We start from the raw sequence: 144,179 nt of genomic DNA on the forward strand, positions 1-144,179 counted from the left end.
CCACCTGCATCGAAGGTTCAGCGGCCAAAACGCGACTTCCTCCGAGAGCATCGGGAATACTTGCGCAATATTCAAAATCAAAAAGCTGCTAAATCGAAAGATACGAAAAATTCTTTTGTAGGGAGGATAAGTAAAGAAGTAAATGGCAATATGTTGCTGGGAAATAAGCAAACGGCAGGAAATCTTAATATCACCTTGAAATCCAAAGATCTAATGCATTTGGCAAGGAAAGCGGATCGAACTTCAACGAGGCAACCAATCGAAAAACAGCCAGGGACATTCATATCGAAGGGCGTTGAACAGAGAAAGAGAGCTGGCGTTATCCATAGCAATTCGCTCACGTCTGATCAATTTGCGCAAACTTGCGACATTGAAGGAGAAACGTTTTTAGAAGGAGCGAGACTGCTGTCCCCTTCGGAATTTGTTCTGGAAGCTATTCGAATAAAGTCGCAACCTCCTCCAGAACCTAAGCCAAAGCCAATAAAGCGCAAGATTGACAGGCACACATGCGTTCTCAATGCCCATTTATCCAATTTGAAGGAGTTTTTGGAGAAGGGATCAGTTTCACGAAGGAAAAAAAGTGAAATTCAGAGAAATTCTAATATTCAGAAGTTTCTTGTTCGTGGTCGTATGAATGTTCGTGGTGGAACGACTCGTCCGAATTTCTTCGAAGCTGAAACGTCTTCTGAAGGATGTAAGCTAGCGACGATTCCCAAAAGAGAGTCAATAGGTGATGGCCCTAAACATTCTGAAGATCGTAAACTCATAGTAGTATATCAAAAAGATTGAACAATTTCATGTTGACCTTTTTATTTCAGTAAAAATTCGCACTAAATGACAAATAAAGGTCGCTGCATCACAAATCAAAATTAGAGTTTTATTTACAATAACGTACAATTTACAGCTGACCCGGCGAGCTTCGTACCGGTACAGAATCAATGAATGTACTGTTAATTTATTTGCCAAGTAAATTCAGTTTTTAAGAAGACTTTTCATAGCATTTCCTTGGGATCCATTCCTCAGAATTTCAAGTAAGACAGGAATTCCAAGTAACTACTAACAAGAAGGCACTAACGTGCACATTTTTCATATGAATTGTATTTGTGGCACTACGTTATTCCGGATAGTTTGTGAGATTGCATCTATTTCAAAACTTCTCATATTTCCCAGGAACTACAGGATGAACTCACTCATTACAGCCCGAACTGGAATCTCCTAGATTTGTTAATACTAAGTTCCCTTTTAAAGTCTTGTGTGAAACAAAACCTTATTATCATAAAATCAATTCAATGTGCGTGTGTTTTACTGTCACACCCGATTTACTCGAAAACGACTGAAATTATTATTATCAAATTTGGTGAAAAAGGGTGGCCTGAGAATCCCTTAACATATAGCACACATAGCATAGCAGGCGTCATTTTATAATGAGTTTAAGCGAGCTTCAAATACATGCGAAGAGGGGGTGCAAAATTTTCTGTTTAGTTATAAGGTACTGGGCACAGCTCACAGAGGACACATTTATTTGTGCGCATCTCAGTTCGTAATTTCGGCTTATAACAGATACGCTTTGTTTGCAAATTACAAACAATCGACTAAATATTCCATCTGAAATAATAAAAAACTTGTTGTTTCTTTTTCGTTGGTGTAGATATTTATTCTTGCAAATACCGATATTTCAGGAACCACTTGTTCCCTTCATCAGTGCTAACAAGTCTCAGTGCCACAAGACTAGACCAACGAAAAAGAAACAACAAATTTTTTATTATTTAAGATAATTAATCGTTGGAACACTTCTTATCATCTATGTGCGTGCCGTGAGGGAATCGTACACATATAGACATAGTATACAAAATTCGTACGTACACCTAAACTTTAAATATTTAGGCACCTACAATATTTCTTAAATTGCTTCAAATTTCAGAAACAATAGATACCAACTATTTTCGAAAAAGGAATGTTTATTCAATAATGATAAAAACATTACAATGTAATGTGTAACAAGTTTCATGTTTTAATCAAAACAAAATTCGTATTCGTGCACTACCCTATATAGAAAGCCTCACAGCGCTATGGTATTCTAAAATACTCTAAACTACTCTAAATACGATTCGACATCGATTTCATCAACTTCCTTGCCAATTCGCTTGGGATTTTCTTCCATTGCTTCTGTAAAGCATTCCTGAAGTTTTCAATGAGGTTAATACGAGTAGCCGGGCTCTCTGGAAGTGTTTGCAAAAATTTTCGGCAATTATATAATAACCACAAGCGTATATTTAAGACAGCCTGTTTGGGTCATTGTCTTGTAGCGATCTTCAATGCTCAGCTTTTATGCACTTCCATGCCAATTTTTCTTCAAAATAATAATATATTCCTTGGTATCCATATTTCTTCCACGCCTGAAGCGGCGAAAAAACTCCAAACCATCAGTGAACGGTAACCATACTTAAATGTGGGTATTCGATTTTTCACATGGAAGCATTTATTCAGTTCCCACAAAATCCTTACCCGCCCATCTGAAGTTTCAACGTTAAGGGGGTCATCCAGTGTGAAGGCCGTTTTTTTTGGCTTTTTTGTGAAGAATTGGATAAAGATACAAACACGAATTTTTCACCATAGATTTATTAATATCTTCAGCGTACATGGTAATTTTTTCACCCCAATTGCTTAGTTCGTTATTGAAATACAAAGCAATTTATAGACCCATCTCCAAAAAAAGGTGTTTTTCTGCTACCACGCTAGATGGCGCTGCGATCATCTTAAAGAAAAAAAAAAGAAAGAAAATGGCATTTTAACGTGCAGACTTAACTACATCCGCAAACTAGAATTATTAAAAAAAATTAAAAACCAAATTTTTGGTACCGTGTTAAACTTTTTTTTTGAATTTTGGTGTTTTTTCATGGTTTCTTCAATGAATAAAAAAAAACTACGTGGAAATATGTTCTGAATAAGTCGTGAAAATTTCAAAGAATTTCGTTGGATAGATTTTGGACTATGGTGGCAGCCGATTTTCAACATACAGTTTCGAGAAAAACTCATTTAAAAAATAGAATGCAATTTTTAACTATAAAATCTTAACTGAACATTAATCTGCTATATCTAGTCCATAAACCATGGCTTCAATTCTTGTCCTTTTAGCGAAGTCATTCGGACCGATAAATACGAGCTTTATTAAGGCGATCGACATAAATCTGGCATGTGACTTATCACGTGTTTAACACTATAATTTCCGAACGACTCTGAATATCAGAAAATCACTTTGCCCATATATGTTATTCTACACTATATCTAGTTGCAACTGATGCCAAAAAAAGTCGATTTCGCGGATCCGACACACGGGATGACCTCCTTAAACTAAGACTCGTCAGAGAAAATGACATTTCGCCAGAACAGAAACCTTATTTAACCATTTTATGCGAAGAAGAATCACATCCTTCGATTAACACAGCTTACGGAACGTTTGTTTGTTGTTATTCTGCTTCGAAGTTTAAAACGACGAATATAATTACGAACCATTTGAGGTATAAGTTCTACCCTATTACATTCCTCTAGAAGAGCAACAAGAAAGAAACAATCTTTTTGGATCTAAAATTTACCGCAATGTCGTCCGTCCAGTCGCTCTCTATGGTTCTGAGTGTTGGCCGACTATAAAAGACAATGAACGGCGTCTTGTAGTAATGGAGACGAAGATGCTACGTTGGACTAGTGGTTTTAAACGTGTGACACCACATCACATCCGAAATGAAGGTATCCGCGATCGTTATGGGGTTGCACCGATCGTGGAAAAGTTGCGAAAGAGGCGTCTTCGATGGTATGGTCACTCCAGTTCGTGCAAAAGAGAATTCATTTTCCAAGATTGGCCTGAACATCGAAGTCGATGGTAAACGACCAAAAGGCAGACCAAAACAACGGTGGCTTGATACGCTAGATGGGGATTTGAAAGCCTCGAGATTGCACCCAGAACAGGCATTCGATAGACCCATATGGCGAAGCCGATCACGACGAGCCGACCCCGCTTATGAACGGGACAAAGGCTGAAGAAAAAGAAGAAAGTCGAAGACCATTTCTAAATCTAAATCGCCTCCAAAAATTTACCCAAGTTTGATTGAAGGGAAACAGGTCTAAAGTCTTCTCGTTCATGAGGACTTTTTCTTAATGGTAATTATTTTGTCTGCTTTCAAAATGAAGCTATTGTTTATGCAGTTATTAAAAACTGCAACTGAAAACCTGCTTGAAGCTTCAAGAAGGTTTCTGATAGCAAAATTAGGAGTTTCGACAGGACCTGCTGACTTCTTACTCTTTAGATTTTTGCATTGGTGACCAAAACAACAGCTTTATTAATTTTTTGATCCGATAATTTATGGTAACGATTTTTTAAGGTTTTGTGTAAACTGTACTGTCTGTCTGTTTGTCCGTCACACGCATTTTTCTCGGAGAAGGTTATAGCGATTGACACCAAATTTTTGGAAAAGTGGGAACTGTGAGCTACATCCTTCTACGTCCAATTTAATGTGTAAATGTTTTTTTCACCGAATATTGTCCTGTGGGGTATCAAATGAAAGGTCTTAGTTTTGACATTTGTTTGAAAGGTGGGGAGTGCGGGGGTTCGGAAGTGATGATTTATTTAACGGGCCCATTCGCAGAAAGTAACTAACCGAAAAATCTGAAAAGTATCAAGAGGCTGCCACTATATGGTGCCTAGGCTCCGAAATACCTTCCACACCGATATCATCATCATCATCAACGGCGCAACAACCGGTATCCGTTCTAGACCTGCCTTAATAAGGAACTCCAGACATCCCAGTTTTGCGCCGAGGTCCACCAATTCGATATTCCTAAAAGCTGTCTGGCGTCTTGACCATCGCTCCATCTTAGGCAGGGTCTGCCTCGTCTTCTTTTTCTACCATAGATATTGCCCTTATAGACTTTCCGGGTGGGATCATCCTCATCCATACGGATTAAGTGACCCGCCTACCGTAACCTATTGAGCCGGATTTTATCCACAACCGAACGGTCATGGTATCGCTTATAGATTTCGTCATTGTGTAGGCTACGGAATCGTCCATCCTCATGTAGGGGGCCAAAAATTCTTCGGAGGATTCTTCTCTCGAACGTGGCCAAGAGTTCGCAATTTTTCTTGCTAAGAACCTAAGTTTCCGAGGAATACATGAGGACTGGCAAGATCATAGTCTTGTACAGTAAGAGCTTTGACCCTATGGTGAGAAGTTTCGAGCGGAACAGTTTTTGTAAGCTGAAATAGGCTCTGTTGGCTGACAACAACCGTGCGCGGATTTCATCATCGTAGCTGTTATCGGTTGTGATTTTCGACCCTAGATAGGAGAAATTGTCAACGGTCTCAAAATTGTATTCTCCTATCCTTATTCTTCTTCGTGTTTGACCAGTGCGGTTTGATGTTGTTGGTTGATTCGTCTTCGGTGCTGACGTTGCCACCATATATTTTGTCTTGCCTTCATTGATGTGCAGCCCAAGATCTCGCCTCAATGGCCGCCTGCTCGATCTGGATGAAGACAGTTTGTACGTCTCGGGTGGTCCTTCCGATACCGATATCCCTTCAAATAAAATTAATAATAGTATATTACTATTATTTTCAGCAATTGGCTGAAAAACCCCCCTTAAATTCATCCTAGTACCACGAAATGTTGCAGCAATGTATGATGAGAAAGAGCATGATCCTACCAAGTTTGGTGGAAATCTCACTATTACTAACAAAGCTATAATATGTCAAATTTGCCGTTTCTTTACAAATTCAAGACTATGAATGTCAATATCACCCGAAAGTAAGAGCTCTGACATAATATATGCATATATTACGTGCTACGTACTAATAGGGCAAATGCACACTCAAATGTTTTTATATAAAAATTACACAAAACCTTTTATACCTGAAGCGTCAAGCTTCCGATTCCCCGACTTGTTTCAAATTTATCTTTGATGCTTATTCTGATATAAATTTGTGTTGATTAGTGTCGGCGAATGATCTTATTAAAGTCATTGGCTTTCGCAACTGCAAGATTAAGACAGTTTAAGTTCAAATGTGGAAAGGTCGGGCATACCTGTCAGCGTCTTGCGTGATTTCGGCTAAAATTTTTGCTTGGTTTCATTAGACCGGGGGAAGTTGTCAATGATGGATTAATTTGCGAGTCTTATTGGTGAATCCTGCAAAAACATCGTAAAACAGGTTGGCGTATAATGGTCGTGGATCCATTTAAGGTGGGTTTCCCCATTTTGACCAACCGCCGCGTTGCCCCAGAAAATATAACTGGAGTTGAAGTTGCCAACGAAGATTTTCAAGTTATGACCTAGTTACTCTACATTTAATATAGACGGGAACTATTAAAATCCGTTTATCAATACCGATTTTAACTTTTGAGCAGTTTCTCAATTAGAACTTCCTCAAAATCATAGTTTTTCTCGACTAAAAAGCCAGCGTTTGTGTTAGAGTAATTCCGCAGAGTGCTGTATCTGGTAAAGTTGACATAATTTCTGCTCTTTAAATGAGTCTCGGGAATGCAGTAGAAGTCTGCTTTCAGAGAATCAACCAACACTTGGGCAATGGCATTCTAGGCGTGTGAAATCAGAGACGCAGTTTTGAATGTAATGACATTTAACTCCATAAATTCATGGTGAGTTTGATGGAAGCGGATTGTCGCTGTTTATTAATTTAGGCTGAAGCGAGACCTTCACCCAAATTTTAAAAGTCGTTGAAAGGAAGGCTAGAAACGGGTTGGGCTTCAATTTCAGGAAGAGATTTTCTAGCCGTTTGCACATTAGAAACATCTGGTTTGGCCAATTTTTGTGATTATGTGTCATTGTTTGCCTTGCTCGTGCGAAGTGTATTTTTGCTATTTAGCCATCTTCTCTTCTATGTTCTCTCGTATGTCGAACCTTCGCTGACCGATCTGATCAGCCCCGTTATTTGCTCCCGTTGGCCTTTATCCTCTGAATGAGGCCCCTTAATTTCCCACAGGAGACCAGTGTCCTCATAATTACCCATCGTGAATGGCATGGTCAACTCCTCTGCCGCAACATTCCCTGGCGCAGCCTGCTTGGCTGACTGCTGGGAACAGCTACGCTCGCAGTCACACGACACCAATATTTGAAAACGAAGATGCACAGAAACGCATCGCACGTAGGTCATTGGGTCAGAACGGCGCACTGCTGCATTGATTTCCTTCCTCCGTAGAAATTCAAGCATCATACCTCTTGCATTTACCTCAGCATCACGGATCACTTTCTCGAGGGCCAGGTTAAAGAGGACGCATGATAGGACATCCCTTTGTCGTAGCCCGTTGTTGATGTCGAATGGTCTTGAGAGTGATCCTGCTGCTTTTATCTGGCCTCGCACATTGGCCAGGGTCAGCCTAGTCAGTCCTACTAATTTCGACGGGATACCGAATTCTCTCATGGCCGTGTACAGTTTTACCCTGGCTATGCTATCATAGGCGGCTTTAAAGTCGATGAACAGATGGTGCAACTGTTATCCATATTCCAACATTTTTTCCATCGCTTGCCGCAGAGAGAAAATCTGATCTGTTGCTGATTTGCCTGGAGTGAAGCCTCTTGGGTATGGGCCAATGATGTTCTGGGCGTATGGGGCTATCCGGCCTAGCAAGATAGCGGAGAATATCTTATAGATGGTATTCAGCAACGTGATACCTCTATAATTACTATTCTGCGTGATATCCCCCCCCCCCCCCGTGTACACTTTTACCCTGACTATGCTTGCTATCATAGGCGACCTTAAAGTCTTTCATAGGCTCGATTCGATGGTGCAACTGATGTCCATATTACAACAGTTTTTCCATCGCTTGCCGCACAGAGAAAATCTGATCTGTTTCTGATTTGCCTGAAGTGAAGCTCCTTGCTATGGGCCAATGAAGCGGAGAATATCTTATAGATGGTACTCAGCAACGTGATACCTCTATAATTGCTGCACTGTGTGATATTTCCCTTTTTATGTATGAGACAGATAATGCCTCGTTGTCAATCGTCAGGCATTGATTCTCTGCCCCATACCTTCAGCACAAGTTGATGAACCACTTGGTGTAACTGGTTGCCTCTATATTTAACCAATTCGGCTGTAATTCCATCAGCTCCTGGCGACTTATGATTTTTTAGCAGATGAATTGCACGGACTGTTTCTCCTAAACTTGGTGGTGGCAGTATTTGTCCGTCGTCTTCAGTTGGCGGGACCTCCAACTCGCCGATGTTCTGGTTGTTCAGTAGTTCATCAAAGTACTCAACCGATTGCTCCAATATGCCCATTCTGTCGGAAATCAGATTTCCCTCTTTGTCTCGGCAGGATGAGCATCGAGGTGTATAAGGCTTCATCCTGCTGACTTGTTGGTAAAACTTCCGCGTCTGGTGCGGTTGCTCCCTGTACTTTTCTAGTTCACAGATTTTTTGGTTCTTCCAGGCTTCCTTTTTCCGTCTGTGAAGTCGCTTCTTCGCTCGAGGGAGTTCGTGATAAGTCTCTGCGCGTACCCGCGTTCTTTGAGAATGCAACATTACTCGGTATGCGGCATTCTTCCGTTCCGTTGCTAGCTTACATTCATCGTCAAACCAGCCGTTCCGACTTCTTTTGCGGCTGGGGCCAAGTATGTTTGTGGCCGTATTCATGATAACGTTCTTCAGGTGGTTGTGAAGATCATTTGTTGATGCTTCATCTCCAGGTCCTCTGTTGACTGCAGTTATTGCGGCATCCATTTCCCTCTTATAGGTGTCGCGGAGGGCTGTGTTGTGGATGGCCTCAGTGTTAACTCTCACCTGATTTACAGAGGGGATTCTGGGTGGTGTTGTTATTCGAGCTCAGAGCACCATGCCAACGAGATAGTGATTCGAGTCTATATTGGCCCCCCTATATATTCTGACATTCATCAAGGCTGAGAGGTGGCGGCGTTTGATCAACACGTGGTAAATTTCGTTGAAAGTGGTCCCATTTGGAGAAGCCCACGTATGTTTGTGGACCGCCTTCCGCGCAAACCAGGTACTTCCAACAACCATTTCGTGTGACCCTGCTAATTGAATAATCCGCAGTCCGTTATCATTTGTTTTTTCGTGTAAGCTATGGGAGCCAACGTATCGCCTGAATACGGGCTCCTTCCCTACTTGGCTATTAAGATCCCCAAATATGATTTTGATATCATATCTGGGTAGGGTTCGAGGGTTCGTTCTACTGCCTCGTAGAAGGTATCCGACTCTGCAGTCTCCTCTGTAGGAGCGTGAAAGTTAATGAGGCTTATATTTCTAAACTTGCCTCACAACCGCAGAGTGCATAGCCGTTCGCTTATGTTTTCAAAGCCGATTACAGCAGGTTTCATTTTTTGGCTGACTAAGAAACCTACTCCGAGCACTTGGTTTACTGGATGACCGCTATAATATGTGGTGTAGCGGCTCTTCTCCAGGAAACCGGTCCATCGTATCTCTTGTAACGCTGTTATATCAGTCCTATATTGGGATAGGGTATCGGCTAGCTGCTCATCAGCTTTATCTCTGAACAGGGAGCGAACGTTCCATGAGGAAATGCGCAAATCGTTAATCCGTTGTCGTTGCCGGGTCCGTCGTTGTAAGATCCATCCTGTCCGAGGCTCCTTTCGTGGCTTCGTAACATCGGTTTTCCGTTGGTTGTCAGCCCTACCCAATCCCCAACCTGGAGGACCAGTTGGTACAATTTGTCCCGTTTTTAGGCGCGGGAGACTCGCCTTCATCCTTCTCCATCTGCAGCTTTTCGTTATGGAAGAGTTCCCAGCGGTCACCGCGTGGAGGTGGAGATAGGGTTTGGTAGTAGAGTTGTTGGTGTTGGTTCAGCAGGCATTTCCCAGGTTTTATGCTCCATCGTGCGTACCAACCCACGTTTCGCCCTGGGACCTATACTACCCTTTGACCACCACAAGTCTAGAAAATAGAAGAAGAAAAAAGAACTAAGCAAATCGACTGATAAATCGCCGAGCAATCTCGCAAAGTATCCGGAAAAACGTGGTGTCACAAATGCAATTTATATGAAAAATGTGCTATTTTGTGTCTTCTTGTTAGTGACTTATATGAAATTTCCTGACTCGCTTTCACGAAAAAAGTTAAAAAAAAAAAATTGCAAGTTTTGATTTAAAACATTTAGGGATAATTCTTGAGACAATATTCTATCAAATTAGTAAATAAAAAAAAATGTTTAAAAATGCTGCCTGTGAAAAGTCACCTTAAGTCAGTAAGTATTTCTACTTAATTTTTCAGTCTCCTCGTCATACTCGTGAAATTTGCAATTATTGGACTTCGTTATCCTCATGTGAACGTAATCGTTGACTATGCTTGATTTCTTGCTCCTTGATGACTTCACTAACCATCTTCATTCGCGGGGCTGTATGCAAATCCTCATTTCGGATATACCAATTTCTTGCCTGGGCATTGACTTCTTTTGTTACTCTATTATCTTATTGATATGTTATTCAACTTGATAATACTCGAGATTAGTCAGATTATATGTTGAAGCAGCAGTGTTTGCCCATAACGCCGCATAACTTACTGCGATGTCCCGATACCTCAGATTCCCTATTGTCGCCAACCCAGCGAAAAATTTAGTACGCAGCTGCCTTTGCACCTCTTGGATCTGAAACCACCTCTTGGTTGCAGGCAGAATGTCGTCCAGAGGAGAGGAAGGGAGCAGTAAACTCCACAGTCAACATGTGTAAGTCATGACCGGACTCCACTAAAAGATGCAATGACCTGTTGTTCTGTATTGCCCCTCAAGCACGAGTACTAGTGCGTGTTCAAATCGAGTTCCACGTGAAGAAGCCCCGTTTCCTCTTCCACACTCATCATAGCTACTTTCCAAAGAATTTGATTTGTTGACCAATCCTGAACTGTATAGGGCCCCGCTTCGCAATTCATCCAACGAAGGGATCTTGCGACAGCGTTTGAAAGGCGCGAGAAGCTCGAAAATCTTTCTCAGCCAAATATGTCACTGATTCCATTTCCATATATCCGTAGATGACCTACAATATAATAGATTATTTATGTAAAAAAGTTAACGTAGAGTTCGAATGGCCTGCCATGGAACGCAATTAATCCCAATTTAATACGGTGTGCCAAACAATTATTCGTCTGCTTACCTTTTCCGTGATTAACTTAGGATTTTCATAACTAAATAAAAAGGACCGTGTTCAGTTCATGTCCTCAATTTTTCTCTATGATCTGTTCTTTAGAAATAAAATGAAAAATAAGCACTTCACTCCATTATTATAGAAAAAAAACAAAATCAAAAAATTAACGCCAGTATCGCCCACCAAAAAAGTATTCGTCTCTATACATTTTCTCTTGAAATATTACCAGATAACGGCAGTGTCGGCAGTGCGTTGTAGTCTGTTTGGTGTTACATCTTAAATTTTGATTTTTGGTACACTATATTTGTCAGCCGGCTCATTGGGATCATCACCATCAAATAGGAGAAAACATGGTATAGATGCATATATAGCATTTCCAGCTCTAGTTAATGACATTCTAGATGAAATTAACAATTTTCAAAATCAAATTCGGGATTTCCCAAGTGAAATTAACTTTTTTCTAAATCAAATTAACGATTTTCCAAAGAAAAATAACATAATTTCAAATTAAATTCACAGGATTGAATTATTATTATATAATAATAATAATAATAATCGTTGGCAACAATCCATATTGGATCAGGGCCTTGAAGTGTGTTAGAGCACTTCATTCAAGACCGTAACGGTACACTAGGAGGCAATGTGGTCAGCATTGCGCTCGCCCGAGATTATTACCCTGATTTGACTCAGGTACTCATTCACAGCTGAGTCGACTGGTACCCGACACCAAATCACGATATAAATCACACTATCACCAGTGAGATTTGAACCGCGGCCTTCTGTACGACGGCCTTGTGCTCTAACCACTCAGCTATCACCCTTTCACAGATGCTATAGTTTTTTTTAGATTATGAGATAATTTTACAAAATCCTATAACTTTAGTTTGGAAAAATGTTAATTTTAATTGGAAATTCGATGAATTGATTTGGAAAAAAGTTATTTTCGTTTCGAAAATTGTGAAATTGATTTAGAAAGAATCCAATGTGTAAAGCCGTTAATTTAATTTGGAAATTGTTAATTTCATATGAAATGTCAGTAACTAGAGGCGGAAATGCTATATATGTATCCGAATTGGATGCTACCTACTAAAGAACGAGAAACTGAGACTGATATGGAAATAATTAAAACAAGCTAAAACAAGTCGGGAAACCGGAAGCTGGACGCTTCAGGTACGAAAGGTTTTGTGTATTTCTTAGTACGTAGCACGTAATATATGCATATGTTCACTTTCGGGTGAAATTGACATTGATAGTCTTCAATTTTCAAAGAAGCAACAATTTCGACGTATTATAAATTTGTTAGTAATAGTGCGATTTCCATCAAACTTGGTATGATTATGCTCTACATTATAGCCTACATTACTGCAGAATTTCGTGCCGCTAGGATGAATATAAGGGGGGTTTCCAGCCAATTACAAAAAATTATAGGAATATACTATTATTAACTTTCTTTGAACAGATATCGGTATGAAAGGTATTTCGGAACCAAGGCACCATATAGTGGCAGCCTTCTGATTTTTTTCAGATTTTTCGGTTTGGTAGTTTCTGAGAATGGCCCCCTTAAAGGAATGATCACTTTCAACCCCCCGCGCTCCCCACGTTTCCAAGAAATGTCAAAACTAAGATCGGCTTCGAAAAGTACTAATCAAGACCTTTAATTTGATACCCCACATGACTATATTTGATGAAAAAAAATTTTACACCCCCCTTTTGCATGTATGGGGACCCCCCCTTAAATTCAACGTAAAAGGATGTAACTCACTGTATGTGTGATCGTTCACAGTTCCCACCTTTCTACCAAATTTGGTGTCAATCGCTATAACCGTCTCCGAGAAAAATGCGTGTGACGGACAGACAGACAGACAGACAGACAGACAGACAGACAGACAGACGGACAGACAGACAGACAGACAGACGGTAAACCGATTTTAATAAGGTTTTGTGTTTACACAAAACCTTAAAAAGCTGGTCCGACTATGCTTGAGGTTAAAGTTGTACAAATAGGCTAGTATTCACATGACGGGCGTTGGAAATTGTCTTCGAGCAGGCCGCGAGTGAACAGGGCGGGGGCTGGGATTAGGTTCATCGAACAGAAGAGGATCTGTACCCCTGTTGATCATGTTTGAGGAACAAGTGGATCTGGCGGGGGATAAACTCAAACAGTAGTCCGGGGACCGTCTTCCCTGAGCTGCAAAAAGGTGAACGCCAAGGTGAAACAAGATACGCTGGGGAAAACGTGGCTGACTTCGGCCTCAACATCCAGATATTGCAGCATGAGAATGCAAAGAGAGCGAACCGCGGCAAATATGTACGAATCAAATGCAACTTTCTAATAAGTCGGAATACCGGAAGCTCGCGCTTCGGGTATAATGGTTTTGTGTTCATCATTTTTCTAGCCGTATATACCTACAAATCCAACATTTTCCTTCATGTTTTTCCAAACTACAAGACATACGTACATATTACAGCCATAGATATTATTCTCACCGTAAACAAACAAACTGCCTATTTCCGAATACTGTACATTTATATGCACGTATATAAATTGAGATACCCATATTTCCGATCTCCTTCCGGCAGAAAAGCATACATATGTACATATATAGTGCGCATATTAAATACGACTAGTGTAATGTACTAATTTATCTACCTGGGTTAGACACTATCCGCAAACTTCGTTAGCACGCATATACTATATACCTACATACACACATGTCTGTATGGAGTAATTGATATTCATATACAAATGACTAAAAAACTAAAACAAAATAATTCTTTGCGACCCCATTCATATAAACTCATTTTGTTATGGTATTGATGAATTGATATGTGATGATGACGTCATACAGATTGTAGAATGCACGAAATTCACAAAAAATGGCAAAATTTCACCTCCTATATGTACATATGTATGCTTTTCTGCCCGAAGGAGATCGGAAATATGGGTATATCAATTTATATACGTGCATATAAATGTACAGTATTCGGAAATAGGCAGTTTGTTTGTTTACGGTGAGAATAATATCTATGGCTGTAATATGTACGTATGTCTTGTAGTTTGGAAAAATATGAAGGAAAATGTTGGATTTGTAGCTATATACAGATAGAACAAGTCGGGAAACCGGAAGCTGGACGCTTCAGGTACGAAAGGTTTTGTGTATTTCTTAATACGTAGCACGTAATATATCCATATATTATGTGAGAGTATCCACTTTCGGATGATATTCACATTCATAGTCTTCAATTTTCAAAGAAGCAACAAATTTGAGGTATTATAACTTTGTTAGTAATAGTGCGATTTCCACCAAACTTGGTAAGATCATGCTCTATATTATAGCCTATATGACTGCATTTCATGGTACTAGGATGAACTTAAGGGGGGTTTCTAACCAATTACAAAAAATTGTAGTAATATACTATTATTAACTTTATTTAAACAGATGTCGGCATGGAAGGTATATCGGAGCCCAGACACCATATAGTGGCAGCCTCCTGATTTTTTTCAGATTTTTAGGTTTGGTAGTTTCTGAGAATGGCCCCCTTAAAGAAGTGATCACTTTCAACCCCCCGCGCTCCCCACCCTTCGTTGAAAAGTACTAATCGAGACCTTTAATTTGATACCCCACATGACTATATTTGATGAAAAAAAATTTTACACCCCCCTTTTGCATGTATGGGGACCCCCCCTTAAATTCAACGTAAAAGGATGTAATTCACTGTATGCGTGAGCGTTCACAGTTCCCAGCTTTCCACCAAATTTGGTGTCAATCGCTATAACCATCTCCGAGAAAAATGCGTGTGACGGACAGACAGACAGACAGACAGACAGACAGACGGACAGACAGACAGACAGTAAACCGATTTTAATAAGGTTTTGTGTTTACACAAAACCTTAAAAATGTGCGTTGAAATTTCTTACATAAGATGAACCTTTGTACCCGAAGCGCGAGCGTCCGGTATTTCGACTTGTTTTATTCCTCTCATTCGGCTCCGTACATCTTTGGCGCAGTCGGTTTACACTTAAATGTTTTTTTTTTCGATTAATGAAAAAGTGTAAAGTCAGGAATACAATTAGTTTATCAAATTATAATCCAAGAAGCATTAAAAATATAATAACTTGCTAAGCGCGATGGAAAGCAAGTTAAATTAATGTAGGGAAAGTAATCAAGCTTAAAAACGCTTTTCAAACCACTGGGTGGGGCAGAAACTCATAAAAATAACTTTAGAAGAAATAATGGAAATCATTTCGAAATTACAAATAAAAACTCTAAAGATGATAGTCATAAACAGTGGCGTTGGACATATTTGTATTCACAAATACGAATATGAATAAATTAGATGATCTGAAAAAGTGAATATCTTGTTATTTACATAAGTGAATACGAATACGGCCGTATCCTAGCGTCCGAAAGTAAATACAAACATATTCGTATTTACGACTAGGAATTTAGTAATATATTTTATTTTACCACTTGTATTTACAATTACTTTAATTAAAACATTTTATTTTACAATTTGTATTCAAAATTAATATTTTAGATAAAATAGGAAATTAAAACAACCTGCCCGGTCGGTGGTTCGCAACTTAAATCTTCAATTATTTCGTTTTCATGTTCAGTTATTTTATTTACAATTCAAAATTAGCAAGGCCTACTACGCCACGGAGAACGCCCCCCAGAAGAAAACTAGGGGTTTCAGCGACTGAAGTCGGAACTGCGTTCCCCATCATTCGGTGAAGCGAACGCGACGTTGATTTGGGGCGCAAACGAGCTCCAGCCTGGATAAGGGGACAGCCTTTTTATGTCCTCCGATCTCGAGCTGGAAGAAATGCTCTCCCCGCTCGAGAACACCGTACGGCCCTTCGTATGGAGGCTGCAGTGGCTTCCGGACAGCATCCGTCCTGACCAGAAAGTGCGTGCATGTGTCCAGCTCCTTGGCTGCGCAGGCAGGTGCGGACGAGTGTCGGGTGGGAGGTGTGGCTTCAATGTGCCGGAGATTGTCTTTCAGTAGGCGCAGCAATCCCGAGTCTGTGAGACCCGATCTCTTGTCAAAGACCGGATCACTTGAGAGCCTTGGGTTCTCCCCGTATACCAGCTCCGCGGGACTGGCAGCAAATTCCTCTCGACGGGTTGTTGAGAGGCAAGTAGGAGACAAGCAAGACCTGCGTCGCGAGCCGTAATGGCGGCTTCCAACGTACGGTGCCAACGTTCTAGCATCCCATTGGATTGCGGGTGGTATGCCGTAGTTCGCTGGTATTTAAATTCCAGGAGTTTGCTTAAATCCGAGAAAAGGGTGGATTCAAATTGCATTCCCTGGTCAGTGATGACCACTTCAAGGACGCCAAAGCGAGGTATCCACTCTCGACAGAGAGCTTCAGCACAAGATTGCGCCGTAATTGCCTTCATAGGTATTGCTGCAGGCCACCGCGTAAACCTGTCGATGATTGTAAGGCAATACTTGTAATCGTACGAGTCTCGCAAAGGTCCTACCATGTCGAGGTGAATGGTGTGCTTGGTAGTGCGGGGAGAGAGCCCACTTCTTTTCTTACATGCCTTCTGCCATGCGATGCACTCTCTGGCCCAGGAGTTTACGTCCTTGTTCATGGAGGGCCAGAAGTGTTTCTCAGTGACGAGCCGATTTGTCGTCGTGATGCTTGGATGCGCTAAGTCGTAAACCTTGCAAAAGGTGGCCGGGGTCCCTTTTCCGAGTATTCGCAGCAGAGAGAGAAGTTCGAACCGAAGATGGACGTATTTGGGGTTGCATTTGAGGCTCTGAAGTACTGCGTCATCCTCCTGCGCCTTGGCAATAGCCGAGAAGTTGAATGAGGCGGGGATGTTAACCTCGAAGACACGAGACAAAGCGTCAGCAACTATGTTGTCCTTGCCGGACACGTGCTGTATGTCGGACGTCAATTGGCTTATAAAGCTCATGTGTCGAAGCTGACGAGGGGATGCTTTGTCGGGCTTCTGTTTCAAAGCATACGTTAGGGGCTTATGGTCCGTGAATACTGTGAACGGGCTGTCTTCTAGGGAGAAGCGGAAGTACTTAATTCTCAAGTACGCGGCGAGCAGTTCCCGATCGTGGGTATTGTAGTTCCGTTGAGTGGGGTTTAACTGTCTGGAGAAGAAGCTCAACGGCTATCAGACTGGATTCACCTTTTGGCGAAGAACAGCACCTACTGCGATATCAGAGGCATCAACAAAAACGGCTAGGGGTGGATCTTGTCGAGGAAATGCCAAGAGTGTAGCATCAGTCAGTTGTTGACGAGATTTATCAAACACGCGGACAGCCTCTTCAGACCACACAATCTCCCGTGTGTCCTTAGTTTTGGGGCCAGACAAGTACGCGTTCAAAACGGACTGATGTTGGGCGGCCTTGGGCAGGAAACGGCGGTAGAAGTTTAACATGCCCAAGAACCTTTGCAAATCCTTCACAGTTTTCGGACGCGGGAAGCTTGTGATTGCTTGCACCTTGTCTGGGTCGGGCTACATTCCTTCAGGGCAAATGAAGTAACCGAGGAATCTCACCTGTGTTTGGAGAAACTTGCATTTATAAACGTTCAGGACTTATCCGGCCTGAATGAGCCGTTAAAAAATGCACTCGAGATGGGCTAAGTGCCCAGACTCTGAAGAAGAGCGACCAAAACATCATCCAAATATACGAAATAGAAGTCGAGGTTTCGCAGGACCGAGTGAAAGGTTTGCGCTGTATTGCACAACCCGAAAGTCCCGTGTGAAATCGAAAAGTCGAAGTCCTCCAAAAGTACAGAAAGATTGTTGTTGGGAAGAAATGAGATTCTGCCTGACGAATTAAGGTTGATTGTGGAGTCTATAAGGGGCCTGTTCTGAAAGTCCACCAGCAACAGGTCAAAGGCAGTGGCGTCCTTCGAATCCTAACGTATCTTTCTACTTCCCGGGTGGCACAGGACATCGCCACATCCCCAACCTCTCTGAATTTGGGGTGATTCAGTCAATAAGTATAACAGCAAAGGTCTCTTCGATTAGTTCTAGTCAGGCCCATTCCTTAGCGCCTACATCATTAATGCGGAAGTTCCAACTTTTCCACGTGGGTCACATTTCCTAGGCGGCTTTATAATCTCTCAGTGACAGCTAACTCTGATCATCTTGCCCTCTGCCTCTCAATAGATTTACAGTAAATTGTCCTCTCCCTTTCCCATTTCAATTTGCAACTTTTTCTTCGATATCACAATAGACGAAAAGGCACCTGCAAATGTGGGTGCCTTTCCCCCTTAACCCTCCTCTTAGACCGCAGACAGAAATAAACTCCTGCAGCGAAGGAAACCATAACTCCACCCACAACGCAACAGATGTAACGATGGCTACCATCAGATCATTCAAAACCTGTCAAAAAAAACTAATGGAGCTATTAAAGCTGGCCCTCAAGTTTTCTCAATAATTAATCCACTGCCTGGAAGGCAAAAATCCACTCTGAACATCAATTACTTCCAGATAAAAATAGGAGACCTCCAGTTCCACTACCCTGAGGAAAAAATGTCCGCTGTGTAAACCGTTTCAAACTTATTCAGAGCCAGGTCACCCGCGGACACCGCCTGAAAGACGGAAGTCGCCATTGCTGCCAACGGTAAATAGTGTCGCTTTTCCCCCCAGCCGCCTGAACTACATTGCCAGAATCGGCCCATTCCCTTCCATCGTTACCTCCCAAAAACAAATTGAACTTCCAATCATCCGATCTAACAAAAAACAAGTCGGGAAACCGCAAGCTTGACGCTTCAGATATAAAAGGTTTTGTGTTTCCCTATGTGAGGAGCATAACGTAATTCTCCATTGGCTTATAGCATTAACCCAAGATATTGAAATCACTCAGTTAGTGAGCAGGTTACTGCCATTGCCAGAACTGAGCGATTTAAATATCTCGAAGGGCAGGTTACTGCCATTGCCAGAACTCAGCGATCTAAATATCTCGAGTCAATGCTATATGCCAATGGAGAACTGCGTAATGAAATTATTTCTGAGTGTTGGCCGACTATAAAGGACAATGAACGGCGTCTTGCGATAATGGGGACGAAGATGTTGCATTGCACTGGTGGCGTGACACGTTTTGATTATGTCTGAAATGAGAATATCCGCGATCGATATGGGTTTACATCGATCGTGGAAAAACTGCAAGAGAGGCGTTTTCGATGGTGTGGTCACGTAATTCACGCTAACGAGAATTCAATAACCAGTATTGGTCAGAACATCGAAAGCAATGGTAAGCAACCAAAAAGCCGGTCAAAACAATGGTGGCTTGATGCGCTGGATAGGGATTTAAAGGTCTCGAGATTACATCCTGATTAGGCATTTGATAAAATAAAATGACGAAACCGATCACCACGTGCCGACCCCGCTTGTGAACTGAAGGCTGAAGAAAAAGATGTGAGGAGCGACGAGTGCACGACAGCTCCGTGTAACATATATTCCATTGCCCTCTATTTTCTAGAAAGCGATTTAAATAAATCATTTGATGGAAAGCCCTGTGTTGATAATGGTCAACCTCATACGCTTCACACTCTGAGTTTAATATTATTAGCAAATGCCAACAATTTAACCAACATCAAATATAAACAAGTCGGGAAACCGGAAGCTAGACGCTTCAGGTATGAAAGGTTTTGTGTATTTCTTTTGTAAAAAGATTTGAGTGTTCATTTGTCCCATTAGCACGTAGCACGTAAAATATGCATATATTATGTGAAAATTTCCACTTTGATTGATTGTGATATTGATATTCATAATCATGAATTTACAGAGAAGCGACAGTTTTGACCTTTGAACTTGTAACTTTGTTAGTAATAGTGCGATTTTCACTAAATTTGGCATGATCATGCTCTATACTATAGGCTACGTTGCTGCAATTTTGTGATTCTAGCGTGAACTTGAAGGGGGTTCTCCTATCAATTTCTAAAAATTATAGTAATATACAATTATTAACTTTATTTGAACAGGTTTCGATGTAAAGGGTATTTCGGAGCCTTAAAAAGGGCAGCAGATAAATAGATTCATAAATGCGACTTTAATATTTCAGGCGAATGTCAATTATGCCGGGTAATTATGACGTCAGCATGTGATTTGCATGGCTTTGGAAGCGGTAAATTCGCGCGAAATTGCTAAGTTTGAACTGCTATAACTTTGGCGTTAATTGCCAGATTTCCACGTATATGCGAAATATTGTCCTCTATGCTGGTACAAAATTCGGAAGTCCTAGGATGAATTTAAGGGGGTTTTTCAGTAAATTTCTAAAAAGTAGTAATATACTATTAGTAAGTTTATTTGACCAGATATCGGAATAGGACATATTTTGAGGCCTAGATTTCATCCAGGCGGACCACCCTGATTTTTCTCGGATTTTTAGGTTGGGTAGTTTCCGAAAATGAGTCCTGTCTCACTTCAAGTGCGTACATTTTGACTCCTTACTCACGCACTTTGCAATTTATGCCAAAACTAATGTCAGTTTCGGAAAGTGATCGAGATGATACCCTACACAACAAATGATACCCTACACAACTATATCCGGTGAAAAAAATATTTGAATCTCCCCTTTGAATGTATGGGGTGCCCCCCTTTAAACTCCACCTAAATTTACGCCATTCACTGTAAGCGTGGGATTTCATAGTTCCCATCTGTCCACCAAATTTCGTTCGGATCGGTTTAGCCGTTTTGGAGAAAAATGCGTGTGATAGACAGACAGACAGACATTGAATCGATTTTAATAAGGTTTTGTTTTACACAAAACCTTAAAAATCATCGGGTGTTGACGACATCTCCAACTTTATCCTACAGAAGTGCGCGCCCACTATCAGTGAATATCTCGCCATTCTCTTCAATAACTACCTGATAACCGGCACTTCCCTGTAGCCTCAAAATCAGCTCTGCTTATACCTATTCCTAAGAAAGGTTGTTCTTGCGATATCAAAAACATGACGCTCATCTCTCTTCTATCCAATATTGGAAAAAATTTTGAGCGCATCTGACTAATCCACCGCAAAAGACAGTAGTGCCTCTGTCGTTCCACTGAATAGGCAATCCTTTATCTGCAAAACCACATCCTTAACTATCTGGAGAACAGATGAACAGATGTAGCCTGCGTACCAGACCTTGAAAAGGCATTCGATTCAGTCTGGGAAGAGGGCCTGCTGTTCAAGCCAATCCAGATTAATTGCGCCCTCCCCCCCGCTTATTTAGAATACTTATAGATTTCCTCTCCAATAGAACTTGTCACGTGCGCTTTGACGGACTTTGCTCCATCGACTTCCCTGTATACTCAGCAGTCCGACAAAAATTCATCCTAGGCCACAGACTTTTTAACATCCTCCTCCACGATGGACCCCTAGCTCCCGTATATTTCTTCCCAACGTCAACGGTAGCACAGGCTACATTACGACGGACCTCTCGCCCGGAGGACAATAGCCTTCGCACGCCGGGAGCGGGGAGCCAGAAAATAAACACCTACAATTATGCATTTCCAATGATACTCTCACACCAAAATCAAACATTAAATACCTGGGAATCTCTCAGAACAACAAACTTAAATGCAACCCCCATGTCAAATCGTTCATAACCAAAGCTTCTAAGGCCTCAGCAGCCTTAAAATGTCTCCTTTCCTCTCGGGCCCTGTTTCCTACCACTAAAATCATCTTATAAACCAATTCTGACATGACTTCCCAGCATGGGCTACCATATTCCCCAACGTTGGTGATGCCCTTCAATGCTTCAAAAGGACCATCCCCAGGAAGTGCACGACCAAATACATAAGGTCGAATCTAAAATTCCAGAAAAAAATGGCTGTGGCTGTCCTACCTTAAGCGGTCATCCCGTGTGAAGGCCGTTTTTTTGCTTTGTTTTGAAAAATTATTTTGGAGGACTGGATAAAGATAGATTTTGATAGTGATTTTTTCACCATATATTTACTGATATCTCTAGTATTTGCGATAAATTCAGCTTGATATCGTAGCTAGTTTTCGGAATACGTGTCAATTTATGCACCCATCTTCAAAAAAGGTGTTTTTCTGCTGCCACGCTGGAGGGCGCTGTGTTCATCTGACGAAAAAAACTAAACGGCATTTTAATGTGGACATTATTCCATGGTCCGCAAACTAGGATAATTAGAAAATATTTTTGGTGGGCTTTTAAACTTAATTTTTTGGATTTTGGTGTTTTTTTACGGCTTTTTTTATGAATAAAAAAAAACGAGCCGTCCGATTCCAATTATCCTAGTTTGCGGACCGTAGAAATATGTATTAAAGAAGTCGTGAAAATTTCAAAGAATTTGGTTTAATAGATTTTGAGCTATGGTGGCAGCCGATTTTCAAGATGCAGTTTCGAGAAAAACGCATTTGAAAATTTAAATGTGATTATCAACAGTAAAATTTTAACTCACCATTAATCTGCTATACCTAGTCCATAGAGAGCACCCTCCGTTGAGTCAAAAAAGTCTTGTAAGGCCGATTGTTGCTCTCTGGTTTCAATTCTGGCTCTTTTAGCGAGGTCAGTCGATCGTCGTTCGGACCGCCAAATTCGCGGTTCATTACGGCGGTCGGCATAAACCCGACATATGTGACCAACTTGACATTCCATTGTCACTAGGATTTTGAGAATGCCATTGAATCTTTCATTGAAAATAATTACAGCCAGAAAAGTGGCTATTTCTACGACCTTGGCCCCAGAATGAAGGTGTTTAGGAGCGAAAGTCCAGATCAATGCATTTAACGACTCATTGTTATTCCGGGTCTCTGCTCCTAAACATCTGTTCACGAGATCATCTCGTGACAAATCTTCGTAGATTGGTTTGATGACTGTTTGTACTTCCTCAGTCAAAGGTGCCTTCTCGTGGTGGAAGCTATCTAGTTTTCCTTTAGCTCCCGCTTTGCGCTATTTGCACCAACTGTCCTCGCCTACTGGACAATTTTGATGCTGAGGATTTTCGTCTGTGGAACATTTATGGAAGAAAGTTTCCCAAATTTCTTGCTTCATTCCTGCTATCGAATTTGCGTGTCGACGAATAGCCAGCCCAAAAAATGTAGTGAGGTCGTTAATAACCTTATCAGTAAGTTTTCCAGCCCCTTTTCCACCAATGCCTTTGTGATTCTTCTTTGCATTTCTAAGCTGCGTTCCCATTCTTTTCTCGACATGTCCTACGCATTCCTTTTTTACTACTAAGTATATTTTATTATTTGCAGAAATTTGCAGAAATACCGGAGAAAACTCCAGCAAAATTCAATATACAATATACAAAACTTGTCGCAATTGGAACATCCATGTTCATGCTTGCTAAAAGTTTCTTTGCTGATGTTGATACGAAGTCCTTTTTCTTCTCTCATAAGTATCGATTCCCATTAAATACTCGTTTTTTAGTACGAGCATGACGTTGAAGGTTAAAGCGATCTCCCTTCGTACGGTCCATTTAAACAAATCACTGAACACACAAACAGCACAATACTTACAACAAAATATAACTGAGTATAGCTTGAAAGCCTTTCAGTGCTCACTCTTGACTGGATTATCCTTTTTATGTCAAACAGCAAATAAGACAATAGACAATAGACAATTGATTGATTTTCCATCTTTATATATTTATACCTGTGTTCGATTTTATAAGGCTCAGGTCAAAAACTAACAGGTAAAAAAAGATTCGATGCTCTTTCTCATCGAGTACTCTAGCCGCGGCTGCAGACTCCTTACCTGTTTAACACTGTAATTTCTGAACGACTTGGAATATCGGAAAATCCCTTTGTCCACATATTCTCCACTACATATGGATATAATATAAAAAAAAATCGACTTCTCCAACCCGACACACGGGATGACCCCCTTAATCCACTGATAAAAAATCTTGTTACACGTAACGTCTCGTTGGGTGAGCGGAGGTACTATGTGTCACGGCTGGCCCTTCTTTCGGACAGTAAAGCCTCTCTTAATCATCGCGGTTTTATCTTTTCCTTTTATCAAAGGTCTTCCCCAAAGTTTCAAAGGGATCAACCGCGTTGATCACCTAGTTGATTTTGTATTGCTTGGTCTAGATTAACGTAGGCTTAGTGGCAAGTCTGTCGAAATCTCTTAGCTAGTATAGTATGAGATCCCTTTTGTTTACCTCCTCCCTGAATTAAGGTCATTCCTTCCACCAAATAGGCTCTCCAATCCCTTGTCCTTGCATACACCCAAATCGAGTAAAAATTAGCTCTTTTTCGGGATGCTAGTGCCAACGAGAAAGGACTGCGCTTCACTCTAATCTCCTCGCCCAATTCCGGCCATCGGTACCTTTTAGAGAATCTTTTTGTTTACCAGTACGGAGTGTTGTTTTGCTTTGTGTTATCTGATTATTTAGTTGTTTCGTTGTAAGTTCTAAATTATTCCCATGTTTAAGATAAGTAATGACATTCAGCACATTTCTACTATATGTATGTCATGTGACTGGCTATGCTGAATGTTTCTGTAGGGTTGCGTTATATACTTTTTAGTCACGCTTGCGCTGTCAAGTGTATTCTGTACATACTTTGTATCGCACATGTATTTCTTTCTCTTTGCTCAATAAGTAAATATGGAATCTTAGGACAATGGACAAAACGGTCAACTAACAAAATAAAATTATAAGGAAAGACAAACAATATTGATTCGGGAAAGTTTAGTAATTCAAAGCTTCCCTCCAATAATCGAAAGTACTATCACAATAATCTAGATCTAATAAATCTAGACGAAATTCACATTCTCGTAGGCATCAACAGAAAATGTCACTGATGAAAGTAGATAACGTTCAAGATAATAATAGGAACACTAACCACACCGGTCACGCTGCTCCCAGGGCAGAGGTGAGGCAGCATCTGACGATTTGCCTCTACCCTGGTAAGAAACCGTGGACCAAAAAAACGGAGTAAGTTGCTCCCCATTTGGTCCGATCCGACATCAAGCGGATGCGGACTTAGGACTCTGCAATTTTTAAAAAAATAAATATGTTCAGCTCTGACCAAGCTTTGGTCCAAATTATGAACGGATTTACGCTCAGTATAATTCGTAGTCATGTTATGTTCTGCGAATTATATAAAGGAGCACTTAACATCTGCAAGCCGCTTCGGTCCCGCTGCTCCCAGAGCAAAGAAGAGGCAGCGTCTGACGATGTGCGTCTGCCCTGGTAAGAAACCGTAAAGCCGTCACCACATAACACTAACCCACCAACAAATGAAAATTCGATTGAAATTTAATATATAAGATCAGAGGAGATTGAAAAATCAAACTAGGTTAATACTTTGCTGGAAGACGAAGTTTCTTTTATAAATTAGCCTCGGATGATTTACCCTTATTCCCGATCGCTGTTAACAATACTAACCCCGCCTTTAGTATTATTAAAGAAAAGGTAGGAAATTTCTCAAAAGTTGAAATCACGCCATTACCCTTTTCAATCATAAGAGGAATAGATTTTGTGAAACGTCAAGTTCACACACTAGCAGCGGTGGAATTTAAACTGCCAACAGGAGCGATCATTCGGTGGAAAGCCAGACATTTTGAAAATAACAGTTGGGCTGAAAAGTTCGTAGGCTAACACACAGATGGTGGTACCAGTATCCATATCATTTTTAGTTAACCCAACCCTTTAAAAAGACACGTACTGTCGGACTATTATAATAATTTGTGGGATAGAACAGTTTGAAGAAAATGGATGAAAAATACTAATAAAGCTTGGCTTGATAAAGATTATTTGGACTTTGCACCAGCAAAACCAACAGTTAAGAAGTTATTTGCTAAGTTTAAATAACGCGAAATGAATACCGAGGGCGATGCATGCAATGGACGTCCCAAAGAGGCTGTTACTGATGAAAACATAAAAAAAAGTTCACAAACAAATTTTGAGTAACCGCAAAGTGAAGTTGATTGAGATAGCTGAGGCTCTAAAGATATCAAAGGAACGTGTTGGACATATCGTGTATGAATGTTTGGGTATGCGAAAGCTTTGTTCAAAGTAGCTGCCGCCCGAGCTCACAATTGGCTAAAAACAACGAGTTGACCATTCTGAGCAGTATTTGAAGCTCTCCCCCATAAAAAAACCGAATTTATGCGTTAATATGTGTCAACGGACGAAACATGACTCCATTATATCACACCAGAATCAATCATCTGATTGGTGAACCAACTGCAAAGCATGCACTACAGTCAGCTAGCAAAGCTATGGCATTATTATATATTATACATCTTGTGATGAAATTGAGGCCTATTTTGAGGCTAAAGAAAAATCGTACTATAAAAATGATATCGAAAATTGTATGACCGCTATAATCAGTGTATCGAAGGGATGTATGAACCAGTGCAGCCCTTCCATTGTAATGCAGAAAAAAAGTGATAATTGGGGTGAAAAAAAGTTCTGAATTGTGATCGGTTACTGCAAATTTAATGAGGCGACAATCGATGACAAATTCCATTTACCGAATTATCGAATCTATACTCGATAAACTTGGTTGTGGTCAGTGTTTTTCCACCTTCTAATCGAATTTCCTATCAATAAGAGTAATCGTTTCCGAGAAAATGGGCGTGACAGATAGATAGTAAACCGATTTTAATAAAAGGAATCACTCCACTTCCACTATAGGGTACCAAAAGTTACACGACATCTACGAATACGCTGGCTACATTGAGGTCAACTTATACGTAATGAGCAACGCAGACATAATACTACAAATAATTAACACCGAAGCCATTCTGAATATCATCAATCAGTTCTCAACCAACGTAGTCTATTTCGACGATTCTTATAAAAATTGACTATTGATAGAACTTAGACATTCGTCATACAAAGTTAAAGCAATCATGTCCAAACAGAACATTTTCCCAAGTCGACAAATTTGAGGACTCATAAACATGATTGGAATAGCATAAAAAAGGATGTTTAGTTCTATGGACGACAATGACCGGCAAAATATCGAGGACTATTTGAAAACCTTGAAAAAGAATAACCATAATGTTACCAAAAATATTAACCAACAAATTATCATTAACCAACATCAATACAACCATCAAACACCTGGAAAACATCATTGGAAACTATCATCTGTCCAATGATATGCCAATCGGAGAAATCCTCGAGGTGCTGAAGCAGAAAGTTGCGGTATGCTCCAATCGCAAGTGCAGGTATCAAAAGAGCTTTCAACGGAGGACATACAACACCTTGTTCTTTTAAAACCAACGAGGATTCTATAAAAATCTCACTAACTCAGGTCGCGAAAATAACCTCAATCTGTATCAGGCAAAAGACTTCTGAAGAACTGTTTGGAGCGAACTCAGCCGTTGCAATTTAGAAGCAGCGTGGCTCCCACACCTTATGCGTTCATGAGAGGCCCTCCCCGAAATGACCATGCCTGACGTAACTGAAGTTGACGTAGAAACAGCCCTTGAAAAGGCAGGCAATTGGAAGGCGCCAGGAGGTGACAAGATTCAAAACTTCTGGCTGAAGCGGTTCAAGAACACTCATAGGGTATTGGCAGAGGATTCCGGATCCTTAATACGCTCCAGAATTTTTCACCAACTTTCTTCATCTTCATCTTGTAAGCAGCCTGTGCACCAAAAACGAGATATTTCGACAGCCTACATCGATTATAAATCAGCCTTTGACTCCATATCGCATTCGTTGTTACTACAAGTTTTACGCTTGTACAAAATGAACCCACATATCGTTTTTCTCCAGGGAACAGCAATCAAGAATTGGAGCACGAAGCTATCTTCTCACAAACATCAGGAGGGATACCAATCGGCGACTCACTAAGTCTACTGTGGTTTTGTTTGGCTTTGAATCCACTATCCCATCTTCTGCATGAAAGCAAATATGGGTTCCAAGTCAAACATGGCATATTGTCGAAATGTACATTAACTCAATATACATTGACGACATCAAATTGTATGCCAAAGACGAAAACCAAATTCGTTCCTTGCTAGATATCGCCATCCGGTTCAGCGGGGATATCGGCATGCAGCTGGGTTTTGAGAAATGTCGCATAAAAACAATTGTTCGGGAAAAAACACACCAACAAAGAAGGATGCAGCCATAATAACATCCGAATTGAGGGTATGGACTGCGTCTGGATCTTGTCCTTAAAATTGAGCTGTTCGGGAAAAATAAAATCATGGCAATCAACACCTTCGCCATTCCCGTCCTTCTATACACTTTCGGTGTGATACAGTGGAGTAATATTGATTTAGAATCTGTCAATAGACGGGTAAGGGTAGTTCTTGTAAACAACAACACGCACAATAGAGCTGCCGAAAAATTGAGGATCACTATCCCACGTCATCAGGGAGGAAGGGGGGTACTTGATTTAAAAACATTGCACTATAACAAGTGTATTCCCTTCATGAGTTTTTCTTCGAGAAACAATCCTCTAGCCAAATACATCAGGCTACCGTCATGGCAGATAATAAATTATCTCCTTTGAACTTGAAAAGCAGAGAATGGGAATGTTACTTCAGTCCAACAGAAGATCGACATGTGGAAAGAGAAACCCATTCATGGAGGTCATATAAAAAATTTTCGTTGCTAGGCACTTATGTATAATACATCGAAGCCTCCAACAAGTGGTTGAGAAATGGTGTACTTTTAAAGAGACCGAAGCATTCCTAACTTCAATTCAGGATGCTTCGCTCCCAACAAAAAATTATAAACGGTTCTTCACGACTTCTCAATCACCAACTCCGGTTGTAGGTTATGCAACTGTGAAGAGGAGACCACCCAGCAAATAATGTCTGCGTGCGGAATGTTGAGCGAGTACACCAATCGTCATAATTCCGTCTGTAAGCATCTCCATCAAAACCATCAAAACTAACTAGCTTAGTGGCAACCTACCATCCTTACTACAAGTATACTCCGCAGAGAATCTTGGAAAATGATCGGTAAAACTACTGGATCATACTATTGCCACCGACCACAGTGTTAATCACAACAGATCCGATCTAGTTCTGCTTCTCAAGGAAGAACGAGCGTGCTTCATAATCGATGTAGCCGTACCGTTGACCGGAATATTGTTGAAAAACATCATCATCATCATCATCAACGGCGCAACAAACGGTATCCGGTCTAGGCCTGCCTTAATAAGGAACTCCAGACATCCCGGTTGTGCGCCGAGGTCCACCAATTCGATATCCCTAAAAGCTGTCTGGCGTCCTGGCCCACGCCATCGTTCCATCTTAGGCAGGGTCTGCCTCGTCTTCTTTTCCTACCATAGATATTGCCCTTATAGACTTTCCGGGTGGGGTCATCTTCATCCATACGGATTAAGTAACCCGCCCACCGTAACCTATTGAGCCGGATTTTATCCACAACCGGACGGTCATGGTATCGCTCATAGATTTCGTCATTGTGTAGGCTACGGAATCGTCCATCCTCATGTAGGGGGCCAAAAATTCTTCGGAGGATTCTTCTCTCGAACGCGGCCAAGAGTTCGCAATTTTTCTTGCTAAGAACCCAAGTTTCCGAGGAATACATGAGGACTGGCAAGATCATAGTCTTGTACAGTAAGAGCTTTAACCCTATGGTGAGACGTTTCGAGCGGAACAGTCTTTGTAAGCTGAAGTAGGCTCTGTTGGCTGACAACAACCGTGCGCGGATTTCATCATCGTAGTTGTTATCGGTTGTGATTTTCGACCCTAGATAGGAGAAATTATCAACGGTCTCAAAGTTGTATTCCCCTATCCTTATTCTTGTTCGTGCTTGTGTTTGACCAGTGCGGTTTGATGTTGTTGGTTGATTCGTCTTCGGTGCTGACGTTGCCACCATGTATTTTGTCTTGCCTTCGTTGATGTGCAGCCCAAGATCTCGCCTCAATGGCCGCCTGCTCGATCTGGATGAAGGCAGTTTGAACGTCTCGGGTGGTTCTTCCCATGATGTCGATATCGTCAGCATAGGCCAGTAGTTGGGTGGACTTGAAGAGGATCGTACCTCTTGCATTCACCTCGGCATCACGGATCACTTTCTCGAGGGCCAGGTTAAAGAGGACGCATGATAGCACATCCCCTTGTCGTAGACCGTTGTTGATGTCGAATGGTCTTGAGAGTGATCCTGCTGCTTTTATCTGGCCTCGCACACTGGTCAGGGTCAGCCTAGTCAGTCTTATTAAATTCGGCGGGATACCGAATTCTCTCATGGCCGTGTACAGTTTTACCCTGGCTATGCTATCATAGGCGGCTTTAAAGTCGATGAACAGATGGTGCAACTGTTGTCCATATTCCAACAGTTTTTCCATCGCCTGCCGCAGAGAGAAAATCTGATCTGTCGCTGATTTGCCTGGAGTGAAGCCTCTTTGGTATGGGCCAATGATGTTCTGGGCGTATGGGGCTATCCGGCCTAGCAAGATAGTGGAGAATATCTTATAGATGGTACTCAGCAACGTGATACCTCTATAATTGCTGCGCTGTGTGATATCTCCCTTTTTATGTATGAGACAGATTATGCCTCGCTGCCAATCGTCAGGCATTGATTCGCTGTCCCATACCTTGAGCACAAGTTGATGAACCACTTGGTGTAACTGGTCGCCTCCATATTTAACCAATTCGGCTGTAATTCCATCGGCTCCTGGCGACTTATGATTTTTTAGCCGATGAATTGCACGGACTGTTTCTCCTAAACTTGGTGGTGGCAGTATTTGTCCGTCGTCTTCAGTTGGCGGGACCTCCAACTCGCCGATGTTCTGGTTGTTCAGTAGCTCATCACAGTACTCAACCCATTGCTCCAATATGCCCATTCTGTCGGAAATCAGATTTCCCTCTTTGTCTCGGCAGGATGAGCATCGAGGTGTATAAGGCTTCATCCTGCTGACTTGTTGGTAAAACTTCCGCCCCTGGTGCGGTTGCTCTCTGTACTTTTCTAGTTCACAGACTTGTTGGTTCTCCCAGGCTTCCTTTTTCCGTCTGTGAAGTCGCTTCTCCGCTCGACGGAGTTCGTGATAAGTCTCTGCGCGTGCCCGCGTTCTTTGAGAATGCAACATTACTCGGTATGCGGCATTCTTCCGTTCCGTTGCTAGCTTACATTCATCGTCAAACCAGCCGTTCCGACTCCTGAAAAACAGCAGGACATAATCCGGAACTATGGCCCTTTGGCGGACGATCTGAAGCACACTTGGAGACTACAAAAGGTCGAAGTAGTCCCAGTGGTAATTTTAGCGAGGAAGAGAAAATCCGAAACTACGGCCCCTTGGCTGGCTATATATATATAAATATCCTGTGTGGAGTTGCCAAATCTCCCATCAGGCGCATCCCTTCGTGCGGATGTCTGCCATACCTGAATTACTCGGAAACCGCTAAAGCTATTATTTCGAAATTTGGTGAGAAAAAGTGTTTTGTTAATTCCTTTACATATACCAAGTGGCGCCATTATGTGTTAAGTTTAAGCGAGGGGCTCTCCATACATGCGAAAGGGGGTGTAAATTTTTCCCCGGGGTATCATATCAATGGGCTCAGTTAGTACTTTTCGAAACTGTACAGGAAACGTAGGGGAATGAGTGCTAAAAATGTATGCCCCAAAAAGTGTAACAGGTCTCGTTCTAAGAACCCATCCCGCTTTCGGTATTCCGACTTGCTTTGTTGCTCTCATTCGGCTCGTACATATTTCGCGCAGGTTTTCCAAGTGACCTGTAACCAATTTAACAAAAATAATTTTTTTAACTTTGATGAAGATCTACTGCACTGCAGTCGTAAACTATGTCTTAATTGTGAAAAATTGGATTAAATCAGTTAACTAGATTTTTCTCTACGTTACCGCCCAAAACAAAAAAAAATACTTGTGAGAAAAAGCTTTTATGGGAAAATGAAAGTTGATATCAGCATAATATTTTACATAGTTATTCTTGAACGTATCAAAATATATAAAAAGCAAAAAATAAAAAATTTTCTTTTAACACTAGAACCTAACCCTGGTAGGAGGGCTAGCCTAGATTATTTTTGGGACCAAGACATTGACCCTAATAAATAAAGTAATAAACAGTTGACGATGGAAGAAGTGTTGATGCCAGACGCATTATCGAAGGACGAACTGTCGGAATCGATCCAGGAGGCTGTAGTCGTCGCTGGCAGTTCAGCCAATGCCAGCCAAGGGCCAACAAAAGGGACCCCAGAGAGCGGGTTAGCGGCTTCCAGCCTGGAAACCGCTTTTTTAACGTAGCGAGTACCAGTCACAGCACCCCTACCACAAAACCGACGTCGGGGTTCCCAAAGTACAAGGACCGACAAGAATGTTGGCTGCAGGAAACTAGGGTCATGCTGAAGAACCAGCCTCACAAGGATATTCATATTCTGAGCAAGATTACGAAGAAGATGGAAGACGGTGCTGTCGGCGAATGGGACAAACTATAATATTCTTCAGGAACACAACAACAAGCGCTTGGAAACCCCGCCTTCAATTGCAACGGATCCCGGGTCGAGCAGAAAACAGCAGAGAAGCGAGTTTGCAAAGACTGATACCGGGAATACGGACCAGTGTTAAAGCCAAGCTGTCGGAGATGATCATTGAGTACCTTCTGACAGCAAGGAGGAGTACAGAAGGCTTATCCCATGCGTTGACTCCTCCCAGGTGGTCCGTAGGTACCACGTAATAACTCGGGAGGACCAAATTTCCGGAGATCTTCGCGATTCGTGCGTCGAATGTCCTTTTTATCACAGTACTAACCAACAATGGGACTTTCAGTGTGGAAAACTTAGCCTCAGGTAATAAGACAAGCCTCTAAAAGTGTGTCGTTCAGAGTTCCCGATTGAGCTTCTATCGCCAAAGTGGTCCTCAGTCGCCTAGGAAGTTGCATTTTAGTCCCAAGAAGTTCGTTTACCATTGACCAATCAGTTTTCTTAGGATTCCGTAATAGTTTGTTTACTACAGATTCTGTTAAATTTAACCCATGGCCCTTGTGCTCACGACAGATAAGAAGAGGCTTTGGCATGTTGCCGTTTAATTTGACCAAACTTTATGTGTTTTCACGTAAGTGTAGCCTTACATCTAATAGAAAACAGAAGTATATGTTATTATCGCTGTATTATCACGTTTCCCTTACATTCTACAATCAACGTCTTTGCTCACTCACTATCGATTTCTCTAAAAAGGTCTCGCCCCTTCACGCAAAACATTTTTCTGCTCCCAATTTAGCACATTCCCTGGTTCGCGCTGTCCAGTCAGAACATTTGATTCCACAGACTGGTATCGAGTCAATATTTTTCGCTTGCTCCGTTAAAGATGTAGAAGAAGATATTAACAAGTGCCCTGCAGCCCCTTCGCCAGTACATGCCTCCGTGGGTAGATCCATTGCATAGAAGCGCACTCAAGATGTTGCAAATTTGCCCTATTTTGTTTCAGTTGGAAAAAGGTGAAGTAAACAGCTATAATACAATTTTAATTCAGATTATATTTTCACAAAAAGTATAAATATGACAATTTTATCGGATTTGGTGTTAATCAGTAGTAAAATATATTTGTTGTATGAATCTTCAAGCACTCATAAAAATATGTTTTCCTTTTTCTGTTTTTCAGATGTTGGTTCGTGTGTGATCTTTCAATATTAGGAGCCAGGTGTAACCAGGCCCTTCAGTTTTGTTTGATTATACAACAGTCAGTCTCGTTATTCAAAGCGAAGCAATAAAATGGGAAAAACATTTTAAAAATAGAAACCAGCGCTTGCAGAATTATAAATGTCTAAATCTTCGAATCGGGTGTCCAAAAAATAATAAATTACAATGTGCGCTATATAGAGAATCGCTAAATACAACACCAGTGCGTATGTTTGACAGCAAAAAACTTGAATGGAAAAGAGATTTACTTAAAACTATGCAGCTTCCAATTTTCCTATGGCAACGACAGGAAATTTTTCCAAAATTCGAATTAACTTTTGATTAAGACCATAATTCCTTGCTTCCCTTTATATGTATAATTCGACCAGCTGTTCAAATTATTTATAATATTTAAATTTGATTTGAATAAAATATAAACCTTCTCTCTATTGTGACAGAATATTATTAATATATTTTTGGTAAAGCATGTGACGGAGATGAATATTTTCATGTATGTATATAAGCCACGATTAGAACCTTCATTAGGACGTTAAACTAGAATGGAGAATAATTAGTGTAAATTTGGTTAGCAGTTCATAGTTTCATAGATCTAATTTCGAACGAATAGTGTGGTGAATCGATCAACAGTCACAAGTAGTGAATACAGTAACGGCAAACAATTTTGTTGGTAAAATGTGTAACTTCTATTCCAAGACAATACGTTTCACTCCACATTCCATGCAAAATTTCGCCTGGGTGATGATGAATTTACTTCCACACTCGTGGCAAAACTTGGACATACGAACATCGGTTTTAATACGAGTGGCTAGGTGTTGCTGATTGAGTTCCAATTGAGAAAGGTTCAATTCTTCTATAGATGGCTTTCTGCCAAGATCGCGGATGCAGCTCCCGGTTTTGGCGTTATCATGCTCCTCCCTTATTCTTTGTGCTTCCTCTGGTGTACCTTCATTTAAAGTCTTACATGCTGGAGTGCGTCTGCTTACACAATCAGCAGGGCTGTACCGGGAAAGGCTGAAATGAAAAGGATATTATGGCTGAATATAATTTATAGTTTCGCCAATCGTGAAAGTTTTCGGAATTTTTGAACATAGGTTATAGTGAACACTACCATTTTGTGATATATTAATTATTTAGACGTACATGTGTCCTACATTGATTTTGAGATTATGTAGATTGATTTTAATAACGTTTTGTTATTTTCCTCCACGTGGTGAACGTTGGGAGCTCTTTCTTAACGAAAAGCTGCAGACGGAGAAGGATGAAGGCGAGTCTCCCGCACCTAAAAACGGGACAAATTGTACCAACTGATCCTCTAAGTTGGGGGTTGGGTAGGGCTGACAACCCTACACGGAAAACAACTTGTTACGAAGCCACAACAGGAGCCTCGGACTGGAAGGATTACACAACGGCGAACTCGGCAACGACAATGGAATAACGATTTGCGCATTTTCGCATGGAACGTGCGCTCCCTGCACAGAGATGAAGCTGATGAGCAGTTAGTCGATACCCTGTCCCAATATAGGGATGATGTAACAGTGTTACAGGAGATGCGTTGAACAGGGACCGGTTTCCTGGAGAAGAGCCACTATACTATATATTATAGTGGCCATCCAGTAAACCATGTGCTCGGAGTAGGTTTCATAGCCAAAAAATGAAATCTGCTGTTATCGGCTTTGAAAACATAAACGAACGCCATCCGCCTGGATGGCCCCTTACGCCCAGAACACCACTAGCTCATACCAAAGAGGTTTCACTCCAGGCAAATCAGCAACAGATCAGATTTTCTCTCTGCGGCAAGCGATGGAAAAACTGTTGGAATATGGACAAGAGTTGCACCATCTATTCATCGACTTTAAAGCCGCCTATGATAGCATGGCCAGAGTAAAACTGTACAAGGCCATGAGAGAATTCGGTATCTTGATGAAATTGATAAGGCTGACTAGGCTGACCCTGAGTAATATGTGAGGCCAGATAAAAGCAGCAGGATCACTCTCAAGACCATTCGACATCAACAACGGTCTACGACAAGGAGATGCCATTTCATGCGTCCTCTTCAACCTGGCCCTCGAGAAATTGATCCGTGATGCCGAGGTAAATGCAAGAGGTACGATCCTCTTTAAGTCCACCCAACTACTGACCTATGCTGACGATATCGAGATCATGGGAAGAACCACCAACAACATTAAACCGCACTGATCAAACGGTTGTCAGCCAACAGAGCTTATTTCAGCTTGCAAAAACTGTTCTGCTCGAAACGTCTCACCATAGGGTCAAAGCTGTCACTGTACAAGACAATGATCTTGCCAGTCCTCATGTATTCCTCGGAGACTTGGGTTCTTAGCAAGAAAAATTGCGAACTTTTGGCCGCGTTCGAGAGAAGAATCCTCCGAAGAATTTTTGGCCCCTACATGAGGATGGACGATTCCGTAGCCTACACAATGACGAAATCTATGAGCGATACCATGACCGTTCGGTTGTGGATAAAATCCGGCTCAATGGGTTACGGTAGGCGGGTCACTTAATTCGTATGGATGAGGATGATCCAGCCCGGAAAGTCTATAAGGGCAATATCTATAGTAGAAAAAGAAGACGAGGCAGATCCTGCCTAAGATGGAGCGATGGCGTAGGTCAGGATGCCAGACAGCTTTTGGAGGTATCGAATTGGTGGATCTCGGCGCAAAACCGGGATGTCTGGAGTTCCTTATTAAGGCAGGCCTAGACCGGATACCGATCGTTGCGCCGTTGATGATAATAATGAAAAGCGAAAACAGGAAACAAAAGTTTTACAGCGGCGATGTGCGATTTCAAATAATTAATGCAGCCTTCAGATTAAAATACGTTCCTTGACAATGGGAAGTGGCCGAAGTTTTAATGGTCCCTAAACCAGGAAGAAGCCAAGTAGAGTTCAATCGTATAGACCAATATCGCTACTCCCTACTGCAGCCAACCTACAGTGAAAGATTCCGTTGGCGGACACTCATGGTCCCAGTGGTATTATCGAGCCAAGTCTAAAGTCCGCCTATGAGAGATGTCGAACAAGTAGAGCATATATATGTATGGATGAAATATTGACTATCATCGTTAACAAATAGCTGATGTAATGGCATGTATTTTAATTCCAGCTCTTTTTATACATTTTTAAACATATTTTTTGAGCTCGGTTCAAATTAAGGTGCATTATCTGTATTCATACATAGTCCTAGTCGATAATAATAAGCATGCAAACATGTGATTTTCTTTTCTAATGAATTTTTATCGACCTAACTCAAATCTCACTGGTGGCAGTGGGATTTGTATCGTGATTTGGCGTCGGATACCAGTCGACTCAACTGTGAATGAGTACCTGAATCAAATCAGGGTAATAATCTCGGGCGAGCGCCGTGCTGAGCACATTGCCTCCTACAGTATACTGTAGTCTACCGTTACGATCTTGAATGAGATGCTCTAACACACTTCAAGGCCATGATCCAATATGGATTGTTGCGCCAACGATTATTATTGTAACGAAAAAAATTTATACTAAAAAGTTTGTCCGGCCATGGAAGATGTGTGCGTACGGGAGCTGACCGCGACTGGAAATTTCACTGCATTTGAAAGCCTTCTTCTTAAGAGACTGGAACAAATTATTGTCGATCGAAACCTAGAACCACTGTTTCCTTGAAAAGCACTCCACAATCCAAAAGGGGCACAGGATCACAAACCTGATCGATGCGGCCCACATGTTTGCCAAGGTATGGCATCAAGGTGTGTTGTATAAATTGCATAGGGATTTAGAAGAAGAATTGTTCGAGATCCTAAAATCATATGTTTGGGAACGCCCATTCAAAGTGAGATACGAAGGAACATACTCTAAACTGAAAAAAATATCAGCTGTCCCGCAAGCAAGTGTCTTGAGCCGTTTCTTTTGTATACCAATCATACACCCTGCTGTAAAGAAACCAAAATAGCGACATTTGCCGATGACTCTGCTATCCTTACCAGGGGTAAACCTACGGAGGAAACAAAAGTAAAGCTACACGCAGCTATTGACCACATTGTAGACTGGATCCAGAAATGGAATATAAAATTAAACGAGAGCAAATCAACGTACGTTAAACGTTAAACCAGAAAGAGAATCCAACTAAAGTCATCATAAACGGACAAGACGTGCTACATGTAAGTGAATTCAAATATCTAGGTGCGTCACTCGACGCTAAGTTTAACTAGAAAAAACACATCCTAAGAAAGAAAGACTTAAGGTGAAGAAATTCTAGATGCTCCTCTGAAAAACACCAAAAAAATATCGCCAGTTGGAAAATTAAGACTTTATTCCGTTCCTCGGTGAATAATGTTCATAAATAAAAAATCAAATCAATTGGGCATATGTACGTATGTCACCAAATTATACTCCAGTCGACGAAGTTTAATAAATAAATTTATACACTTTTTTTGTTAACTTACCTTCCATATGCTGAATCTGCACTTTGTTTCGAGCTAGTACTCTTTTTTATTTCCAAGGATTCCAAACTGCTGGGCTTCGACAAGTCTTTTGAATTATCTGTAGTATCGTTGCTCGGATCGGCATCCTCGAAATGTTCACACGCAATGAAATCTTTCACATCCCGAATGTTTTCATTGGTATCGGGAATATCTGTTTCTTCGTTCTCCTGATCCGAATCGGGAGATGAAGGTGGATCGTACTTGTTTTCGTTCAAATCGTTCAAATTCAGGTTTTTCGTTGTAGAATTGAGTTCTATCGTACAAGGCGCACTTTTCGGAACTACATCTGATTCATGCTTTAAAAAGCTTTCGTTACTGCTAAAAATTTCATTTTTCTCTTCGTCATGGTCATCTTCTTCATCATTACTGCGACGTAGAGCGGTGGGCGATCTAGATGATCCACGACTGTTATTTGATATTTTATTAAGCGACCGATTAGACAGAAAAGCTTTGTAATCTCTAAAAAGGGGATATTCTTCAACGTTTTCAAATGAAGAAATAAATTCCTCAATATCAAATTCATCCGGGATAGGGTCTATAGTGGAAATGCTAGAGTCGAGTTTATTCGAATCGATTTCAGCTCTAGAGACATTATTATAATTAATGTTTTCATTATCGTTTTCTGGTGATAGATCGTACAAAAAATGATTTTTTCCAAGACGAAGTTGCCGTTTTAAAAGATTTTTCTTTTCAACAGAATTTCTGTTGGTAGTTTGTGGTTGAAGAGCATTATCCTCTTGCCTTTCGGCCAAATGGAATTGTGACTCAAAAGACCCTACTGCCTGCTCTACTGATTCAGTACTGCTGGAGGTAAAATCATTATCAGAAAGTTTAGTCACATTTATAGGGAGATTATCACAAACGTTAATTAGATTGGGATCAATGAATTCGGTGTCTTTAGAAATGCTAGGAAAACTTGGGAAAATGGATCTGTTTGATTTTGGAAGACGTTTTGGCAGAGGATCCAATTTTATGGCTTGAATTTTGGTAATTGGTACTGGAGTAGTTTCTTGGGACAATTGCTTGTCGTTTCCAGCAGAGTGATGAGGATCAAGTAAGGAAGATAAAGAATTTTTCAAGGAATAAAGTTTATCTTTTTCGGCAAGAATTGTGTCTAAATCACTAGCAGAACTCTTGGAGGATGTTTGTTTACTTAAATTGTTGCTTTGGTCCTTGAGATCTTTCTCTGTTAGATTTATTGGAATCTCTGTTACCCTTGTCGCATGTTCATATTGAAGGAAAATAGCTAAAGAGTCGGTTTTCGATAATGGATTAACTCCCTTTTTTTCAATTGACGTGAAGGCCGTTTTCAAATTACGTCGGTTACGACTCAAGTTTGGTTCCCGTTTCATTATTTTCGGTGTACTATGATTGTCTGGGTGTTTTGTAGCTGCAAAGTCATTAATGCAAACTGATTTCACTGGCATTTCATCATACTCCTCAGGTTTGAGGAAGCTTGTGGAGATAGGACCTTCATCAGAAATACCACGTTGAATTGTTGGCCTTTGTTTTGTGCTCGATGCAAAAATAGATCTAGTTGGAGTGGTTTTACGCGGTACTCGTAGAGATGAGGTTCTATGAAAATTCGATTTTATATTTTTCAATTTATTTGTGGTGTTAATGTTGAGTGATTTAGACATTAAATCAGGATGAGTTTTAGCGTCTGGCGTCGCAGGAAGAGAGGCGTTTGAAGGAATCGATTCAGTTGGTGAACACAACTCTTCCAATTGCCGTTTCGCTGATAAGAACGGATCGTATTTATCAGAAAAGGCCCTAAAATAATAGAAATAATTTATATTAAATTAAACACTTTTCATCTACAAATTCCTTCTGAAGCTTCTCTTAAAAATGACAGCAAACACTATTTTCAACGAAGCGCATTGACCGTCAACACCAATACCAGGTATTTTCCACTACTCTCCTTTTCAAATTATCGCAATCATATACAAGTAATATCTTCCTCAAAATTCCCCAAGGTAAATAATATGGTACATCATTTACAAAGAGGATGCGAGCAATAAATAACTTGCCATTTAATGAACAAAGATACCTTGCAATAAATAGTTCGTCCAATTTGTACTGAAGTTTTTCCTCTTCAACATTCATTTGTTGTTCATTTCCTTCGTCTCTACAAACAAAAATTTCCTCGCCGCTGTACATTTTACAGTTAGATATTAGGGAAGTGATTGTTCCGATCGGTTTCTGAGGACCAATTTGAATTTGAAAATCCTCATTATTACCAACAGACATAATTTCATCGTAGGAGAGAGACTTCTTTTTCATCAAAAATTTTTCTTCTGCAATAGAAGTTTTGGAGGGAGTACTTTGCTTATACGCTTGTCTGGAACTCAAGGCACTTCGACATTTTCTCTCCATATCGTAATGGCAACGTTTTTTTTCGTTAACTGAAACGATTGAAGGGATTATAATTACGATTTATAGATTTAACACAGCATATACTTTAATTCGATATTTCTAACTTGTTCCCTGAATAGGTGTAATACTACACAACCATTTGATAAGATATTGGAATCAAGCATACTTTCTTGCCGCCTAGGTTTCATATACGCATAGACAATGTTTGCATTTTTTCCAAAATATGCAGATGAAAGCTAGACTTATACTTTTTGGTGTGCACATTTTGGCAATCAGTCCCTTATGTTCCCAACAATGTCAAAAGCTAGTTACGAAAAGAAACAATAGAGGCATCGCATTTCAAAGCTTTTCCCCGAAGGATGCGTTAACAGAAAACTAGATAATAAATGTTTTTAATAAGATTTTGAAGCGAATAGTTTTCTGCAAGCGGTATTAGTCTAAACAAAATATCTAACGAAACTTCGTATCTGTATTACAGCTTCAAGGGCTAATTCTTCCTCGTTTTTAGACTGCCAACGCATTGAGACAATCATGTTTCCAAACACGGTTATTTCAAAACCATGTGTTTCAAAGTGATTTACAATGTAACCGTCGAAGTATTCAAGATTATAGCAAATAATTTGCCAGAGAAGATTCCAAGGGTTTCTTTTTAAGGCTTTGTGTAAAACAAAGTATTATCATGGAAAATCGGTTTACTGTAAGTCTATTTGTCCTGCCATCTATCTGTCGACTACTGTTGAAGGAAGGTGGGAACTGTGAAACTCCGCGCATGCATTGAGTAACGAGGGCTAGTCAGGCTCTTCTTTTCTATTAGCAGCAATGTTGACAAAGTTGCAGGATTGCACTTACATATATCTTTCTAGTACAAGAGACATGGATGCGGCTTCACAAAACCTATGGTATTGGATCAGAAGAGGGGGCAATGATTTTCTGGGATGAAAGATCGAAAAGACCGAGAGCCTGTGTCCTGATATCAACCAGGACCTAGTTTCGGTCATCTTGCCTCTGTATATCTACAAGATGATTCTTTATGCCCCCCGTCGACAGCAGAATTAAGGGTCTTGAACCCTTTGTAACCTGATGCGAACATCAGACGTATTTAACCGTATTTAACGTATTTAACCAACCAGCTCCCTAGGCTACTCCTTTAGCGGTAGAAGGTCAATTGAAAACCCTCAATTGCACATTTTTAGAATGCTTTGAAAAGGCTTGTCCTATTATCCGAGGCAAACGTGGTAAAGTGGTTCCATGCTGAGACCGAGAACGACAAAAACTTTAAAAAAATATTCATTTTGGTACTTTTCAAATTCCACTGAATGACACGCAATGTACACTATGCATACACTACATATATATTTTCATTTTGTTGTGATTGCAAGGTTAAGAGCGTGGCTATATCGTAATATATCATATTATGAGTTGCCATATGCTCAACTGTTAAACCGCCTTACACTCAGTTCTTGCACTGAGTGACATTTCATTATGCGTATCATACATGAGGCCTTAAAGGTTGTCTTAATTTCGGCAGTCCTGTCGGAAGCGACAAATTTATGGTGCCAAGAGATGGTAATGTTATATAGGCGTAAAATAGGAAAGAAAAAATTAAAACAAGCCGTAAACTGGAAACTCGGCATTTCAGGTATCAAAGGTTTTGTACCGTTGTTTATAATATAGTAGTATATCGTAATACCAGCAATTTAACCAAATTTCCAAGTACTTTCTATTTTATAGACCATACGATTGCAAAATTTTATAATTCTAAGGGGTTTTCAGTTAATTTCCAAGAAATATTGTAATATGCTACTATTAATTTTATTTGAACAGATACCAATAGGGAGATACGATTGATTTTTTCCAGATTTTTCGAGTCATTAGTTTTTGAAAGTGGGCTTGTGAAACAAGGAACCCCTTTCTAGACATTCCTTAAGACCCGCTTCGGAAAGTACTCATCAACACCTTTCATTTAATACCTCACATTGTTATATATATCGCTATCTATCAATGAAAACTTTGTACACAAAAGGATGATTCCCCTTACTTTCCAGTATCCAGCCTTGTAATGTTTTTAAACTTTGTTAACAACAGCACGATTCCCCTCACTTTCCAGTATCATGCTCTGCAATGTTCTTCTGGGAAAAATATAATATTATGTATACCATTTTTAATTTGACTGGAGCAGATGGGATGGAAGAAGATATAAAAACTATACTAGCGTAGTCCTGCGAGTTGGGGTTAAAAAATGCACTCAAAGTCTTCCCTGCTTCACCCTGTGGACTAGCAACCTGCAAAATTTCGAAATTTTACTGCTACCGAAAAACGAAACATCAGTAACGCCTCGGATACGGACTGACCTAACGCCGAAGACTATAGCAAACGGACTATGATTTGTTTCTGGAATGCGCGTCCACCCCTCGAAAACAGCATCGAGGGTTCAGAAAATGTTCTCTTTCCTCCGGAATACCCCTGTTCATCTCGTGGCAATGTACTTTTTACTCTAAAAAGTCAATTGGCGTTGCTGGTATAGACAAAAAAATACGTACATATAAACTTGAAAGATATTTCCAAGCCTGAAGAGCTTGGGAAGAGAAAGTACTCGAAAGCAAAAACAGATTCTTCTTTTTCTTATGTGCTTTTGTCAGGTAAATGTCTGTAACTGCATCAGACATCAGCCAGACAAATATCTGTTTCAGATAAATCTATTTCTGATAAATGTCTGTTTCTGTATCAGACAAATGTCTGAGGCTGACTGAGACTAATGTCTGAATTTGTATCAGACATCAGACGGTAGCAGACGGCAAGCAGACAGTATCTATGTCTGAAGCAAACAGGTGGTTGGACAATTAACTCACACAGTACTTGCATATAAATAATTGCGATTTACTTATATAAATATTCAAGTTTCTAAATGGAGAATAATCCAGCCCACAATTGCCCTTATATTTGTATTAAGGGATTGTTTTACAATTCATACACATCAATGTACATAACTACAAGCGTGTTAGCTTCAAGCCGCAATTGCGAATTTAAATACGTAAAAATATAATGTCCACTGTGAGCTGAACTATTGTCCATTTAGAAATTCATATATGTAAATTTCGTAAGTGGCAATTATTTATATGCGCGTTCTATGTGAATTAATTGGCCAACCATCTCCATCCGTCAGACACAGACATTTGTTTCAGACATTCACCATATCATTATCATTACCATGCCTGATGTCTGATACAGGCACAGTCATTTACCTACACCTACCCTACAACATTATCAGATCACTAAGGCGATAATATTCGCTATCCAGGTGAATATTAATATGTCAATATAAAAAATTCGTACTTGCACTTAAAAGTCAGTGCACTTCACGTACTGCAGTTAGAAATATTAATCCAACAGAATTCGTATTCGTACTCGTAAATACAGCCGTATCCGTATAAATACCGAGGTATTCACTTTTTTGAAAACGAATGCATTCATTTTCGTATCCATAGAAAATCACCGTGAACAGGGTATGTATCCGGCCTGCTCTGCCCAGAAGGGCCTTCCGGAGAAACTAATAACGATTATTAGAGCGACATATAATGGCGCAAAATGTAAGGCAAAATCTCGAGGAATTTGAGGTCCAGAGCGAAGTCCACTAGGGTTGCATCTTGTCACCGATATCATTTCTTCCGGAGGACGTAGAATAGTTCAATAGACTATCACATTTTTCGTCAAGCAACTTGACTGCGATGATAACATCTGCTCGCTCTCTCAACTAGTCATGACTTTGGCCAAATGGCTCTGGATTTGGAAAGAGAGGCAAGTAAAGTCGACCTAAAGATAAGCCCTAAAGTTAGCGTTCTCAGCCTCGCCTCAAAGTCATCGAACTCTCCCTATCTGCAGAGCAGAGCATCGAAGGCGTTGATTAATTCATAGTACGACGCGTCGTTTCCGCCGGCGGTGGCACCGAACTCGACGCAGCAGCGCGACATCCGCTTTCGATGCCTTGTCTAAAACCTGGAAATGCAACTTGAGATTGTTCTGTGGCAATGTTCTTTCTATGTTGCTATAAGAGAGATGTGTCCGGATAGCTCAGTGGTTAGAGCACTAGGCTGTCATACGGAAGGTCGCGGTTCAAATCTCACTGGTGGCAGTGAAATTTGCATCGTGATTTGACGACGGATACCAGTCGCTGTGAATGAGTACCTGAGTCAAATCAGGGTAATAATCTCGGGCGAGCGCAATGCTGACCACATTGCCTCCTAGTGAACGGTCTTGAATGAAGTGCTCTAACACACTTCAAGGCCCTGATCCAATATGGATTGTTGTGCTAACGATTATTATTATAAGAAAATAGCATTTGTTAAATGACCTTCACTCTTACTCAAAACCTCCAAGTCTTCTTCTACACTTGTCTGTGATGTGTCATCGAGGTACGTTGGCCTGATAATATTTCGAACAAAGAATTTGATCGGCGCAGAGGCCAATTACTCGTATTGAAGTTATTAAAAGGCGCAAATGCCACATTAAGGAGGGAGCGACAGTTCCATTGCTGGCTACGCCATACAGTGGAACCGCCTCCTCCAAGATGGCAACTGGCCAGCCGTCCCAAAAGCACTTGACACAGAACAGTGGAGAAAAAAATGCGGCGTGTCTGGAAGGAGTTGAAGCCCATTTTAGCGGACCGTACATGATGCGGTCAAAGGGTACTATAGGTCCCAGGGAGAAACGTGGATTGGTACCCACGATGGAGCGTAAAACCTGGGAAATGCCTGCTGAACCAACACCAGCAGCTCTACTTCCAAGCTCTATCTTCACCTCCACGTGGTGACCGCTGGGAACTCTTTCTTAACGAAAAGCTCCAGACGGAGAAGGATGAAGGCGGGTGTTTCGCATCTAAAAACGGGACAAATTGTACCAACCGGTCCTGTAGGTTGGGGCTTGAGTGGGGCTGACAACTCTATAAGGAAAACAACTTGTTACAAAGCCACAACAGGAGCCTCGGACTGGAGTGATAATACAACGACGAACCCGGCAACGATAACGGAATAACGATTTGCGCATTTTCTCATGGAACGTGCGCTCCCTATACAGAAATGGAGCTACCAAGCAGCTAGCCGATACCCTGTCCCAATATAGGGCTGATGTAACAGCGTTGCAGGATATGCGTTGGATAGGGATCGGTTTTCTGGAGAAGAGTCGTTACACCATATACTATAGCGGCCATCCAGTAAACTTAAGTAATCCAATTACTTTTTATTTTAATAATTTCTTTACCGTTAAGTAATTAACACCACTTCTCATTTCAACAATCCTTATAAATATTTAAGATATTTTTAAATTAACAATTCATATGTTATTTTCATTAATGTACACTTAACATTACTTTTTAATTCAACGAACTCAAAAAGACTTCTCTGTTCAATTCCCAACTTGATATCTATAATTTGTGACAGGTCTCCTAAAACAAAATCATTCATCGCACACTTTTTTTGAGATCTTCCACTCCCTTGGCGTGCCACGCAAAGTGGATAGATCCGCGCCATCTATTTGCTCGCACTCGCAACATTCGAAATAAATTTCGAATGCTGCGAATCCTGCCGCGCCACATCACTCCGCCCCCAGATGAAACCTAGGGGTTTCAGCGACTGATCCCCGAACTTCGTTCGCCGTTAATCCACAAAGCGGACACGACGTTGCTTCGGGGCGCACGCGGGTTTCAGTCTGGACAAAGAGACCGCCTTTTTGTGACCACTGATCTCGAGCTGGAAGAAATGTTCTCCCCGCTCGAGAACGCGGTACGGGCCCTCATATGGAGGCTGCAGCGGCTTCCGGACGGCATCCGTCCTGATCAGCACGTGCGTGCAAGTGTCCAGCTCCTTGGGCGAACAGGCAGGTATGGACGAGTGTCGAGTGGGTGGTGGCGCTTTGATGCGTCGGAGATTGTCTCTCAGCAGACGCACCAACCCCGACTCCGTGAGACCCGATCTCTTGTCGAAGACCGGATCGCTTGGGAGTCTCGGGTTCTCCCCGTAAACCAGCTCCGCGGGGCTGGCAGCAAACTCCTCTCGGCGGGTTGTTCGAAGGCCGAGTAGGACGAGAGGCAAGACTTGCGTCCAGGACGGATCGTCGCGTGCCATAATGGCGGCTTTCAGCGTCCGGTGCCAACGTTCCAACATCCCATTGGATTGTGGGTGGTATGCCGTAGTCCGCTGGCGTTTAAAACCAAGGAGTTTGCCTAACTCGGAGAAAAGGGTGGACTCAAATTGCATTCCCTGGTCAGTGATGACCACTGCAGGGACGCCAAAGCGAGGTATCCACTCTCGACAGAGGGCTTCAGCACATGATTGCGCCGTGATGTCTTTCAGAGGTATTGCCTCAGGCCACCGCGTGAACCTGTCGATGATTGTGAGGCAATACTTATAACCGTGCGAGTCTCGCAAAGGCCCTATTATGTCGAGGTGTATGGTGTGGAAACGCTTGGTAGTGCGGGGGAATGAGCCCACTTCTTTCCTTACATGCCTGGAGACTTTACACTTTTGGCATGCGATGCACTCTCTGGCCCAGGAATTGATATCCTTGTTCATGGAGGGCCAGAAGTATTTTCCGGTGACTAACCGGTTTGTTGTCCTGATGCCGGGGTGCGCCAAGTCGTGAACTGCGTGGAACACTTCCTTGCGAAATGTGGCCGGAATGTATGGCCGAGGTCCCTTTTCCGAGTCTTCGCAGCAGAGCGAGAGGTTTGAGCCGAAGATGGGCAACTCCCGAAATTTGTATTTGGGGTTGGACTTGAGGCTCTGAAGTGCTGCGTCATCCACTTGCGCCTTGGCAATAGCCGAGAAATCGAGTGAGGCGGGGATGTTAACTTCGGAGACACGAGACAAAGCGTCAGCAACAATGTTGTCCTTCCCGGACACGTGCTGGATGTCCGACGTAAACTGGCTTATGAAGCTCAGGTGTCGAAGCTGACGAGGGGACGCTTTGTCGGGCTTCTGTTTCAAAGCGAACGTGAGAGGCTTATGATCCGTGAACACTGTGAACGGCCGGCCCTCTAGGGAGAAACGGAAGTATTTGATGGACAGGTATGCGGCGAGCAGTTCGCGATCGTAGGTGCTGTAGTTCCGTTGAGCGGGATTCAACTGCTTCGAGAAGAAGCTCAACGGCTGCCAAACTTGGTCCACCTTTTGGTGAAGGGCAGCACCTACTGCGTTGTCAGAGGCATCAACAAAAACGGCTAGGGGTGCATCTTGCAGAGGGAATGCCAAGAGCGTAGCGTCAGCCAGTTGTTGACGAGATTTGTCAAACGCGCAGATAGCCTCTTCAGACCACACGATCTCTCGTGTGTCCTTAGTTTTGGGGCCAGACAAGTACGCGTTCAAAATGGACTGGAGATGGGCGGCCTTGGGCAGGAAACGACGGTAGAAGTTCAGCATGCCCAAGAACCTCCTCAACTCCCTCACTGTCTTTGGACGCGGGAAGCTTGTTATCGCTTGCACCTTGTCTGGGTCGGGCTGTATTCCTTCAGGGGAAATGAAATGGCCGAGGAATCTCACCTGTTGTTGAAGGAATTTGCATTTCTCAACGTTTAGGACTAAACCGGCCTCAAGGAGACGTTGAAAAATGCACTCGAGATGGGCTAAGTGCTCAGACTCAGTGGTAGAAGCGACCAAAACATCATCCAAATATACGAAACAGAATTCGAGGTTTCGCAGGACTGAGTGAATGAACCTTTGAAAGGTTTGCGCCGCATTGCACAATCCGAAAGTCATTCGGGTGAACTCGAAGAGTCCAAAGGGTGTGCATATTGCCGTCTTTGGAATGTCTTCAGGAGCTACTGGAATTTGGTGATAAGCCTTGGTTAAGTCCAAGGTCGAAAAGATGCGGCAATTCGCGAGGTGATGCGCAAAGTCATGGATGAGTGGAATTGGATATCGGTCAGGAACAGTCTGTGCATTTAGTCTTCTGTAATCCCCACATGGGCGCCATTCGCCGTTTGGCTTAGGGACCATATGCAGTGGGGAAGACCAACAGCTGTTTGAGGGCCTGCAGATACCCTGTTGAACGAGTTGTTCAAACTCTTTCCGTGCAATTGCCAGTTTCTGAGATGGTAGAGGACGCACCTTCGAGAAGATCGGGGAACCAGTAGTGATAATGTGGTGCTGCACATTGTGCTTCACTGGTTTGGAGAGACTACAGTTGGTAGTAATCTGGCTGAACTTTTGGAGAAGTGCCCGAACACGAGAGTCGGTAATGTCTTCTAAAAGAACGGAAAGATTATTGCCTGGGTGAGATACCATATGTCCCGACGTATTAAGGTTGGTCGTGGAATCTATAAGAGACTTGTTTTGCAAGTCCACCAGCAATCCATAGTGACACAGGAAGTCTGCGCCTAGTATGGGGAAGCTGACATCCGCCAGGATGAAACGCCACGAAAACGTCCTACGCAAGCCAAGACTCACGTCCACTTGCCTATACCCGTACGTGTTTATGCGGGAGGAATTTGCTGCCGCAAGTTTGAGCGGTTGAAGGAAAAGTTGATGATGCTGGGGTACGGGAAGGACCGAAACCTCCGCACCCGTGTCGACGAGGTAGTTGCGCCTGCTGAGAGGGTCGAAAATAGTTAGGCGACGTGGCGCTGCGTTCTGGGTGGCCGCCGCCAAGACCCCCCGCGGACCTAGTTTTTTTGCGGTAGGAGAGAATCTACACGGTAGCGTACATCTTGTCGCTTTATCCCCGAATCTGCGGTGGTACCAGCAAATCCCTGGGTCCGTGGACTGTCTTGACGACCTGCTACCTGATCGCCCTTTTCGGATGGCAGACCGCGAGCGTGCTCGCGATCTGGCGCCCGAACGCTGAGCGTCCAACGTCGCCCTCATCTCGGCCATACTGGCTGTTAATGCAGCAATCTCGCGCCTCAATTCACCCACCTCATCCGACGGTGGTTGAACGGCCGCCAAGGTTGGGCGTACGTACACCTCCTGAACCTGGTCGGCCGTCGCTGCCAGTTCCTCCAAGGAACCGGAGACGCAAGCGAGGATCGCCTGGGTGCCCTCCGGGAGCCGACGCAGCCAGAGCGACTTGATCAGGTCTTCGCCGATCTTACTCCCACCCAATTGCCTCATTTCACGAAGCAATTGGCTGGGAGTTCGATCACCTAAGGTTAAACCTGCCAGCAAGTGGTCTAATTTTGCCGACTCGCTTGCCGACAGGCGCCTGATCAACTCGCTCTTGAGCTGCACATACGATGTCGACTTCACCACGTCGGACACCAGAAGTATGGACTCTTCGTCCAGGCCGACCACCGCGTAGTTGAAGCGGGTCGCGTCCGATGTGATGCCGGACATTTGGAATTGTGCTTCCAAATGCACGAACCACAGTTCGGGGTTCCGCCGCCAAAACGGAGGAACGCGTACGGCGAGGGCGGTCACTTGCGGGTTCGATGGGCCCGCCGCGTCCCTATTGTCAAAAGACATCTTGTTTCACGAAAAGTACGAGATTGAAATGCAAACGCGGTGAGTTTATTCTGAAACGCGGTGAACTTTACACCGACACGGCAGGCTGCACCCACAAATGCACGCACGAAACGAGAAAAAAAAAAAAAAAAAAAAAAAAAACGAAGCGGACGCTATCCAGCGCAGACCAAAAACACCACCAATGAGAATGGAGGACTCGCGATGTTAAACACTTGCACGCCGTCTCTTGCAGCGATTTCAATTTTTTTATTATTATTTATACAAAAAGTTGGGACAAACTCATTACGCTTAAAGAAGAGTGAAAAATACATGCGTGCCACGCGAGCATTTTAAAGTAAAACTAAAGAGAATTTCCTCAGGTCGTTAAGTTGCAGCGGTTACATTTGGTATGTATTTCGTCGTGGGGTCTTCTTATTCCGATAGCCGAGTAATCTGATGGTGATGGTCCGACGTGTGTCGCGTAGTACACTGTGTAGAGAAGGTTTGTTGATGGGGATGATGATGTGCTTGAGTTTTTTAATTATATGACACCTCGTGCACAGCATTGAGGAATTGAGACTTCTGCATTTGGAGCATATCGATCTTCTCGATTTGTTCTTGGACGTAATCCACTTTCCGTTTGAAGTAGTCTTTGGAGTCTTGTAGAATTTGTAGGCCACGAAGGAGATGGCTAGCAGGCCAATGGTAAGGACGATTCCTCCGATGAACGAGGGTCCATCGAAGTGGCGGCAATTCGGAGGAGGCTTGACCGTGGTTGTTGTGCTGGGACTAGGAGGCGTCGTTGGGGTTCTTGGAATTGGCGTTGTTGAAGTTGAGGTGGTCGAAGTGCTAGATGAACTTGAGGTAGCTGAACTGGTGGTTGTGTTTTTGGGAAGTTCCGGGGTCACCAATTAAGTAATCCAATTACTTTTTATTTTAATAATTTCTTTACCGTTAAGTAATTAACACCACTTCTCATTTCAACAATCCTTATAAATATTTAAGATATTTTTAAATTAACAATTCATATGTTATTTTCATTAATGTACACTTAACATTACTTTTTAATTCAACGAACTCAAAAAGACTTCTCTGTTCAATTCCCAACTTGATATCTATAATTTGTGACAGGTCTCCTAAAACAAAATCATTCATCGCACACTTTTTTTGAGATCTTCCACTCCCTTGGCGTGCCACGCAAAGTGGATAGATCCGCGCCATCTATTTGCTCGCACTCGCAACATTCGAAATAAATTTCGAATGCTGCGAATCCTGCCGCGCCACAAAACTATGTGCTCCGACTAAGTTTCTTAATCACCAAAAAAATGAAACCTGCTGTTATCGGCTTTGAAAACATAAGCGAACGGCTATCCACTCTGCGCTTGCGAGGCAAATTTAGAAACATAAGCCTCAATAACGTTCACGCCGAACGACGAAATTGATAAGCCTGACCAGGCTGACCCTGACCAATGTGCCAATCACACTCTCAAGACTATTCGACATTAACAACGGTCTACGACAAGGGGATATTTAACCTTGCCCTCGAGAAAGTGATTCGTGATGCTGAGGTAAATGCGAGAGGTACGATCCTCTTTAAGTCCACCCAACTACTGGCCTATGCTGACGATATCAACATCATGGGAAGAACGATCCGAGACGTGCAAACTGCCTTCAACCAGATCGAGTAGGCGGCCATTGAGGTGGGATCTTGGACTGCACATCAATGAAGGCAACACAAAATATATATTGGCAACGTCAGTACCAAAAACCAACCAACCAACAACAGCAAACTGCACTCCTGCAACGGGAAGAATAAAGATAGGAGAATACAACTTTAAGACCGTTGATAATTTCTCCTATCTAGGGTCGAAAATCACGGCTACGACGATGAAATCTGCGCACGTTTTTTGGCTGCCAATAGAGCCTATTTCAGTTTACAAAAACTGTTCCGCTCGAAACGTCTCACCATAGGGCCAAAGCTCTTACTGTACAAGATTATGATCTTGCCAGTCCTCATGTATTCCTCGGAGACTTGGGTTCTTAGCAAAGAAAGTGGGCGGGTCGCATAATCCGTACGGTTGTTGCGCCGCTGATGATGATGATGTATATGATGACCGGGGCCCGGTCCTGTCGAGAAATGGCCAAGGGTTCTTGACGCATGGACGGCATCAGGATATAAGCCAGTTAGTTCGAACAAAACAAATACGTGTCTGCACGCTAAATGTTGGTACCCTAACTGAAAAGACCGACGAACTCGCAAGAGCCCTTCGGAAAAGGCGCATTAATTTCTGCGCTCTGCAAAAAACCCGATGGTCTGGTGCCCAAAATTGCAACATTGAACGCGAACGCGGTAAAAACGGCTATAAACTTCTCTATTTTGGTAGCCTACACACTCAATATGGTGTTGGCATTGCCATCTCAGAGGGTTTCCGTGATGCCATTAAACAATTCGAACGATTTGATGATTGGCTGATAGAGCTCACCATTATATCAGCTGATCGCAATATTCACTTCTTCGCCGCGTATGCACCACAGACAGGTCGACCTGATGCCGAGAAAGACGCCTTCTGGCAATTTCTCGATAAAAAGACTTGTCACATGCCTGCTGACGACTATATTATCAATGCCGGCGATCTTAATGGTCATGTGGATGAAAAGGCAAACGGTAACAGGTGCCGTGAGGGAAAGGGGTTCGGAGCGCGCAATGAGGGTGGCGAGCGAATACATGGTTCATCAAACGATTGTCTCATCTTCCTACATTTTATAATGGGAACAGTAAAAAGCAAATCGACTATATTCTCATAAAACGCCAACATTTTACCACTGTCACTGATTGCGAAGTCGTTCCCTATGAGACCATCGCACCTCAACATCGGCCGTTGATTGCTGTTCTACGAATTAAGCCACCGATAAAACAGCGTGAGGAACGCACGGCCCGCGGCGCATTAAATGGTGGCGATTTGGTAAGAAGGAAGAAGAAACGATGAAAGACACGATCCACAAAGCGGCCTCTGCGACCTTCTGGGTCACCAAGCCAGGTAAGCGGTATATCAACCGAGATACTCGGCTTTGGAATAATGATGTTGAAATGAAGGTCCGTGAAAAGAAACGCCTCTACTATAAAATTCTCGACAAAAAAAGGCCTGCTAATTGGCAAATTTATAAGAATGCCAACCGGGAAGCAAAGAAAGCGGTCGCTGTCACCCGAGCGAACCATTACAAAAATCTTTACGATAAACTGGACACCCGGGATGGCGAGAGAGATCTGTATCGACTTGCTTTAGCAAGCCGTAATGAACGTACACAGGATATCGAACACTGTTGCGTTAATGACAAGAACGGTACTTTGCTTACTGATCGTCGAGCCGCGACGGATAGATGGCGAGAATACTTCGAGCAGATTTCAACTGAAGAATTTGCTCATCCTCCACTTCCATAATCAGTGCCAACATTTGGAGCAGTTCCACCTGTCAGCGCAACTGAAGTCGAGGAGGCAATAAAACAAATGAAATCGGGGAAAGCAACAGGACCCGACGACATCGCATCAGAGCTCTGGAAAGCGAAGAGCTGGGACTCAACGCTGTGGCTCAGTGAATTCTTTAACCGGGTTATTCAGGAAGGAAGAACACCATCTGACTGGCAAGAAAGTACCACTGTTCCAATATGGAAAAAGAAAGGTAGCCCGGCAGAATGTTCAAATTACCGTCCGATCCGTTTACTTTCCCATACCATGAAGATTTTTGAACGCATTCTTGACAACCGTATTCGTGAAATCGTTGAAATAACCGTGAATCAAGTCGGATTTGTCAAGAACTGCGGAACTACTGACGCAATACACGCTGCGCAGTTACTCATGGAGAAACACCGTGAGAAGCATCGCCCTCTTTACATTGCCTTTCTGGATCTAGAGAAAGCGTTTGACCGTGTACCACACGAACTCATCTGGTATGCTTTACGACAACACTTCGTGCCAGAAGAACTCGTGCGCTGGGTTCAATTGCCCTACCACGATCCGAAAAGTAAAGTTCGAAGTATGGCGGGTGTATCAAAACCGCTTCGTGTCTCTGTTGGAGTTCATCAAGGAAGTGCCCTCTCACCACTCCTCTTTGTCCTTGTTATGGACAGCGTCACACGGGATATGCAACGTCCAGCGCCCTACACACTGCTTTATGCAGATGATGTTTTCCTAGCATCTGATAGCAAAAATGATCTCGAGCAACTTGTTCAAAAATGGAATGATCGCCTCATGCAACACGGTTTCAGATTGAATTTAAACAAAACTGAATTTTTGACGACCGATCCCCATGAAACAGGCACAATCACTGTCAGCGACAGTGATCTGCCCAGAACTGAGCGATTTAAATACCTCGGGTCAACGCTATCAGCCAATGGAGAGCTGCGTTATGAAATTGCTTCACGCATTAACGCAACCTGGATGAAGTGGCGTTCCACAACTGGTGTTCTTTGTGATCGACGTATCAACGAACGTCTCAAATCTAAAATTTACCGCAATGTCGTTCGTCCAGTCGCTCTCTATGGTTCTGAGTATTGGCCGAACATAAAAGACAATGAACGACGTCTTGCGGTAATGGAGACGAAGATGCTACGTTGGACTAGTGGCGTCACACGTTTAGATCACGTCCGAAATGAGGATATCCGCGATCGTTATGGGGTTGCACCGATCGTGGAAAAGTTGCGTGAGAGGCGTCTTCGATGGTATGGTCACGCAATTCGTGCAAACGATAATTCACTTGCAAAGATTGGTCTGAACATCGAAGTCGATGGTAAACGACCAAAAGGCAGACCTAAGCAACGGTGGCTTGATACGCTGGATGGAAAGCCTCGAGGTTGCACCCCTGGAAAGACCGAGGAACTCGCAAGAGCCTTTCGAAAAATGCGCATTGATGTCTGCGCTCTGTAAGAAACCCGATGGTCTGGTGCCAAAAGCTGCGACATTGAACGCGAACGCAGTAAAAATGGCTATAAACTTCTCTATTTTGTTAACCCACACTCTCAATATGGTGTTGGCATTGCCATCTCATAGGGTTTCCGTGATGCCATTAAAGATGTCGAACGATTTGATGATCGGCTGATGAAGCTCACCATTATATCAGCTGATCGCACTATTCACTTCTTCACCGCGTACGCACCACAGACAAGTCGACCTGATGCCGAGAAAGACGCCTTCTGGCAACTTCTCGATGAAAAGACTTGTCACGTGCTTGCCAACGATTATATAATCATTGCCGGCGACCTTAATGGTCATGTGGGTGAAAAGGCAGATGGTAACAGGTGCCATGGGGGAAAGGGGTTCGGAGCGCGCAATGAGGATGGCGAGCGTATAATCGATTTTGCGGACACCCATGACCTTATACTTGTGAATACATGGTTCATCAAACGATTGTCTCACCTTCCTACATTTTGTAGTGGGAAAAATAAATCGAAAATCGACTATATTATCATAAGACGCCAACATTTTACCACTGTCACTGCTGCAAAGTAGAGAGAGACCATCGCACCTGAACATCGGTCGTTGATTGCTGTCCTGCGAATTCGAATAAAGCCACCGATAAAACGGTGTGAGGAACGCACTGGCCCGCGACGCATTAAATGGTGGCGATTTGGTGAGAAGAAAGACGAAACGATCTCACTCATACGATTGCCGACCATTACGAAGTGGAAGAATCATGGAACCAAATGAAAGACACAATCCACAAAGCGGCCTCTGCAACCTTCGGAGTCACCAAGCTGGGTAAGCGGTACATCAACCGAGATACTTGGCTTTGGAATGATGATGTTGAAATGAAGGTCCGTGAAAAGAACCGCATCTACAACAAATTTCTCGACACTAAAACGCCTACTAATTGGCGCTGTCACCCGAGCGAACCATTTCAAAAATCTATACGATAAACTGGACACTCGGGATGGCGAGAGAGATCTGTATCGACTTGCTAAAAGTCGTAACGAACGCACACAAGATATCGAACACTTCTGTTGCGTTAATGACAAGAACGGTACTATGATTACCAACAGTCGAGCCGCAACGGATAGATGGCGAGAATACTTCAAGCAGATTTCAACAATCATTGCCGACATTTGGAGCACTTCTACTTGTCAGCGCAACAGGTGCTCAGAGGTGGCGGTGAGGAAGATGGGGCGGCAACCCTATCGGCCAAACTAAAACCAAGTGGTCGAGGAGAACCTCCATAGTGGTGGCACCGGAATACGCTGTAATTACTTTGGCTTGCCGGCCGTGATTCAGTAGGCGAATGCTCCAAAGACCTAATTAGGGCGATCAGACCCGAGTCTGCACGGGGACTCATCTGAAGTGGCAAATTGGTCACGAAACCTTACCTGGAGTATACTGGTACCATGGGAACCGGGATAGCCCCTGGACCCTCATACTTCGGGTGAACTCCCATTGTATGTGAGTACAGCTCTGTTGTTTGCGGTGGGCACCCCTAGTGGGAGTTTCATGGTGGTTGTGCTCAAGCGAGAAGAGATCTTCGGGCCTCGGCCTGGTGCTGCGTTTCAACACGGGTATCGTACTCCTTAGTTCGGTACAGATTTAGGTAATTCTTGCATCCACCACTATGAATGCTAAGCCGTGCAGTTGGTATAGACCGGTACCGTTGTTGCTTGTCTCAGCGGGGCTCTGATTGTGGTCACAAAATCAATCCGTGTCTGAAGAGGACCGTAGGATTAAGTCTCCACGACAGGTACCTACGTTAAACACTCATGGGCTTAACTGTCAGTGCAACTGAAGTCGAGAAGGCAATAAAACAAATGAAATGGGGGAAAGCCACAGGACCTGACGACATCGCATCTGAGCTCTGGAAAGCGAAGAGCTGGGATCCAACACAGTGGCTCAGTGAATTATTGAATCAGGTTATTCAGGAAGGGAGAACACTATCTGAGTGGCAAGAAAGTACCACTATTCCAATATGGAAAAAGAAAGGTAAATTACCGTCCGATCCGATTACTTTCCCATACCATGAAGATTTTTGATTGCATTCTTGACAACCGTATTCGCGAAATCGTTGAAATAACCGTGAATCAAGCCGGATTTGTCAAGAACTGCGGGACTACTGACGCAATACACGCTGCGCGGTTACTCATGGAGAGACACCGTGAGAAGCACCGCCCTCTTTACATTGCCTTTCTGGATCTAGAGAAAGCATTTGACCGTGTGCCACATGAACTCATCTGGTATGCTTTAAGACAACACTTAGTGCCAGAAGAACTGGTGCCCTGGGTTCAATTGCCCTACCACGATCCGAAAAGTAAAGTTCGAAGTATGGCGGGTCTATCAAAACCGCTTCGTGCCTCTGTTGGTATTCATCAAGGAAGTGCCCTCTCACCACTCCTCTTTGTCCTTGTTATGGAGACCGTCACACGGGATATCCAACGTCCTGCGCCCTACACACTGCTCTATGCATCTGATAGCAAAAATGATCTAGAGCAACTTGTCCAAAAATGGAAGGATCGCTTCATGCAACACGGTTTCAGATTAAATCTAAACAAAACTGAATTTTTGACGACCGATCCCCATGAAACAGGCACAACCACTGTCAGCGGCAGTGATCTGCCCAGAAGTGAGCGATTTAAATACCTCGGGTCAACACCATCAGCCAATGGAGAACTGCGTTATGAAATTGCTTCACGAATTAACGCAACCTGGATGAAGTGGCGTTCCACAACTGGTGTTCTTTGTGATCGACGTATCAACGAACGTCTTAAATCTATAATTGTCGCTCTCTATGGTTCCTATAAAAGATAATGAACGACGTCTTATGGTAATGGAGAGGAAGATGTTACGTTGAACTAGTGGCGTCACACGTTTTGATCACATCCGAAATGAGGATATCCGCGATCTTTATGGGGTTGCACCGATCGTGGAAAAGTTGCGTGAGAGGCGTCTTCGATGGCCTCAAGATTGCACCCAGATCAGGCATTCGATAGAGCCAAATGGCGAAACCGATCACGACGAGTCAACCCCGCTTGTGAACGGGAAAATGCTGAAGAAAAAGAAGAAGTAGGTGTGGTTGACGGTGTGGTTAATGCCATACCAAGGGATAAATGGCAATAATATATATTTAATTTAATCGCTAGAAACACTATAATATAAATTGTTTCATTTTTTTTCTCCAAAAATATGTTATATAACGTAACTGAAAGTAACTAAAGAAAAGATAACTGAAAAAAGCTAACGAAAATATAATTTAAATCAAAAATCAATGAGGTAAAGAAGCTTAACAAATATCATCAAAAGTTGACGTGTAATATGTTATACATAAGTTCTGTCAGTCGATGCGTATAGCGAGAAATGTTAGGCCGTCGAAACTGGTAGCAATGCGCACGGAGAGTACTTAACCATACCTCACTTCCATCAGACTTTCAAGTTCCGAAGGTCAGTAGCGCGTGAACGACAACACAATGAAGTTCGGTAACTACGAAACAAGTCGGAATACCAGAAGCTCGCGCTTCGGGTGATAAAGGATTTGTGTTCATCTTATGTAAGAAACTTCAACGCATATTTTTCTATCCGTATATAGCTACAAATCCAACATATTCCTTCATATTTTGCCCGGTAAATCTCTAAAATGTGGAAATATACTACTACTAGATTTCGTAGAGATGCACCACTGTTTGTGTTTTATTCAGCTTTTTCGGTTGGATAGGATCTGAGAACAAGTCCTGTTACACTTTTTGTGGGTCATATTTTGAGCCTTCACTCCCCTTGGTTTCACCCAATATGAGATATGGAATCGGTTTTGAAAAGTACTAATTGAGACCTTTCATTTGATACACCACATGACCACATTTTATGAAAAAAAATGTTGTACTCTCCATTCACGTATATGCGGAGCCCCCCTTAAACCTAACACAAAATGGCGCCACTTGCTGTATGTAAAGGGAACAACAGATCACACACTCTTACCAATTTTCGTGACAATCGGTCAGCCGTTTCCGAATAAATCGGGTGTGACAGACAGGCAGACACCGACTCTATTCTAATAAGGTTTTGTTTCACAAAAAACCTTAAAAAGAAACGCGATTATTGTGTTGCACCAATGTGGGACTATACCGAAAAAGCTCCATAGTTTGTTAAAAAAGCTACTGGTAAACGAACGATTGGTTTTTAAAACGGTGTCTGTCTGTCACACTCGATTTATTCGGAAACGTCTAGACCGATTGTCATGAAAATTTGTGGTGGCACCTTTCTGTGTTAAGTTTAAGGGGGGCTCCCCATACATGTGAATGGGAGGGTGCAAATGAAAGGGCTCAATTAGTACTTTGCGAAACTGGTTCAATATTTGATATTGGGTGAAACAAAAAGTGTAACAGATCTCGTTCTCAGAACTTATCCAACCGAAAAATCTGAAAAAAATCACAGTGGTGCATCTCTACGAAATCTGGGCCTCAAAATATATCCGGTTCCGATATCTGCACAAATAAACTTAATAATAGTATATTTCCACATTTTATAAAGTTACCCGACACCCCCCCCCCCCCCGCCTTACGTTCATCCCACAAGTATAAAATTTGGCATGCGTGTAATGAAGAATATAATGCACAGTTTGGACAAGTTTGAAATCCAACTATTATTAACAAAGTTATAGGGGGTGAAACTTTGCAATTTTTATGAATTTCGAGCACTCTACAATCTGCATAACGTCGTCAACACATATCAATTCGTCAATACCACAACGAAATGAGTTCTTATGAATTGGGTCCCAGAGAATTATTTTGTTTTAGTTTTTTAGTTATTTGTCAACCAGACATGTCTGTATGTAGGTATATAGTATATGCGTGCTAATGAATTGCGGGTAGTGCCTAATTCAAATAGATATAAGAAGTAAATCGGAAATATGGGTACGATCAATTTATATACGTGCATATATGTGTACACTCTTCGGAAATAGGCAGTTTGTTTATTTAGGGTGAGCGTAATATCTGTGGCTGTAATATGTACGTATGTCTCGTAGTTTGGAAAAATATGAAGGGTTATATTGGATTTGTAGCTATATACGGATCGAAAAATGTGCGTTAAAATTTCTTACATAAGATGAACACAAAACCTTTATACCCGAATCGCGAGCTTCCGGTATTCCGACTTGTTAGGATATTAGTTCGACACCGCGAAACAGCTGATGTGGTTGACAGGCCGCGGGAAGGGCGCCCGCGTTCCATACGTCGCACGAATATCACGCGTGCTGTGCGTGAGCGTGTTCGCCGCAATCCTCTCCGCAAGCAGAAACGAATGTCGGCGGAAACGGGCGTTTCAACTCAAAGTATGAGTCGTATTTTGTGAGAAGATCTCGGTCTCGGTGCGTACCGGCGGTGCATTAGCCATATGTTAACGGGCATCCCATATCACGGAGTAACTGATATTTATTTCTGCGAGGCCGGCGTCAAAGCCAATGCGAGCGTGTACGATAAGATGTTAGAGAATGTAATCGAGCCATTGAGTGAATCTCTAATCGCTGGAAAGCTGCGGTGCTTCCAGCAAGACTCAATCCCCGCCCACAAAGCCAAGATAATTCAGCAGTGGTTAGCGCGCATGTTTAATTCATAACCGCGAATGAATGTGCTTCAGGCAACCCAGATTTGAATCCTCTGGACTACAGCCTTTGGGCTGATTTAAAGCAGACTGGCTGCGATCGAACTTGCACCGATTTGGAGAGTTTGAAGGCCGGCATCGTGCGTGCAGCTCGAGAAATAATAATAAACGAAGATGCAGCTGCGCATCTTCTTTCCTCCGTATGACCCTTATAAATATTTCGGTCTTTATCATTTGCCATATCTCGTCATACCCGACTCAGGTCAAATGTTTTCTTTCACAACATGTCCTGTTGTTGAATAATAAACGAAGATGCATTTGCGCATTTTCGCTGTTCAGAATGACCCTAATAAAAGGATAGGATTTTACGTAGATAAGAAGGATTTTACGTAGATAAGAACCATATGTTAATATGTGTTATGTACTAGATAGTTTCATAGAAGATAAGGAACATATGTATATTATGTAAACAATTTTAAGGAAATATAAATACGAGGTAACCGAGAAGGAACCTAAGTCTTGTTTCGATATTACAATAGTCTTGTTTCTATATCACAGTAGGGAAGTACTAAAAGAAACAACTGTGTAACAAATTCATACTAAGTGTGGTTACTTAACTTAGCTGCTAGTGGCGGCCATTTTGAATAATTTCTTTTTTCGTTTGAAAGCTCTATGTTTCCCTTCTCTATATATCCAATTAAAGTAAAATAATGAAAAGTAGCATTCGATATCATAGTTAGTGTTGCCTTAAGGCTTGAAAAAGTAATAGTTATTGTAATCGTTTACTACAATTTCATAGTATTTCGCCTAGCATTTCTGTTTCTATTTTCCGATCCGATGTTGTTCAACCCATTTTTAAGAGATTGTTTTCATGAAAATTTCAATCAATCAAAATCAAAATATGTACAACCTCAACAAAGCAACGCAACAAAGCCAAACTCAAAGTTATTTGTGACAACTCAAAAGAATCAACCGAACCTTTTACAAAAGCCCCTTTAACCTTAATTCTATGGTTTCCATCGGAAAATTCATCCTCTTTATCAGACAAATATGCACAGCCAATTCTACGTAAAAGTTTGAATTTAATTTCAGTTTTTTACATTGTTTCTAGTCATTGGTCAAGTAATTAAGCATTGGTCAACACGATCTCATATGTTGAGAATCATTTCCACAATAGAACTGCATTACATTGATCCAATGGCTGCAAATACTAATAAACTCATTAATAAACTACCTGTAGTGACCTTCTTTGAACGTACAAATTGAATTGTCATTTCTTTTCATGAGAATCTCGTGATCAGAATCATTATAGATTGCTTTTGGATTCTCGTCAATTTGATAGTGACCCAAGTACATTGATGTTTGAGAGCGCCTTACTGGCATCTTAGAAAAATCGCGTTCCAGGGAGGTAAGCTCTTCTTTACAAACAGTCGATTTATTATTGCACCCTATCAACTTCGAGTTCCTGATTGCAATCTCTGCAATCTCTGCTTCCTTTACAGAAATTTCGCATTCGTTGGAATAATGTTTGCTGTCTCCGTCCTCTACTTCGAAAGATATTTCGCTATTTTCATCAACATGACACCTAGAGGTATTGAACCAATGTATAGTAGTGGTTCTATTTAAACCTCACAGAAAGTCAATGCTAACGTTAATGTATAATATTTCATCTTACCCTTCACTTATTAAAGATGAACTCATAGTAGTCGAAACCATTGAGATATCCGTATTACCTGCGCCTTCCTGTGCATATTCTTTCGATTTAGATGTAGACCCGCAACTTCCCCCATCTGATAAGCTATTCATAGATTCGTCACAACTAAGTCCTGAGTATTTTTCTCGGTTCACCGCTCGTTTCGACCTGATGAGTAAACATTATAAAAGTTTCCAGCATGTTATTGGCAATTTTTATTGGTCAATGAATGTGTCAAGCGTATTATTAAATTAAGTGATCAAATATGAATTTTACAAATTTTACTTCAAACATGGTGCTTTGTATTTGGTCCGAGCTTGCAATCGTTCCTTTGCTACATTCACCGAAGGATTATACTGTGAGTTAGCAATCCGTGCTTTTTCCTTACACCATTCCACGTGTCGATCATATGCTTTCGGACCAAAACTCCTCCCGCAATGGGGGCATGGTTCCGCAGTTGGTACTAGACGACTGAGGATCGGCTTTGATTTCTCTTTTGTTGCACTGTTCACGACTGGTGCAGACGAGACCGTCTTTTTTGCTGGCAACGTGACTTTGGCAACATCATTCTCTTTTTTTTGCAACAGTGGTGTTGTGCCCTGTAATAAATAGCGCATTTAGAGAATTTGATTGGAAAATGTTTCAAAAGGTTTAAAAAATGATCAGACGTCAAGTTTAGGTATTATAAAATAAAATATCTGTTCCTAGTAAGGAAACAGTTTATAGTAATTTCATAGAAAACTTTTTCGGTATAAACTGTACATTTCCAATAGAGTAATTACAATCGATTGTATATTTCCTTTGCGAAAGAACAGATTTCACACATGCACCTTCAACAAATTTATTTTGGTAAATCCTTCCCATAAGAAATATACATATTAGAAACAAATAAATTATATGAACATATTTTTTCGGGGATTTTATAAATCCTGAACAAGCCAGCAGTAACGCAATGGGAGGCAATAAACTGTAATTTTTTCGAAGATGGTATTTAGCAAAGGGAAGCAAATCCATCATTAAATTTATAGATAATTCAATAACAAGAGGTAAAATAGGGAAAAGCCAGTGAAAAGATTGAGCACTGTTGTGAAAAATAGAACCGAAAATCGATGTGCATTCCAGGTCAAATCAATCCTGTCAGAACCTTTTCCTCCGCCGTTACCAGAGACCGGTATGTTAGAAGGTAATACTCAGATAGGCAGATCTTAATGAATCTGATCTTCGCGGCATGAATAATAACGCGAAGACGGGAAAGAAAACGACATGTGCGCATGCAGCAACCTTATTTCTGATTGCTACAGCAAAAATTGCTATAAACAGGACAAAATGTCAGGAAACAATTTGCTGCCCTGCGGGAGTGCCTGCGGAAACAAAGCGTTAGCAATCTGAATCGAAGCTCGGGTTTAATAATCAAGGTTTTCATGATCGGTTCCTTCATTTGGAGTGCACGAGCGAGTCTACATCAAAGTAGTTCCACCAGACAATACCAGCTATTAGTTCTGTCGGCCAGCTCAAGTTCCTCATCCTGAACTTCGAGCTGAATAGGGCAGAGCATGTCAAATATTGGATAGCTGGCCCTTGAAGAAAAGCAGGAGGTGACATCCGCATGCTTAATAAACACAATCCAGCGATTGATCTCAGACACTGCAGGGTAAACTTCATGAATGCCAAGAAGGATAAATCCACAAATGTGCAAGATTTCAGCTTGGTATTCGCACTGGACCAAACGAGTGCTGGAAAAATTGAAACTCGATCATATTAGGAAACGATAGAGTGTCATTTTTAGTGGGATAATGAAGACTGATGATGGTCTTGTGCTAATGCAAAACAGAGCGAATTGAAATATGTTTACTGCGCTTCTTTGCATCTGATAGAATCTAGTTAGATTTGATCAAGAAACGTTACGTTACGTGTCGAAAATGCGCAAAAAAAGGTCACATTGCAAAAGTCTGCGAAGAAAATCCCAATTGTCTATTCTGCAGACAAATAAACGACATTGACAGCGCCCATATCACAGGCAGCAGCACATGTCCGGTGTATAGGAAGGCGATCGACACTATGCGCAAATGAGGTTCCTATAGCTAAACCTGAACCATTGCCAAGCGGCTCAGGACCTGCTCTCCCAGATGATATTTGAAAACAAAATCGATGTTGCTATTATCCGCGAACAGTACAAAAATCTAGACAGTGGAGTTTGGGTCGCGGATAAGAGCGGAAAGGCAGCGCTATGGACATGCGGAAATCGGGCCATAGAAGGAAACACGAGGATCCTCGAGAATGACTTCACTAGAGCAAAAATAAGCGGAATATCTATTTACAGCTGTTATGCGGCTCCAAGCATCACGACAGATGAGTTCCATTCTTTGGTGGAGAGGCTAGCAACGGATGCACACAACCATAGCCCTAAGATAGTGGCTGGCGATTGCAACGCATGGGCTGAAGAATGGGGCAACCGAGAAACAAACGCAAGAGGACGTATATTACTTGAAGCTCTTTCTCTTCTGAATCTTGTAGTTGTTAACACTGGATGCGTGAACACTTTCCGTAAGAGAGAAATGGGGTCCGTGATAGATGTCACTTTTGTCAACCATGTTTTAGCTAAGGATCTCCAGTTGCGACGAGCATGTGACGCATCCATGCCAAGGTATATTGTATCCCAGAAGCGAGCTCCGAACTTTTGGTGGAATTCTGAAATCGAAGAATGCCGCAAGGCCAGCCTCAAGGCCAGAAGGCGCAGTCAGCGAAATAGAAACCGATCTGGATACGAGTAATTACATAAAGAATATAAAAACGCTCGTAAGAAATTACATGTGACCATCATAAAAAGTAAAAGCGAACACTTGAAGCGGCTGTGTAATGAAGCTGACACGAACCCTTGAGGTGGTGCCTATAAAACCATAATATCAAAAGTTAAAGGCAAACGCTCCCCACCGATCTCTTGCCCTACTCTACTTAATGAAATAGTAACGGATCTTTTCGAAAAATGTGAGTACCGCTAACCTTCGCATTGTCGAGATAGACACCACCGAAGTTCCCATGGTAAGTGAAATGGAGGTCTTCGAAGCTGCGGGTAAAATTGTTGGAAATAAAGTATCTGGCTTGGATAGCATCCCCAATAAAGCTCTCAAGGCAGCAGTCAAAATAGCTCCAAATATGTTTGCCAAGGTGTTCACCACATGCCTTAAAGAAGGAGCATTTCCTACACAATGGAAGAAGCAGAAATTAATACTAGTCCCCAAGCCAAACAAACCTTTGGGTGAAGCTTCTTCCTACAGGCCGATATGCGTCCTAAATAATACTGGCAAACTATTCGATCTATAACAGATTAATTCGAATTGTCGAAAAGGATGACGGTCTCTCCGAAAATCAGTTTGGTTTTCGAAAGGGAAGGTTGACAACGGATGTACTTGTCCTAGTAGCTAACACAGCTAAAACCGCACTTGACAAGGGCAAATGTTGTGCAGTGATTACACTTAATGTGAAGAATGCCTTCAATTCCGCTAGATGGAGCAAGATACTTGAGTCCCTAATCAACTTAGGCGTGGGGAAGTACCTGGTGCGCATCGTTGCCGACTTCCTAATCGATAGGACTCTGTGCTGCGAATCAGAGAAGGAATGAACTCATACCAAAAGACATGGGGAGTTCCACAAGGGTCTGTCCTAGGGCCACTCTTGTGGATTATTATGTATAACGGCGTACTGACGTTAGACCTTCCTACTGGTGTGGCCTACATTCGTTTCGCGGACGATATGGGTGTGACGGTTGTTGTACGCCTTCTCGAAGAAGTCGAGCTTTATGCAAATGAAGCAGTCTATGAGATTAAATCCTGGTTAGAGAATGCTGGTCTACAGCTCGCAGAGCATAAGACAGAAGTAGTATTTATTACCAAGCGGAGAAAGTGCACTTCCATGAAGATCAAAGTTGGAACGCAAACAATTCATTCCAAGCCTGCACTTAAGTACTTAGATGTAATGATTGACCAGAGGTTAAATTTCAGATTGCATGTGGAGGGTACAGCAACCAAAGCATATAACATCGGAGCGCTGGTTGCGAGGATGCTACCAATTATAGGTGGCCCAAGGCCGAGCCGTCGACTCCTTATTTCGAGGGTGGTCAGTTCGATCCTACTATATGCAGCTCCAGTATGGGCAGATGCACTGGAAAATATAGCAAATAAGAGAAAGATTGGAGTTGCGTATCGCATAACTGTACTCTGAACATGTTGCGCTTACAGAACAATATCCAGCTTGCGTGATAGCAGGAATGGTCCCGCGACGTAATACCACATGGGAGTCCCGCGGGGAGAGTGAAAGGAGAAGGAGGTGGTTTTAATGGGTAAGAGTCCCACATAACCGTGTGGCAGGAGCCTGCGGTAGGTTTTGAAGCTTTCCACTTTCCATCGGAAAAAAAAACAGACAGACAGACAGACATTGCCCTTCATCTCCGCAGATCACGTGTCCCACCCTCTTGCTAAAAATCATCCAGGGGTTATTCCCCCAGCAAGAGGAGAGCACTGACACATTCCAACCACCTCTGAATGTGACGGCAATCCCTCCAGTCATCAGAGATGAGCTGTTGGATATCTGCGGTAGAATAGGAGACAATAAAGCGCCGGGCCTGGACGGAGTACCGAATAAGGCCCTTAAGCTTACAGTGAAATCCAGACCGGGCATGTTCGCTGAGTTGTTCGAAGCGTGCATGTCCGAGGATATATTTCCAGCGGCATGGAAGCGGCAGAAGTTGGTACTTCTGCCCAAGCCTGGTAAACCTCCAGGTGAACCATCCTCATACCGACCCATATGTCTTCTGGACACAGTTTGGAAAATGCTAGAGCGGGTAATCTATAATAGATTACTCCTAATTGTTGAGAGCCAAGGCGGCCTTTCAGATCGGCAGTACGGTTTCCGAAAAGCCAGATCAACCATTGATGCCATCAAATTGGTTACTTGGTTGGCCGAAGATGCAATCCACGGAAAGGGTAGTGCCAGCAAATATTGCGTGGTAGTAACCCTGGACGTGAAAAATGCAATCAATTCGGCCAATTGGAATCTAATAATCTAATAATAAATCCCTAGCGAAGGTTGGTATTCCCGACTAACTCGCTGCTATCGTCGATAGTTACTTAACTGAAAGGAGGCTCTGGTATGACACCGATGACGGACCCCAGGAGTACGTTGTTTCCGCTGGTGTTCCACAGGGCTCCGTATTGGGCCCACTACTGTGGAACATCATGTACAACGATGTACTAAATCTTCCCCTTCGTTACGCTGACGACATAGCACTGGTTGTTGTCGCAAAGGCAATCAGTGCTGTCAAATGCTGGTTAGAGAGCTCTGGTCTGACGCTTGCGGAGGAAAAAAACAGAAGCGGTCCTCATCACGAAGCGCCGGAAGAGAAACTACGCCTGTGTTAGAATCGGGAATCTTATCACTTCCAAGCCGACCAGCAAGTACTTGGGGGTGATGATAGACGGGAAGCTCAGCTATAAGCAACACGTACAGTATGTTTGTGATAAATCATCCACTGCTAGTATGGTCCTGGCGAGGATGATGCCGAACGTGGGAGGGCCGCGGCATACCTCTAGGTGGCTTATAGCCAGGGTGGTGACCTCAATCATTTTCTATGCGACCCCAGTTTGGAGCCGGATGTTAGTTAACACTAGCAAATTGAATGCAGTCTTCAGGACTGTCTCGGATGATGCAGCATCCGTCATCTCTGGAATGATGCCCATTGACATCTTGGCAGATGAGATGGCGAATATATACCATGCGAAGTCAATCTCTCCCTTATTGCAGACGAAGAACGCTGAGAGGGAGAGATCCATAAATAGATGGCAAGAGTGGTGGGAATGCTCGGGAAAGGGTCGGTGGACTCACAGGCTCATTCCTGCCATCAAGGAGTGGTTGGGGAGACGACACGGTGACATTAATTATGGAGGATATCTCCAATACCTTCACAGGTTTATGTGATGGAGTCCCAGAGGACCCAGAGCATTCGCGATTTGTGGAAGAAAGGAGGAATCTAGAGGAGATTCTAGGAGAGGTGCTGATACCAAAACATCTGGCGCCGAAAATGCTACCACGTCAACAGAATTGGGATGCGGTCAACTCCATGATCGCATCTATTGATAAATTGCGAAAGGCAGAGGAAAGGAAAAAAGCGCGGTCACGTGCGCCGCGTATAGAAGAAATGGGATTAAGCTAGAGTGAGCTGACTCCGCCCCGTGATGTAATACCTTATGGTGGTTCCGCGGGGCAGGGAGGGAGTCGGAGGTGGTTTTAGTGGGTAAAAATCCCACATGCTGGTGTGTCCAGACCAGTGTCTTTTGAAGATTTCCACTTGCTCAAAAAAAAAAGACATTGAACCGATTTTAATAAGGTTTTGTTTTGCAAACAAAACCTTAAAAATGAATAACCTCAAACATGCAAATATTTTGTCCAAAATAACAAAATGGTGAATGGTGGTTGCGAAGAAAAAGTCATTATTATTAGAAAATAAAATATTTTGAGGTTCCGCATATAGGCACAGATATGTAGAAGAAGGGTTTTAATTTCGACAAAATTAGGTAGTGTCCGGATGGGCTCAGTTGCTAGGCTATTGTAGGGTAAGGTTATGGTTCTAATCTCACTGGTGGTAGTGGAATTTGTATCGTGACTGGATGTCGAATACCAGTCAACTCAGCTGTGAAAGAGTACCTGAGTCAAATCAGGGTAATAATCTCAGGCGAGCGCAATGTTGACCACATTGCCTGCTACATGGTAATGTAATCTTGTAGGGTACTGTTACGGTCTTGAATGAAGTTCTATAATACGATTCAAGGCCCTGATCTAGTTGCATTGTCGCTCCAACGTTTATTATTATTATTATTATTATTAAACAAGCAGTGCACTGCAGGATAGACTGATGCGGAATATAGCTCCCTGAGGCCAACCTATCTTTCTCTAAGGATGAGCTGTCTCTCCTCTGGGACGGTGTGTGCCTTTTCAGGGGCGAAGCCTCTCGTCTACCGAGACCGTTAGTGAGTGGTGATAGCCACACCCTGTACGAGGTGACCCTACTATTAACAAAACGCTACGGATCTAGACTGGGGAGTCGAAAAACACCTCCTCCAATCCAGGGTGTCATGCCAACCGTGCCCATTGGATAGTTTGCAGTCGGGGGTAACTGACTGTATTCGAACGGGGCCTCACTGATACCTGGTCGCCTCAGTGAATAAGTAAGACTTTACCGTGCTACGGGGGGCTATGGCTCGGCGGACCTCTTAACCCCCATACTCGTGGGAATCAAATGAGTACAAAACAAGAAAAGAAAACGAAAACCAAGAAAGCGGGGCCCCGTACCGCACCAAAACTGGTTAATCAGGCGGAGGCACGTCTCCGAATTACTGAGAGCCAGGTGACTACACCCAAGAAGGGAGAAGTTGGGACGTCAAGCAGTGCATCCAAGGTGAGCATTGGTATACTGCGTGGACTACAGCCAACGAACACCACTGCTCAAAGAGCAGGGACCAGCAAAAGCACGTCTGAGATAAATATAACAGACGTCAGGAAGGAGACAGGTCTCAGTGGCGCCGGGGTTAAATGGTACCTGCGCTATCTGAAGGAAGGCCTGAAACCAGAAGAGGCCCTTAAGAAGGCTCAGGACAGACCTAAGCCATCTCTACCGGAGCCGAGAAAACGGGGAGCAGCAGAGATCAGCCCGCATGAAGGGAATGCTCTCAAAAAATCCAGACCTGAACCCAAGAGAGAAAACCCGGGCAGGTCAGGTGTGAAGGCAGGACCCAGGAAGCCCGCCATTACCTATGCTAGTGCGGTTAAGGGCATTCGACTGGCCATACTGCCAAAAAGGTTTCCCGAGTAAATACTTACTCGGGAGGAACAGGAAATCATTGAGGAACTTGTCGTCAAGTAGATGATTCAGGGTTGGACGTCGAAACTGGTGTTCACCGGGATACGCTTTCGACCAGGCCTTATACTGGTGGACTGCGCGACGGAAGGAACCGCAGAATGGATTAGAACCATAGTTCCTAGATTGCCAGGCTGGGAAGGGGTGGAACTGTCAACATGTGCTTGGGATGATATACCAGGAGCCCACATGGTGACAGTTTTTCTGCCAAAGGCCGCGGCAATAGAAACGGAAGACCTTATGAGACTCCTAATTGCTCAGAATGAGGATCTCCATACTCGACTATGAAGAGTCTTCAGGAGCAAGGTGGAGGGCAAGGGTAAACTCCTCACGATCGGGGTAGATGACCGATCCCTGGAGGCAATTAAACGTCGGAGTTGTCATATCAACTACCGATTTGGCAACATATATGTGAAAAACCAAGAGCTTGCATAATTCTCAAACGTAATTTAAAATACATATGTCTTTCAGAGTTCTTAACCGGGGACCTTGTGGCTATCCAAGTCTCATTGGAAGCCGGGAGGAGCACTCGAGAGGCAGTTGTAGCATCGGGATACTTCCCAGGAGACGAGAGCCAAGCTCCACCGGAGCAAGTCGCAAAGCTGACGAAGTATTGCGAGGAGAGGGCGTTACCACTTCTTCTCGGCTGCGATGCCAACGCCCACCACGAAGTGTGGGGAAGCAGCGACACTAATCGTAGAAGTGAGTACCTTCTGGAATTTATTCTTAGCAATAAGTTAGAAATATACAACGTAGGGAACACTCCAACATTTGTGACCAGCACCAGACAAGAGGTGCTAGATATAACTGTGGGAAATACCCTAAGGAACGGGGTGGTCAGGAATTGGAGGGTGTCGCATGAACCCTCAATGTCTGATCACAGGATAATCAGATTCGACATTGAGGGTAACTCCGAAATAAAAAGAATAATAAGGAATCCCAAGAGAACGAATTGGGAAACCTACACAACGCACCTGAGCAACAACATTGCCCACCTTCATGGGAGCGGTGACACCAGGAGCGAACTGGAATTAGAAACGATGGTGGAAAACCTCAACACAATCGTCATTGACGCATATGAGGCCAGCTGTCCGGCCAAGACAGTCAAGTCATCAAGGGATGTACCATGGTGGAACAAGAACCTAGCCAGAATGAGAACAGAGGTACGAAAACTCTTTAACCGGGCAAAACAAACCGGTGACTGGCGGAGGTATAAAAATGCACTGACTGCATATAGCAACACGATCAGGGAAGCGAAACGGAACAGCTTTAGGGAATTCTGTGAAGGGATTGAACAGATCACAGAAGCAACCAGGCTGTACAAGGCTGTAGACAAAGACGGGGGAATATCCTCTGTCTGCTTGAAAAAGGAAGATGGGACATTCACCGAGAATGAGGAGGACAGGGTACACCTGCTTCTCAGAACTCATTTCCCGGGGTCCTACCCCTCGGCGGTAGGCGACAACAATCTGCCTGACACCCCAACAACGAATAAAAGGGGAAGGAAAGAGAGCTGGGAACTAGCAAAAGAGGTATGCTCAGAAGCTAGGCTAAGATGGGCAGTGGGAACTTTTAAACCAATGAAATCTCCCGGAGTAGACGGCATTTTCCCAGAACTTATCCAGCGAGGCCTAGGAATTATCTTAGAGTCTCTTCTGAGGGTGGTAAGGAGGAGCATAGCACTGGGCTATATACCAAGGGCATGGAGACGGGCAAAAGTGGTCTTTATTCCGAAAGCGGGTAAAAAGGATCCTTTTCACCCTAAATCTTTCAGACCAATCTGCCTAACATCGTTCGTACTCAAAACGGTGGAGAAGGTCATAGACAACTATATTAGAACTAACGTTCTAAAGCGTAATCCCCTACATCACTGTCAACACGCTTACCAGGCAGGACGGTCAACTGAAACTACTCTGTATCAGCTGACAGAGGTACTACGGGACGCCATAGAAACAAAAGAAATTGCACTGTGCGCGTTTTTGGATATCGAAGGAGCATTCGACAACACATCGCACACAGAGATACGGGATGCCCTGAGCCGCAAAGGAGTGGGAAACACCCTGGCACTCTGGATGGGCAAAATGCTAGAAAGCAGACAAATAGAGGTACAAACAGGTACAAATTCTATTATCATGAACACCCCGCAAGGCTGTCCACGGGGTGGAGTACTATCGCCGCTGATGTGGAGTATGGTAGTGGATGAACTGGACGTGTTAACTAATACTGGAATACAAGTCCAGGGCCACACGGACGACATTGTTTTAGTCTGTAGGGGCAAATATGAAGATACCCTATGTGATAGAATCCAAACATTACATGATATGGAGGTGAAACGAGAAACAGAGGTCAAATATTAGGGAATCACGCTAGACCAAAAATTACTCTGGAAGACACATGTCGGAAACACTTGTCGGAAAGCCACGAGGGCTCTGATGACTTGCAGATCCATAGCAGGAAAAAAATGGGGTTGCAGCCCGAAGATAATACTTTGAATATATACTGCAAATTAAGACCAATGATTACCTATGGAGCGGTAATCTGGGCAGAAAGAACCCAACTCAGCACACAAGCCAGGGAATTACATAAGCTCCAAAGGCTGGCTTGCGTGTGTATCAGTGGGGCAATGAGGACATGCCCAACGGCATCCCTGGAGGTCCTTCTGGGATTAACCCCTCTCCATCTGCACATACAGATGCAGGCAAGGAGATCAATATTCAGGATGGCCGGTAGTATGAGTGAGGCGGGGAGCTGCCTAAATCGAAGGAAGATTGATATCCTTTCTAGGCGGTATCCCGAATTACTGATACCAAGGGACAACATGACAACGAGGTTTCACTTCGATAAGAAGTTTGAAACACGTTGGAGTAACAAGGCAAACTGGGAGGGCGTGGCTACGACATACGGCTTAAACCAGCAACTGATTACTTGGTACACTGGCGGATCCCTCACAGCAGAGGGAGCGGGTGCCGGTATCATTGGTCCAAGGAAAATGTACTTTGAGCCAATGGGCAGGTACACTAGCATATTCCAGGCGGGAATTTACGCCATAGACAAATGTACCTACTTTAATCTGCAAAGGAACTACAGGGCCTTAACATAGCTATTCTCACCGATAGCCAAGCAGCGATCAAGGCACTTAGGTCCAACCAGGTGAACTCTAAACTGGTATGGGAATACATTTGGAGACTGAATACACTCGGCTCGTCCAACAAGGTCTGGATACTTTGGGTTCCAGGCCATGCTGGGTTGGAAGGCAACGAGGCAGCGGATGAACTAGCCAAGAAGGGAGCAGGGATGCCTTTACACGGGCCAGAACCCTTCTGTGGAATCGGAAACGATTTCATGGCTATGAATCTAAGAAACGAAGAGAAACGGTTGAGGGAACTATATTGGGCGGGCCTACCAGGGATGGAGCAGTCCAGGGTGCTTATTGAGGGATACGAACACATGCGTACAAAGGATTGCTTAAACCAAAAACCAAAAAGAACCTCCGAATCATAGTGGGAATTCTCACTGGTCATTGTCGGCTGAACTATCACCTAGGGAAGCTAGGGATATCTACGGACACTGCCTGCAGGTTTTGTGAGGAGGAGAACGAAACCTCTATGCACGTCCTGGGACAGTGTCCGGCACTTGTGCAAAATAGGTCGATACATCTGGGAGAACACTTAATACCAGATGCAAAGCTGACACATCTGGAAGTGGGGAACATACTAAAGTTCCTAACGGTTACAGGCTTGAGATATTATGATCAATAGGTACACTATAACCAGTAAAAGGGGCACAATAGTTCTTCAAGGACGCGGTGCGACTTTCCCTTAACAGAATAATAATAATAATATTAAACTATGAAAATCTGATCTCGAGTAAAACGCGTTTCAAGCTTTGAAAATAGGTTTCTCGTAATAAAATTTACTAATGAGATATTCAAAAATTCCTTCTCGTATACTGTGTCGATTTCTTATTCCCTAATAGTATATATTTTTGCATAAGAACAAGATCTTTGTCATCTAAAATTTTAACTGTATATTTTTAATATGTTAAACTTTCGAAATATGCAAACACCAAAAAAATATTTTTTTTTTTCAAATTGTCATATTGCACTAATACCTTAAAAGGTATTTCTAGTAAATTTACCAAACATTGTAATATACCACTATCAATCTTATTTGAGTAGATATCGGAATTCCTCATTCCGATATCTACTCTGGGTTTCCTTATGTGAGGATTTTTGAGTGGATGACAGTTCCACGTGTACATTTTGAAAAATTCAGTTGTGCACTATCATGCGAAGATTTTCACTTAAAGCGGATATCAAAATGACTTGAGACAAGCAGCTTCTCCATATATGGGACTTTAAACTTCCACTCGTATGTCAAATGTTCTCGTTAACTACTACGTCAGCATCTTATTTACATGGCTTAACATGCAGTAAATTCCCACGAAATTGATAAGTTTGAACTGCCACAACCCTGGTACTAATAACCGGATTTCCACAAAACGATACAGTACTATATCAACTCAACGTTAGTTTTCCGGTGAATTTCAAAAAGTTAGTAATATACTATTAGAAAATTTGTTTGAGCGAATATCGGAATGAAACATATTTGGATGCCTATATTTCATATAGGCGAGAGCTAGGGTAGTTTCCGAAAATGAGTCACCCCCACACTCACCCATTTTGCAATTTACCCTGAAACTAAAATTTGCTTCTGAAAATACTAATGGAGACCTTTCATTTGATACCCATACGGATTTATTAAGTGAAAAAAATATTTACATCCCCCCATTCCATATATGGGGAGCCCCGTTCCAAACTCCTCGTAAATTTATGTGACTCGCTGCATACGGAGGTTTTTATAGATCCCAAACACACGTGACAAACAAATAGTAAACCGATTTTAATAAGGTTTTGTTTTTACATAAAACCGTAAAAATCATAGAATAAAAAAATTATCAAAATACATTAATGCTCATTAACTTTAAATTAATTATGCTCATAGCGAACATTTTTCTGCCACCTCAACCGCGTAAAAAAATATTTTAGACACTTTGAGCATTCAATTTTGATATTTGACCGGTGCATATGATTCAAGAGGAAATCGATATAATATGATCTAAAGCCTTTGTTAATGTGGACCAATGGGAATCAAAGAGTTTCTAGTTCAAACTGATGTGACATGATAAATATGACAATTTTAAAATGAAGTGCTTAAAATGTAAAGTGCTTTTTACCTGACGCTGTGTTCTATCAGCGGGCGATTGTTTTGACTCTTGCTTTGATGGCGGTAGACCAAAATTTTTTGGGAGGAAATCAGCTAGATCAGTACCTTCTCTTCTTTGACGTGACGAATCGAATGTTTTTCTTCTTTTAATAGCGGCTCTTTCGCAAATAACAATATGTTTCTTGAGTGTTTGGGGGGCAAATGTTCGGGTGCAAATGGGGCATGGCTCCAATGTAATATCAACTTCAGCTGGTTCCTGAGCCAGTTCAGGCTCATTTGAACGATTTGAATTATCTGTAAGGAAAATGTTGATTAGATATAATGAAATATTTTCCGCTGCTATGTATGAAAATGATATTTGCATGTATGACAAAGTTACAGCTAATGTGCAATATATGTAAATGTACGATGAAAACCTCTTATTAGTTTCTGGCGCCCAAGCTAGCTTGATTCATTCGACAAAGATAGAAATCAGTTACATTGTGGCGTGAATGTCTAGGTCCTCCGCACTCGAGACTTCCGGGCAAGAAGTGGCTCGATAACTTCTCCTACGGAAAACCTCATAATAACGATTTTTTATGCGTACTCCCAAGTACTCGTGATTTATTTCTTTGAATTACGTAACACACTAAAAAATTCTCACTTTCGTTGCACAACTTTCACAAATTTGATAAGTACACAATTTCATTTTTCTTAGACTATAGCGCATTATTATTCCAAAGTGTTTCTATTCGATAGTTAAATCAAGCTGACTCTGAAAATGGAAATTGGTCCTTTTTACCTCGATTAATATTCCAGAAGTTTGCGCTCATTGGCTACGGAGGATTCGATAAATTTTTGAAGCCACACTGGTAACGACAGCGACCGATAACGACAAAATATTACTTGGCGTACTCTATTTGCAAGAGATACACATAATACATACATATTTAAAACTCTGTTCTTACTATACAGGGTGTCACGTTGACAAGATAGACACTCTAATGGTGGGTAGAACCACTCGTTTGGGGAAAATTGTTCCATGTAGTGCCCACTCTATCTTTTACCGTTACAATTTTTCACTACCTCAATACTTCGATCTCGAATTTGAGACCATTTTCGGAAACCCGATTATCTACGCTGAATATATTATAATTCCTCGTCCTTGTTTTGTTTTATGAATTATAAAAGGGATCGTGCAATACCTGCGAGCCACTTCGGTCACGTTGGCGCTGCTCCCAGGGCAGGCAGTGTCTGATGAGTTTCCTCTGCCCTGGTACAAAACCGTAGGAGTTTTCGTCCCTCTTTTCATTTTTGAACTTTTGGTGTTAACCCGAAAAGAGGAGTCCGTGGACCATAGAGAGTGGGAGCACGTTGCTCTCCATTTGGTCCGGTCCGACGTTAAATGGATGCGGACTTAGGACTCCTCAACCCCTAAAAAGAGATTGCCGAATGTTCAAATAAATTTTATAATAGTAAATTACTATAATTTTCAGTAATTGGGTGCAAAACCCCCTTAAGTTCATCCTAGCACCAAAAGATTTTGCAGCAATCTAGGCCATTAAGGGGGTCATCCCGTGTGTCGGGTTGGAGAAATCGATTTTTTTTTTTTTGCATGAATTGCATCTATATACAGTGGAGAATATGTGGGCAAAGGGATTTTCCGATATTCCGAGTCCTTCAGAAATTACAGGGTTAAACAGGTAAGGAGTTTGCAGCCGCGGCTAGAGTACTCGACGAGAAAGAGCATCAAATCTTTTTTTACCTGTTAGTTTTTTACCTGAGCCTTATAAATTTGAACACAGGTATAAATATAAAAACATGAAAAACCAATCAATTGTCTAAACTTATTTGCTGTTTGGAATAAAAAGGATAATCCAGTCTAGAGTGAGCACTGAAAGGCGTTCAAGTTATACTCAGTTATATTTTGTTGTAAGTATTGTGCTGTTTGTGTGTTCAGTGATTTTTTTAAATGGATCGTACGAAGGGAGATCGCTTTAACGTTCAACGTCATGCTCGCACTAAAAAACGAGTATTTCATGGGAATCGATAGTTATCAGAGAAGAAAAAGGACTTCGTATCAACATCAGCAAAGAAACTTTTAACAAGCATGAGCATGGATGTTCCAATTGCGACAAGTTTTGTATATTGTATATTGGATTTTGCTGGAGTTTTCTCCGGTATTTCTGAAAATTTCTGCAAATAATAAAATATACGTAGTAGTAAAAAAGGAATACGTAGGACATGTCGAGAAAAGAATGGGAACGCGGTTTAGAAATGCAAAGAAGAATCACAAAGGCATTGGTAGAAAAGGGGCTGCAAAACTTACTGATAAGGACCTAACTACATTTTCTGGGCTTCCAGATTTCAATGAAGGATTCAATGGCATTCTCAAAATCCTAGTGATAATGGGATGTTAAGTTCGTCACATATATCAGGTTTATGGCGACCGCCGTAATGAAGCGCGAATTTGGCGGTCCGAACGACGATCGACTAACCTCGCTAAAAGAGCCACAATTGACACCAGAGAGCAACAATCGGCCTTGCAAGACTTTTTTGAAGAAACGGAGGGTGCTCTCTATGGACCAGGTATAGCAGATTAATGGTGAGCTAAAATTTTACTGTTGATAATCACAGTTAAATTTTCAAATGCGTTTTTCTCGAAACCGCATCTTGAAAATCGGCTGCCACCATAGCTCAAAATCTATCCAACCAAATTCTTTGAAATTTTCACGGCTTCTTTAGTACATATTTCTACGGTCCGCAAACTAGGATAATTGCAATCGGACTGGTAGTTTTTTTTTTATTCATAAAAAAAGCCGTAAAAAAACACCAAAATCCAAAAAATTAAGTTTAAAAGCCCACCAAAAATTTAGCTTTTAACATTTTCTAATTATCCTAGTTTGCGGACCGCGGAATATTGTCCACAATAAAATGCCGTTTCGTTTTTTTCCCTCAGATGAACACAGCGCCCTCCAGCGTGGCAGCAGAAAAACACCTTTTTTTGGAGATGGGTGCATAAATTAACTCCTATTCCGAAAATTAGCTACGAAATCAAGCTGAAAAATTTGTCACATATACTAGAGATATCAATAAACATATGGTGAAAAAATCACGTTTCTATCTTTATCCAGTCCTTCAAAATAATTTTTCAAAAAAGGGCAAAAAAAACGGCCTTCACACGGGATGACCCCCTTAATAGAGCGAGCACGATCTTACTGGTGGAAATCGCACTATTACTAACAAAGTTATAATGGGTCAAAGTTGTCGCTTCTTTGCACCATTTGTCAAAGCAATCCACCACCTTGATGATTATTTAAAGTTTCGGGACTACCAAGAAGGGTCTCTGGACACTAGAGAAGAGAATGGTGTCGTCTGCGAATAGGATTCCCCCGGAAGAAGTCGACGTAAAGAGGCTATTGGAGTGAGGCTCATAGCGGGTCGATGGCAGAACGAGGAATATAATGTAGATATATATTGAATAATTTTGATCCTAGTATGGAACCCTGGGGGACTCCAGCTCGTACCGGACAGTCAGCACAGCGCTGCACGCGTATTCTGATATAGAAGGTTCTATTAGAAAGGGAGTCGTTAAGTATTCGGAAGATGGGTAGGGGACAAGTGATTAGTTTGAACAGAAGACCTTCGGTCCACACCGAATGAAAGGCCTTTTTGAGGCGTAGGGAGCAGGTAATTGTGCAGTTGTCAGCATTTAAATTATTTAATGAACCACGTACCTCAAAGGCTGGCCTGTTCAGTACACCTGTGATATTCAAAGCCAAACTGTCGGGAGGGGAATTATGGGTTTATATTGTATATTTAGGTGACGGATGATTAGGCGTTCAAACACTCTTCCGATGTGTAACAGATTAAAAATTGTCTGGTATCTTTAAGGTCTCCAGAAGAGCCAAGTTTTGGTATAGGTATAAAGTGTATTTCCATGTCGGAGGGAAGTGTCCAATATTTAGATAGTTATTAAAGAGTATTGTAAGGTGCGAGCTGATAACGAAAAAGCATATTTTAGTACATAATTCGAAATTCCATTCGATCCGTAGAAATTTTTATTGTTGACCACTGATATGATACGATCCATTTTTTAAAGGGGAATGAGCGAGAACAGAATGTACTTTTTTGCTCCTTGATAGGTGGTTGATTACTTTAAAGATGTTCGGTTTGATTGATTTTAATAGGGTTTTGTAGAATGCATCAGTTCAGATCGGATGGCTATATTGACTCTATTGGACAAATGACTAATAATATCTGAGAGAAAGAGGTAGTCTGAATTGCATCTGTTACGCAAGTGGCGAAACACACGTCTCCTTCTCTGGACTAGTTTGTTTCTATCGCGAATAAGGTTTAAAGTGGAATTAGATAGGCGCCCATACTTGGCTTTTCTGGTGTGTGTTTATTTATAACATGAGAGAACGCTGAGCATGATATCTTCATCAGATTGTATCCGAAGTTTATCAAGTGGTGTTCCTATGGCTCTACATATATCCAACTGAAATTGACCAGTATGAAGCATCGCTTGTTTTTTTCTTCTTTTTTTTAATTCTTTTCGGTTTATCAAATTAGTTCTGGCTACACACTTTGAGAAGTTAGCAGGGTGCCCCGTTTCCAGCAAGTTTATACACTTGAGCTCTGATGCAGATTCAGTATCGTCCGTACTCTGTTCCCTTGTTCTCGGATAGTAGGATGATTGATGAGTTCGTCCGCATTTCACGTACGGGGATTATACCTGCAATTCATAGATACGTGGCAGCGATTCGGCAGTTAAAGCATTATTTTATTTCACCTTTTGTTTTTCCCATTTCAGCCTCTGGTGCAGTATACATTTTACTTTAGACGTTTTTATAGCATCGGCAATATTTTTGGCTCTCGGCCATGGGTTGATTTGGGTATCTAAGCAACTCAGAGTGAGCTCCATTTTGTGCAGATTCATTATTTCGCAGATTACATTTTTGTTGATGTTTTTAACAACTTCACTTAATGCACGTGATGATATTCTATTGAGGAAAATTGGTGGCAGGAATCAAGACTTATTCGCGCCGGATTACTTGTTATGGGTGGACGTCCCATCAATCGCGGTCATTGGATTACTAGGTGGTATATCCAAATCATGTTCATCGTTGTTCTGAGCAAGACTCGTGTATCTATTTTTCCGATTAAGCGAATCAGTGTCTTCGCTGGCTGTGGACGTAAGTCTTCTTTTTGAAACCACCTTACCTGTGACTTGCAAGAACTCTCCTTACGTCACGTTAATGCTGTCTACGACAGAGTGGATTCCTTCCACCAACCTCTTCATTTTCTTCAGCTTTTCTCCCGTTCACAAACGGGGTCGGCTCGTCGTGATCGGTTTCGCCATTTGGCTCTATCGAATGCCTGATCTGGATGCAATGTCGAGGCTTTTAAATCCCCATCTAGCGTATCAAGCCACCGTTGTTTCGGCCTGCCTTTTGGTCGTTTACCATCGACTTCAGATGTTCATACCAATCTTGGCAAGTGAATTTTCGTTAGCGCGAATTGCGTGACCATACCATCGAAGGCGCCTCTCTCGCAATTTTTCCACGATCGATGCAACCCCATAACGATCGCGGATATCTTCATTTTGAATGTGATCTGTGAATATTTTTTTTCTATGGTTTTTTTTCATATTGGAATGATCGTGATCGTGACGGTGTTCTACCCCACCCCATAACGCGCTTTTCGCTTACCAGAGATCCACTGCAGTGTTCTTCGATCTTGTTGCTTTCCCCGATTTCATTCGTTTTATTGCTTCATCGACTTTTGTAGCGCTGGCATGTTGAATTGTTCCAAATGTCGACAGTACTTGTGGAAGTGGAGGATGAGCAAAATTGTTTGCCAAAATATTCCCCACCTATATCCGTCGCGGCTACTCGATCGGTAAGCAAAGTACAGCTCTTATCATTAACGCCATAGAAGTCTTCGATGTCCTGTATGTCGGCTTTAGAAAAGTCGAGTGTCCAGCTTATCGTAAAGATCTTTTTAATAAATCGCTCCGGTAACAGCGAACGCTTTCTTTGTTTCTCGATTAATATTAACGACAAACCCGCAAAATTGTCGTTCTATCGGCGAGAAAATTATGATAGAGACGTTTCTTCTCATGGATCTTTATTTGGACATCGACATTCCATAACCAAGTATATTGCTTGATGAACCGCTTACCAGGCTTTTTGACTTGTTAGGTTGAATGGCCGCTTGGTGGATCTATATTTGGTTTGATTTTACGTTGGTTTGACGTTTGTAATGGTTGGTAGTGAGAAACGAATTCAGTATTACCCCCATTTTCTTTTCTAAAAATAAAACAGGAATGAAAATATTCAAACAAGTCGGGAAACCGGAAGCTGGCCACTTCAGGTATGAAAGGTTCTGTTTACTTCTTGTATGAGTATATTTGAATGGAGAACTACCCCATTTGTACGTAGCCCGCTAAGAATATGCATTTTGCATGTTAGTTTTATTACTTCGGGTTCTAAATTTACACGGCTACTGTAGCTAGCTACTGTAACTTTGTTACTAATAGTATGATTTTGATCAAACTTGGAGATAATATGCTTCATATTATATTTTATACTACTACCAACTTTTATAACTTTGAGATAAACTTAAGGGGGGTTTTACTCAATTTTCTCCAAAACATGGTAATATACTATTATTAACTTAATTTGAACGGATATTGATATGGAGAATATTTTGAGGCCTGAGCACCATATAGAGGCAGCTTCACAATTTTTTTCAGATTTTTCGGTTGGGTAATTTCTGAGAATGGGTCCGCTAAAAAATCATCACTTTCCACCCCTCCCACTCCTCGCCTTTTTAACAAATCTTAAAACTAATACCAGTTTGGAAAAGTACTAATTAAGATCTTTCATTTGATACCCCAAATGACTATATTTGGTGAAAAAAAATTTACACCCCCCTTTACAAGTAACCCCCCCCCCCCCTAAACCTCAACGTAGAAGGATGTTACTCACTGCATGTCTGGGGGCCTACAGGCCCCACCTTCTCATTTCTCATTCTCAATTTCGTGTCAACCGGTGCAGCCATTTCTGAGAAAAGTGCCTGTGACAGACAGACAGACGAACAGACGGACAGACAGGCAGACTATGAAAATTAGCTTATTTTTGGCAGTTTACAGGTTATTTCCCCACACAAAAACGCAGAGTTCAGATGCTGCAAGGCAGATCACGCTAATATTGGAATAAAAATGTATTTATTGTCTATCTTCACGTTTTTCTTTTCGTACATACACCAATCCGCAAAATTATATGTCCACCCTATTTTTTGAAAACTGTTATACTAATTTCTTTTATTTACCAAATTTGCTTAATGAAATATTTAATTGAAGTACTTAGACAAATTTACACGTAAGTACATTATAACAATATTATTTTATTATTAGAATGCATTGCAAAATGTACCAACACAAAATTATACGTCTACTTTGCAAAACAACGTTTTTAAGGTTTTGTGTAGAACAATTAGTACTTTCCGAAACTGACAATAGTTTTGGCGTGAATTGCAAAGTGCACAAGTAAGGAGTCAATGTGTACGCACTCAAAGCGAGACAGAACTAATTTTCGGAAACTACCCAACCCAAAAATCCGAAACAAATCAGCATGGTGCACTTAGATGAAATCTAGGTCTCAAAATATGCCCCATTCCAATATCTGCTCAAATAAACTTACTAATAGTATATTACCAACTTTTCAAAATTGACTGAAAACCCCCCCTTAAGTTCATCCTAGGAGTACTAAATTGCACCGACATAGGGGATTGTCTTTTGCATACACATGCCACATCTTATGGAAATCCGACTATTAGCGTCAAAGTTTGAACTGCTAAAACTTATCAATTTTCTGCGAATTTACCGCATTTACCGATGCTGACGTCAGAATTAACGAGAATAATTGACATTCGAATGAAATTACTAAATTCCATTCATGAAGAATCTACTTCTCCTTAGCCCTTTTTAAGGTTTTGTTTGCAAAACAAAATCCATACATGTAAAAGGGGGGTGTAAACATTTTTTTCGCCGAATATAGTTAAGTGGGGTATCAAATGAAAGGGATCGATCAGTACTTTACGAAGTTTTGAGATTTATTAGAAAGGCGGGGAGTGAGAGGGGTGGAAACTGATGATTTCTTTAACAGACCCATTCTCAGAAACTACCCAACCGAAAAATCTGAAAAAATTCATGAAGCTTGATCTATATGGTGCCCACGCCTCAAAATTCTCCACAATAGTATATTACCATATTTTAGGGAAAATTGAGTAAAACCCCCCTTAAGTTTATCATAGAGTTATAAAAGTTCTATAAAATATAATATGAAGGATATTATCCCCAACTTTGATCAAAATCGTACTATTAGTAACAAAGTTACAGTAGCTCAAAGTTGACTTTACTCTGTAAATTTACTGAAACTAAATATCAATATCATACTAAAGTGGATAGTCAGACATGCTAAATGCATATACATAACGGACTACGTACAAATGGGATAGTTTTACACTCAAATATACTCACAGAAAAAGCAACCAAAACTTTCATGCCATACCGCCCAGCTTCCGGTTTCCCGACTTGTTTGTATCTGTTGTAGGTTAAATTCTTCGCATTTGCTAATAATATTAAATTCAGAGTCTGAAGCGTAAGAGGTTGACTATTATCAATACCAAATTTTACCAAATTCCTAATCCAGATTTCGAGGCTTTTAAATGCCCATCCAGCGTATCAAGCCACCGTTGTTTCGGCAAGCCTTTTGGTCGCTTACCATCGACTTCGATGTTCAGAGCAATCTTGGTAAGTGAATTCTCGTTAACGCGAATTACGTGACCTTACCATCGAAGACGCCTTCCTCGGAGTTTCTGCAAGATCGGTGCAACCCCATATCGATCGCGGATATCCTTGTTTTGGATATAATCAAAACGTGTCACGTCACAAGTCCAATGCAACATTTTCGTCCCCATTACCGCAAGACGCCGTTCATTGTCTTTTATAGTTGGTCAACACTCACAACTATAGAGAGCGGCAGACGGACGACATTGCAGTAAATTTTAGATTTGAGACGTTCGCTGATACGTGGATCACAAAGAACACCAGTTGTGGAATGCCCCTTCATCCAGGTCGCATTAATGCATGAAACAATTTCATTACCCAGTTCTCCATTGGCTGATAGCATTGACCCGAGATATTTAATTCGCTCAGTTCTGGGCAGGTTACTCCAGCTGGCAGCGCTGAGCAATTTAAATATCTTCAGTCAATGCTATCAGCCAATGGAGAACTGCGGTATGCCCCTCACAAAGGGAAACACAAAACCTTTTATACCTGAAGCGTCAAGCTTCCGGTTTCCCGACTTGTTATAATATTAAGAAAAAACTTTTTCGTCAATTATCTGAAATAGACGGTAATCCACTGAACGGACTAAATTTTGGAACAAATTATTGCCTAATTCACCTCAAGTAAACAAAATTCAGATTTTAAATTCTTAAATTGTTTGTGAAGATAATTAGCGTAGATATTTTTAACAAGGATTGTCTAATTCTTTTCAATGAGATTTCGATCAGAAAACTACTTAGTAGGATAGTGCTTTTTCGAGTCGGAGGAAATTCAATCGAACTTTAACATGCATACTAACAGCAGACCAAATTATAAGAAAGTCACCATAGCTGTTCCAACGTGAAAATATTCTTGACTTCTCCCGCCACTCACGGCAACAATTTTTAAATTCATCTGTTCCAGAAAATTCGTGTGTAATTTGTTATACGCAAAATCTAATCTGTAAGCTTAGTAATCTTTCATTAGCAATTACGTCGTCCCATTTTATGCAGGACGAAAAGATATCTTTACCTTAGATAACACTAACACAATAATAACAATAACAGAAAGTTGAAGCGCAATTCAGCACACTTCTCATACACGAAAAACAATAGTGGACGTATAATTTTTTGGAGGCCATTTTTACAAGAAGCCGTTATCTCTGCAAATCAAAATGGAGTGGCAAAATTATCGTATTTTATTATTATATAATAAATTTATTATTTTATTTTATTCTCCGAGTTGTCACAATCTCGGCAGATGCCGAATTTCACCTAATACTAGCACTAAGTGCCAAGCATTTACGCTTGGACAATCCTACCTACTTGAAAGATAAAGGGGCGCCGGTGGTAAGTTAATGGGAGAATCCGTCCAGAACTCCCCGCAATATCGAACACGTATGCAGAATGGAATACTTCTGCATCGTTTGAGCAAGACTGTGTGAGAGTCCCAGGACATCAAGGGAAGCCGTAAGGGATTTAGGTACAATACCTGTAGCTGACAATGTTATGGGGACTATTAGGTTGTTGCACATGAAATGGCCGATTTGGTACTAAAATTTGAAACGACTGTAAAGCTTAAAAAAAAATTATTTAATTAATCAAAATAGGTGCCAGTCGATTCAAAACACTTCTCCCAGCGAGATACAAGAGCACGTATGCCAGTTTCGTAGAAGTCCAATTTTCAGGGGTTGATAAACTCGTCGAAGGCAATTTTAATGACCTCTTTATTTCTCAATTGTTATTCCGCCAAAAAATGATCCAAATGCTTAAAAAGTCGGTTGGCGAAAGGTCCGGTGAATATGGTGGATGAGGGAGAGTCTCATACTGGAATTCGTTCAACTTTTGAATCGTTGTTCTGGATTCATGGGGTCGTGCATTGTTGTGAATGAGTATCACATCATCCCTGTTGACTAATCTCGGCCGTTGAATACTCAATTTTTGGTGCACTTCCTCGAGTTTGGCACAGTATTTCTGTATATTTATCATTTCTCCAGGTGCCAAGAAAGAATAGTGGATAACTCCAGCTGTAGACCACTAAACAGTCACCATTACCTTCTTCGGATGGAGGCTCGGTTTCGGCATATGTTTCGGTGGCTCATTAGCATCTAATCATTGTGCTGATCGGCGACGATTGTCGTATAATATCCACTTTTCATCACATGTCACTTTCCAGTTAACCCGTTGGGGAGTTCCGTCCCCACGTACTCGAGGAAGGCGATCAGACCTGAGTCTGCAAGGGACTCATCTGAAGTGGCTCCGTCACGAAGCCTCACCGGAGGTTATCTGGTACCATGGGAACCGGGATGGCCTTCTGAGAGCAAATGCTCCAAGAGAATTCCTGGAGGATGTGTCCTCGGCCCGGTTATTTGCGGTTGGTCCCTTAGGGGGAGTTTCATGGTGGTTGTGGTTATGCCTACATCGCGGGCAGAGCTCCTCGGAGATCAAGCGTGGAGTTGCGCTGTACAACTCGGGTGCCGCACTCCTTAGTTGCGACAGAGGTGTTAGATAGGCCTCGCATCTACTGGTATGAATGGTGAGCCTGCACTCAGTATAAACCAGTACCGCTGTGCTAGTCATGGCGGGGCTCTGATTGTGGTTGCAAAATCAATCCGTGTCCGAAGAGGACCGTGGAATTATGCCTACACGGCAGGTACTCACATAAAACCCGCAGGACTTTCTTCACATGTCACTATTTTGTGCAAAAAGAAATCGCTTCTGTTGGGGGAGAGGAAAGAACTACAAAATTTCCATTCGTAGCGCTATGTTGGCTCCATAAGTGCTTGCGGAACCAATTTGTCGAGCTTTTCCACCTTTCCAAGTTGTTGCAAGTGCCGGGAAACTGTCGAATAGTGCACGGCCAGTTTCTCTGCAATGTTTCTCATAGGCTGACGTGTGTCGGATTCGACTAGCAAAGGCAGCTCGTCGTTATCAATCGATGGTCCTGGATGTCCAGTTGGCTCACTTTAAAGATTTACGTCACCTGGCCGGTATTTTTCGTATCAGCACCGTGTGGTTCGTTCGCTTAGTGTATCAGCCCCAAATGCGCTGTTAATGTTCCTGGTCGTCTCCGCTGCTTTATGATCGAGTTTGAACTCATACAAAAAAATATACGTTCTTGGCTCTTTTCCATCCTTTTTTCCTTTTTATTCACTTTTATCACAACGATGGTCAAAATTGAAATGACTCCTTAATTAAATGTAGGAGACATCGACAGCGCCAACTGGCGGTGGTTTGATACAGCAAAACCGCAACTAACTTCACTTGATTGCCAAATCGGCCAGTTCATATGCAACAACCTAATACAACCACTTTCTCGAGACGCCTTATAATCGTTATATAGAGTCGATTACCAAATGTGGCATCGGCGCTATATAACTTTTTTCCCTTATGCCACCCTCTACCCCCACAGCGAATTTCATGTCAATCGGTCTTGACTGAAAGAATTCGATGTTTAAAGCTTTTATGACTGCACTGCACGTCAGGCTTGTGTGGTGTCGGCTCTCATCTAATATGGATTGTTGGAAAGTAATTATTAGGCAGAGTCGTCGAGCGTTTCCCGCAATTCGTACTTTGCAGCGAGTCGCAGACCATTACTCGCAGCGATACAATCCCGGCCATCATTAGGGAGTGTCCTCGATTTGAGGTCATCGCGGCAACTGGTGACCAAGTGTCGATGGGGGCAGAGGCGGAGGCATCAACAACACGCCGCACTGCATGCTATAGTTTCAATACTCGCCGTCCTGCTGAAGTCTCCGCTGAGATTTGGGAGGAGATGGATCCTTTGCATAGACCAGGTATTCCCAGGCTCTATGCATCTCCAGCAACTCTGAGAATTCTATCTCAAATCAATGATAAGATTGCATCTCACCTGTATGTTGATATGTCGGTGTTGCAACTACAACCACTTGTGTATTGTGATGCAGTTACGGCTGCCAAATTGCATGGTCAATTTGTCTGGAACGCCGGCGGGATTTACTAAGGGAGGACATTGCTAGGTTGATTCAAATCAGCATTGGCAATGCCAGCAGACAACTGAATAATAAAATACAGAGGGTTTAAAGGAACTATGACATCCTCAGTGAGACATCCGTAGTTGGAAGTTCTGGACACACTAAAGCAGAAACTTCCTGTCGTATGCAGTCGTTACGATGGTATGGCGAAAGTAACCCCAAACATGTTCAGAATGGAACGTACGCGGGAAACCATCGAAGTTTCTTGAGATCGAAAAGGATCCTGGCTAATCCATGCCCTACATCTGTATCACATTGATCTCAAACTAATAAAGTTTTTGGCGACAGTTATGGAAGCGTGGCATACCACCTAATCAGTGCGCTCATCCAAGGATGCCAATACCTCGGAGCCATCTTCCAGGTAGATTCAATGATTCCCCTTTGATTTTACATGGCACTAAACCCCCTTTCATTGCTTCTGAATGATGCTAGAGGTTATGGTTTTGCAATCAAATCAAACGGCATGTTTGAACATGAATAACTCAAAAACTACTAGTTGTACGAGTAATTTTCATAAAACATTTTTTTGCTTAGAATTGATAATTTCATCGATTTCTGCGGTTATTTCGAAAAAAAAAATACCAACACCGAGGAGGGTTGCCACACCCTGCACTATATATACCTTTTGTTTTTTATGCCCCTCCCAGGTACTTGATAACCGACTTAGAGACGACTATAATCAACCCGGTCTTTTCAGCCAGCTCTTTATCCCTTCCACCGTCTCCGTCACGTAAACCACATCCTCCGGGTGCTTTGGTGTAACAGCTAAAGCCAGGTCAAGTACAGAGTCCTGTGATACCCCCGCAGTGCCCATATGCTCTGTCGAACTTTTCGACGTCTCATACTAGTAAGTTCTCCCTGAGAAGTAATTCCCGACCAGATTCGCCTAATATCCAGGAACACCTATATCAGCCAATGCACTTTCAATTCGGCCCCAGATGGTGGAATTGAATACGTTTTTGACATCCTGTACCAACACGAAGCTTCCGAAGCTTCTCCTCGATAACTGCAGGTATCACGCACTCTTTCATCTGCACAACCGTTTTTCTTTCAGTGTTTTCGTGGTGAGGAAACAGAGAAGCAACAATTTTCTTCAGAAGGCGGGGATAAGTCACCTGGGGTGATCTTCGCAGTCTTTTCATTACCACCTTGTAAGCTCCATCCCAAGGGTTTATATCGGCATCTTGGAATAATTGCTTGAACAATTCTTTTTATTCTTGCCAACCGCCTCCTTTAAGAGGCCCCGCGGTTAGCTGTGCATCTCTTCTGGCTGGTTACCACCGATTTTCCCCTAAGGCTCTGCTTAAACCTCCTTGCCCGGAAATATGCGGCTCGCAAACTTGCGATTTCGTTGTTCCGGGGGGGGGGGGGCTAGCCACTGGGAAGCAGTCGTCTTCTCGACAGCATAGCATCGCATACCTAACGCAATGCATGTAACAGGTTCAAGCACCGTAAAGAACGTGTCCCCACGAAAGTTTTCGCCGGCCAACCTGGCACCCTGTGAGAGCTCTGTTTAGAGCTCGACTCGTCTTTGATCTACATGTAGATTACCTGGTGATCGCTTTCAGTGTACTCTTGACTAACTTACTAAGTAATTATTATTACTCAATAGCTGCCTACGTATGTCAGATCCACTTTAAGACTCCAGGACTATGCATCTATGACGTCGCAACATTCGCGAGCACCACATTAAGCTCCGTGAATGCTTCCAGCACATTCGTTATCCGGCTACTCCGTTCAAAAGCCCACGCATTAAAATCACCTGCTATGATAATCGGCCAAAGTTCTCTTGCATCCAAAACTAAGGCACTCAGCATTTGCTTATTCTCGTCAAGCATAACGCTGGGTGGAGTATAGATGCTATCTATATGAACTCGTTTTACCTTCGCTTTGATGAAGCCCTCCTCTGGGTGCTCCACTATTAGCCCGTTTAATCCTTGACTCAATTGCCAACACCCTGATTTCGTAATTATGGCCACATCGATATCGAGAAACAGTCCGTGCAATTCATCGGCTAAAAATCATAAGTCGCCAGGAGCCGATGGAATTACAGCCGAATTGGTTAAATATGGAGGCGACCAATTACACCAAGTGGTTCATCAACTTGTGCTCAAAGTATGGGACAGCGAATCAATGCCTGACGATTGGCTACGAGGCATTATCTGTCTCATACATAAAAAGGGAGATATCACACAGTGCAGCAATTATAGAGGTATCACGTTGCTGAGTACCAGCTATAAGATATTCTCCGCTATCTTGCTAGGCCGGATAGCCCCATACGCCTAGAACATCATTGGCCCATACCAAAGAGGCTTCACTCCAGGCAAATCAGCAACAGATCAGATTTTCTCTCTGCGGCAAGCGAAGCATCATCTATTCATCGACGTTAAAGCCGCCTATGATAGCACAGCCAGGGTAAAACTGTACACGGCCATGAGAGAATTCGGTATCCCGACGAAATTAATAAGACTGACTAGGCTGACCCTGACCAATGTGCGAGGCCAGATAAAAGCAGCAGGATCACTCTCAAGACCATTCGATATCAACAATGGTCTACGACAAGGGGGATGCTCTATCATGCGTCCTCTTTAACCTGGCCCTCGAGAAAGTGATCCGTGATGCTGAGGTAAATGCAAGAGGTACGATCCTCTTTAAGTCCACCCAACTACTGGCCTACGCTGACGATATCGACATCATGGGAAGAACCACCCGAGACGTACAATCTGCCTTCATCAAGCAGGCGGCACGAGATCTTGGGCTGCACATCAATGAAGGCAAGACAAAATATATGGTGGCAACGTCAGCACCGAAGACAAATCAACCAACAACAATCTCAATCTCAAATCTCCTATCTAGGGTCGAAAATCACAACCGATAACAGCTACGATGATGAAATACGCGCACGGTTGTTGGCAGCCAGCAGAGCCTATTTCAGCTTACAAAAACTGTTCCGCTCGAAACGTCTCACCATCGGGTCAAAGCTCTTACTGTACAAGACTATGATCTTGCCAGTCCTCATGTATTCCTCGGAAACTTGGGTTCTTAGCAATAAAAATTGCGAATTCTTGGCCGCGTTCGAGAGAAGAATCCTCCGAAGAATTTTTGGCCCCTACATGAGGATGGACAATTCCGTAGCCTACACAATGACGAAATCTATGAGCGATACCATGACCGTCAGGTTGTGGATAAAATCCGGCTCAATAGGTTACAGTGGGCGGGTCACTTAATCCGTATGGATGAGGATGATCCCACCCGGATAGTCTATAAGGGCGATATCTATGGTAGAAAAAGAAGACGAGGCAGACCTTGCCTAAGATGGAGCGATGGCGTAGGTCAGGACGCCAGACAGCTTTTAGGGATATCGAATTGGTGGACCTCGGCGCAAAACAGGGATTTCTGGAATTTCTTATTAAGGCAGGCCTAGACCGGATACCGGTTATTGCGCCGTTGATGATGATGATATCTTTCTTGTGGATGGGTTGTGAGAGTCAATTCTGCGCGTCTGGTAGTGGCTGAGATTGATTTGTATCGATCTCATCTGCGTTGAGGGCACTCCTGCATTACGTACGCCGTTTTAGCGCCACCCGCATCCTAAAACACACTAACACATAACGAAGCCTATTCATACTCACCCTGTTGTCAACAGTTTGAATGCTACTACCATTCTTATGTTGATAATGGCGGTTGACGCTGCACGGCAAACTTTCAGTTTTCATCGCTGACCCTTTACGTCCAAATAGACCAAACTGTTTTTCCAAGACCTCGCAAATCTTCTGCTTTGTGATGACATTGTCTATATCTTTGCCGATCTATCCGGGTTGATAACCCTGATTTCAGTTTCCTGTCTTAAGAACTTCTCAATTTGAATCAATAACTTGTCCGCCATTATATCCTTGGATCCAAAGCGCTCCTAATGCGGGAAATATTTCCAAACTGGCGAGTTTTGGATATACTTTCACTCTCCTGAGAATGTCAGCGGCGAAGGGTCTTAGCCTCGTTTAGAGATTATAATAACCTCCGGACGTATCTTCCTTCTATCTCCTTTTTTTGAGATACCACCTTTATCCAGGGCTCCGCATCGTTTTTGGGGGTTCCACACCCTCTCCCCGAAATCTTGGCAACGTAAATGTCGCTAGCACAATCCCCGTGGGGGTTCTTCTGTTTATCCATGATTGGTTTTATTTCTGGGTATCTTTCCCATAGCCAATTTTTACCCGCGGGTGAGCTATGTTCCCTCCTACCCGGCCTACTCATAGGAATGGCTATGCCCGCAAATCTCTGGATACTGGCATGTATTATATATAAGAGACAGACAGATTTTGTCCGACGTAGACACTTGTCTGTCTGTCGTCTGAGCAGCCAGAGACATTTTCGTACGTCAAAAATAAGTTAATAACAGTGTCTTCAATATGCTTACCTTGCAAATACTCTAGACAATATTCTGTCGTGCCGCTTCGAGGGGGCGTTAGCCAATCTGTCATGTCCTGCCATTCCCACTGGGCTATAACATAGAGCATGATCCTAACAAGTTTGGTAGAAATCGCGCTATTACCAACAAAGTCATAATACGTCAAAATTGTACTTTCTTTCCAAATTCAAGACTGTGAATGTCAATATCACCCGAAAGTGGATAATCTCATATAATACATGCATATATTACGTGCTACGTACTAATGGGACAACTGCACACTCAAATGTCTTTATATAAGAAATACACAAAATCTTTCGAACCTGAAACGTCCAGCTTCCTGACTTGTTGTGGTCTATATTGTTCCCTTTTATTCGAACTAATCCGAAAAATGTGATTTTTTTGTTAGTCTTTAATAATTACATAAACTAAAATGGTACTCTCCCTCAAAATACGGCAATAAATACGAAAAATGCGTTTTTTCTTTAATCGTTGTGAAATTTTATGCCGGTAGTGTACATAAATTGAATGCCGCTGGTGCTAACGTACATATGTAGCCATCTGGAATGGATACTACCCACAAGATTTATTAACGTATACATATGCCTGTTTCGAGTAATTGGTATTGAAATTCAAATAATTTAAAAAAAAACCCAAAAAGGAGAATTCACGAGTTCATTTTATATGAAGACATACACGACTTAGTGTAATAAATTCACGTGAAACACAAAAGTTTGGTATAATACCTTTTGTACTAGGATGAACTTAATGGGGGCTTTCGGATGTTTTTTTCAATATAGTAATATACTATTATTAACTTTATTTGCGCAAATACCGGAACAGGTTTATTTTGAAGCTTGAATTCAGATATTTCTGTTGGATAGATTCTGTGAATGGGGCCTATTTCACTTTTTGGGGCTTACATTTGGAGCCCTTGCTCCCCATGTTTAACCTAATATCTGAGATAGATTTAATTTAAAAAGCCGCTTCATCTGATGCCTCACACGGTCATATTTTAGGAAAAAAAAAATCGCACTCTTTTTTTCGCATGTCAACTCAATGGAAAATGGTGCCACTTGTTGTATGTAAAGGGACTCACAGACCGCACGTTCCCACCAAATTTTGTGACAATAGATTCAGCGCTTTTTGAGTAACTCGAATGTAACGGGCAGAGAAACACTTAAACGGATAGACAGACATTGAATCAATTTTAATAAGGTTTTGTTTCACAAAAGAACTTGGATGGAATGGACTTTAATGTAACAGTTGGGCTGAAAGGTTCGTAGACTAACATAAAAATAAAATTAGGCTAACATAAATTATAAGATTTGTTTTTACTTTTCAATATACAGTTGAAAGGATGATACAACGATTATAGCGGTGATTCAATTTTTCGATACCATTTTTGTAGTACGATTTGTCTTTAGCCTCAAAATAGGCCTGTTTGGGCTATTACCTTTTCATTGGCGGTAAATTTCTTTCAACGAGCATTTTCTTGAGGTCTGAGAACACGGAAAAGTCACTGGGGCAAGACCTACCTCTGCCGAAGGAGTGGTCCCAGAATTCGTATACACAGTTTACAAAATTATACAAAGGTTTTAACCACACCTTTTCGTCCGATTCATCGCGAAATAATCTTATATGCATTCACCTCATGAATGGTGGCTGATCCTTCAATACACTAAATAACTACATATGTATAGATACTCCTAAGTGCACTCGGCGACAATACTACCCCAACTTCCTTGTGTGGGATATTAGTGAAACACACGACTGACTCCTTTTCTTGAGCAATATTGGATCATATTATTGGTCGCGGTAGTTCGCTAGTGTCCATTTAACGATCCTGTTTAAATATTTATTTATTAACCAAGTGTCATGAAAATGGCATCTGTGTCTAAGCTTGCAACACGTGTTCTGCCTGTTCGGACAGACTCCAGCACAAATGTGCTTGCAAGTGTCGCCACAAAACTTAAGGAAATGTATTTGTGCTTGATCAATGACTTCTCTTGAATTATCGTTCGTGTCAAGAGCCATCGTAACGGTGAGGTGTGCACACTATTAGCTTGTCGCACACACACACACATACTATTAATTTTTATGAATACGACTGCAAATTAAGTGTGCATTCCTTATTAAGGAATAAGGAACTGCAGACATCCCGGTTTTGCGCCGATGTTCACCAACTCCATATCCCTAAAAGCTGCCTGGTCCTGGCCTACGCCACCGCTCCATCTCAGCCAGGGTCTGCCTCGTAATAGATTTCGTCGTTATGTAGGCTACGGAATCAAAAATTCCTCGGAGGATTCTTCTCTCGAACGCGGCTAAAAGTCCGCAATTTTTTTGCATAGAACCCCCGACTCCGAGGAATACATAAAGACTGACAAGATTATAGTCTTGTATAGCTAGAGCTTTGACCCTGTTGTGAGACGTTTCGAGCAGAACAGTTTCTGTAAGCTCAAATAGGATCTGTTGGCTACCAACAACCATGCGCGGATCTCATCGTCATAGCTTTTATCCGTGATTTTCGACCCTAGATAGAAGAAATGTTTAACGGTTTCAAAGTTGTAGTTTTCTATCTTTATCCTTTCCGTTTGACCAGTGCGGTTTGATGTTGTTGGTTGGTTGGTTTTTGGTGCTGAAGTTGCCACCATATATTTTGTCTTGCCTTCATTGATGTGCAGCCCAAGATTTCGTGCCTCTGATCTGGATGAAGGCAGTTTGTACGTCTCGGGTGGTTCTTCCCATGATGTCGATATCGTTAGCGTAGGCCAGTAGTTGGGTGGACTTCAAAAGGATGGTGTCTCTCGCATTCACATCTGCATCGCGAATCACTTTCTCCAGGGCCAGGTTAAAGAGGACGCATGATAGGGCATTCCCTTGTCATAGACCGTTGTTGATGTTGAATGGTCTCGAGAGTGATAATACTGCTTTTATCTGGCCTCGTACATTCGCTAAGATACCGAATTCTTTCATGGCTGTGTACAGTTTTACCCTGGCTATACTATCATAGCCGGTTTTAAAGTCAATGAAAACATGGTGCAACTGATGGCCATACTCCAGCAGTTTCTCCACCGCTTGCCGTATAGAGAACATTTGATCTGTTGCTGATTTGCCTCGAGTGAAGCCTCTTTGGTATGGGGCTATCTGGCCCCTAGGATATCTTATAATTGTTGCACTGTGTGATATTCGCCTTTTTATATATGGGGCAGATAATGCCTTGTTGCCAGTCGTCAGGCACTGATTCGCTTTTCCACACGCATAAGTTGATGAACCACTTAGTGTAGTTGGTCGCCTTCATATTTAACCGATTCCGTTGTAAACCCATCGATTTCTGGTGACTTAAGGTTGTTAAGCCGGCAAATTGCACGGACTGTTTCTTCTATGCTTGGTGGTAGCAGCATTCGTCCGTCGTCTTCAGTTGGCGGGAACTCCAACTCGACGATTTTTTGGTTGTTGAGCAGTTCATAAAAATACTCAACTCATCGCTCCAATATGCCCATTCTGTCGAAAATCAGATTTCCCTCTTTTTCTCGGCAGGATGAGCATCGAGGTGTGTAAGGCTTCATTCTGCTGACTTGTTGGTAAAACTTCCGCGGCTGGTTCGGTTGTTCCCTGTACTTTTCGAGTTCACAAACCTGTTGGTTCTCTCAGGCTTCCATTTTCCATCTGTGAGGTTGCTTTTTCCTCGAGGGAGTTCATGATAAGTCTCTGTGCGTGTCCCCGTTCTTTGAGAATGCAACATTACTCGGTGTGCATCATTCTTCCGTTCCGTTTCTCTGACCGTATCAATGATAACGTTCTTCAGGTGGTTGTGAAGATCATTTGTTGATGCTTCATCTCCAGGACATCTGTTATGCGGGTGTTGCGCCATCCATTTCCTCCTTGTAGGTGTTGCGGAGGTCTGTGTTGTGAATGGCTTAGTATTCACTCTCATCTGATTGCCAGAGGGGATTGTAGGTGGTTTTGCAGTTCCAGCCAGGAGCACTATGCTAACGAGATAGTAATCCGAGTCTATATTGGCCCCTTATCTGTTCTGACATTCATCATCATCATCATTCATGGCGGCGTTCAACCAACACGTGGTCAATTTGGTTGAATGTGGTTCCGTCTGGAGGCCCACGTTTGTTTGTGGACCGCTTTCCGCGTAAACGAGGCACTTCCAACAACATTTCGCTTTCCGCGCATATCAGGTAGTTCCAACTATCATTTGATGCGATACTACTAACTGAATAATCCGCAGTCCGTTATCATTGGTATCCCCATGCAAGCTATGGTACGGTACGGTCTGTACAGGGAGCGCACGTTCCATGAGAAAATGCGGAAATCGTTATTCCGTTGTCGTTGTCGGATTCGTGGTTTTAGCGGTCAAATGGTAGTATAGATCCCAACGCGAAACGTAGATTGACACCCACGATGGAGTATAAAACCTGGGAAACGCCTGCTGAACCAACACCAACAGCTCTACTACCAAACTCTATCTCCACCTCCACGTGGTGATCGCTAGTTGTTTCTTAGGGAAAAACTGTAGACGGGGAAGGATGAAGGCGAGTTTCGCGCGCCTGAGAACGGGGCAAATTGTACTACAACTGGTCCTCCAGGTTTGGGGTTGGTTACGGCTGACAACCTTACACGGAAAACCGATGTTACGAAGCCACAAAAGGGGCCTCGAACAGGATGGACTTTAAAACGACAGCTCATTGCATGGATTCATCTCGGGCTATTCACTCCAAGACTCATTTGAATCGTTTATATTTAGCGGATTCATTTTTGCCTCAATCCTTAAAGATAAACTCTTGTGCACTTCGGATCTATCGTGCGGCAATAATTCAAAGAAGGCAAAACACGTGGACTAGAAATCTCAAAGACGAAAAAGCCACTTTAAATGTAGAAAATTCTGATCTGTCAGTCCGACGATCGATGTTGGACAATTGGAAGAAGGTTATTCTTTCAAATGAATATAAAGCGAATCTGATTGCTGTCGGTCGTGCCCAAAGAGTTAGATACAGATGTGGGGGATGATTTTCTGGCAGATGTGCTCAAAACACTGTCAAGGAGGAACCATAATATTATCAGGGAGTTGGCACTAAGTTGAACCTGAAAAGTTCTGTGAATGGCGAAAAATACAAAACATTAATAACAGAAAAATTTACATTCACTATCGAGGAGTTATCAGCAGAGATATCTCAAGACAATTCAGCGCCTAGTCATCGAGCAAGTTACCGTTGATGGTAATGCAATATCACTTTATCATCATTATCATTTTAGAAAGTTTCAGAACAGACGGCATTTTCTTTTCTTCTGCAATAGTCGGGTTAATCCTGGCCAATTTTATAGAGAGGATTACAGCCGTAGAACCGACTACCAACTTCTAACTCCCAAATACCAACATAAAACAATATATATTTAAAAATGAATCTTTCAGAACTTTTGATTATTAATAAATAGTGAAGATACGTTAAATCAAACACACCACTTGGTTTAATTTAAAGAAAATATTGTCGCCGAATATCTGTACCATCGGAACTTTGTTTCTATAGGAAAGAAGCCTACAATCATTATTGTGTAAATGCAACAGTTCTAAATTGTACCTGGCTCATAACGTCGGTCAATGTCTTTGACTACTGGAGAGTCCTCAAGATAATCGTGAGACTTGCAATGACGCTTGAGGGTAATGGAGCTGACGACTTTAGCAAATTTCGATCTTTGGACACCAGAAACCTGAGCAGTGGAACTCTTCTCGATGTCATCGCGCGACTTGCACTTGGTCGATTTGCTTCGAAATATTTTGGTCCACATCTTACGCAACCTAAACAACTGGATAAGTCAACACTACACCGAAGCAGTTGGTCACAACAGCAGTTTTGGCGACGGAAACTGCATTCTCCAAACGTTCGCGACGATTTGGTCATTTGAAAACGTACTCAACCGCACTACAATCAACTATCACATTTCCCCAGTCCCCCGGCAACGAATTGCCCAATTTCTGCCAACGAACTGTTCCAAATGATGCAACACTCGTGTTACTTTGTGGTGCAATCGCTACGACTTTTTCACGCTGTGTCGTCTTCGATCCGGAAGTCTTGCATGTGAGCCGCGTGGAATATTTCCCATGCTCAGGCCAGGGATAAGCATCAAAAGTTCACCGAATATTTCGAGCTCTGCTTAATGATATGCAAATAGCAGCGAAATCTTCCATAGACTGGCAACGCAGCACGGTCGAGAACTTAAATTAGCCCGGCTTCGAATGCAACCGCTTCCACGAGAAGGTACGTTCTCCGTCATAGTCCATATACTGCGGCATAACGATTTCAAAACATGCACGTATGGGGAAACTTATGGCTTCCGTGACCGCTCTTTCAAGAGAATCTTTCTTGAGAACTACATACTTAAATTTGAAGGCAAGCACTATGGAATAAGAAATATATCGTGTTTTGTTCCACTTGTGGAGCCCTTCTACCCATTGGCCGCCTCCCGTCAACGATATTGCTTGTGCATAGTGCAAGCTGTTGCTTGTGTTGTTTTCATATCGTTGGAAATCAAATCCCAATCGATAGATTAAATTACAATTTCGAGACGTGATAAAAATTCCACCGTTGAGATGAGGTTTGTCAATGGCATTGAAGTTTCCTTTAAACGTCCGCCAAACTCAGTACAACGTTATAACGTCAATACATATTTCACAGCGACAAGATATTAGGGAATAAGGACGAAATAGAACCTATCTATAGAGTCGATCCAATACGATACTCTAATCTGTGTATCTCAATATGGATCTTACAACTATAGCACGTAATGTGGATGATTCCCTAAACCTTCATTCAGATAATCTTATCAGGAATGTGAGAACGCCTTTATAATACAGAGGATTAAAAATATAAGATTCAACGCAAAGTTATTCAGATTTGAAGAACATGAACAATTTTCCATCTGAGACAGGACCTGCCACGTCTTCTCTTTCTACCATAGAATATCCCTTGCCCAAGAGTTCGCAATTTTTCTTCCTAAGAACACAGGTTTCCGAGGAACACATAAGGACTGGCAAGATCATTGTCTTGTACAGTAAGAGCTTTGAACCTATGGTGAGACATTTCGAGCGGAACAGTTTTTATAAACTGAACAGGATCTGATTTTCGACCCCAGATGGGAGAAGTTATGAACGGTCTCAAAGTTATAGTTTCCTATCTTTATTGTTCTAATTTGACCAGTGCGATTGGATGTTGTGCTTCTTTGTTCTTTGGTGCTGCACTTCGTCTGCCTGATCGATCTGGATAGAGGAGAGGCACTTTGTTTCGGGTTATACTTCCCATAATGTCAATAACGTCAGCGTAGACCAGTAGTTGGTTGGACTTAAAGAGGATGGTGCGTTTTGCATTAACATCTCCGTTTCAGATCACTTTTTCCAAGGCTAGGTTAAAGAGGACGAATGATGGGGCATAACTTTGTGTTAGACCGTTGTTGATGTTGAATGGTCTCGATAGCGATCCTGCTGATCCTGATCCTATGGCCTCGTAGATTGGTCAGGGTCAGCCTAGTCAGTCTTATCAATTTCGTCGGGATACCGAATTCTCTCGTGACCGTGTACAATTTTACCCTGACGATGTTATCATAGCCAACCTTGAAGTCGATGGTGCAAGTGATGGCCATTCATCGATTGCACAGAGAAAATCTGATCTGTTACCGATTTGGCTGGAGTGAAGCCTCTTGAATGGGCCAATAATGTTCTAGCCATATGGACCTAGCAAGGTAGCGGAGAATATCTTATAGATGGTACTCAGCAACGTGATACTTCTATAGTTGCTGAACTGCGTGTTATCTCCCTTTTATTATCTTCATGGAGCAGATAACGCCTCGCATAAGTTGATGAACCACTTGGTGTATTTGGTTACCTCCATATTTAACCAATTCGGCTGTAATTCCATCGGCTCCTGGCGACTTATGGTTTTTAAGCCGATAAATTGCACGGATTGTTTCTTTCATGTTTGGTGGTGGTAGCATTTTTCCGTCGTCTTCAGTTGGCGGGAACTCCATCCTCCGTCGATGTTTTAGTTGTTGAGCAGTTCATAAAAACACTCAACCCATTGCTCCAATATGCCCATTCTGTCGGAAATCAGATTTCTCTCTTTGTCTCGGCAGGGTGAGCATAGAAGGGTATAAGGCTTCATCCTGCTGACTTGTTGCTAAAACTTCCGCGCCTGTTGCGGTTGCTCCCTGTACTTTTCGAGTTCATAGACCTGTTGGTTCTCCCAGGCTTCCTTCTTCCGTCTGTGAAGCCGCTACTCCGCTCGTCGGAGTTCGCGATAAGTCTCCGCGCGTGCCCGCGTCCTTTGAGAATGCAGCATTACTCGGTATGCAGCATTCTTTCATTCCGTTGCTAGCATTCATCGTCAAACCAGCCGTTCCGACTCTTTTTGCGGCTGGGGCCAAGTATGTTTGTGGCCGTATTTATGATAACATTCTTCAGGTGATTGTGAAGATCATTTGTTGATGCTTCATCTCTGTTATGCGGTTATTGTGCCATCCACTTCCCCCTTATGGGTATTACGGAGGTTTTGTTGTGGATGGCTCCAGTATTTATTCTCATCTGATTGTCAGAGGGGATTCTAGGTGGTGATGTTATTCGAGCTCGGAGTACCATGCCAACGAGATAGTTATCCGAGTCTATATAGACATTCATCAAAGCTGAGAGGTGGCGGCTTTCGATCAACAGGAGGTCAATTTGGTTGATAGTGTTCCTGTCTGGAGAAGTCCACGTATGTGAACCCTTTCCGCACAAACCAGGTATTTCCAACAACCATTACGTGCAATATTGCTAACTGAATAATCCTATGACCGATACCATGACCGTCGAGTTATGGATAAAATCCGGCTCAATAGGTTACGGTGGGCGGGTCACTTAATCCGTATGGTTGAGGATGATCCAGCCCGGAAAGTCTATAAGGGCAATATCTATGGTAGAAAAAGAAGACGAGGCAGACGCTGCCTAAGATTGAGCGATGGCGTAGGTCAGGACACCAGACAGCGTTTAGGGATACCGAATTGGTGGACCTCGGCGCAAAACAGGGATTTCTGGAATTCCTTATTAAGGCAGGCCTAGACCGGATACCGGTTGTTGCGCCGTTGATGATGATGAATAATCCACAGTCTGTTATCATTTGTGTTTTTATGTAAGCTATGTCCATACTTGGCTGTTAAAATCTCCAGGAATGACTTTGCCTTAATTAGGCATATATTTGCAAATTTCCCTTGCAAACGCACAGTGCATAGACTTTCGCTTATGTTTTCGAAACCGATAACAGCAGATTTCATTTTGTGGCTAACTAGGAAACCTACTCTGAGTACATCCTTCTCCGTCTGCAGAGGTAGGATTTGGTAGCAGAGTTTTTTGTATTGCTGTTGAAGCAAGTATTTGTCAGGTTTTATGCTCCATCGTGGGTTCCGCCTTGGAATTTATACTACCCTTTGATCGCAGTCAACGATAGTCAACTGGTATATTTAAATTGCTGTTCAATTTGGCTCTTATCCCGTAAAATGAAGATTTTGTAGGGTGTCATACACATTGTACAATCAACCGAGTTGGCTGTGTCAAAAACTGTGGCACTATTATTATACTTTTTACATTAACTTCCTCGGTACTGCGCCATTATCTATTTAAATCTATCCGCTTCGTTGTTACTTTAGCGCGATTTAAAGAGTAGAGTTTGAAGTGTGGCTAGCAGCCTATCAAAATTACTCCATGTCTCCGCCGGTGTTCACCCTCTTGTTACTCGTAATACCCAACCAGACCTAATAAGAGAGGGAGGAAACCGGATGATCTCCTCCGGCTACGCGTTTTGTCAAGGATCCGGAATAGTGGCTTTATTAAATTAGTTTTTTTAACAATAAAGTAGTACACAGTGCCACCACAGAGGCACGAAGCAATTTTGAAAGCAATTTAACTCAGTGCGCGAGTTCGTGTAGCATTAGGTATTGTCTGAATGCATATAAGATAAATTTCTATGGTACCTAGTCAAACACCTCTAGATTTAGAAATGCAAAGTAGAGAGGGCGATGCTCCTGTCTCTGGGTTTGGATAGTTGATGTTTTTTTCCAATGAGTGGGTTTCCATTTAACATATTATAAATAACTACCACAAATTAAGCGATTAGAATAAAATTATGCTAACAAACGTTCAGCGCAGTGAAAAAGGAATTCATTTTTTGTAAGAAAATCACTACCGTGTGTGTTAAAATTCGAGGAAAACTGGGTTAACAGCAAACTTTTGGGAAACACATTTTCTGTATTTGGAAAGTGATTACTTCTATATAGTTTACTCTGTTTTCACAAACTCACTTTTGTATTCTAAAGTGAAGTCCTAGCTTCGAGGTTTATTTCAATGCTCCAAGCTATTGGGAGTTTTGGAGTTATCGTTTTAGTAGTGTAAAGACGTTGTCTTCTTTAGAAAATAAAATGACTGTGGCAGCTAAACGGTTAAGAAATCGAAACATATGATTTATAAAATAATAATAATTTTGGATTAGAATTTTATGAGGAATCGCCCGGCATATGGTAGTTTTGAAACACCATGTATAATGTACTAGGGGCTATGCACTTTCTCAAGAAAATCTAAGAAACCACATTAGAAAGGTTATTTTAACGTACTTTTTCTGGATTTTTTTTAATGGGAAAATAATTAGAATTCAATCAGATGTGAACATCAGATTATATTAGTTACAGTTCGAACAATTCTTGATAATTTTTTGAAAGAATTTAAGCCAAAAGTAACAAAGTTACGCGGTATTAGCCCGCTGAAGACCATAACTAGATTTTTCTAACTGCGGGACGTGTAGCGAGGTATACTCTGTCCTTCTCATTCTCATTAAATGCCCCATCTTCTTTCGTCAAACAGACAGAAGATATTGTCTCGTCTTTGACTGCAGGTTTGTAAAGCCCGGTTGTTTGTATGATTCGTTCAATCCCTTCACAGAATTCCATTTTGCTTTCCTGATCGCATTGCTATACGCAGTTTCCGATTTTTTATGCCCGGTTGAAGAGTTTTCGCACTTCTTCTCTCATTCTGGCTAGTTTCCTGTTGCACCAGGGTACATCCCTTGATGACTTAACTGTCTTAGGCGGACAGCTGGCCTCATATTCGTCAATGACGACTGTGTTATATATGTACAGTGCGGAGCAAAATTTTCCGACATTCCACGTTTTTAGTCTTTGGTGACCGGATGGGTGTCAGTCTTTTCGACGAAATGTTTTAAATGATAACTTACTAAGAAATTCATCAAAATATTTTTGTTGGTGTTTGCTTATTGTATTTTTGTTCAATTTAGTTAGATACATGTATCAGACATTGATAATGCTATTTTTTGACACTTACACTTTTCGGTCATTAATTGTTTTGATGCTATTTAAGTGGTTTTCCATTTTTAAGGTTTTGTGTAAAACAAAACCTTATTAAAATCGGTTTACTATCTGTCTGTCCCTCACATTTTTCTCGCAAACTGTTATAGCGATTGAAACCAAATTTGGTGGAAAGGTGGAAATTGTGAACGCTCACGCATACAATGAGTAATACTCTGTAATTCTGTATCGAATTTAAGGGGGTCCCTATACATGTAAAAGAGTGATGTAGACGTTTTTTCCACCAAATATAGTCATGTGGGGTATGAAATGAAAAACCTCGATTAATACTTTCCAAAGCCTGTATTAGTTTGGATATTTGTTGGAAAGGTGGGGAGTGCGGGGGGTGATCATTTCTTTAACTGACCCATTCTCAGAAACTACTCAACCGAAAAATCTAAAAAAAAAATAAAAAGCTATATGATACCTAGGCTCCGAAATACCCTCCATACCGATATCTGCTCAAATAAAGTTAATATTAGTATATTACTATAATTTTCAGTAATTGACTATAAAATCTCCCTTCAGTTTAACCTAGCACCACGAAATTTTGCAGCAACGTAGGTTATATATATAATATCGAGCATGATCCCAAAAAGTTTGGTGGAAATCGCACCATTACTAAAAACCATATGATAGGTCAAAGCTGTTGCTTCTTTGCAAATTCAAGACTTTGAATGTCAATATCACGCGAAAGTGGATATTCACGCATAATATATGCATAAATTACGTGCTACGTACAAATGGAACAAATGCACACTCAAATGTTTTTATAAAATAAACACACAAAACCTTTCACACCTGAAGCTTCCGGTTTCCCGGACTTATTTTTCTATATCTTTAAAGTGTTTTTCATCACAAACCGTTTTGGAGACTGAGTTGTAGCCATTTTCAAATTAATCTAGATCTGAACTTCTGACTAACCAGGTCAAGGTGGCGGTACCTTTTCGCTTTTTCATTCACAACCTAAAGTAAATTCGGGAGCATAAATTCTACCATAACCTATCTGAATTACTGGATTCTTGGTGACATATATCTACTAACTCAATCAATTAGTCGGTGAACTATGATTTTCCCATAAGATAGGAGCTATGGTATGAATTCTCCGTAAAATTGACGGCAATTCTCATTCATATCAGATTCTTCATCTAACTAAGAACTTTAGCCAATAAAATTTATTCTGATTTGAAAAATTGTGTTTTTCTGCTCCCTTTTTCCATGCTCTTTCAATACGACAGGATTATCTTCCTTTTTAAGGTTTTGTGTGAAACAAAATCTGGTTAAAATCAATTCAATGTCTATCTGTCTGTCACATCCGATTTACTCGGAAACTTCTAAACCAATTGTCAGGAAATTTAGTGAGAAGGTGTGGCCTGTAAACTTCTTTATATATGGCAAGTGGCGCCATTTTATGTTGAGTTTGAAGGGGTGTGCAAAATTTGTCTTCACCAAATATGGTAATGTAGGGTTTCAAATGAAAAGACTCGAGTGAGGGCCCAAAATGTATTCACCAAAAAGTGAAACAGGTCTAATTCTCAGAACCTATCCAATCAAAAAATCTAAAAAAATCACCATTGTGCATCTTTACGAAATCTAGGCTTCAAAATACATTTGATGGTTTTTCTGCGTACATTTCCTCGTATTGCGTACTTATCACATGTTCAGTAATGCGGTAATAGACATTATTTGTTTGTTTAGGACTCAGCTGTGAATGAGTACCTGAGTCAAATCAGGGTAATAATCTCGGGCGAGCGCAATGCTGACCACATTGCCTCCTACAGTGTACTGTAGTGTACCGTTACGGTCTTGAATGAAGCGCTCTAACACGCTTCAAGGCCCTGATCCAATATGGATTGTTGCGCCAACGATTATTATTATTATTATAGTATTTACGTCTTTAATATGTACATACATATATCTGAAAATTTGGAAATATATGAAGGAACATTATGATTTTTCAATTATGAACAAAAAGAACAAAAAGAACAAGTCGGGAAATCGAAAGCTGGACGCTTCAGGTATGAAAAGTTTTATGTATTTCTTTTATAAAGATATTTGAGTGTCTAGTTGTCCCATTAGTACCTAGCAAGTAACATATGCATATATTATATGAAAATATCCATCGCGTGATATTGCCATTCAAAGTCTGGAAATCGCAAGTGACAAATTTGACCTAATAATAGCAGTAAACCAATCTTAATAAGGTTTTGTTTTACACAAAACCGTAAAAACGTGCATAGAAAGGTCCTCACATAAGATGAATGCAAGACCATACCCGAAGCGTCCAGTTTCCGGTATTTCGACTCGTATTATTATAAAATTAACAAAATTTGATTTGTGGAAAAATCACTGTATCTTCAAAATATAGCAAAATCAATAGTGCCAAGCTTAATTATTTACCTATCGATAGTTCTTCTGGTAATATGCTGTTTATTCATTACCTCTGAAGTCTTAGTCCTCTTTGGGAGAAGGCAATGCGACATTTAGTGATTGTGTTAATTTAAATGAAATGTTGATGGTTAATAGCTGTGCTAATGGTTAGCATTTGTGCAGTAGCGGATTTTCAATCGACGATACTTACATGACATTTTTATAGACTTGCTCCTTTCAAGGGTTCTCCAAATTAAATTCAACTGATCTTGAGGTACGCTTTAATGAAAATATACTACAAGCACTAAGTACACTTAAATTATTTTTTATCACAATTCTGCACTTTGAGGGGTTCTCCCGAGCGATAGCAACGCACACAGCCTCTCACTAACGAGGAAGTGAAGGCAAAAAATACGTATGAACTGAAAATACACTATTACAAATTGATCAATATAAAATTGAATCTTTTTTTAAATTTAAACTAAAACATTATTGCGCGTGAATAACAAAAGCCATTCTTTTAATCAATTACTGCCAATTTAAAATCCATAAATTGTTTATAAACTGTAGCACGGTTTGCATTTTTTTCATGTTGTCTGCTGTTGTGAAGATAATGCTTAACATTTTCTGGAAACGCATTAACGTCACCCACCAGATGTTATTGTCGAACCTGCAAATACGTGACCAGCGATTTCCACAAGAATTTAGATGCTCCTCAAAAATAAAGAGGACTACATGGCCACTAACAACCTTCTCGTGGGGAATAAAATCATTTCGGGTTTCGATCACACATTCCTCTCAAGAGATTGCTGACAACTTAAAAGCTATCTTCAACTTGACATTTTTAAATATTTATATTTGCTAAATAAATAAAGCTGGACTCAAGCCTTTGCCCCCCATATAGTTTATTCCAATCGTTCTTTCATAAAACTAAACTGTATCAAAGGATACCATCGATCACCTGGTTCGTCAGGAGGTATTGTGTCGAGCACGCGCGGTAGTAGAAAGAAAATCCCCGCTCGGAGTGAAATTCATACCGCCATCTCCTATATTGCACAAAAGACTACTCCAGGCACTTCGAGAAAACATCGAACCGGTGGGAATTATCCCTTTCTCTATGAACGTGCCAACACGTACAGCGAGACTTTCTTCGCGAATTGCTGCTAGCCGTGACAATATTCTATCCTAAACTATTTCTCCGCCTGGAAAAACAAATCTTCTGCTTGACCAAAGCTTTGAAGTCGCTCATATACATACAGAAGTAGCCAAATTGGACTTTTCGAAAACCTCCTTTTCTCAACCAAACTCACTGACACAAATAAACTTCGATAAGCCCAAAACGGTTGCAAAGTCCATTAATCAGAGCAAGAACGAAATTTACGACGAATTTTACGAGTAAAATTATGAATGTTGTCTCAAATTTAATATGTATGATAGCTTTAAAGATCATACTCTAAACAATTTTGGAAACCATTTTAATTTGCTTCATGCTATTTAATTATTCTTCTTGTACATTGGGGGCGACTTGAAAACATAATATTGTACACATGTAGTGCTACATAGTTAGAATAATCCCGCTAAAATCGTGACGGTAATTTTAGGGCAGTCAAAGGGTAGCATACATCCTAGGGCGAAACGTGGATTGGTACCCACGATGGAGCATAAAACCTGGGAAACGCCTACTGCACCAACACCAACAGCTCTACTACCAAGCCCTATCTCCACCTCTACGTGGTGACCGCTGGGAGCTATTTCTTAACGAAAAACTGCAGACGGAGAAGGACGAAGGCGAGTCTCCCGCACCTAAAAACGGGACGAATTTTACCAACTACAATCCTACACGGAAAACCGAAGTTTCGAAGCCACAACAGGAGCCTCAGACTGGACATTTTCTCATGGAACGTGCACTTCCTGTACAGAGATGGAGCTAGCAAGCAGCTAGCTGATACCCTGTCCCAATATAGGGCCGATGTAACAGCGTTGCAGGAGATACGTTGGCCAGGGACCGGTTTTCTGGAGAAGAGTCGCTATACCATATATTATAGCGGCCATCCAGTAAACTATTTGATCGGGCTTTGAAAACATAAGCGAACGGCTATCCACTCTGCGCTTGCGAGGCAAATTTAGAAATATAAGCCTCATTAACGTGCACTCCCCTACAGAGGAAACTGTAGAGTTGAAGAGGAATAATTTCTACGAGGCAGTAGCACGAACCCTCAAAGCCTGTCCCAGATATGATATCAAAATCATACTTGGGGATTTTAACAGCCAAGTAGGGATGGAGCCCTTATTCAAGCGATACGTTGGCTCCCATAGCTTACATCAAAATACAAATGATAACGGACTGCGGATTATTCAATTAATAGTGTCACACGAAATGGTTGTTGGAAGTACCTAGTTTGCGCGGCAAGCGGTCCACAAAAAGACGGGACCACTTTCAACCAAATAGATCACGTGCTGATCGAAAGCCGCCACCTCTCAGCTTTGATGAATATCAATATAGGCTCGTATCACTATTTCGTTGGCATGGAATAACATCACCACCCAGAATCCCCTCTGACAATCAGGTGAGAATTAACACTGAAGCTATCCACAACACTTTTAAGAGGAAAATTGATGGCGTAATAACTACAGTCAACAGAGATCCTGAAGATGAAGCATTCACAAATGATCTTCACAATCACATGAAGAATGTTATCATAAATACGACCCACTTGACACACTTGGCCCCAGCCGCAAAAAGAGTCGGAACGGCTGGTTTGACGATGAATGCTAGCAATGGAATGGAAGAATGCTGCATACCGAGTAATGTTGCATCCTCAAAGAACTCGGGCACACGCGGAGGCTTATCACGAAATCCGACGAGCGGAGCAGCGGCTTCACAGATGGAAGAAGGAAGCCTGGGAGAACCAACAGGTCTATGAACTCGAAAAGTACAGGGAGCAACCACATCAGGCCCGGAAGTTTTCCTAACAAGTCAGCAGGATGGAGCCTTACACACCGGGGGCGATGGTTTGAGTACTTTGATGAACTACTGAACAACCAGAACGGCGAGTTGGAGGCCGCGCAAAATGAAGACGACGGACAAATGCTACCACCACCAAATATTCATCGACTTAAAAACCATAAGTCACCAGGAGCCGATGGAATTACAGCCGGATTGATTACAATTACACCAAGTGGTTCATCAACTTGTGCTCAAGGTGTGGGACAGTGACGATGCCCACCACACTTTTTTTTCTTGTGGAAGGTGGGATGGGGTTCGTCAGCTCTCTATTTAACGCCCAGAATACCACTGGCCCATACCTGGCCCACTCCAAGTAAATTAGAAACATATCATATTTTCTCTGTGCGGCAAGCGATGGAAAAACTGTTCGAATATGGACATCAGTTGCATGATTTTTCAACGACTTTAAAGCCGCTGACCCTGACCAATGTGCGAGACCAGATAAAAGCAGCAGGATCGCTCTCAATACCATTCGACATCAACAACGGTCTAAGACAAGGGGATGCCTGATCATGTGTCCTCTTCAACCTGGTCCTGGAAAAAGTGATCTGTGATGGTGAATTAAATGCGAGGGGTACGATCCTCTTTAAGTCCACCCAACTGCTGGCCTACGCTGACGATATCGACATCATGGGAAGAACCTATCTTAGGTCAAATCACAACCGATAACAGCTACGACGATGAAGTCACTAATAAACTGCGTACACCGCGTCACACAATGACAGGCAATGAATGTTCTGAACAAAAGCTCAACAAAAAGCCCTTCTCTCAAAACCAGCCATTTCGAATAAAGCTGGAATCTCGGTAGTTTAACTATTTATTTTAAAGTCCGGGTATAATTGGCGCCATTGAGTGCGAGCTGCCAAACTGCTCGCAAGAAAGCTGGGAAAATTCATTTTTTTTCTGCCGTCGACGCACGCGTGTGAGTTACATCGTTCTATGTCGAATTTAAGGGGGTGTAATTTTTTTTTCACCAAATACAGCCATGTGAAATGAAAGGTCTCGATGAATACTTATCAATTTTTATATTTAATTCACAAGGAGGGAGGGAGGAGGCTGAAAAACAATAATTTCTTTCCAGCCATTCACAGAACCTACCCAACCCTAAAATCTTAAAAATCACAAACTGCCACTATATGGTTCCTAGACTCTGAAATATCCACTCATACCGACATCTGATCAAACAAAGTTAATAATAGTATATTGCCTCCTTCAGTGTACTGTAGTGCACCATCACGATCTGGAATGAAGTGCTCAAACGCACTTCAAGGGCCTGATCCAATTGGATAGTTGCGCCAAACGATTATTATTATTAATAGTACACTACTATAATTTTAGTAAATGGCTGCAACCTTAAGTTCATCCTTGAATCATGCAGCAATATAGGCTATGATATAGAGCATAATACTACTGAGTTTCGTGGAAATGGCACTATTAATTATAAAGCCATAATAGGTCATAATTGTCTCTTCTGTATAAATTCTAAGATTTTGAATGTCAGTAGCACGCAAAAGTAGATATGCTGACATAATATATGTATACACATTACATGTTAGCTGTTAATGGAGCAAATGTGCACTCAATGACTTTATAAAAGAAATACACAAAGCGTTCCGGTTTCTCGGTTAGTTTCATTTGTTCAATTTGGTTTGATTGGCTTGGGAGGCCGAGGTAGACTTTCTGTCAGTGACATACGTTAATTACAAAAAAACAAAAGCATCCCCGAATATGAAATGACGAACCGCGACGAAGTGATATTTTGATTGATTGATTGTCCATTGAAGCCGCGAGCAACAGTTCGGACAGGCCATCCGACGGCTTGTCGCTTGTCGAACCCTGGGCTTAAAGTGAGATTCTGCAAAAATTGATATGCAAATTTGACATACAACTTTCTCAATAATTATACGTTTTGCGTAAATCTTTTTAATAGTGTTTCTTATATAATGAATTTATTTTACGATTGAGTAAAGAAACGAAAAAGTCTAATTTGTAATTTCTTCTAATACCTATCTAAGTACTATGTATCTACAAAACCCACTTTATCCATAATCTTAGTTGGTGAGTTCTTATTAGCGTTGTTTGCATACAATCGAGGGAGCTCTTCATAATTTCTCCTCACTTCGAACATGAATAGAGCGCACTAGGTTACTAATCGAGCGTAACATCTTCGTCTCCATTCTGATATGGCGGCAGCAAAGGACGCCACTTCATCCAGGTGGCGCTGATAAGTGAAACAATTTCATAGCCTAATTCACCATTGGCTTAAAGCACTTATAAGGAGTACTTAAATCGTTCAGTTTCCGGCAGGTCGCTACCAATAACGATGAATAGGACGATGCTGAACTTTCGACGCAGATTTGATGCTCTGGAGGACATTGTCTTGAGCATGAATCGGCGGATTCTGGTGGGGGACGACTCTGGCGCCAGGGCACAGACGCATGGAAAGTCCCGAAATTGAACATAGGGAGATTCGTTCATGAAATAGTTCAAGCCGCGCTAGACGACATTTCGTGAGGTGGAGGGGCTACAGCTGATAATTCCCAAATTCAGTCATAAACTCGATAACGATAGCCAACTTCCATGCTTTCGAGGTCACACAGTCCTAAGAAAGCTTGTATGTATTGGTACACCTGCGAACTGAGTGCCACAAGCTCCGCGGTTTAGCGCAGCGTCTAAACGACCGGGAGGTATGTACCAGAATGACAGAGTGGACATTAAATAAAAGGAGACTCCGTAGCGCGGTAAGTAAATGGCAGTAGTTAGTCGACGAGACCATAAGTCTGCGTCTGCGTTATATTGTATGCTGCATTGCTTTTTCGAGCAAATCAATTCAACAGTGAAAGGCTGTGGCTTTAAGGGGCTATATGTATTTGGAGCCCCCAAAATAGGATTTTTTTGTCCAAGATTTTTCTGAATTATAATCCACAATAAATATACCAACTGATTAAGCATCTGTTCAGAGGTAAGAAAAAAATGTATTATTGACATTTTTTACAAAATAGCGGCTGTATAAACACCAAACGATTGAAAACACCTTCACAAGACGGCTCCATTCAGTTTATAACTTTCTGATTTTTTTAATGGCATTTTCTGTTGCTGTTCTGCTCTTGCTCTGTTGAACTGCTGCTAAGAAAAAAACATTTAAAGTTGCTATGATTTTTAAAATAGCTTCCTCTGCTATTTTTCTGTCACTGTATTTTATTTAAGTAAGGGAAGCAATGTTTCGCTTCCTTGCAATGATCCCAAGCCTCTGATACGGTCATTTCGTTGTCGAGCCTTCATCGCGAATTCATAAATTGTATGGAGCCAATGCGGTGAATTATAATCTTGTGGAGGTGTTTTCAGAATTGCTTCCGGGGCAGCAGAATTGATTGCCGATGAATCGTGTGGTGTATTGGTTCGATCGAATAAACAATGACTGCTTAAGGGGGTCATCCCCTGTGTCGGATCCGCGGAATTGAATTTTTTTTTTGGCATCGATTGTATCTAGATACAGTATAGAATATACGGACAAAGTGATTTTTTGATATTCGGAGTCGGAAATTATAGTGTTAAACATGTGATAAGTCACATACCAGATTTATGTCGATCGCCGTAATAACGCTCGTATTTATCGATCCGAATGATGTTGGAATGATTTCGCTAAAAAGACAAGAATTAAAGCGAAGGCTGCACATGTGTTTCTTGAAGAAACCTGAGGTTTATGGATTAGGTATAGCCGATTAATGGCCAGTTGAGGTTTTGTGGCTAAAAATCGCATTCTATTTTTTAAAAGCGTTTTTCTCGAAACTGCATGTTGAAAATCGGCTGCCACCATAGCCGAAAATCTATCCAACGAAATGCTTTAAAATTTTCACGACTTAATCAGAACTTATTTCTACGGTCCGCAAACTAGGACAATTGCGATTGATTCAATAGTTTTTTCTTATCCATTGAAGAAACCGTGAAAAAACACCAAAATCCATAAAAAAAGGTTAACACGGCACCAAAAATTTCGTTTTTAATATTTTTCAACAATCCTAATTTGCAGACTGTAGTTAAGTCTATATGTTAAAGTGCCGTTTACTTTTTCTCTTTTTTGGAGATTAGTGTATAAATTGCTCTGTATTTCAATAACGAACTATGCGATCGGGCTGGAAAAATTACTATGCACGCTCAAGATATTAATAAATCTATGGTGAAAAATTCGTATTTGTATCTTTATCCAATTCTTCACGAAATATTTCTAAAAAACGCCAAAAAAAAAACGGCCTTCACACGGGATGACCGCTTTAAGTTCCCAATTTAATAAGTAGTACATTCAATTGTACAGTAATAACAATCGAATTTTTGGTACCTTATGATTTAAAGTTAAAAGTAGTGTTGAGTAGTCGAGGTGCCTTTCTTGAATCAGAAAGGTGATTCATTTTTGTGTGACTGATGATCTGTTACCGACGTTTTTGAATAAGTAAGGAAAAAAACTGGCGACAAATGTAATATCGAAGTCTCGCGTTCGTGATTTAATATATATATATATTTATTGTGGAGATGCCAAATCTCTCATCAGGCGCGTCCCTTCGTGCGGATAAGGGAATGTTCGGCGAATGTGTCATGGGCATGCATAGGCACGCATCGGAGATGTGCTTATCCGCAAGCCGGGTAGGTGGGAACAAAAAGCCTGCCCGTGGATAAAAATTTGTTACGGGAAGGATACCCAGAAATAAAACCAAACAGAGAAACAGGAGAATAAAGTTACGGTGCAGGGATTCGGAAACCCAGTCCCGGCGGTTTGTGCGAGTGGGCAAGCGGGCTCCCGGCCCTCGATATCCAACGACCACAGTCCCTCAGGAGTGGGAACCTTGGCTACTGTGGCATCTGATGTTGCAAGCGTATGGGAGGGACTGGAATTGTCTTCATGGATGGACCCATTCAGAAGTAGCTCGATTCTTCCCAGAGCCCCTCCCACACGGGCACAAACCCCCGCGATCGCTACTCCCAGTGGGAAGTGTGTAGAAGTCTGGAGCTGCCTTTACTGCCCTCAGTAAAAAGATCATGGAGCTGTGTGAATTCATAAAGGAGCGTAGGAACATTCACCAGAATATAAGGGCCATGATAAGAGGCATCGGCTGGCGTACGACAAGGCTCAGGACGCACAGGGGGAAAGCCGTTGATTGAAAAATTGAACCAGGCGACTCATGTAACGCCTGTTCAAAACACAAAAGAGGAGAAATCGGGGAAGAGGCTGCGAGAAAAGCTGAACGACCCAACAGGCCAGCAAACCCCGAAAAAAAAAAGGATTCAACTCCCAAAAAGGCAGAGCTCATGAGAACTACGACTCAAGCTTACAGAGAAACTGTTGCAGCGGCGACCTCGACGAAAAGGAACCGGACTTTCAAAGATGCATGCGGAAGCCTGAAGGAAAGTGGAACCTCGGAGAAGAAACGATCGGAGGAAGGAAGACCATATATTGGAGCTTAAGAAATCCAAGGATGTAACCGCGGACAAATTCTTCAACCAAATCGGACAGTCGTTAGGGCAGGAAGCCGACATAAGGGCTAGCAGACCGGAGATCACTATAATCTGCAAAGATATAGATGAAATCACGATGAAGGAAGAGGTTCGCGGAGCGTTAGAGAAGCAGTTCGATCTTGTCGAAATGCAAGAGTCAGCGATGAAAACGCTGAGGAAAGCCTACGAGGGAACACAAATCGCCATCATCAGCCCACCAGTAGAGACAGCATTCAAACTGTTAGAAGCAGGGAGAGTGAGAATAGGCTGGGTTGTGTATTGTCTTAGGGAACCGGTGACGTGGCCTTGGTCACATTCTGAAGGCATGCACTAGTCCAAATGACGGATCGAAGCAATGCAGAAGATGCGTAGAGGGAGGCCATATAAGCAAGGGCTGCGGAGCTGACCCAAATTGCCTACTGTGCAAAGAGAAGGAGGTTGTGAATCATTGGCATATTGCAGGTAGTAGCAGGTGCCCGGATGGTATCCCCAACCGAGCTTTGAAATTGGCAGAGAAGACTATGCCTGATATTTTCGCCAACACCTTCTATGGTGGACGTAATTAGCGTTGTGGTAAACCTGCCAAAATGTCCACTGATTTCTGCCGGCTGCTGTGCCGTATTCACCTTAGATGTAAAAAACGCATTCAACTCGGCCAACTGGAACAAAATTAAAGGGACGTTGGCTGCCATAGGGTGCTGATGACCTAGCTGTAGTTGTTACAGTAAAACGCCCAGGAGATGTGAAGGTCTACGCGATGGAAACATTAAGAACGGCAAAGTCCTGGCTAGAAAAGGCCGGGCTAAGCTTGACGGTGTAAAAATGTTGCCAAATATTGGTGGGCCGAAACCCTGCCGGAGGTTGGTGCTAGCCGGACTGGTGCGCTCCACCCTGCTCTACTCGTCAGCTGTGTGGGCAGAGGCGCTTGCAAACTCTCAGAGGCGGATGGCTTTGGGGGTTTGCAGTGCTTTTAGAACCACATCAAATTAGGCAGTATTGGTGGTGGCAGGTACGATCCCTGTCGACATTCTGGCTAAAAAAATGAGTGTGCTATACCATGCAAGACGTGTGGAGAGGCACACAGAGCGTCGAAATGCGGCAAAGTCAGAGTCGTATGATCTCTGGCAATGCAGATAGGATGAGTCTACGGAGACTCGGTGGACGCTCACGCCCATTCCCAACATTAAGAAGTGGCTTGAGTTGAAACATGGGGAGACCAACTACCACATTACCCAGTTCCCTCATGGGACACTGTGGTTGATACCGGCAGTACCTGCACCGCTTCGGATTGAATGATTCTCCGAATTGTCCTAGATGCGGTAGCATACCGGAGGACCCAGAGCATGTGATTTTTCTCTGCAAAAGATTTACAATGGAGAGGAAGAAACTAAGCCAACTGTTGGGCAGAACCGTGAGCCCGGAGAACTTAGTAGCGGAGATGCTGAGGTCCGAGGAAAACTGGCTTACGGTTTCCTCCGCAACCGCTGAAGGAACAAAGAAGGAGAAAAGCCGAAAGGAGGAGTAGGACGAATACCTAAAGGCAAGCCTACCGAGGGGAGTAATACCTAAATGGTAGTCCCGCCGGGTTGAAGTTGGAGAGACCGGGGGTGGCTTTTAGGGGGCGCGAATCGCATATGCGCCCGCTATAGCTCGGGAGTTTGTGCGGTGGGGCTGGGGCGGACGACGTCTACAAATACCTCGGCTTATTGCAAGCGACAAAACCTCCTGTGGCAATAATGAAATATTGTCTGTTCGACTGTTCGAGGGAACTAAAATTCTAGCAACCAACCCCTTGACAACACTTGAACACTCCTTCTATGTACTTTCGATGAGATACAGTGGAGTAATACGAATTTAGATTCTGTCAATAGACGGGAAAGGGTAGTTCCTGCAAACAACAACACGCACAATAGAGCTGCCGAAAAATTGAAATCCCACGTCATCAGGGAGGAAGTGGGGGTACTTGATTTGAAAACATTGCACTATAATCAAGTGCATTCTCTTCGTGAGTTTTTCTTTCAGAAACAATCCTCTAGCCAATTACACCAGGCTACCGTCATGACAGATAATAAATTATCTCCTTTGAACTTGAAAAGCAGAGAATGGGATCCCATGTCGAATGTTACTTCAGTCCAATATAAGATATAAGAGAGAAACCCATTCACGGAGGTCATATAAAAAATTTGTTGTTGCCAGGCATTGACATCGAAGCCTCCAACAAATGGTGGACTAATGGTGTAATTTTCTATGGAGACCGAAACATTCCTGACTTCAATTCAGGATGCTTCGAGTTTTAACATATACATGGAACTAATTTTCTTATAAAAAATGGATTTCTCTTTCACCGTGCTAAGCTTTTGTTGGCATAATTTTGTCCTAATTACTCAATTTGTGGTAAGTATAATAGGTTGAATGGAAATCCAGATTGAAAAAAAAATCAAATACTTGAACTCTAAAACATAAAATAGAAAAAGCTGTTACATAATCCACAGAATTGATTTTTATTAACTTTGATCCATTGGAAGACACCACCAACACGTCTTCTTTCTTTTTAGCCTTTGTTCCATTCACAAGTGGGATCGGCTTGTCGTGATCGGTTGCGCCATTTTATTTTATCGAAGGGCTTCGCGACTAAGCTTTCAAATCACCATCCAGCGTATCAAGCCACCGTTGCTTCGATCGGCCTTTTGGTCGTTTACGATCGACTTTGACGTTCGGATAAATCTTGGCAAATGAATTCTCGCTAGCGTGAATTACGTGACCATACCATGGAGGACGCCCCTCTCGCAAATTTTTCACGAACGGTGCAACCCCTTTCGGATGTGATCAAGGCGTGTTACGTCACTAGTCCAACGCAACATTTTCGTTTACATCATAGTAGAATAATTGGTTTTTAATCGGCTTGCAAGAGCAGTTTAAAAAGTGAAACTGAAAAATAATAATAATCGTTGGCAGAACACTTCATATTGGATCAGGGCCTTGAAGTGTGTGAGACCACTTCATTGCAGACCCACCATAGTATACTGTGGGAGGCAATGTGGTCAGCATTGCGCTCGCCCGAGATCATTACTCTGATTTGACTCAGGCACTCATTCACAGCTGAGTCGACTGGTATCTGACGTCAAATCACGATACAAATTCCACTGCCACCAGTGAGATCCAATATGGATTGTTGTGCCAACGATTATTATTTACCTATTTTAATTATAAACTTTTGTCCATTAAATAAGGCTCAACTCTCGTCCTGAAAACATAATGCAGATGTAAGAGTCCGACAATCCTGAAAAATTGGGTACAGTTGAATTCTTAGCAAATTAATAATGGAGCAGCCCTTCACTCAAAGTTCTTCACATAAGCAATCACAAAACCTTCCAAATCGGAAGCATCCACGGACTTGTCTAATTGTAGGATGATGGATGATCTTTTAATTTAACTGAATTTTGCTTACTCTGCTTTAATAGAAGAAGCTACTATTATTTTTTTCATGACTTTTAAATTTAGCAATGCATGTGCGACCATAACAATATACTTAGATACAGTGTGATGCAAAAATGAGTTAACACCGTTTGAAAGTATAAAAATCCTCTCATTATAGCGCATGTGGTGAAATTAGCAGAAAAGTTTGTTTATTATCATATTCTATAATGCGGGAGCAACCCATCCGGTTTGAAATTAGCCCTCTCTTTCTCTCAAAAGAGAACACTAGTACCATATTGACTCAATTCAGCAGCAAACCGAAAACTATTCTTCTCCCATTATTCTCCACCCATCACTATTCTAATAGAAAAATTATTTTTTGTAGTCATTGTTTGGAAAAGTGCTACGCTAGACAGCATATTTTAGTTGCAATGAGAGTCCTTTCATCGCAATAAAAATCGAAGTTATTTCTGGTGCCGGGGCAGGTAAATCGAGCCGAGAAAATGCAAAAGTATTGCGGAATGAACAAAATCTAAAATCAAAATTATAAAAAATTTAAATCCAATCCAAGGGGGAGCTCGAATAATATCGGGCGTCAGCTGTTATATTTTTGGGCTACTATTCGGTTCTGATATGCTAAAGAGGACTAAAGAAGCTACTTTTCTTGCAAACAACGCCGTTAGTAAAGGGAGGCTCAAAGAGCATTGAAAGACGTTGGAATGAAAACTTTTCAGGAAAAGCTAGGCTTCTCCGAAAATTCACAAAAAACGGATTTTTTCTAAAAGCAATGAGAAGCTCGTCTCCGTGCTGTGTTTACATCAGACGCGAAGACGAATCTCTACGTTTCCACTTTAGACCTCCAGAAATTAAATAAACACGAGCAAGCTGCCCACCGCATCGAGTCGTCTCAAGCAACTTGTCGGCTTTCAGACAATAATTGCCTCCCCACACATCAAAACCAGTTAATGAAAACTTGAAGTCGCTAGCAAGCCGCCGACGGTTACATATAACATGTGTGACCGGGCTAGCCGCGATATTAACGGCAATAAAAAGAAACGCTCAAAAACGACAATCTGGCGGGTGATGTCATCCCAGAAGTGGCTTTCTTATTCCGCAGCTCACTGCGGACTTTCCAGAAAAAGGTTCTCTTGCCCTGCTCGCCCGTTGTATTGAATTAACAACACATGACGTTTCCAGCACTGTTGCGTATCGATTTAACAAACCTGAGGGTGACACCTGGGGGGTATTATTTACGCGCACTAGGCATGGCCGACGGCGGTACCTGTCCTCACCTGGTGCTCGGTGTCGCTCTACATTTTATTAGATCACGGTCGCCCACGCCGGCTGTTATCTCCTTTTGCGATGCAGTCGAGGTCAAAGCCCGGTTCCGCCCAGAATTCATTAAGGACAAGCGAGGTGCAGTCGCCTACACACCACTTTTTTGCTCGATTTCCGAGTTATGAACTTTTCTTCCTCGGCCGTGTGTGATATAAGCGATTTTCCTCGGTTTATATACACGAAACCGCTGGCACTAAGGCGAAACTTCACAGCAGGTATCACAACATCTTGATAGCAGGTCCCCGAAAAATAAAGACCATGAGCCCACTTCCACGCACAAAGTATCCAACTCCGCGTGACGTTGGAAACAAACTGGCGACGTCCGCGAGAGGCTAGCACCGAAACGCCGCTCTCAGCCCGTCAACACGTAATGAGATTTGCTTGAGCGAGGCTTCTCCAAGACGCCTAACTTCTTCAGGTGGCGAGTGACGCGATTGCGGGTTACGCCGTTAGCTCAGCTCCGACTCACACATAACACAAGTGGTCTACTATGCCAGAAGCTCGCGCTATATTGCACTTATAAGTGTTGTTCCACGGATAAATCCTCCGCCTAAGTTGCATACATCGTTGGCGACACGTTCGGTAACTAGTAACTATCTTCATTTTCAGGTAGCGCGGAAGCCGTAAGGAAGCGGTGCATTAACATTCGTATTCATTGCGAGCTGGTGCACTTCATAGCAAATGCTAGTCTCGCTGCTGAGGTCACAGTACATCTAATAAGTAGTATCACACGCTCAATGGACCGGAGTTGCAAGTTTATTGTGGAAGCTTATCCGTACCGCAGTACATCCAATATTGTGCATTACACACATGTACATGGAGACACTGCTAGATTACCTAATCGGAAACTTTCGAAGCGCTTCCCATCCATATCCAAATATGCTTCTCAGGAACACTTATTTAGGGGCGCATAAAAGGAACGCGTCCCGGCAATGAGGCGCAATGATAAAAATTATATGAAATGAAAGCGTAGCAGAAGCGCTCCGTACTGCTTTGGAAGCGTTCTAGGTTGCGCTTCTGGAGCGCTCCTTTTCCTGTTGCGTAGAGGTCATGTGTACCGATAAGCTTCCCCACCACATTCGTAGGTGCGGACCATTAAGTGTGGGCCAAGAAGACTTCTCACGACTTCGTAAATAGTCAACAGCAAAAGCTACCCTACTCAAAACAACCAGTTATGTAGCTAAGTTGCAGATAAAACTATAGTTTAGACAGCAGGAAGGGGGAGTGTGGTAGCTGTCTAGTATCTACCTGTGACCCGGACCAGGAGCTTTTCTCACTAGAGCAACTGAACCTCCGAAATAAAAAAAAATATTTTGAAAGTTACCGAAACCTGGCTTTATAACGGCGGAGGAGCATATTAACGCTTGTACTTAATCCTCCAGTTGTAAACAATATAAAACAACAATAATAATCTTCTGCGCGACAATCAACTGGGATCTGGGCCATGAAGCGTGTTTCAGCACTTGATTCAAGACCGTAACGGTACACTGTAGGAGGTAATGTGTTCAGCCTTTCAAATGCCCGTTATTACATATTACAGTGCCCATACACTATCAAATAAATTGCGCAACGTTGCGTTGTGCAATTGCGTTTCTCATACATTTGGTACAATTTCGTTCAAACATTAGTTACAAGTTGGAAGTGGTACGAGTAACATGTTATCAAGCGCTGTTGCATCTATTATTATCGCGTGAAACTTATCACACAATCGTACGAGTTCGGGAAGGGGTGTAGGGACAAGGGATTGCACATCGTGGTAATCACTACTCCACCAATAAGCGCATTTATGATAGGATGGTGACCTGTTTTCGGGACGCTGTAACTTTTTAGTCAGTAGTGACCGCTATCCCTTCATTGGCTTGTGCATTCGGAATATTGCCGTGGACGAAAACCTGGATCTCGAAAGCGGCGGATAAGGACTACTATGTCCAAATTCCGAATGCATCATCCAAACTCTTCCGTGTAGCGGATGAATCTGCCCTCGTGACATCCGAGGTAGCGGTCGACTCTTTGCCCGCTTACTTTTACAACAAAGAGGGGTGGACTTTAAGGTTTACCCGGCCAACATGCTGAGTATGTTGAGTGGACCACCGCCGAAGGCACCCGCCATGACACTACGCCTCGCATGAATTTTGCGGATGTTACCGAAGAGGAAGTTCGACGAGCCATGAACAGCTCGAAGAACTGGCGGTATGGATCCGGTGCAGAACTTCTGGTACAAAAAGTTTACCAGTATACGTAGTCGGTTGGCACACAGCATAAATCAGGTCAGGAGTTGGCCGGAGAAATTTCCACCCTTCCTTACTGCGGGGATTACCCACCTTATCCCTAAAAAGGACACGGTGCAGGACCCCGCAGACACAAGACCGATTACTTACCTATCAACCCTCTACAAATTCATAACGTCCATCATTAGTGGAAGATATAAAGCGCGCCTCGAGGTCAACAACATTCTCTCTTCTCGAGGAGTAGAAGGGCTGCCGAGTTGGGTCAAGGGATTGCAAAAAGCAGCTCATTATCGACTCGGTTGTTGTAGGACAAGCGACTAGAGGCCAAAGAAACCTCTTTAGTTACTATATCTATTATGACAAGGCTTTCGATGGCGTCCGGGATGCCTGGCTAATCGATGTCCTACATCTGTATCGCATTGATCGGAAACTAATAAAGTTTTTGGCGGAGATCATAGAAGGATGGCATACCACCTTATCAGTGCCTTCATCTGAGGGTGCCAATACCTCAGAGCCTATCCGTATATGGAGAGGCATCTTCCGGGTGGATTCTGTCAGTCCTCTTTGGTTTTCCATAGCACTGAATCCCTTTTCATGGCTACTGAATGATGTCAGAAGGCATACTTTTCCAATATATGCCCTACGTGCTAAGTGCGAACTGACACACTTGATGTACTTAGATGACATCAAGTTGCATGCTGGTACTAACGACCACTTTAGAAGTCTGTTGCGAATAGTTGACATGTTCAGCCATGATATTCGGATGGAGTTTGAGTTAGACAAGTGTCGAATCTAAGCCATCTGCAAAGGTCATCACGAGCCGCATGCCGGACATATCATTGGTGACTTCCACATCGAAGTTATGACCAAGACAGACTTCTATAAATACCTAGGAATTCTGCAAAGGAACCAATGCTTGAGTTGGTGATCTGAATGATGCTCTTCTGTCCAAATTCCTGCGACATGTGAAACTGGTGCTGAAATCGGATCTCTCGGGGAACAATAAAATAATCGCGTTAAATGTATTCGCTATCCTTTCACTGGCTTATGCATTCAGAATATTGCGTTTGCCACTGCCACTGCCTCGGAAAATCAAAGAAATTTGGCGTCTCGAGCGGGTGGTTGTGGTTTACATAATATTGTCAGCTTCAGGTATTGTGCTTAAATCTCTCACGGCTTCCTTTCATCTCCAAGAACTATCACACAGTATGGGTCAAACCATGCAGTAATATACCAATCTGCATACGTGCTCGATGTTGCGGGGAGTCCTCGACGAGCGCCCCTTTAGCTTTTAAGTAGGTAGGATCTTCCGATCCTAAATGCTTGGCACTTCGTGCTAGTATTAGGTCGAATCCGGCCATTACAATATTATAATACTCTAAAGGAGGCAATGTGGTCAGCATTGAACACGTCTGCTATTATAGGCGGCATCAAAGTCGATGAAAAGATGGTGCAACTGATGGCCATATTTAAACAGTTTTTCCGTTGCTTGCCGCACAGAGAAAATCTGATCTGTTGCTGATTTGCCTCGAAAGAGGCTTCCTCTTTGGTATGGGCCGATGAAGTTCTGGGAGTGTGGGGGTATCCGACCTAGCAAAATAGCGGAGAATATCTTATAGATGGTACTCAGCAGCGTGTTACCTTTATAATTGCTACACTGTGTGATATCCCTCTTTTTATTTATAGGACATATAATGCCTCGTTGCCAGTCGGCAGGCATTGATTCGCTGTCCCACACGCATAAGTTGATGTACCGCTTGGTGTAGTTGGTCGCCTCCATATTTAACCAATTCGGCTGTAATTTCATCGGATCCTGGCGACTTATGGATTTTAAGCCGGTGGATTGCACGGAATGTTTCTTTTATGCTTGGTGGTGGCAGCATTTGTCCGTCGTCTTCAGTTGGCAGGACCTTCAACTCGCCGATATTTTGGTTGTTGACCAGTTCATCAAAATACTCAACCTATCGCTCCAATATTCCTATTCTGTCGGAAATCAGATTTCCCTCTTTGTCTCGGCAGGAGGAGCATCGAGGTGTATATGGCCTGACCGTCCCCACTGAGTCTCCCTCACGAGATAATCTTGGAAATTCAAATTTGACCGCTTTTCAAGGGGGATGGGCTTTATGAGTTTCGATCGGGTTTGAAGAGGAGTATCTGCCCCTTCGCCTTCCGTAAACTTTGAACCATTTCCGATAATATACTCGAAAATTCAACCTTTATCGCAGTTATAACTCAGCCTTCAGCTGAAACATATCGCGCAACGAAAGCCAACACGCCCAAAAACACAATGCACAACACGACACATCAAACATGCCCATGGATTAGGGCAGGCTGGTACGGAATTTGTTTGATAGTTACCCTAGTTTGGCTCAGATACTCATTCACAGCTGAGTCAACTGATATCATGCGCCTTTAGTTTAATTAGGTTTATTAACAAATCATTATTTATATTATCCCATTTACATTTAACAACAATCATTAAATTTGAGAATCTTTTACATTTAATAACAATCATTGCAAATCTTTTACATTTAATAAAAAAAATTAAAATGGAAAATAAATCTTTATATATACTAGCTCTGCGGAACTGGCGGTGAAATTTTTAAGATGGGTTGTACGTAGGCCAAGTAAAACGAAAGGCAAGGCTTGGGGCCATGAAGAGTCATCGTGTGCCATTATAGCCTTCAGTGCCGTATGTCAGCGTTCCAGCATTTCATCGGATTGCGGGTGATGCGAAGTCGTCCGGCGGCGTTTGAAGCCCAGGTGTTTCCCCAACTCCGAGAACAGGGTAGACTCGAACTTCATTCCCTGGCCAGTAATGACTTCGGCCGGAACTCCGAAGGTTGGGATCCATTTCCGACAAAGGGCCTCGGCGCAGGATTGTTCGAAAATGTCGGCCAGAGATATTGCTTCAGACCACCGCGTGAACGTATCGATGACTGTGAGACAATATTTAAAATCATGCGAATCTCGCAAAGAGGCAATAATTTCGATGCGCATCGTGAAAATGTTTTGTAGACTGAGGGAATGAGCCTCCTCCTCTCTGCACGTGACTTTACATTCTGGCACGCGATGCACTGTCTGGCTCAGGAGTTAACATCTTTATTCATCGACGGCCAAAAATACTTGCTAGTGACAAGCCGATTCGTTGTTCGAATGCTTGGGTGCGCAAGATCATGTACTGTATGGAATACTTCCTTGTGAGAAGTGGCGGGAATATATGGCCTAAGCCCCTTTTTAGATGTCTCGTATTTCTGACGTTTAGCCGAAAAGGGGAAACGCCTGAAATTTGTATTTGGAGTAGCTCTTCAGGCTCTGAAGCACCACGTTATCCTTCTTTGCATCGGCGATTGCCGAAAAATCGACTTTGGCAGAGATTTTAACCCTTGAAACTCATGACAAAGCATCTCCAACAACATTATCCCTGCCGGACACATGCTGGACGTCCGAAGTAAACTGGCTTGTGAAGCCCATGTGCCGAAGGTAAGAGGTTTGTGGTACGTGGACACTGGGCCTGCTTTCTAGGGAGTGTTGGAAGCGCTTGGCCATGTACGCCGCTAATAGCTTACGATCATAGGTGCTGTAGTTCTGTTGGGCTGTATTTTTGGAAAAAAAGATCAACGGCTGCCAGATTTGGTTCAGCTTTTGGGACAGCACCAACTACGATGTGATCAGTGTGAGGAAATGCCAGAAATGTAGTCTGGACGGCCTCCGTAGACCACGCAATCGCGCGATAGCCTCTGGTATTAGGTCTAGACAAGTAGGGAAGTTTAACATGCCCAAAAACCATCGCAGATCATTGACCGAATTACATTGTGGAAGTCTGTGATGACCTTCGCTGGACCCGGTTGCATTTCCCCTCAGCGGAGAATCGTGCATATTTTTCTTTTGGGTAGGTTCAGCCCCCGCCTTTCCCTCTTGTGCATTAAATGTCAAAACTGAGAACAGCTTTGAAAAGTACTAATAGCGTACAGGACTGTATTCGTATTTGTATTTGAAAACGAATTTTATACACCCTTTTGCATTTATGGAGACCCGTGCATCTGCGTTCACAGCTCCCAACTTCTCACCAAATTTAACGTCGATTTGTATAACCGTTTCTGAGAAAAATGCGTGTTACAGACAGTAAACCGATTTTTTTGTTTTACACAAATCCTTTAAAATGCATATGTGCGTGTACGTCCACCAAGCTGCCTATAGAGGAATTTTGAAGCATCATTCGTTCACAGATTCCTTTGGGTCCCGCTGGATTGTGGCAAGTGGTAAGCGTGTGGAACCGGGGGCTCGAAAGTGATGATTTCTCTAACAGACCCATTTTCAGAAACTATCAAAACAAAAAATCTTAAAAAAAATCAATATGCCACTATATGGTGCCTAGGTTTCGAAAGATCCTCCATACCGATATTTGTTGAAATAAAGTTAATAATTGCATATTCATCATCATCAACGGCGCAACAACCGGTATCCGGTCTAGGCCTGCCTTAATAAGGAACTCCAGACATCCCGGTTTTGTGCCGAGATCCACCAATTCAATATCCCTAAAAGCTGTCTGGCGTCCTGACCTACGCCATCGCTTCATCTCAGGCAGGGTCTGCCTCGTCTTCTTTTTCTACCATAGATATTGCCCTTATAGACTTTCTGGGCTGGATCATCCTCATCCATACAGGTTAAGTGACCCGCCTACCGTAACCTATTGAACCGAATTTTATCCACAACTTGACGGTCATGGTATCGCTCATAGATTTCGTTGTTATGTAGGCTACGGAATCGTCCATTCTCATGTAGGGGACCAAAAATTCTTCGGAGGATTCTTCTTTCGAACGCGACCAAGAGTTCGCAATTCTTCTTACTAAGAACCCAAGTCTCTGAGGAATACATAAGGACTGGTAAGATCATTGTCTTATCAGTAAGAGCTTTGACCCTATGGTGAGACGTTTCGAGTGGAACAGTTTTTGTAAGCTGAAATAGGCTCTGTTGGCTGACAACAACCTTGCCCGGATTTCATCATCGTAGCTGTTATTGGTTGTGATTTTCGACCCTAGATAGAAGAGATTATCAACGGTCTCAAAGTTGTATTCTCCTATCTTTATTCTTCCCGTTTGACCAGTGGGGTCTGATGTTGTTGGTTGGTTAGTTTTCTGTGCTGACGTTGCCACCATATATTTTGTCCTGCCTTCATTGATGTGCATCCCAATATCTCGCATCAATGGCCGCCTGCTCGATCTGGATGAAGGCAGTCTGTACGTCTCGGGCGGTTCTTCCCATGATGTCGATATCGTCAGCATAGGCCAGTAGTTGGGTGGACTTAAAGAGGATCGTACGTCTTGCATTTGCCTCAGCATCACAGATCACTTTCTCGAGAACCAGGATAAAGTCTTAGACCGTTGTTGATGTTGAATGGTTTTGAGAGTGATCCTGCTGCTTTTATCTGGCCTCGTACATTGGTCAGGGTCAGCCTAGACAGTCTTATCAGAAGGGCTGGAGAAGCCCCCTTAGCACCACAATGTAGACTATAAACATAGAGCATGATCCTATCAAATTTGGTAGAAATCACACTATTACTAACAAAGTTATAACAGGTCAAAATTGTCACTTCTTTGCAATGCTGGCAGTTCGTTGAGATGAGCGCCGGGGTTCTTGGTTCTCCAATATTATCCCCCTGTCAAGACGCAGATTTTGTCACGTGCCTTGACTTAGGAGTCAACAAAACTAAACCCGCCCGGGGTAAACTGCTCAATAGAAACGTGAAGTCTCGGGGATTGATACCGCCGAAGATTTTAACCTCAAAGGGGCTAAATGTGTGACCTTAATTATATGGGAGGACAGAAGCTTTTCTGGAGAGCTTAGAGCAAAATCAACTCAATTAATTCATTATTAATTTTACAAACTTAAATTAGTTCAGAAGAAAATATAAATACACTTAGTTGTGCACTTTCAAATTGCAATTACATTGAAAATTTAATTGTTATTATATTGGGGTTCACTTCCATTGTTTTTATTTTGTTTTCTTGCGTACCCTCTTAGAGGTTAATCCCATTTGCTTGTTTAAATAAATTATGGATGAGCATTGTATGATTTATTCTTAGCGTTCCATTTGTATAAATGAGATTCATTGTAAATTAAATTAAATGGTGTTGAATTGGGAACCGATCTTCCAAATTCAAACTGGCTAAGAGCCAAGGAATGTGAATCAAGCGCTAGGGCAGACTCACCGCTAGCTTTAAAAGAAAAAAGTCTTGCTTACTTGACCAACATTGAAGACATTACTTTATTGAACATCGTGTTCGTTCCATAAATCTATTATCCTTTTTCCTCTGTGAAATCATCCTAAGAACAATTCATAGTTAATTTTTGTTGTTGTCGAACAATTAACATATAAACATCGTTGATATTTTTTTTTTATAAGAACCAAAATTAACCAATTAATTCATCAGTTAACTAAGAGAAAACATATGAATACAATAAGATACATTCCATGTTTTCCAGTTATTCCGTTCCACTTTTCCTATTAGTTATTACGTTTCCAGTTCAGATTCATTATTTCTCATTCATTACAATGGCCTCATCGTAGGTTTGTTAAATATAAAAGATATGAAAGTCTGCTTGGTTGTACAAAGAAACGCTTTGCAGGGGTTAAATAATTGTTTTAATATTATTATTGTCACTCGAGGAAAGCCACTCAACTTTTCGTTTTAGGACTTCATTTTCTTTCCAGATAGGAAAAGAAATGTTGAACAGAAAAAGAAATAAAATTTGCTTTTCGCAAATTAATAATCAAGAAAACTTTGGTTGATTAAATACAGTGGAGGACAGTTGATTCTGTTTGAATACTTTACTGCTCGAGCCCTTTCTGTTTGCTTTTCAATGTTGGATTACATCTTACCTGCGTACGAGAACTAGAAACAACGATCTGGGCCGCGTTGTGAGAACTTTGTCGTTCGTCGGATTTCGTGGCTATCCTGGCGAGTGGTTAGAAATCGATGGAGCGGTGAGGTAGCCAACAACCTGTGAAGCTTTTCCGTACTCCTTTTAAGGTGGAATCGTACGAATAGCGAGCCAATTTCAATTATTCGCAGGAGTAGATCCTAGTCAAACGACAACCGCCGATGATTGCCGCACAAATTAATACGTTCAACCAGCATCACTAAACGGCTTGGTCCTCGATTAGAAGCGAAAAACAGACAAGAAATCCAGGCCGGGGTAGCAATATGGCGCTCAAAAACTTGCAGCACTCGTTCGATTTACCCTCTTCTTCTCTCCAGAACCCAATCCACCAGCCTTGTAGCACGGCAAAGCAGAGTAGGGTAGCCACAATGATAAATTTCCCGCCCGTGCCGAAGCTTGAAGACTCAAATTTGAAATTTCAAATTGGAATATCCAAAAGAGGCCAGGAAAATGATATCGGCGTAACATATCCCTAGAGATTAGACTGCAGAGTCGGCAAAGCATACCTTCTACGGGACAGTAGAACAAACTTTGGCACCCTGCCCCAGGTATGGTATCAAAATCATATTTTTTTAACAGCCACGTAGGGACGAAGCCCATATACAGCCGATACGTTGGCTCCCATAGCTTACACAAAATTACCAATGACAACGGACTGCGGACTATCCAAATAACAGTGATTGTTGGAAGTATCTGGTTTGCGCAGAAGGCGATTCACAAACATACATGAGTCTCTCCAGACGGGACCAGATTCAACCAAATTGACCAAATATATAAGGAGGTAATATAGACTCGAATCACTATATCATTGTCATTGTGCTCCAGGCTCGAATAACAACATCACTTTGAATTAATAACAGAGTCCTCCGTAATACATATAAGGAGGGAGTGGATGCTGCAATAACTGCAGCTAATAAAGGTCCTGGAGATGAAACATCCATAAATTAGAATGATGGGGTCCTAAGTCGGCATCAACTTAATGCTGGACCGGACCAAATGGGGAGTAACTTACTCCCTCTTTCCTGGTCCACGGACCCCTCGCTTAGGGCTTGCACCCAAACTTTTAAAAAAGTCAAGCGACGACGGCTTTACGGTTTCTTACCATCCCATTTGGTCCGGTCCAGCATTAAGTTGATGCGGACTTAGGACCCCATCATTCTCAAAACGAATATTTCAGCTCTGGCCAAGCTCTGGTCAATAAGGCGGATTTGCGCTCAATATAATTCGTAGGCATGTCGTGCTCTACGAATTATATAAAGGAGCATTAAACATCTGCGAGCCGCTACGGTCACGCTACTCAAAGGGCAGAGGTGAGGCAGCGTCTGACGATTTGCCTCTGCCCTGGTAAAAAACCGTAAAGCCGTCGTCGCTTGACTTTTTTTTATCCATAAATGATCTTCACAGACACCTGAAGAACGTTATTATTAAAACAGCCGCAAACATACATGACCAGATACACACCGGAAAGAATGGTTCGACGATGATTATAAACTAGCAATGAAATGGGTGGTCAAAGGGTAGTATACGTCCCACGGCGAAACGTGGGTTGGTACCCACGATGAGAGCATAAAACCTGGGAAATGCCTGCTGAACCAACACCAACAGCTCTACTACCAAACCCTATCTCCACCTCCACGTGGTGACCACTGGGAACTCTTTCTTAACGAAAAGCTCCAGATGGAGAAGGATGAAGGCGAGTCTCCCGTACCTAAAAACGGGACAAACTGTACCAATTGGTCCTCCAGGTTGGGGGTTGGGTAGGGCTGACAACCCTACATGGAAAACAAATTGTTACGAAGCCACAACAGGTGCCTCGGATTGGACGGATTACACAATCACGAACCCGGCAACGACAACGGATCAACGATTTGCGCATTTTCTCATGGAACGTGCGCTCCCTGTACACAAATGAAGCTGATGAGCAGCTAGCCGATACCCTGCCCCAATATAGGGATGATGTAACAGCGTTACAGAAGATGTGTTTGACAGGGACCGGTTTCATGAAGAAGAGCCACTACACCATATATTATAGTGGTCATCCAGTAAACCATGTGCTCGGAGTAGTTTCTTAGTCAGCCAAAAAATGAAACCTGGTGTTATCGGCTTTGAAAACATAAGCGAACGGCTACGCACTCTGCGCTTGCGAGGCAAGTTTAGAAATATAAGCCTCATTAACGTTCACGCCCCTACAGAGGAGACTGCAGAGTCGGAGGAGGATACCTTCTACGAGGCAGTAGAACGAATCCTCGAAGCCTGTCCCAGATATGATATTAAAATCATACTTGGGGATTTTAACAGCCAAGTAGGGAAGGAGCGCGTATTCAGGCGATACGTTGGTTCCCACAGCTTACTCCAAAATACAAATGATAACGGACTGCGGATTATTCAATTAGCAGAGTGACACGAAATGGTTGTTGGAAGTACCTGGTTTGCTCGGAAAGCGGTCCACAAACATACGTAGGCCTCTCCAGACGGGACCACTTTCAACCAAATTGACCACGTGTTGATTGAACGCCGCCACCTCTCAGCCTTGATGAATATCAGAACATATAGGGGAACACTGAAGCCATCCACAACACAACCCTCCGCGACACCTATAAGAGGGAAATAGATGCCGCAATAACCGCAGTCAACAGAGGACCTGGAGATGAAGCATCCACAAATGATCTTCACAACCACCTGAAGAACGTTATCATGGATACGGCCACAAACATACTTGGCCCCAGCCGCAAAAGAAGTCGGAAGGGCTGGTTTGACGATGAATGTAAGCTAGCAACGGAAAGAAATAATGCCGCATACCGAGTAATGTTGCATTCTCATAGAACGCGGGCACGCGCAGAGACTTATCACGAACTCCGTCGACGAAACGACTTCACAGACGGAAAAAGGAAGCCTGGGAGAACAAACAAATCAGTGAACTAGAAAAGTACAGGGAGCAACCGCACCAGACGCGGAAGTTTTACCAACAAGTCAGCAGGATGAAGCCTTATACACCTCGATGCTCATCCTGCCGAGACAAAGAGGGAAATCTGATTTCCGACAGAATGGGCATATTGGAGCGATGGGTTGAGTACTTTGATGAGCTACTGAACAACCAGAACATCGGCGAGTTGGAGGTCCCGCCAACTGAAGACGACGGACAAATACTGCCACCACCAAGTTCAGGAGAAACAGTCCGTCGCCAAGAGCCGATGGAATTACAGCCGAATTGGTTAAATATGGAGGCGACCAGTTACACCAAGTGGTTCATCAACTTGTGCTCAAGGTATGGGACAGCGAATCAATGCCTGACGATTGGCAACGAGTCATTATCTGTCTCATACATAAAAAGGGAGATATCACATAGTGCGGCAATTATAGAGGTATCACGTTGCTGAGTACCATCTATAAGATATTCTCCGCTATCTTGCTAGGCCGGATGGCCCCATACGCCCAGAACATCATTGGCCCATACCAAAGAGGCTTCACTCCAGGCAAATCAAACAGATTTTCTCTGTGCGGCAAGCGATGGAAAAACTGTTGGAATATGGACAACAGTTGCACCATCTATTCATCGACTTTAAAGCCGCCTATGATAGCATAGCCGAGGTAAAACCGTACACGGCCATGAGAGAATTCGGTATCCCGACGAAATTAATAAGACTGATTACGTTGACCCTGACCAATGTACCATATATTTTGTCTCGCCTTCATTGATGTGCAACCCAAGGTCTCGTCTCAATAGCCACTTGCTCGATCTGGATGAAGGCAGTTTGTACGTCTCGGGTGGTTCTTCCCATGATGTCGATATTGTCAGCATAGGCCAGTAGTTGGGTGGACTTGAAGAGGATCGTACCTCTTGCATTTACCTCGGCATCACGAATCACTTTGTCGAGGGCCAGAGGACGCATGATAGGGCATCCTATCCTATGTATGAGGCTTCATCCTGCTGACTTGTTGGTAAAACTTCCGCGCTTTTCTAGTTCACGGATTTGTTTGTTCTCCTAGGCTTCCTTTTTCCGTCTGTGTAGTCGCTATTCCACTCGACGGAGTTCGTGCTAAGTCTCTGCGCGTGCCCGCGTTCTTTGAGAATGCAACATTACTCGGTATGCGGCATTCTTCCGTTCCGTTGCTAGCTTACATTCATCGTCAAACCAGCCATTCCGACTCCTTTTGCGGCTGGGGCCAAGTATGTTTGTAGCCGTATCAATGATAACATTCTTCAGGTGATTGTGAAGATCATTTGTGGATGCTTTATCTCCAGGTCCTCTGTTGACTGCGATTATTGCGGCATCCATTTCCCTCTTATAGGTGTCGCGGAGGGCTGTGCTGTGGATGGCTTCAGTGTTCACTCTCACCTGATTGTCAGAGGGGATTCTAGGTGGTATTGTTATTCGAGCTCGGAGCACCATGCCAACGAGATAGTGATCCGAGTCTATATTGGCCACCCTATATGTTCTGACATTCATCAAGGCTGAGAGGTGGCGACGTTCGATCAACTCGTGGTCAATTTGGTTGAAAGTGGTCCCGTCTGGAGAAGCTCACGTATGTTTGTGGACCGCTTTCCGTGCAAACCAGGTACTTCCAACAACCATTTCGTGTCACTCTGCTAATTGAATAATCCGCAGTCCGTTATCATATGTTTTTCATGTAAGCTATGGGAGCCAACGTATCGCCTGAATATGGGCTCTTTCCCTACTTGGCTGTTAAAATCCCCAAGTATGATTTTAATATCATATCTGCGACAGGCTTCGAGGATTCGTTCTACTGCCTCGTAGAAGGTATCCTCCTCCGACTCTGCAGTCTCCTCTGTAGGGGCCTGAACGTTAATGAGGCTTATATTTCTAAACTTGCCTCGCAAGCGCAGAGTGCGTAGCCGTTCGCTTATGTTTTCAAAGCCGATAACATCAGGTTTCATTTTTTGGCTGACTAAGAAACCTACTCCGAGCACATGGTTTACTGGATGACCGCTATAATATATGGTGTAGCGGCTATTCTCCAGGAATCCGGTCCCTGTCCATCGCATCTCTTGTAACGCTGTTATATCAGCCCTATATTGGGACAGGGTATCGGCTAGCTGCTCATCAATTTTATCTCTGTACAGGAAGCGCACGTTCCATGAGAAAATGCGCAATCGTTAGTCCGTTGTCGTTGCCGGGTTCGTTGTTTTAAAGTCCATCCTGTCCGAGTCTCCTTTCTTGGCTCTGTAACATCGGTTTTCCGTGTAGGGTTGTCAGCCCTACCCAACCCCCATCCTGGAGGACCAGTTGGTACAGTTTGTCCCGTTTTTAGGCACGAGAGACTCACCTTCATCCTTCTCCATCTGGAGTTTTTCGTTAAGAAAGAGCTCCCAGTGGTCACCACGTGGAGGTGGAGATAGGGTTTGGTAGTAGAGCTGTTGGTGTTGGTTCAGCAGGCATTTCCCAGGTTTTATGCTCCATCCATCCTTCCATCCATCCATTGATACCCACAGTCCGCGTTTCGCCTTGGGACCTATACTACCCTTTGACCACTACCATTTGGTAAATGCTCCCCAGAAAAGTTGATGTAAAGAACCGGTTGTGTTGCGGTTTCTGTATGTGCTATTAAAACCTGTGCAAAAAGTGAAGAATATATTTAAATTTCATTATCAATAATTGCTCGCAGACGATAGAGGGGCATTTTCAGTTTCCATTATATATAAATTGAAAAATAGGCTGATATTTATCAATATTTTTATGGGTGCTGTGTTAAATTAAATGCATCCGAAATAAGTGCCATGTAGTTTTCGAAGAATTGTCAATTTATCTCCTGGGGCCATTCAATATGATTTTAGACAGGAAGTTTACTTTGAAAAATCACGCTGACAATGTGGTAATGAAGCTTACAAGATGTATTTGCACATTATATTTAATGACAATCAGGAAATCAGAAATGACATCCAGAATAAAATAGTACTGTACAAAACTTCTATGCAACCCATAATACCACAGAAGTTCACAAAACAAGATTTCAAGTTCTACTACGTAAATGCCTTACAACTATGCTTCTTCTTTTTCTTCAGCCTTTGTCCCGTTCACAAGCGGGGTCGGCTATATCCATACTATTCAACTGATCAATAAATTCACGTTTGGTGGAAGGGATCGAAGGTAAGTAGTTATTATTTGTGTACTCTTTCTAAGTCATAAATAAGATTTTAAGAATTAAGTTAAAACGACTGTAAATCAATTTGATCATGGTAGTAGGTGTTTCTACCCCATTTTCCAAAAACATGGTAATATACTATTATTAACTTTTTTTTATCAAATATCGGCGTAGATATCTATTTATCATATTATTTTCACTATCCATTTACAACGCAAATCGACTATATTCTCATAAGACGCCAACACTTCCAAAGACACGGCCGGAAAAGTGCTCGAAAAGCTCATCAGGAGGTAGACTCGCTGAAGCGATCCGTGCTGCCGAGGACTTATCCGCAAGGCAGTTCGGGTTTAGAACAGGGAAATCTACAGTGGATGCTGTTATGGAGGTCGTAGATGCGTTTAATCGAGCTGGGGCACACAGCCGCCGATCTCGACGGATAGTGCTCCTCATAACGCTTGATGTCAGAAATGCCTTCAATTCCGTAAGATGGACAGATATGCTAGGCACACTAGAGAACTCCTTTCACGTGCCAAGCTATCTCTTCCGGATATTGAGGGATTATCTGAAAGACCGCTCCCTGCTCTATGAGACGCTAGAGGGCCAGAGGAGGATGGAAATCACGTCGGGAGTAGCGTAGGGATCCATCCTAGGGCCGGACCTCTGGAACGCTTCCTACGATAGTCTGCTGAGACTCGATATGCCCGAAGAGTCGCGCCTGGTCGGTTATGCAGGCGACGTTGCGGCACTTGTTGCCGGACGCACTGTTGAACAGGCGCAAAGCAGACTTGGCATATTGATGCAACGGGTAAGCGGATGGATGACTGCTCACGGTTTCAACCTTGCGCTGGAAAAAACCGAAGTAGTCATCTTCACCAGAAGGAGAATCCCGACCTTGCGTCCCATATCGATCGGCGAGTACACTGTAGAGTCAAAACCAGCGATTAAATACCTTGATTTAAGCTCGACTCGAAGATGAGCTTCTTCGAGCAAATCAAAGCAGCCGCGGACAGGGCTGCAGCTGGAGTCGCGGCCTTGAGTCGGCTAATGGCGCATGTCGGCGGCCCTATATCAACTAGGAGACGTCTCCTCATGGGAGCAACGCAGTCCGTTCTTCTCTATGGTGCAGAGGTATGGCTGATGCCCTTGACAAGGAGGAGCATTGTAAATGCCTTGCTCAAGTGCAGAGGCGGAGAGTTTTGCGAGTGGCGTCTGCTTATCGCACCGTCTCCGAACCGGCTGTGATGGTGATTGCAGGAGTGATCCCCGTTGCCCTCCTTGCCAAGGAGCGCAAAGCTATCTATCGCCGTAAGGGTGAAAACTTAAGAGAAGTGGTTGCCCGTGAATCACGTCAACGTAACCTTAGCGAGTGGCAACTTTCTTGGCAAAATGAGCCAAGGGGCAAGTGGACTGCGCGGCCCATCGACAAATTAGACCCATGGTTGAACAGAACGCACGGTGAGATGGATTACTCCCTTACCCAACTTCTAAGTGGGCATGGAGGTGCTCAGTCTTATCTGCACAGGGTTGGGAAGGCGCGATCTCCTGATTATGTGTTCTGCAATGGAGTGACGGATGACACTGAACACACCTTTTTCGTTTGCGAGAGGTGGGACTGCCTCCGCCAGCAGCTTTATGCAGACACAGGGGAGCTCTCTCCAGACAACATTGTCAGAGAGATGCTGGAGAACGCTGGCAGCAGGAATCGTATTGCGCATTATGTTCGGGCTCTTCTTATTACGAAGAAGATCGAACTCGACCGCCAGAGGGATCGGACGGTAAGGGGTTCCCTGAACTAACAACAACTCCCTTCCTCCCCTCCCCTCCCGTTGGTGAAAGGAATTCCCTGACTTGAAGGCTCCCAAAGCCGGGAGAGCGGGAGGGCTAGCCCGAAGTAATGTGTCAAACGGTTCCAGGCTAGTTCTCTGATGACAAGGAGGTGTTTAGTTGGTAGTCCGCCAGCGTGCTGTTGCGGGAGTCCAACACTCTGTGCGTAAACGCATTCACCTACCCTACTCCAAAAAAAAAAAAAAAATCGCACCTCAACATCGACCGTTGATTGCTGTCCTACGAATTAAGCCACCGATAAAACAGGGTGAGCAACGCACTAACCCGCGGCGCATTAAATGGTGGCGATTTGGTAAGAACCAACGATGAAAGACACGATTCACAAAGCGGCCTCTGCAACCCTCATTGATCACCAAGCCGGGTAAGCGGTACATCAACCGAGATATTTGGCTTTGGAATGATGATGTTGAAATGAAGGTCCGTGAAAAGAAACGCCTCTACCACAAATTTCTCGACGATAAAACGCCTGCTAATTGGCAAATTTATAAGAATTCAAACCGGGAAGCAAAGAAAGCGGTCGCTGTCACCCGAGCGAACCATTACAAAAATCTTTACGGTAAACTGGACACCCGGGATGGCGAGACAGATCTGTACCGACTTGCTAAAAGCCGTAATGACCGTACACAGGATATCGAACACTGTTGCGTTAATGACAAGGGGGTACTTTGCTTAACAACCGTCAGGCCGCAACGGATAGATGGCGAGAATACTTCGAACAGACATTTGGAGCAGCTCCACCTGTCAGTGCAACTTGGTGCTCAGAGGTGGCGATAAGGAAGACTCTGTCGGCCAAACCAAAACCAAGTGGCCGAGGAAAACCTCCATAGTGGTGGCAACGGAAGACGCTATACTCACTTTGGTTTGCCGGCCGTGATCCAGTAGGCGAATGCTCCACAGGCCTAATTAGGGCGATCAGACCCGAGTCTACACGGGGACTCTCATCTCAAGTGCCAAATGGGTCATGAAACCTCACCAGGGGTATACTGGTACCATTGTACGTGAGTACAGCTCGGTTATTTGCGGTTGGTCCCCTAGTGGGAACTTCATGGGGTTTTTTGGTTATGCTCGAGCGAGAACAGACCTTCGGGCCTCGGCGTGGTGTTGCGTTTCAACACGGGTGCCGTACTCCTTAATTCGGTAGAGAGGTCTTGCGTCCACCAGTATGAATGCTAAGCCATGCACTTGGTATAGACTGGTACCGTTGTTGCTTGTCTCAGCGGGGCTCTGATTGTGTTCACAAAATCAATCCGTGTGTTAAGAAGACCGTGGGATTAAGTCGCAACTGAAGTCAAGGAGGCAATAAAAAGAATGAAATCGGGAAAAGCCACAGGACCTGATGACATCGCATCTGAGCTCTGGAAAGCGAAGAGCTGGGACCCAACACTGTGGTTCAGTGAATTCTTTAATCGGGTTATTCAAGAAGGAAAACACCATCTGACTGGCAAGAAAGTAAAACAGTCCCAATATGGAAAAAGAAAGATAGTCCAGCAGAATGTTCAAATTACCGTCCGATCCGGTTTTCCATACCATGGTGATTTTTTAATGTATTCTTGACAACCGTATTCGCGAAATCGTTGAAATAACCGTGAATCAAGCCGGATTTGTCAAAAACTGCGGAACTACTGACGCAATACACGCTGCGCGGTTACTCATAGAGAAACACCGTGAGAAGCATCGCCCTTTTTACATTGCATTCGTGGATCTAGAGAAAACGATTGACCGTGTGCCACACGAACTCATCTGGTATGCTTTACGACAGCACTTAGTGCCAGAAGAACTCGTACGCTGGGTTCAATTGCTCTACCACGATCCGAAAAGTAAAGTTCGCAGTATGGCGGGTGTATCAAAACAGCTTCGTGCCTCTGTTGGTGTTCATCAAGGAAGCGTCCTCTCACCGCTCCTCTTTGTTCTTGTTATGGACACCGTCACACGGGATATCCAACGTCCTGCGCCATACACACTGCTCTATGCATATGATGTTTTCCAAGCATCTGATAGCAAAAATGATCTCGAGCAACGTGTCCAAAAATGGAATGATCGCCTCATGCAACACGGTTTCAGATTAAATCTAAACAAAACTGAATTTTTGACGACCGATCCCCATGAAACAGGCACAATCACTGTCAGAGGCAGTGATCTGCCCAGAAGTGAGCGATTTAAATACCTCGGGTCAACGCTATCAGGCAATGGGGAACTGCGTTATGAAATTGCTTCACGCATTAACGCAACCTGGATGAAGTGGCGTTCCACAACTGGTGTTCTTTGTGATCGACGTATCAACGAACATCTTACATCTAAAATTTACCGCAATCTCGTCCGTTCTGTCGCTCTCTATGGTTCCGGCCGGCCGACTGTAAAAGAGAATGAACGGCGTCTTGCGCTAATGGAAACGAAGTTGTTACGTTGGACTAGTGCTGTCACACGTTTCGATCACATCTGAAATGAGGATATCCGCGAAAGTTGCGAGAGAGGCATCTTCGATGGCATGGCCACGCAATTCGTGCTAACGAGAATTCACTTGCCAAGATTCGTCTGAATGTCGAAGACGATGGTAAACGACCAAAAAGCAAGCCGAAACAACGGTGGCTTGATATGCTGGATGGGGATTTTCAACATTTTATTATAAATCTATTCCAGGAATAACGGTAACCATAATATGCAAGTTAATTGTATTAGGATACATTTTATTAAAAATTAGGCGATGACGGCTTTAAAGTTTCTTACCAGGGCAGAGGCAAATCGTCAGACGCTGCCTCACCTCTGGCCTGGGAGCAGCGTGACCGAAGGGGCTCGCAAATGTTGAGCGCTCTATTCATTCGCAGAACACAACACGACTACGAATTATATTGAGCGCAAATCCGCCTTATTGACCAGAGTTTGGCCAGACCTGAAATTCGCAAAAAAAAAAGTACATTTTATTGTTTTTAATGCTTAAAATGTTTTCTAGAGAATTGAGGAAGAAACATAAAGGAGCTACTTTTCAATTAGATACATATCTATATATTCAAGAGGTTTATTTTCCGAGAAGAAGGGAGGGGTTCCTAAAGTCACATGCTGCAAAATTGTCGAAAACGGGTTTAGTGTGGTACTGCACAGTCCATTTCAAGCCGCCTCGAATGGTATAAAAACTTTCTCCGTACGGATATCGTTCACAGTGAAATGGGCCTTCAAAGTCGGCTTTACAATTAACAGTCACATGTTCTTGCGAATCAGTTTTTCCTGAAAAGACGTTTTTGAAACATGCGACTTTTAGACTTTTAGAAATAAAGGAAAGAGGAAAGTTGGACGGTCATGAACCATCAATTCGGCGGAGATGCAATTATGATTTGGTCATAACTGCTACATATTACATGGGAAAATCGTAGTTCACCGTCTAATTTGAATAATTAACAGCCAAACAAAATGAAGATATGCATCAAAATTCCATTGTTATAAAAAACTCATTTATTGACCCTTAAAATTTCTTCCTACATTAGTAGGATCTCTTTCCAACTTTCCAACTTTATCGTTTATTCTCATGCATAATTTTGTTCTTGTAGAATAAATGTATGGGGCTATTCTAGTATTATGTTAGACACGTGAAAAGTGGCTACCATGTTAAAACTGTTATAAAAACAAAAAGTAGCAGCTAGCGACTTAACATTTTAAATGCTTCTCAGTAAGAGTCCTTAAAATCAAAATATTATAATTGAAGTAATAAAAACTTGTTGTTTCTTTTTCGTTGGTGTGGATATTTATTCTTGCAAATTCCGATATTTCGGGAACCACTTGTTCCCTTCATCAGTGGAACAAGTGGTTCCCGAAATATCGGTTTTTGCAAGAATAAAGATCCACACCAACGAAAAAGAAACAACAAGTTTTTATTACTTCAATTAATTAATCGTTGGAAACACCGGATAATTTCACTCAGAAAATATTATAGTTACAAAAACTAAAAAAGTAGAATGGTAGTGCCCAGATGTTGCAGCGTAAGAACGCGAATTGCGTTTTTCTTTAGCTCTGATGAAAATCTACTGCAGGCATCTAAATTCTAAATCTAAATTTGGTCATTTTGAATTTTGGCAATTTGCTAAACTTTTTTATTGGAAAAAGTGCTCCCGAATTTCCAGAATTTCTGATATTTATCACTTTCTAGTTACTTTCTTCAAAAAATTTAATTTAGTAGTGTGAACAGGGCCCTGGGAAGGTTCAAGAATAAAAAATTTTACTAGATTACAGCGAAAAATTACACTATCAGAGATGGTCCTATAGTTATGAGACGCACCATGGGATAATCGACAATCGATAAAGTCGTTTTCGGGAAAAGTGCGTGTAGGTGGAAAAAGGTACCAACTACATGAATAATTCTTAGTACTATATGTCAAATATTGTATTCACTTTAAATATGATTTACCCCTAATAGCGCGTCAGCTACACTCACGTGCCATCATTAGCAGTTCACTGGAATATCTTTCAGCTTCCTCCAGACTTTCCCGAGGAGCTATTTCTCTTGTTTTGCGCCATGTTTCTGGGCCGATTCAGTTGTTTGCCATCTTGGGACAGTGGATTCAAATACATGGCGTAACCAACAATGGAATCGATGCCATTCCTTAATGTGTGACATATGTCTACTGTCACTTCCGTTTTCTAATCAACACGACTACTGGCAATTGGCCGGTACCCTAACCAAGTTTTTCGCTCAGAATGATATCAGACCAGTGCACCCCGATGGCATTGATAAAAGCTTGCGTCTTTCCCGTAACAGATGGACTCACTTTCCTTGTACTGCCTCCACATAGTAGGACCGAAAGAATATTACCCGAAAAGGGTTCAACTTGATGTTGGTGTTGAAATAGTCGCATTTCGAAATTTTGAACCAAACAGCGAATACAGATTCTGCGTTGTTGATGCGTCGAATGACATCAAGTTTGGTGACGCCATCGGTAGAGTCCATACTTCTTAAATATACGAATTGAGCAATACCTGTAATACTCTGCCCATTTACGCAAATAGAAAGAGTACAATGAGCCGTCAGACTATGTTAAGAATTTTGATTTTATTGGTCATGTCTGTCTGTCACACCCGATTTATCTTGAAAAGGCTAGATCGATTGCCACGAAAACTGGTAGAAACATGTGGTCTGTGGATCCTTTTACATACAGCAAGTGGTGCCATTTGTAAAGTTTAAGGGGGCTTTCCATAGATGCGAAAGGAGGGTGCACATTTTTTTTCACAGAACATGGTCATGTGCAGTATCAAATGAAAGGGCTCAGTTAATACCCATATTTGATCTGGAGTGAAACGTAGGGGAGTGAGGGCTCAAAATATGACCATCAAAAAGTGCAACAGGTCTCGTTCTCGGAACCTATCCAACCGAAAAATCGCGGTGGTGTAAATAAACGAAATATAGGCTTCAAGATACATCCCGTTTCCATATCTGACAAATAAAATGATAGTATACTAGCATATTTCAGAAATTTTGCCGGAAGGCCCCCTTTTTTTTTGGGAGTAGGGTAGGTGAATGCGTTTATGCACAAAGTGTTGGACTCCCGCAACAGCACGCTGGCGGACTACCAACTAACACCTCCCTGTCATCAGAGAACTGGCCTCGAACCATTTGACACATTACTTCAGGCTAGCCCTCCTGCTCTCCTGGCTTTGGGAGCCTTCAAGTCAGGGAATTCCTTTCACCAACGGGAGGGGAGGGGAGGAAGGGAGTTGTTGTTAGTTCAGGGAACCCCTTACCATCCGATCCCTCTGCCGGTGCAGTTCAATCTTCTTCGTAATAAGAAGAGCCCGAACATAATGCGCAATACGATTCCTGCTGCCAGCGCTCTTCAGCATCTCTCTGACAATGTTGTCTGGAGAGAGCTCCCCTGTGTCTGCATAAAGCTGCTGGCGGAGGCAGTCCCACCTCTCGCAAGCGAAAAAGGTGTGTTCAGTGTCATCCGCCACTCTATTGCAGAACACACAATCAGGAGATCGCGCCTTCCCAATCCTGTGCAGATAAGACTGAAAACCTCCATGCCCACTTAGAAGTTGGGAAAGGAAGTAATCAATCTGACCGTGCGTTCTGTTCAACCATGGGTCTAATTTGTCGATGAGCCGCGCAGTCCATCTGCCCCTTGGCTCATTTTGCCAAGAAAGTTGCCACTCGCTAAGGGTGCGTTGACGTTCTTCACGGGCAACCACTTCTGTTAAGTTTTCAACCTTACGGCGATAGATAGCTTTGCGCTCCTTGGCAAGGAGGGCAACGGGGATCACTCCTGCAATCACCATCACAGCCGGTTCGGAGACGGTGCGATAAGCAGACGCCACTCGCAAAACTCTCCGCCTCTGCACTTGAGCGAGGCATTTACAATGCTCCTCCTTGTCAAGGGCATCAGCCCACACCTCTGCACCATAGAGAAGAACGGACTGCGTTGCTCCCATGAGGAGACGTTTTCTAGTTCATATAGGGCTTAAGTAATTAACATTACTTATATTTTTATTAAAATATTTAAGCGAACATTTAATATTAATGGTTTTACATATTATTAGTCCTAATTCTAATCAGCGAACTCAACTCCAATTCTATTTTCCAAATCAAAAAGACTTCAGTGTTCTTTTTTCAATTCCAAACTTAATATTAAAAATCAGTGACAGGTCTGAAAAACATAATTACTGCGATCTTCCACTCCCTTGGCGTGCTACGCAAAGTGGATAGATCCGCGCCATCTATATTGCTCGCACTCGCAACATTCGAAATAAATTTCGAATGCTGCGAATCCTGCCGCGCCACATCACTCCGCCCCCAGATGAAACCTAGGGGTTTCAGCGACTGATCCCCGAACTTCGTTCGCCGTTAATCCGCAAAGCGGACACGACGTTGCTTCGGGGCGCACGCGGGTTTCAGCCTGGACAAAGAGACCGCCTTTTTGTGACCACCGATCTCGAGCTGGAAGAAATGTTCTCCCCGCTCGAGAACGCGGTACGGGCCCTCATATGGAGGCTGCAGCGGCTTCCGGACGGCATCCGTTCTGATCAGCACATGCGTGCATGTGTCCAGTTCCTTGGGCGAACAAGCAGGTATGGACGAGTGTCGAGTGGGTGGTGGCGCCTTGATGCGTCGGAGATTGTCCCTCAGCAGACGCACCAACCCCGACTCCGTGAGACCCGATCTCTTGTCGAAGACCGGATCGCTTGGGAGTCTTGGGTTCTCCCCGTAAACCAGCTCCGCGGGGCTGGCAGCAAATTCCTCTCGGCGGGTTGTACGAAGGCCGAGTAGGACGAGAGGCAAGACTTGCGTCCAGGACGGGTCGTCGCGTGCCATAATGGCGGCTTTCAGCGTCCGGTGCCAACGTTCCAACATCCCATTGGATTGTGGGTGGTATGCCGTAGTCCGCTGGCGTTTAAAACCAAGGAGTTTGCCTAACTCGGAGAAAAGGGTGGACTCAAATTGCATTCCCTGGTCAGTGATGACCACTGCAGGGACGCCAAAGCGAGGTATCCACTCTCGACAGAGGGCTTCAGCACATGATT

General features: G+C 42.6%; 2 protein-coding genes across 6 annotated transcripts in view; one reads left to right on the plus strand and one right to left on the minus strand.

Annotated features, from left to right (window-relative positions):
• The window catches only part of LOC119655035, a 1,157-nt gene extending 226 nt beyond the window's left edge, over positions 1 to 931 (plus strand). Inside the window, exons 1-2 of the mRNA XM_038060712.1 lie at positions 1 to 757; positions 819 to 931. The exon at positions 1 to 757 is cut by the window's left edge and continues 226 nt beyond it. Coding sequence (XP_037916640.1) covers positions 1 to 757; positions 819 to 838 — 777 coding nt within the window. The 3' untranslated portion in view covers positions 839 to 931. The remainder of the gene's footprint in view (positions 758 to 818) is intronic.
• A 32,529-nt stretch (positions 932 to 33,460) lies between these two features.
• On the minus strand, positions 33,461 to 120,046 carry LOC119656262. Of its 5 annotated transcripts, none has more exons than XM_038062683.1 (7): positions 119,442 to 120,046; positions 106,519 to 106,740; positions 75,325 to 75,608; positions 62,469 to 62,782; positions 62,166 to 62,351; positions 38,084 to 39,895; positions 33,461 to 34,654 (listed from the first exon to the last, which is right to left on the minus strand). In XM_038062683.1, exons 2-7 carry the CDS (start codon positions 106,523 to 106,525, stop codon positions 34,327 to 34,329), a joined length of 2,931 nt encoding a protein of 976 aa, XP_037918611.1. In that variant the 5' UTR covers positions 106,526 to 106,740; positions 119,442 to 120,046; the 3' UTR covers positions 33,461 to 34,326. The 5 variants fall into 5 exon arrangements, with proteins under 5 accessions (XP_037918611.1, XP_037918612.1, XP_037918610.1 ...); XM_038062684.1 differs by having other exon boundaries at positions 106,519 to 106,729; positions 119,511 to 120,045; XM_038062682.1 differs by having other exon boundaries at positions 119,501 to 120,044.
• Positions 120,047 to 144,179: the final 24,133 nt, after the last annotated feature.

Source organism: Hermetia illucens, chromosome 4 (assembly GCF_905115235.1).
Source record: "Hermetia illucens chromosome 4, iHerIll2.2.curated.20191125, whole genome shotgun sequence".
In the NCBI taxonomy this organism is placed as follows: Eukaryota; Metazoa; Arthropoda; class Insecta; order Diptera; family Stratiomyidae; genus Hermetia; species Hermetia illucens.

Excerpts from the sequence above, each read along its gene's own strand:
- LOC119656262 (XM_038062680.1), bottom strand. The coding sequence starts at position 98,348 with ATGTGGACCAAAATATTTCGAAGCAAATCGACCAAGTGCAAGTCGCGC. Across the intron at positions 62,783-75,324 it reads CTGATAGAACACAGCGTCAG|GGCACAACACCACTGTTGCA; the intron begins GTAAAAAGCACT and ends TATTTATTACAG. Across the intron at positions 39,896-62,165 it reads TCATCTTTAATAAGTGAAGG|GGCCTTTTCTGATAAATACG; the intron begins GTAAGATGAAAT and ends CTATTATTTTAG.